Raw genomic sequence first — 142,969 nt, 5'->3', positions numbered from 1 at the left:
TCTTTCTTCATGCTCAAATCTGTATTTAATTCCCCTAGTCAAGCCCCACATTGGGCTCCCTGCCCAGCAGGGAGTCTGCTTCTCCCTCTGTATCTCTCCCCAGTTTATGCTCTCTCTCTTTCAAATAAATAAATAAAATCTTAAAAAAAAGAAAAAGAAAAAGAAAGAAAGAAAAAGGAAGGCGGGAGCATAGACATAGAAGTGAATGTGTAAGGTGATTGCTGGCGATAGCAAAGTGGCCAGACTGACAGATAGGACAGATTTATTTAGACATCTTTGCTCCAGACCAATGTATATTTAAATGCAGAAACTCTTTATTTGGTTTGATTACAGATGTGGTTACCATTCTCATTATATGTCACTTAAAGAACTTCCTCATACTACAGTAGCATAGAGAAACAACCATGTAAAAATTTTTTTCATTGTTATATACATCTTGTTAATTGCTGAAGAGTTCAGTAACTTTTTCTTTTCTCATTTAGTTTTCGATTAATTGGAAAAAGAATTCTATATTGTGAACTTTCTAGTATTGATGGAAAAAGTATGGTCTGGAGTGATGATCCCCCACTATGTATAAGTAAGTATATTCTTCCGTTAGAATCTAGAGCACTAGATCTTAAAATTTTGTTGCTGGGATCCCTTCATGCTTTAAAATTAGAAACCACAAAGCGCTTTTCTTGCTGTGGGTTATGTCTATTGTAGTCATTATATTGGAATTAAAACAGAGAAGTTTTTAAAATAAATATTTATTAATTCACTTTTAAGAACTGTAAGCTCAATGCATGTTAATATATGCCACATATTTTTTTAATAAAAAAGCAGAATTTTCCAAAGGAAGGAGAATAGTGGCACTGTTTCACAATTCGGCAGATCTCTTCAAAATCTTGCCTAAAGGAAGATGTCTGGATTCAGTTTGTTGTGTTATCACACAATTTGTAGTATCTGGATAATTTCACCATAGACTCATAAGGATGAAAGTGAAAACAGACAATAATATCTTGATGCTATGAACTACCGATTTAGTGAATGGATATACAGTTGACCCTTCAGCAACACAAATTTTTAACTGTGCAGGTCCACTTATTTGTGGTTTTTTAACTGTACAGTACTGTAAATGTATTTTCTCTTTATGATTTTCTTAATAAAACTGTCTTTTCTCTAGCTTATTTTATTGTAAGAATATAGTATATAATACATATAACATACAGAATTTGTGTTAATCATTTTTTTATGTTCTTGGTAAGGCTTCTAGTCAATAGTAGGCTATTAGTAGTTAAGTTCTGGGGGAGTCGAAAGATAAATGGGGAGTTTCAACTGTGCAGAGGATCAGTTTTAACCCCTTCATTGTTCAAGTGTCAAGTGTATTTATAAATTATAAAGCATTTCTCAGCTAGCACTGAGTTTTATTTTTAATCACAAGCATATTTTTTCCTTAAGTTGTCAGCATCTCTCCCTCTTTTTTTAAAGATTTTATTTGTAAATTGTCAGCATCTCTTATAATTAGAACTTAAAATGGCTTTCCAGATAAGCATAGGTATTTCATATAGGTATCTTATATAGGTATTTAAGAAAATAAATTGTATTAAAGTTCACAGTTAAAGTACATTACTGGTTTAAATTTGGGATAATACATTTTCTCACAGAATCTTTTTTTCTAAATGGATATTGGAGTTACAGCTAGCTTGTAGAAATCATGTGTTAATGAATTTATTTAAGGCATCTCATAGGACTTCACTAATGCTCTCATAATCTTTTCTTTCCGTGTCCTTTTTTTTCTTTTTTTCACTTTTTAAGAGATACTGTGTAAACCACCTGAAAAAATACCAAATGGAAGATATACCAGTAGCGAGAAGGAGGAATTTGAATATAATGAAGTGGTAACTTACAGTTGTAATCCTTCGAGTGGGTCAGATGAATATTCACTTATTGGAGAGAGCAGGCTTATTTGTTCTGGTGATGGTGTATGGAGTAGTAACCCTCCTCAGTGTAAAGGTAATATTTCCATTTCTTTCCTTCCTCGTTTGTAAATATTTTGGAAACACTTGGTAAATACTTACCTATAAGTAAACAAAACAGCCACAGGTACTTGCTCTTCCCATTAAATTGGTTTCTAATTTATTTTTTTTAAAGATTTATTTATTTATTTGGGGGGGAGAGAGAGAGAATCTCTAGCAGACTCCCCACTGAGCGGGGGAACCCGTCGCAGGGTTCGATCTCACCACCCATGAGATCACAACCTGAGCCGAAATCAAGAGTCAGACACTTAACCAACTGAGCCACCCAGGTGCCCCTAATTTAGTTGAATGTAGGTCCCAGTGATTCAAAAGTAGTTCTAGTTATAGAACTCCCCCAGCCCTTACCCTACATGTTCTTGGCATTCTAATTAACACATTGTGAACTCCTCCTGTGTGCATGCATGAGTTAGGAATTTTTTCTTTGGAAACATCAAAGGACTCAGCATACACTGGCTTAAAAATAAGGTTTATTTTGTTTTACAAGAAGTCTGAGAGTTCTAGCTACAGGAACTGGTAGAGCAAATTGTAAAAGACTAACCCTCTCACAAATAAGAATGGTAAACTCTGGACAAAACATATTTTAAAAATAATGTGTAAGGCTCTAGAGAGTGGCCAAAAACAGGGAGACTCTGAAGGGGATTTGACCTTGGAAGAAGGACCACTGAATGACAGCAGTATATTTACTCTATTCAGGTGCATGAGGAACAAATTCTACACAATACGATAGTTTAAAAGTTTTTTCAAAATCGGAATTTAGAGTATAATATCAGATCACAATGGAATGAATGTAGAAGGCAAAGATATCTATAGAAGCCCCAAATATTTGAAAATTATGCAAGACACTTGTGATTAATCGATGAGTCAAGGGAGAAGTCACAAGGAAAATGAGAAAGTGTTTTGAATTGAATAAAAATGAAAAACACAACATATCAAAATGTCACCATTTGTGGGATACAGCCAAAGCATTGCTCAGAAAGATATTACCAGCCTGAAATACTTTCTATTAGAAAAAGAGAAAAGTCTCAAACCCATGATCCAAGCTTCCACCTTAAGAAACTAAAAGAGGAGAAGTTAAGCTCAATACCTGGAAACAGGAGGAAACAATAAAGGTGGAAATGAATGAAATTCAAAAGAGAAAAAAATGGAGAGAACCAGTGAAACCAACCTGTGGCTCGTGGAGAAGATTGATAAAATGAATAAACCTCCTTAGCCAGACTGACAAAAAAAGAAGATACAAATGGCCAATATCAAGAATGAAAAAGAGAACATCACTAAATATCTTGCAGGCATTTAAAAGATAATAAGGGAACAACTCTATGCCTATAAATTTGACAACTTAAACCTTCTCACAAAGAGAACTGTTTAGGTCCTATGTCCTCACTGGGGAATTCTACCAAGTATGAAGGAATGAATAATAACAGCTCTGCACAGACTTTTCAAGAAAATACAAGAGAAGGAATATTTCTCAGCTCATTTTATGAGGACAGCATTATCCTGATATTAAAACCAAGCAAAAACCTCGCAAGAAAATTACAAACAATATCCATAATGAACATGGAATCAAAACTTCTTAAAATGTTAACAAATCAAATTCTCTCATATACAAAAATAAGAATACACCATAATCAGGTAAGATTTATTCTATGAATACAAGGTTGATTCAAATTCAAAAATTTACCAGTATAATTTATCATATCAAGACCCTATATAGAAGGGGAAAAAAAAACCCACATGATATCTTAATAGATGTTAAAAAAAAAAAAAAAGCAATTGACAAGTCATCGTCTTTTCATGATAACATTTCTCAGCAAACTAGGAATCAAACAACACTATCTGAACCTGATAAAAATGCCACAGCTAGCATTATATTTAATGATGAAAGACTAATTTATTCCCCCTAAGGTAAGAACAAGACAAGCATGTCTACTGTCACCACTGTATTCAGCATTGTATTGTATTCAACATTCAGCAAGTGATAGAAACAGGAACACACTGGAAAGGAAGAAATAAAATATACCATATTCACTCATGAGATGATTAGGTAGAAGATTTGAAAGACTGAAGTTTTAGCAAGGTTGCAAGACACAAGATCGATGTACAGAAATCAACTGTAGGTCTACATACTGGCAATAAACCATAAGAAACAAAATTTCGAAGTACCATTTACAACTTCAAACTTGTATAAATATTTGTGTATAAATCTAACAAACGTGTAGGATTTGAATGGCTAAAAACAGCTAAATACTTAAAGAAGATCTTAATAAATAGAAATTCATAACATGAATTAGAACACTCAGTATAACAAAGATGTCAGTTCTCCATAACTGATCTATAAATTCACAATCCCAACAAAAATCCCAGCAGAATTTTCTATATAAATTGACAAGCTGAATCTAAAATTAATATGAAAAGACAAATGAAGCAAAACATTCAAAGCATTTTTGAAAAAAATTAGAAGTCTCATTCTTCCTGGTCTCAGGACTTAATTATAAAACATAGTATAAAGCATATAATCGAAACAGTGTGATATTGTTGAAAGGGTAGCCATATAGAGCAATGGAACAGAATAGAGAGTCCAGAAATAAACCCTTCCAGGTGTGTCTAGGTGATCTTATTACAGTTGTACAAACAGTTCAGTGGAAAAAATGATAAAAGGACAGGCATAATTGGACATGCGTTTTCAAAAATACCAAAAAGAACCCTCAACTCATGTTAGTACAATACAAAAATGTTTACTGAAAATGGATAATAGCCTTAAATGTAAAACCTAAAACTATTATTAAAGTTTTACTAGAAAACATAGAAAATGTTCATGACTTAGCCAAAGATTTAAATACAACCGTAAAAGCATGATCCTTTAAAGAAGAAAAAAATTAACGAAATAGACTTTTTAAAAGTTCAGTATGTCTGCTCTCACAAGACACTGTTAAAATAATTTTTTAAAATGAGCCATGGACTGGAGAAAAAATACTTGGAAAGCACATACCTGATATCTACAACATGTAAAGAACTCTTAAAACACAATAACAAGGGACACTTGGGTGGCTTTGTTAGATAAGCCTCTGCCTTCAGCTCAGGTCATGATCCAAGGGTCCTGGGATTGAGTCCCACATTGGGTTCCTTGCTCAGTGGGGAGCCTGCTCCTCCCTCTGCCTGCAGGTACCCCTGCTTGTGCTCTATTTCTCTATCTCTCTGGCAAATCAATAAGTAAAATCTTTAAAAACACCCGAAAAACCCACAATAATAATAAAACAGCTCAGTTTTTTTTTTAATGGGCAAAATATTGAATACAACTATTTCATCAAAGAAGCTATACGGATGGCAAAAAGTACATGAGAAGTTGTTCAATGTCATTAGCAATTACAGAAATGTAATTTAAACCACAATGAGATACCACTAGATATCTACTAGAGTGGCTGAAATTAAAACTAAGACCAAAAGCTAAAAACACCATATACTACTAAAGATCTGGAACAGTTGTAACTTTCATACACTTTCTGTAAGAATCTAAAGTATATGACCTCTTGGCAACATAGTTTGGTGATTTCTTATAAAGTTAAGCATACTCTTCACATACAGCTCATCAATCCAAGTAAAATGAAAAATGCTCACATAGAAACCTGGGTGAGAATATCCAGCTGCCTTACTTTAAATCACCACAGATTGGGAACAACCCACTTGTCCTTCTACTGGTGAATGGATAAACAACTGTGGTATATCCACTTGGTGGAATACAACTCAGCAATGAAAAGGAGTGAGCTCTAATCCATGCAGCAACAGGACTGAATCTCAGATGCATTATGCTAAGTGAAAGAAGCCATACTCGGAGGCTGTGATCCCATTATGACATTCTGGAAAAGCAACTGTAGAGAGAGAGAAAACAGATCAGTGTTTGGCTGGTTGGTGAAGGTGGTTGCAGGGGTGGGGAGGGTTGATTACAGAGTGGCATGAGGACATGTTGGGGGGTAATGGAACTTTTCTGTGTCTTTACTGTGGTGATTACATGATTATTTGCATTTGTCAGACCTAATACAGGTGTGTACCTAAAAGGGTGAGTTTTACTGTATGTGAATTGGGTCTAGCAAACATAAAGCCATTAGTGCAGTTAACAGCAGTTTAGCACAAGAGCGAAAAATATCGGTGAACCTGAAGTCAGGAGACTATGATTTGAAAGGAAATATTAGAAAGAGAGAGACTCACAGACCTGTGGAAGAGTAGCAAGAAGCCGAACATACATGCTGTTGGAGCTTCAGAAAGAGAGGAGAAGGAACAGGATAGACAATGGTTTGAATCAATATTGGCCACAAATTATCCACATTTGTCCCAAAACAATAACCTCACAGAACCAAGGAAGCCAGTGACCCCAGCAGGATAAATACGTTGTTTTCATTTACCAAGAAACCCCCACTGAGCTAAAGGCATCAGGGTGAAACTACTGAAAACAAGAGGTGTGCAAGGAAAAGCAGTCGGAGAGGGAAGCATAAACACAGGTGGTACTGTCCTGTCCCCCCCCCCCCCCCCGAGTAAGAGTGACAGCCGACTTGTCCTGAGGAACAGTGGAGACTGGAAGACAGTGTCTGCTAGTGTGCTGGAAAAACGCCAAAACCCTTCATCTAGAATTCTCTGTCAAGGAGAAATCTTTCAAAACTGAAGGTGAGGAAATGAAGCGTTTGGAGATAAACCCAAGCCAGGAGAACTTGTCGCCAGCTGACCTGCACTATAGGAATTGCTACCGGAAGTTCCTCAGGCTGAAGGGAAATGACAGCTGATGGAAAGTCAGAATCCCTGGGAACAGAGGAAGAGCAGTCCTCTGGTTGAAAAGGGTATCCACTCCCTGGCCCTTATCTCTTGCTCAGATTTCATGTCCAGAGATGTTCTGTTGTACTCACTGCCCAGCCCTGTGGTTTTGGTTTTTGTTTCCAAATTCTCCCCAGCCCGTTCATCGATCCTGAAATCACTCTCTCAGGTCCTGACCAGTAGTTCACTTGTTAAGAGGTAGAGTAGAATGGGAAATAGCAGAGTCTGCTGGTATGAGGCTAACTTGTATTTCAGGCCTGTGTGCTCATATAGTGGTTTACAGCATAAAATGTGTTGTTTGATCCCTGGGTTGCAGGCCAAGATGTTTGGAAAACGCCGCCCTAACTCCATTGGCCTTTCCATTAACCGAACATCCCCGTTTGTGTATGTTGTTGCTGAGAACTTCCTTTTTGCCTGTCTTTGCATGGCTACGTGCTTTTGAACTTCTAAGTTTGAGCTCAAGTATTACCTTCTCAGAAGGGTGTTTCCCACCTTTCTAGAAAAGCAGAGTACTGCAATCAGTGTCAGCATGACCTTTACAAAAATCCCTAGAGCAAAGGAGGATCAAAAGTTGCTCTTGAACTTACCCCAAATTTGTATGTGGTGGTCAGGCCTTTCTCAAACCTCGTCAGTAATGGGAAAAAATGTAGGAAAGCCAATAGACCGTAATGCTAGTCTTTTCTAGGTGGATAAACATTATTAGATTTCTCTAAATCTGTTTTCCCGGAGTTAAAATGTTCATATGTATACAGGTTTCTTGGGTGTTTTTTTGTTTTAACACCTTGCCTTTCATTCCTTGTATATTTCTTCCTTCTGGAACTTATTACCTTGTACTATTTTTTCTGCTCCTATGTTAAAGCAGCTTTCCATTAATTCTGGACTTTCTTTACATTTCAGTTGTCAGATGTCCATTTCCAGACCCTGAAAATGGACAACTGGTGTCAGGGTTTAGAAGAAAATATTACTACCGAGCAACAGTCGAATTTGAATGCTCACCGGGTTTTTACCACGAGGGCACGAACGTAGCCGTCTGTGGCAGTAACAGTACTTGGGAGCCTGCCAAGCCAAAGTGTCTTAAAGGTACAATGGGTATCATTTTCCTTCTTGTCTTTTTTTTTTTTTTTAATTTTGTTTCTTCGGTATTAAATATCAGTGATGCCAAATAGTTAAATAGAAGCAATTATAGTATTAACTCTGTGTTGTATTCATTTCCCTGACAGATGTATGACAAAATTCACAAAAGAATTCTGCTGTTTTAATTTTATATGTTTTCATAGGGTCTTTGCATGTTAGGTATGTCACAGAGGTATATAAATTTCTCTTGTTTGGCTTTTTTTATGTGCAAAAATGAACAGTAGCCATTTTTCAGAAAATTGAAGCGTGGGAATTTTTACCTAAATAAGTCAAGAATGGAAAGCATACTTCATATAAATGAAAAGAAAGCAATAATTCCCAGGTGGCTGATCGAGTCTACGTTATTTTTTTTTCCAGTGCTGATTCCTGTCAGTACCAGTCCTCCGATTTTGAATCATACAGGTTTAGTAACTTTCTGCTTGTATTTTCCAAAAATCTTTTAAATTCCTGGTGCACATGCCAGCAGTAACTCCCAGTCATCTGATACATCTACATTATTTTGTTTTCCAGTGACGACTCTTCCCAGTACAAAACCTCCAATTCCGAGTGTCCCAGGTTTAGTACCTTCCTGCTTATATTTTTCAAAATCATCTCCATCTCTAATGATTTACACGCATTCATCATGTTCAGTAATGAAAGGAGGAAGAGCAGACTGATAGTCATTTTTAGGTTGTTCACGCTTCTAGAACTATTTGCCGTAGCATACAGATAGAAACAAGTATGTAAACGTGGGCAAGTCATGGGCACTTTAACTGTGTATGTATTTGTAAGATGATTTTAATGCCTCCCCTGTGAGCGATGGTAAACTTTTCACGGGCTTCATTCACAACAGCACTGTGCTTCGCATATGGGGAGCTCCTAAGGGTAGCTCATGTGACATCACTCAAATGAATACTAGTGAAGAGGAAGGTCTTTGTCTTCTGTTTTTAATGAATATATTTTCTGGGTCTTTTACTTTGCTGTTTTATTCCTTGTAAAAGTGGTCTTTTGGGTCCTTCAGGATGTCTTCCTGGTCCAGGCCTGTGTTTCAGTTGTTGGTCTGCTACCAGTTTAGTTTGGGTATTGGTGTTGGTGTTGGTGTTGGTGTTGGTGTTGGTGTTGGTGTTGGTTTTGTTTTGTTTTGTTTTTGTAGCACAGTTTAAGCTGGACATTTCTGCTATCTCCAGAATAAGACCTGTATTTCCATTCCCCACCCCCACCAAACTCTTTGCCTCATACAATTATTGTTTTCTTTTTACTGGGCATTTTTCTTCAGCAATAGAAAGTAAATTTCATAGGCACTGAAAGGCAGGAATAGTTCTTATTCATTGAAATGAAGTGGGGGATTTCTTGCGGGTTCTGCTGATAAGCTACTGTGCTTAAGAACTGAAGGGTTATTTTACTGTGGTTGGAAGGAAATATCTTCCAGATTTCAGAGTTGCTATGTCTGAACTCCATTACTTATATGATTTATTGTCAGTTAACTTCTGGGATTTCCGTTTTAAAATACAAAGCTGTAGCGAACATTGGTATGCATACGTTCTGATGTACTTGTGCAAATAGACATTGAGGTTAAATTCCCAGAAATAGAATTACAAAGTTTAAAAGGTAAGTATTTTTCACCTTGAGAAGTAATCTTTTTAAAATCAAAATTAAATCCATAATTTTGTATTGATAAAGTTGGTGAATTGAAACAAACTAATTTTTTCAGAATCCGAGCCTCCTCACACGACTACGCCTCCGAGTTCAAGTCCTCCAGGTTCAGCAACTCTTTATCCTTTTTTTAACACTGGGGTGCCCGGTGGCTTAGTTGGTTGGACGTCTGCCTTCCGTGCAGGTCGTGATCTCAGGGTCCTGAGACTGAGCCGTGTCCAGCTTCCTGCTCAGGGGGAATCTGCCACTCCGCCTGCTTGTGCGCCTGCTCGCGCTCTCTCTCTCTCTCTCTGTGTCAAATGAATAAATAAAATCTTTGAAAAAAAAAAAGCTTTAAAAGGCGATGGATTCAAAATGATGTCATACATTAATTTGCGTTTCCTTAATTATCAGTGAAGATGAACTTTCTTGGGTCTACTTGATCTATTCGTGTCCTTTGCTCATTTTTCTATTAGGGTTCTACGGTATTTTTCTTATTGATTTGTCAGAACTCATAAATGAAAGCCCTGTTAACGTGAAGGGAACAGTTTTTTCTAAGTATTTTTCCTTTGCCTTAATTTTACTAGTCATATTTCTTTTAAGATTTTTATACTATTGGATATAGACTGCTTTTTATAGTTTTAATGTGTAAGTATATGAATATAAGTTTATAAAATTTCACACGTTACCAAAGTATACGGAATAGAAGATGGGTTCTTACTGTCTTTCTCTAGTCCATTCCCTGAGTTAATCACATAATAGTTTAGGGTGTCTTTTTATCTATTTCTGTACATAAGCATCCTTTTCTGTGTAGTTAGACATTTTTTGGTGTTTTTTTTCTTCATTCTTGAATAAAAATGGCATTATGCTGTTCATATTTTTCTGAAACTTGCACTTTTTCCACTTCCTGGATTAGGGTTGTATTCAGATTTATTATATCCCATGTTTTTTAATGGTGACTTTAAGATATGCCACAGTTTAGGGGCGCCTGGGTGGCTCAGTCAGTTAAGTGTCTACCTTCAGCTCAGGTCATGATCCTGGAGTCCCGGGATCAAGTCCCGCATTGGGCTCCCTGCTCAGCGGGGAGTCTGCTTCTCTCTCGGCTTCTCGCCCTGCTTGTGCTCTCTCACTCTCTCTCAAATAATAAGTAAAATAAAATCTTAAAAAAAAAAAAGATATGCCGCAGTTTATATAAACTATTCTCCTGTCAGGGGCCTTTTATATGTGTAGAGCTTTTATATTAACAGGTAGTTGGGTGTATTGACCTTTTCCCTACTGGCTGTGTGTGTTTTGTCTTTTTTATAAAGACTTTTGATCTTCCCCATGCTGAAATATATCATCATTTCAACCATGTGTTCTGATTGCATCCTTTGCATTTAAGTTGTTGGTGCATCTGAAATTCCTTGTGGTATATGGAGTGAGATAGGGTTCCTCTACCCCCACCCCCCCTCCCAGTGGTGAAGTAGGGACAGCTGTTGATTAGGTTGTCCTCTCGCCAACTATTTCAGGTACCAATTTTTATTATATATTAAATTCATGGGTGTTCTAGTTATTCTTCTGTTCCCTTGAACTCTGCATTCCTGTGCCAGCACCAAATCATTTTTTTTTTTGCTTTAGTACTTTTTTTTTTTTTTTTTTTTTACTATAGTATAGTATAGTATAGTTTGATAGCTGGCAGAACACTCCCTTTTCAGAAATGTTTAGACTGTTTTGTATGTTAATTTTTTTCAAGATTTTATTTATTTATTTGAGAGAGCGAGCGGGTAGGGGGACTCGCAGAGGGAGAGGGACAAGCAGACTCCCCACTGAGCGCAGAGCCCAGCGTGGGGCTTGATCTCACCATCCTGAGATCATGACCTGAGCCGAAATCAAGAGTCAGATGCTTAACTGACTGAGCCACCCAGGTACCCTTGTGTGTTAATTTCTCTAAATAAACTTCTATTACCATTTTAACCATTTTAAATGTACATTTCGGTGGCATTAAATACATTCACATTATTTGCAAGCATCACTAGTATCTGTATCTCCAAAATGTTTTCATCATCTCACATTGAATCTTTACACCTATTAAACTACTCTCCATCTCTCCGTCCTTCCCCGGCTCTCCCCACCCCCAGCGGTGGCAACCACTATTCTACTTTCTGTCTCTATGAATTGGACTATTCCAAGTACCTCATAGAAGTGGAATCATTTCTGGCTTATTTCAGTTAGCATAATGTTTTCCAGTTTCATCCATCTTGTAGCACATATGAGAACTTACTCTTTTTCTGGCTGAATAATATTCTGTTGTATTACGTACCACATTTTGTTTATTCATTCATCTGTTGATAGACACTTGGGTCATTTCTACCTTTTGGCTATTCTGAATATTACTCTGAATATTAGCATTGGAATAACTGAGGCTCTGTTTTCAGTTTTGGCGGTACATATGCCTAGGGATAGAATTGCTGGGTTATATGGTAATTCTTTGTTTACTTTTCTGAGGGACAGCCATACTGGCTTCCACAGTGGCTGCCTATGTTATAGTCTCACCAGTGATACACAAAGATTCCAATTTCCCCACCTCTTTGTCAACGCTTGCTGTTTTCCATTTTTTGATAATAGCCATCCTAATACACATGAAATAGTATCTCATTGTGGGGGAGGGGTTGTTTTGTTTTGTTTTGCTTTTTTTTTTTTCTTTTTGGAGCCCAATGTGGGGCTTGAACTCAAGACCCTGAGACCAAGACCTGAGCTGAGATCAAGAGTCAGAAGCTTAACCTACTGAGCCAGCCAGGCACCCCCTCATTGTGGTTTTTATTTGCATTTCCCTAATGATTAGTGGATTAGTCATCTTTTCATGTGCTTATTGGTCTTTTGCAGATCTTTGGAGAAATGTCTATTCAAGTCCTTTGCCCATTTTTTAATTGGCTTGTTTTTTGCTATTGACTCTTAGGAGTTCATTATGTATTTTGTATATTAGTGCCTTATTAGATAAGGTGTTTGGTTTGCAGATGTTTTCTCTCACTCTATACAGTGTCCATTGATGAAGCCCAATTTATCTAGTTTTTCTTTTGTTTCCTGTGCTTTTTGTATCACAATCAGGCAGTAGTAGCCAGACCCAACATCACAAACCTCGTTCTGTGTTTTCTTCTAGGAGTTTTATACTCGTAGTTCTACGTTTAGTTTTGTATCCATTTGAATTAATTTTTGTGTATGTGTAAAAGTAGGTAGGGGTCCAACTTCATCCTTTCACATTTGGATATCCAGTTTTCTAAGAACCATTTGTCAAAAAATTTGCCCTTTCTCGTTCAATGTTCTTAGCACCCTTGTGGAGTCATTTGACCACAGTCACAAGGGTTTATTTTTGAGTTCTCTATTTTGTTCCATTGATCTGTGTGTCTCTGTTTATGCCAGTACCTTTCTATTTTGATTATTGTAGCTTTGTGGTAGTAAGTTTTAAAATCAGGAAGCGTGAGTCCTCCCAAAAATTATCTTGGCTATTTTTAGTCCCTTGAGATACCATATGAATTGTAGGGTTTTTTTTCTGTTTCTGCAGCATGCATATTCAAGATGGTAATGGGGTTGCATTCAGTCTGTAGCTTGCTTTGTGCAGTATTAACATTTTAATAATACTCTGTCTTCTAATTCAGGAACGCGGATGTCTTTCCACTTGTTTATATCTTCAGTTTGTTTCAGCTGCATTTTGTAGTTTTCAGTGTATGAGTTTTCACCTTGCTTGTTTTACTCCTGAGTATTTTGTTTGTTTTTGTTGCTATTGTAAATGGGATAGTTTTCTTACTTTCCTTTTTTGGATTATTCATTGTTAGTGTAGAGAAATACAACCGATTTTTGCATGTTGATTTTGTGCCCTGCAGCTTTGCCGAATTCTGATTTATTCTAATAGGGGTGTGTGTGGTCCGTAGAGTTTCCTATGTAAAGGTCGTGCGTGTCATCTGGAACAGGGATCATTTTATTTCTTCCTGCCGAATGTGGATGCTTTTTTCTCTTTTTCTTGACTGATTGTTCTGACTAGAACTTCCAGTATTACATTGAATAGAAGTGGAAAACACAGGCGTCGTGTCTTGTTCCTGATCTTAAGGGGAAAACTTTCAGTCTTTGACCGTTGAGTATGATGCAAGTGATGGTTTTTCATAAATGGCCTTCATCGTGTTGAAGTTTCCTTCTATTGCAGATCAGTATCTGAATAGTTTATTAAGCGCCCCCAAATTTTTACTTTTAAGTAGAATCACATTGAATCCATAATTTAAACAATTAAATCCATAATTTGAACAATACACTTATGATACAGTTGCTTACTGTACCACAGAATATTGTAGCACCGGAAATATTACTGGACAAGAAGAATGCTGATCACATACAAGTTTATAATATATTATGATGCTGCCTTTAACAGGAAACCTTCATTTATACAAGGAAAAGGAAATTACAAGGGTTTTTATACAAAGGTGAAAAATCAAAACCTATGAATTTTTTTTTTTTTTAAGATTTTATTTCTTTATTTGACAGAGAGAGACAGCCAGCGAGAGAGGGAACACAAGCAGGGGGAGTGGGAGAGGAAGAAGCAGGCTCATAGCAGAGGAGCCTGATGTGGGGCTCGATCCCAGAACGCCGGGATCACGCCCCGAGCCGAAGGCAGACGCTTAACGACTGCGCCACCCAGGCACCCCAAAAACCTATGAATTGAGAGATCTTTAAGCTTTATTTTTTTCTCTCTTTAAACATATTTCCTTTTTTTTTTTTCTTTCTAGGACCTCGCCCTCATCCTGGTGATGAATCAACGCCTGAAGACACTAAGACTTTAGGTACTATTTTGGTTATTAATAACCTCGCATTATGAGACCCTAGAGTTCTACATGTAAATATCACATTTCAATTACCTGTAGTTAGAGAGGAAACAGCATGTGTGTCATAAATTGGTAAAAATTGACATTTAGAGTTATTTTAATAGTGTAGATACTGCGGCAGACGTAAGCAGCAGTACGTGTGAACACATGTAGACAGTATAGTTTTTAAGAGGCCCCCCCCGCCAAATAGGATTCCTAGCAGGGTGTGGTACCCTTCTTAAATTCTATGATTATATATATAGGTGAAAATACATAAAACATAACTTGCCGTCCATGTGGTAGTGTTCTTTTTTGATGGCAATTTGTAGATCACTTTTCTTTCTACTTGGACCTTGTATACATGAGCCTTAAAGTACTACAGGTTAGATCAGTTTTTTCTATAACACGTTGGTGTGGCAGACTTCATGTAGGCTCACATAGTTCACGCAACGCATATTAAAGAAAATGGAAAAAAAAAGTATAGTTGTGACAGTTAAAGATTTCTTGATAAGTAAGTGAAGAGAACTATCTAATACCTTTATTTATATTAGACTAGTGTAGTAAGGTTAACCTACTTATAACTCTTGAGGCTTGTTATATTTTCCCTCTGAACACTGTAGTCAGACTGTCATTGTATCAGTAAAAACAGTGCCATCTTAAGGTCAGTAAGCACTTGATAATTTTTTATGAAATGAAAAGATCAGACTCAACCATGACATTTTATGCTTTGGTTTCCGGAAATTGAAAATAAATAATGGCAGTTTAGAAGCAGAGGTACTCCTGACATCATTGCTAAGAGTTAAGATTAGTAGTGTGATGTATTTCTGTGTGGGTGGTCAGAAGTGCATGTTTAAGTATCTAGGCGTTATTTTCATCCATGTGCCCTGGTGTTTCATTTACATATTTAGAATCTCCTTGGTAATTAGGATTATGTCTTGGTTTTAGGGGGTGGAAAATCAGAAGGGGCTGATGATAAGATAAAGTATTATTTTGAAGATTCTGCACCTAACACCTGTGTGACGGATGGAAATTTATTTATGACTTAGTCCACAGACCCCACTTTTGTGGAAAAAATAAGAATTTCTACCAAAATCACAAATGATAGAATGAATACTGAGCAACAACAATAATGGAGTAATACATTTTGAGACAGTTTTCTTCTGATCTACTGAACTCTAATTGTGCTAGTAAGCTGTACTAACCTGATACGGTAACTACAGCACAGAACAGTCGAAAGGGACGTTCCTGTGAAGGGTCTTACAAGGTGGAGCCTGGACGGGGGGTCTGATCCCAAGGGTTCTGTGAAAAATGAGCTGGCCACACTAGCGCTCATGCTAAAACCAGGCTGAGGAAGAACTTCTTTGCCGTAGCATACAGGTGATCTGGTCAGAATGAAATGCAGCCACCCTTGCCGACCTTGGGTGCTCAGTCTTCAAACTGTTCTCATTGTTTTCCCAGGCAATGGAGCCATCGCTGCGATTGTTATTTCTGTTTGTAAGTAGCCCAAACTTTGATGCCACTTAAAAAGTATTACTCTGAAAAAGTGCATTATTTTTATTTAATTAAATGATTTTTAATTTAACTTTTCAGCTTCTATAGTTTATATAACTTGACATGCAGTCCACCAGTCCAGAACAGCCAGACCTTGTATGTGATACACTGCGTTTTGCTGGCAAATGTGTATTCTTTTATGTATGTGTCCCCTTAGTAACAAACCCTAACTACTACATGTGTTTTTAGGATGATTGGCCCTGAGTTTGCATCCCGAACATGCTTTGGGTAATTTTCTAAAGTAAGCAAGGGTTCTCTGGCTTCCTGTGGACTGTTCGAGTGACTCCAGGGAATGGGCTTTAGGTAGTGATGAGTGCAGACGGAGTATAAATAGATATGTGCTTAAATAAAATAACATGTTCTGACCACTGGAATGCAACCAACACTTGTTTCTGCTGCTAAATTTTCAGTCTTGACTCTCTGTTATGTATCATTTGTTCCCTGGTCTCTTGCAGTTGTTGGCCTTGCGGTACTCGGAGGCATCCTGTTCATGTTTTGTCGACACAAGAAGAAAGGGTAAATAAAAGCATCATGTTCCTTCTAACTCATGCTCTTGCTCACTCTTGGCATCGTTTTGTGCAGCTTTCTGTTTGTCCTGCATGCCGTCTTCTTCAGAACTGTGCCTGCATGAACGCGCCATCCCCGTTGCCCGTGTTTACTGAAACGACCTCGGGCTGCTCTTACTGTCCCTGTCGCCAGAGGACTCTGTGCAGAGTGGCTCTAGCTATTAGGACTGCAAGAAGCATTTCTGTGGGATTTGAGATTTAGGTTCTGTAGCAAATCACGGACCACGGGGGGGCCTTCCCCACCCAGCGTTACCCTGTGTCCTAGATTAGCCGAGTGGCCAAGATTAAATTTAGAACTGCTCACTGTGGAGACTCGGACAGTTGTATTCCTTGGAATTTTAATGATGAAAGTTTCCATTTCTGTAACTTAGGTAACTGTAAGAAGGTACATAGGTTCTCATTCAAATACCCAATTTGATTTGTTTTTATGTAGAATTGTTACTTGTTGAACTGGGGAAGGAAAAGCAGCACTGTTTGACTTCCCTCTTATGTTCTCTTAATTTACTAGGTTGCAGTAAAACTGTTGGGGTTTGCTGACAGGGGTAAGATTTACAAAGCACCTCATTATTAACTTTATCTGTGTTTTAATCTATAAAAATGAAAAGTGGGGAATCTTAAGATAGAAAAAAATGTACAAGTGTATGTCTTCGGAGCAGAATAGGGTTTTTAAGCATCAAACTTAAATTTTAAATAATTTGCCATTTATGAAAGACTTGGAATAAATCCTGGAACATAGACCAAATTAGGTGCTTTGAAATTTCTGATCATTAGTGATTTATTTTTTCCCTATTGCTTTGAAAATATCTTTGAAATCAAACTAATAATTTTAAGACTTTTGGTATTCATGGTTTTATGGGGATATATTTTCCCATATATTAATCATCGGGCTTAGGCTATGTAATAAAAATACATTATTTACTCAGAAAGAGCTCAGACTTTTAAAATATTACTTATTTTTTTAAGACTTATTTATTTGAGAGAGAGAGCACACGAGCATGAGGGGCAGAGGGAGAGGGAGAGAGAATCTCAAGCAGACTCCATGCTGAGCCTGACGTGGGGCTCACCCTCACCACCGCTGAGGTCAGGACCCGAGCTGAAACCAAAAAGTCAGAAGCTTAACCGACTGAAGCACCCAGGTGCCCCTACTTAGTTAGTTTTTTAAAATACCTATCATGCCTTAATTTGAGTCTTCAATCTTACATTTATAGAACACTTGATATGCATAGTTGATTGCCAAATTGGCAGTGTATTTATAATTACATATACACAGCACTCTGAGTAGGAAATACTATCAGAGAAATATTTTTACAAGTCCACAAGCTTTGTGCAGAAGTAGGTTCTCAAAAAATAAATAAATAAATAAATAAATAAATAAATAAATAAAACAAAATAGCTCTCTGCTCCTTACTTTTACTTTGTTTAAAACAACATGGTATCGAAATACATACAGGTTCCTTAACAGGTGTTAATGACACTCTCTCTAGCTACGAGTTTATGGGTCTTTTAAAGCTGAACAGTGCTCTGAGCAGTGTACCCCAGGTGCAGGATTTCAGTAGCATTCGTGATCTGAGATCCCGTGTCTCCTGAGCTCCCCGTGATGTTGCTGCTGGCCTGGGCGACACTCTGAGTTACCAGGCTGGAGACTATTACCGATGCACCCATATTCTTGAAATTTGAAGAAACACCGTCAAACTTAATAGTACAAATTTCTCCTGTTTAAGATAATTGGATTTTCTAAAGATGCCACATCTGTGTATATGTTTTTAAAAAGTGTGTGTGGACTCATATTTAGCTTTACATTGCTTTAAAAAAAAAAGAAGTACAGATTTCTGTTAGATTCTTTGTAGGGCCTAATGTCCATCACATTCTCCCTGAAACAGAGTGTTTGGAAGCTTCTCTCGAGACTAGGAAGGGTGTGCAGTTCCTGCTCTGTTTCTAGGGGTAACTCTGGAAGCAGGGCGCTAGGCACAGAACGTCCCAAGTTGCTGCTAAAACTTGGTACAAATGGATTTGATGGAAACTTGTATTTGTGATGACCTGGGAACACGGTTACCCTTCTGCAGCCTCCGTCCCCAAGTACAAACTTCGTGGATAGTTGACGATCGTGGCCCCGCGCTGAAGGGTTCTGCCAGGGTCGTCTGTTCCCTAGTCTCAGCGAGGAAGAGAATGGCATCCCGGGGCGTGTGAAATGGGCCCCCCTGCACACCCCTTCCTTTTCCTTCCGGGTTCCTTTCTTCGCTCATTGCTGCCCTCCTTTCTCGTCTGGAACCCACAGCCCCTGCCCGGTGCTTTGCTGCGGCCTGAGTCCTGTCTGGCTTGTCGTGACTGTGCGGCTGCAGAAAACACGCATCTGCTTGACATTAGTGCGTTCACATACGGGTGGTGATTTTGTTTCATAAATGCATGATTTTCTCCACTCTGGTGACATCGTCCCCGGAGAAGCGAGAGTTTGCTCAAGCCCATTAGAATTATTTACATACTTTATGTATTTTATTCCCGGTGACGAAACGGTTTTCCCGTTTTTTTCTATTGAGGATATTTATTATTTGGTCTAACTTAAACCTACGTTTATAATAATGACTGAGCCAGTAACTCTGTAATTTTTAAGCCGTCGGTGCTTGAATGAAGCTTGTTAAGAGGTTTGGGATTTACTCCATCGAGTGGCCAGATCAGGCGGGGAGTATAGTGACCTGGGGCAAAAGCCGAAGGATCAAATCAACTGGAACGTTCCTCCACTTGAGTCTCAGATTCCTGAGCTTCCAACAAACTCTTCACGATACTTTAAACAACTAATAAATGAGAAAGGATTTTGTAGTTAGCTGAAAGAGCGAACTTGAGATCCATCCCAGAAAATGGGATGTCAGGTAGTCAGTTTTACAGAGGTCTTCCCTCGGGGGCAAGCAGATGGGCCTCAGGAAGAAACTGCACTCGATGCGAGAACCAAGTCGCATCTGAAAATGTCTACAAAATCGACTTGTCAGACGGCATTGCATGAACTGGACACATGCTCTGCGAATTCCCTCTAAATCTAAGGTGTGAGAGACAGGCCCCTTTGTCCTCACACAGTCTTGCTCTGTGAGAGAGAGTTGACGTTATTCTCGTCAGGCTAAATGGTTTCAGGGCTAAACAGATTGCACAGAAATTTAGAATCTGTTCGACTGGGTGAGCTGTAAGACGTCAATGTGAAAGTGGCTTCTTGCACAAAATTCCTGTTTCACGTTCCTAAATGAGAATCAGAAAAGTTGTCATTTACTAATTGTCAGCTGTGCTTCCATTTTCCTGTCATCGATCTTATCCCACTTATTATGCTGCGCTGCTGCCTTTTGGTTTGATGTGACTGTTTTATTTAGCCCTTTTCCCCTCCTCTGTTCAGCACATACCAAACTGGTGAGAGCCACAGAGAAGTAAAATTTAATTCTCTCTGAGAAGAAGAGATGAGAGAAAGGTTTGCTTGTATCGTTAAAAGGTATCGGCTTTGTGTGTTTCTTTTCAGAGATGTCCTTTCTAGAACAGAAAATAGTCAATGAATATTTAGATATCAGTACTCTGAACTAAGATATGTTGGCTGTAAACATCAAGGAGGACACTTAGATTCGTGTGCCCTTTGCTAAATTATTGATCTTTTTGTACCATTCCTGTTTTAAATAACATGTCCTGGCAGGCGTTTACTTTGACGTAGGCTCCAGCTGAGTAATGTCCGCATTGTCCTTTTATCAGACTGTCAAGCTTCCTTGGCCTCTTGTAGCTGTGAATCCAAAAGTGCAGGAATTTTTTAGCCCAGTGGGAAATAATCATAGAATCTGTTCATTTTAAGTGCAGGGAGGAAAAATACCCTTTTTCAGAAACCAAAATATATTTTACTTAATTTTGTAAAAAAAAAAACAAACAAAAAACATTCAATTTTAGCTTGTAAATATTCACTTTAAAGGCATTTATCTGTTTTCCATGAACAGAGTATCTTTAGTGTATGAAAGAGAAACCAACAAAAAAAAAAAATCCTTAGATTTTGAAAAACTATGAGTTGCCTTGCTTTACACCCTTCGACTCCATCTACCTTGTGTTGTTGAATGAAGTGAATTGGAAGTGTTCCTCTCTTTGTGCCAGAATGTGTGTCTACACAGCCGGGAAGAGAGGAGATACGTATCCCACCACTTAGAATGTGAGGCGACACCCCACATTACACTCAGGAGTTTGGGAGGAGACTCGACAGACGCCAATAGGAAGGGCGACTTCTTGGTGAAAGCAGAGTGGTGTCCTGGGTCACAGGAGCAAAGGGAAGACAGAACATACTGACCGGAAGTGGCAGTAGGGGCCTCCCCAGTCCGTGAATCTTCTTGGTCCCTTAGTATTCCTTTGAGGCTAAAGCCAACCAGGAAGGTAGATGTCAGTGTGTCGTGAGCTTCAAGGTGTCTGTAAACATTTGAAGGTCATGTAATGGGTGCCGAAGGTCATGTAAAACATCTGTAATTAGTAATCCAGGGTGAGATTTTCACCATCTTTAAATTGCTTCGTGGTTCTATCAAATACAAGTTTCTTAACATTTAGGTGAATCCTTTTTCTCTTTCTCCTCCCTTGGAGTCTGTTTAAAATTCTATTTGAAGAAAAGGATTCCACCACTACACAAACAAAAGAAGTATTGACTCCAAAAAGGAGAAGATGGCAGTCTCGGAGAATTCACTGACAGTCCTAACTCCCGGTATAAAGCGGCTCACAGTTGTCCTCAGGAAATTGCTCGATCCCAAGTGAATTTTTGTGACAGTGGCGGCTCACGTGATGGCGTCCCCCAGAAAGAGAAGTACTAGGGTATCCAGAACTGACATGGTTAGCTGTTAGCTGGGTATGCATCCCTGAGGGTTGGCTGTGGCACGCAGACTGGTGAACCCCTGACCTGTTCACGGTTAGCTTTCCTCTGTCCGGTCTAGTCATTGTACTAAGGCAGGGCCCAGACCTGCGTTTTCCAGTTCAATAGTCGCTAGTCCCGTGGGGCTACTGAGGACTTCCAAGTGGCTAGTCCTATGTAAGTTGTCCTGTAAGATACACACCAGACTTTAAGACTTAGTACAAAAAATGTAAAATAACATGTATATTGGGTTAAGGAAAATACATTAAAATTAACTTCGCTAGCTTCCTTTACCTTTTTAAAATATGGCTTCTAGAAAATGTAAAGTTACCCATGTGGCTCATAGTGTATTTCTTTGGACAGCACAGGGCTGGAATAACAGATTTTAGGAAGATATCTATTGTTACCATAAAATTGTGATGTTACTCTTATTTAGGAGAATTTCTTAGTGATTTCCTTGACAGTGAGGGCTCAGTGGGGCATTGCTGAACTGGAAGGCTGGTAGAATTGTTACCTTTTCAAAAGTTTCATCTCAGAGCTAGATTTACAATTTCAGTGTTAGGAAAATAAGTGTTTCTCTCCAGTCTTTCCCAGTAGCCCTCGTTTTAGCGGAAACGATAAAATACTAAGTACTCTGTATCATACTGCTGTATTGTTCTGGAATCAAAAATATAATACAGGGATAGAAGGGTTTTTAGAGTGAAACTAGTTGTACATTCGATATTTTTTAAAAATCATTTATTTCCTAGTTCATGCACTCTTACAGTTTTGGGGTTTTTTCAGTTGTCAATTTCCTACATAGACTTTGGACTTGAATTTATGTACTTCTTCATGTTTATCTTTGGTACTTTTCACCTCGCCTTATAGGAAAGGAGACATTCGGGCCGAATACAGTGCTTGCCAGGATAAACCAGGGGCCCCGACGGAGCAGACGCACTAACTGGTTTCTGCTCACCGGTTTTTCCTTTGAGATCTACAGTAAATTCACACAGCTTCTATGGAAACTGTATAAATGGTCCTCAAAAAATTAAGAACAGAGACACCACCAGATGATCCAGCAATTCCACTCATGGGTATGTATCCAGAGGAAACAAGACACCCGCGTAGCACTCTGTTCACTGCAGCATTAAGTACAAGCGCCAAGACAGAAACAACCGTCGTGTCCACGGAAGGCTGAATTCTGAAAGAACACGGTCTACAGATACAGCGGCATACTCTTCAGCCATAAAAAAAGAAGGCCATCTTGCCACTGAGGACAAAATATATGGAGCCTCCGGGCATTTTGCTAAGTGACGTGAAAGTCCAACAGAGAGATGAATATTGTAGGATCTTTCTTATTTGTAGAATCCAGACAACAACAACAACGACTGACTCCTGGAAACAGAAACCAGACTGCTGGTTCTTGGGGGGGGGGGGGGGGCGGGTGCGAATTGGGTGAAGCAGGTTCAAGGGGACAGACTTCCAGTTTTAAGATTCGCAGATACTGGGACAGAATCCACGTGCGGCTCGGTGCCTGTCAGTAATGCTGCTGTGTTGTGTATTGGCAAGTGGGCAAGAGTGAATCCTAAAAATCCTGATCAGGAAGACAAAAATGTTTGTAACCGAGGTGCTGGCAACTAAATTCACTGTGCTGATCCTTCTGCAATATCCGCGTGATCGATTCCTGCTGTACACCTTAAATACATACAATGTTATATGTCAGTTACATCAGTAAAACCAGAAGGGGAAGAAAAGGATCTATAAAAAATATCCTCTCTGTTTTTCTCACTCTCATGAACTTAACCGTTAAGCATAATGCTAGCATTTTAATGTGGTTTTGAATGTACTCACCACCCTTTGATGCTGCTTTGAACGATGTATGAATTTGGGTATGAACCTCTGGCCTGTTTTCCCGTAAATAACACTTGCATTTATAGGACAACTCAACACAGTATCCTATGTAGTATTTAGGTGGGGAGATAATTTTTTTAATGAAATACCCAAATTTAGAGAACTGTTGTGCAAGATAAATTACATTTCATTTATAAAGAGATTTTGAGATCCTATTTATTCAAAGATTGAGAAGTCTTGAATCATTCGTTCAACGACTTTAAAATGTGTTTTATGTATTGTTTCGTGTAATAAGCCTTGCACATACGTGTATGCTACTTCTGCCCTTAACATTATACCGAAAATTGGGATTTTGAACAAGTTTGACTCCCTTAACTAAGAATATTATTGGAAAATACTCGAAATGGGGTAAAATTCTATTTTTTTTTTTTTAACATTTGTAATTTCCCGGTGATTTAAGGAAGCTATAAGCAGTCTGAGACCTGCATGAGGGACTGAGAATCAGTTGCAAACTTCTGTACATCAGGGAGCCATCGCTCTCGAAGCAAGAATGCCGGCTGGTGCTGCAGTGAACATTGTGGCCTTGCAGTTTTCTCTAAGAAGATTCTGCTCTTTAGGAAAATTAGAGTCCACTCTAACTTCTGGCAATGGGTCCTCTCCTCCCGGTACTTGAATAAAGAGAGGTCTTCCTTCAGACAACGTCCTGTGAAAGGGGTGAGGTTTGCAGGAACGTATCCATCACATAACCTCAGGTTGGAACAGAATCTGAGCGTGTAGGGACAGCTCACCTTACGTGCTAAAAGCAGAGTAAAAATTAAGCCACATGTTTCAGAGAAGGAAACTGTGCCTGTCGTCGGTCGTGCAAAGGGGCAGGAAAAGGCAACAGCTGGGGTAGCCCCGATGCTCAGGTGGGACAGACTGTGGCCTCTGTGGCCTCAGCCCAGGCAGGGTCTCTTCCAGGGAAGCCCAGGGGGCAGAGGAGGGATAGCCACTCAAACACACGTGACACTTGTACAAGTTTCGTTTTGCACTTTCACATTTAGTGGCGCAAGTTAGGCCAAAGAAACGTTGCCTGGAGAAGGATGTGGTTGGGAAACCAGCGTGGGTCAGAGTAAGTACTGTTAGACAGATAAAGGCATGCCTGTGATGCACTGTACGTGTTGCTTCCCTCTGGGATCCGGGAGGGACTTCGGGAAGATCAGCTTGAGCAGAAAGAAACAGGAATCCGGAATGAAGTACAGAGGGGAAGCTGGACCATCCCCGTTGTCACACACTTTTCAGGGACCTCACACTTGCTTCGAAGGGGCACTGTTGATTTGTAACAAGCTGAAAGGAAGACTTTTCAACCAAAGATTGTAATGCTTTTGAAAATAGATGGACTTGTATCATAGTTTGTGCTTCAAATTTAGTTTTTTTCATTTTACTAGATTTATATGGGAAATTGACATAGATGCGTGAATATAAATTATGCTCTTTGTCAAACAACTTGTCAATTTGCTAACCTAAGAGGAAAACAGTTTTCCCTAGGAAAGTTTCTGTAATGACATAAAAAAGCATATGTAAATTTGAAAGTGTTTGTGTCGGGGCCTTTATTGTTCATTTTTTGAAAACTGGATCTTCAAATGTTGTAAAAAATAAAATGTAGATTGGAGAATTTTCACTTGCGATGATGCGTTCTTTCCAGCGTGCTTTATCTCAGAGGACATGTGCTTGTCCCCGGGGCCCAGCTTCTCTAAGCATTCCACTCCTGCCCCTCGCAGCCCAGAGCGCTCCATGTGTCAGGACTCCTCTCCCAGCCCAGCGCAGCCCCTGCCTGTCCTGCCCAGGGGCGTTGGGTCACAGCACATGACCTACGGCATCATGTCCAAGTTGCTTAGCATGCTCCTTGAAGGAGAAATAGGGTTTGCTTTTGTTTACGCAAAAAATTTCCTGGTCGTTTTGCAGATTTGAATTAAATCAGTTAAGTGTCTGAGATCAGGCCTCAGTGTTCTGAACCATGTTCCACAGGGAATCACTTGGGGAGCTTTACTGATGCCTGGGTCCCACCCCTCTGGGTTTTCTTCTGTAATTGAGCTGGGCTGTGGCCTGGGAGTGGGGATTTTTTTTAAGCCTCCCAAGTGACTCTAATGTGTAGTTAAGGTTTAGAACCTCTGCCTTAGCGATTCTCAAGCTCCGCTGACCATTTCTACATATAAACTCATAAAGACAGAGGTAAAGCCTTCTATTTACAAAATGCTGTTTTTTATTTTTTAAAAGGTTTTATCCCATGACCCTGAGATCATGACCTGAGCTGAGATCAAGAGTCAGAGGCCTAACTAGCCACCCAGGTGCCCCCAAGATGCTGTTCTTCAAATTGAGCCTATTACATCAGAATGCAGTCTGAGACAGAAGATATTGTGGCCTAACGAAACAAGGCTATTTGTGGTTTGAAAAAACAGGGCAATCTTTCTGATAACACTGGATGAAAATTAGGTTGTCCATAAATAAAACAATTTATGAAATTGTATTTGGCTTTCGCTTGAGATTATAGAATATTTTTTAAATCGGCATAAAATGTACAGGGGAGCTTTTAAGGTAGCTACCAAAGAGTCTGTAAGAAAGCTGAAGAGAGATAGAGACATACGATGGGCAGGAATATGAATTTCCATTGTTTCCGAATATTTTAGCTTTAAAGAAAATAGCTTTGGTATTTGAAAACAGTAATGCCTGACCACTAAGGTTTTCACCAAGAATGAACTTTCTTATGTATTTTAAGTATTTGCATATTTCTACTCAAAAGCAGGATTTAACATCGTCTACTGACTCCCAGAAACAAAAGTCCACTACCTGTGCAGGTCATTTTAATTCTGCTTAATTTTGCTTTCATCATTTCCAGTCTCATCCAGAAAAGGGTGCGCTAAACTGGTCAGTCTTTCTACGGTGTAGCACTGCTGCCCTCCTGTGGACTCTCCGGGGATAGGCCATTCCCGAAGTCCTTCCCACTGGGTCATTATGATTCAGAGGTTCCCATCATTGCTGTGATTCCCAGAAGACATTTTTAATTTCATTTTGGGTCTAGTATTAACTAGGTCTTTTCTGCTTGCCTTCTGTGAAATCAACATCTTAAAGGGGCTGACCTCTGTCCCTTATTGCTTAAATGTGGGGGAAGCAGAATACCGGGGGCTGTGGTCAGTACACTTTTTCCTTCCCTCTCACTTATGTACATGAAGATAAATGACTCGCCACAATGAGAAAGTTACCCACCCGATTGCACTCGCTACCACAAGAAAACATGTATAGGGAGAGTAGCAGGGGGAGCTGCTTATGTTTACAACATAAACATCTATCTCCCTTACACAGCCTTTAAAAAGTGGCAGTGGCAAGCCTTGTGCCGAGCTCTGGAAACCAAGCAAAAGCTCAGGCATCCTGGTGCTTAGGGCTGGGGGCTTCAGGGAGAAGCCAGAGACCACTGTCGTTTAGATGAGCACTTCCTTGGGTAGGACCCCGAGGGACCACACTTCTCCAATGGTAGTGTGCTGGTAAGTCTTGCTAAAATGCAGATTCTGATCCAGCAGATCCCAGGTGGGCCTGAGAGTCCGCATTTCCCTTCGTTCTACCTACTGCTGCTTGTGGTAGGCTCATGGCCTCCAGAGATTTCGGATCTCTGTCACCTGTGGCTGTCACCTGTGGCTGTCACCTAATACCTGTCACCTGTGGCTGTCACCTCTGTGGCGAACGGTCTCTGCACATGGGATCTTGGGTGGGGCCCTGAATGTAATCACGCGGTGCCCTGGAAGGCAGGACAGTGGGGAAGCTGACTGCAGCAGGAGGCTGCATGACCCCCTCGGCGGATGCTCGGAGGCCGGCCCTGAGGATGAAGGCAGGGACCGCAAGCCTAAGAACACAGCTCTAGAACCTGGAAAAGGCAAGTGCATGGATTCTCCTAGGACGTCTGGCGGGAGCCTGGTCTTGCCAATGCCTTGGGTTCAGCCTAGTGAAATGTCACACTTGGGACTTCCAGGACTGGAAGAAATGAGGTGTTTTGTTTCGGGACAGTTACTGCGTGAATGTTCGTGTGCCACCAAAATCCCCATGTGAAAATCCTAACCCCCAAGGGCATAGTATCGGGAGGTGGGGCCTTTGGGAAGGAATTAGGTCATGAGGACAGAGCCTTCATGAATGGGATTAGTGCCCTTGTCAAGAGGCCCAAGAACGTTCCCTCGGCCCCTCTGCCCTGGGAAGGCGCAGTCTTTGAACCAGCAAGCTGGCTGCCACCCAGCACTGAATCTGTCAGCACCTCGATCTTGGACTTCCCAGCATCCCCAGCAGAAGCATCTGTGGTTGATAAGCTGCCCGGGCTGTCGTGGTTTCCTACAGCAGCCCAAGGAAATGAAGACCAGCAGCTCCTACACCCGTGGTAGGGGTCCTCCCATCACTGTTTGAGTAGGAAAGCCAGACCACAGAGGGGTGGCTCTCGACCGTGGCTGCACGTGAGTCACCTGGGGAAACTTTAGAACAAAACCGTGGGCCCCGATCCCTGGAACAGTATAACCAGAGCCCACATGGGTGGACACTAAGAATCACTAATTTAAAGGCTACTTGGGTGAATCTAATTATAAGGTATTGTGCGTGGAGCTCTACTGAATAAACCCAAATTATAACTTCTCTTGTGTTCAAGGAAAGCCCTTACCCTTGCCCCAAATATGGACACACTGCTAGGTAGTCCCTGAAACCATACACCAGCTCCTCCTCGCAGGCCAGGGCCAATATTACATGAATTACCAGGTTCAAGACTTCACACATTCTGTGTTGCCTGAATTGGTCAGATTGGACTTGTGTCCTATTAACTCACCGCACTCATTCCCACAGATGGGAAGTATTTGCCAGTTTACAAGGTGCACGAGGCTTCAGCCCAGTCCTCCCTCTCCACCTACAGACCTCCAGTTAAAGAGGTGGCAAAACCGAGGTAATGCGGACTCATGTCTGACCTGGCACTTTATAGCCAAGTGACTAGCATGACCCTAAACACTGGATTCAAGATGTTCCCAGAAGAAACATTCTGCTTACCAACTAGCTATGCAAAACCACCTTGGGATGGCAATTTTCGGTAAAGGGCTGTAGCATCTAGGTGAAAAAAGCTAATGAATCCTGTGTGAGAGGCACCTCGGTCACGTGGGCCCTGCAGGTTGCTTCTCACGACCTAGCCGTGCGGCACTGTTGAAGCCCTCAGCGGCAGCACGAGACCCCTTTATGGAAAAGAGGTCTCGAGTCCTTGTCCTTGTGCTTGGAGGCTCAACACAATCTTCTATGCATTTCTAGAAAGCATCTGGGGACCAGAATCAGCTCAACTGGAGGGCAGAATCCTTAGGTGGTCTACTTGTTTCATGTGAAATCCTGAGGCTGGAGGTTGGGACACGGGAGAGGAACCACAAGTTGGTTGAATTTGTTGCAACTCGGCCAAAGCTGTCAGACCCACAGGTCTTCCTGTATCTAGCTTAGCCGACAAGGGAGAAAAATGATCGTGGGTCCTAACGATCCCCACCATCCCCTCCTGGGGACGAGCACATGGATTCTGCACTCAACAGCCCGAATCAGCACCGCAGCTGCAGTGGGGGGGGGGGGGCACGTTCCCCGGGCAGGGCGCTGCCTCCCATCCCCACCCCAGCGGGCAGGGCGGCCATCTGGGGGGTGCGGACTTGGGAAGGCTTCCCGGGCGGGAGAGTCGCCACCACTTCTTGTGAACCGCTGGCGTGAAATGCAAGTACGGCCGGCAGCTCACAGGTGGCCCCACGTGTGGTGCGAAACGCTCACTCAGGGGGCCACAGCCCTCCGACCTGAAGATTCCCCAGATTTAATCCCCCACGAAGCCAAATCTGGCTCATCGCTGAATACCCTTCCAGAACTGGTTCGCCCTGTCCCTCCAGGGCTCCTCGAGACTCTGCACCACAAGAAGAGCTCCTGCATCTTTTATAAAGGAAGGGAAATCCTCAGGCTGCTCTCCTTCACCAGCCACGGGACAGTGTGTTCAGTTGGGCAAAATTTCTCAAAGGATCATGGACCACGGAGGTGCCGTTTGGAACCAGCCTCAGTTTCCCCTTCCCTAAGCAGCATCCCTCCACCCAGGCTTGAGCATTTTTCGGTGATCTTTTCTCTCGTTTTGTCCCTTGGCTCACGGAATTCCATTCTTGTCCTAACGGGCTGGCTTCTTTTTTAACGTGTGTCTTCTGCCGTCTCCTGCTGAAATGCTTAGCAAGTGGGTAATTCTACATCGCAAGTTACCTTTCCAGGACCCCACTTGTCATGGAATTATGAATAGGAAATGACGGATGAAAAACAAAGAGATGATTAGTTGACTAGAGTGAAATATTTATTCAGGTGGGGAGGCAGGAACGGACTCTTCACAGAAAGAGAACTCAACAGCGACCCCTGAGAGCATCCGCGGCACCTCCCGCATTTCGGCAACATGCGACCAGACCTCGGATACATTAAAGCCCTTTGCTTTTCAAAGTACAGTCAGGTCTCTCTTACCTCTGCAGTAAGGGATCATAAATGCAGTTAAAGAAGTTAGTGAAAAGCACGAGATCGTCCTTCCCCTCTCTCTGCCCATCCGTCCTCCAGGAAAGCACGGGCGGCTGCTCACCAGAGTCGGCGCGAGGCTTCGAGGCCGCTGCTTTTCCCCCTACATCATAACCGATTTCAAATGGTGCTAGACAAAAACAGACTCTGAACACCAGGAGAAATCGGTCAGCCTGTGTAAGAGATGGGTCCGGTGGTGCTCCTGGGGGTCCTGCCCTCGACCGTGCAGGTGGCGAGTCTCAGTCCAGCCGCACGGCCACAGCCGCTGAACGTCCCGGGGCGTCCAGAGCAGGTGCGGCGCTGACGCGAATGGGACCATCCTCCGGGGACACAGCCTCACCCCTCCCCTGGTACAGTCGAGCCCCGCATGGCCCCATCGCTGCACTCCAAGGCCCAATGGGCAGGTGAGCCCTGGGGGCTGCTGCAAGCTGGCGGCCCCTCTGCCCCTGCTCAGACGCAGAGGCTCTTTTAACCGCCACCCCCTCCCCAGCCCACATACGCTGGGGTGCACTCTCCTTTGCAAGGCCTTCCTTTCTTGAGCCGGCTCAGGCGGCGGGGAGGTGGCGGGTGCCCGGCCCCCCCACAGAAGCTCTTCAGCAGGTGGCCCTTTGCTGCGCTGCAATTCTTACTCCTAAAACACTGATTTCAAATGGTGCTAGATACAAAGATGGAAAAATCTAAGCCACCATGTGAAACCAGCTTCCAGAAGAAGAGGATCTCATTGAAGAAAGAAGGAAGACACCATCGGAAGACCCAGGCCCCGCCCCGAGGAGGAAGGGAGGCCTTCTTGCGGTTCCACTTGTGAGGTGACATCACCATCCGTGAGAAAGGCCCAGCGAAGAGCTCCCCGGTGGTGCTCGAGGACGCTGGTGTCGCAGCGGAGGCTTCGCACACCCGGTAGCGATACACAACTCAGGAAGTCTCCTTAGTGCTGTTTAATTCCACAACTGGTCCTACCAGAGTATTATCTATAGGATGAAATCAAGTCTCCCAGAGCTGTTATTAAAATGCATCGAGAGCTTCATTAGCACTGCCCTGCTTTATAAAATATTTCACAGTATGCAGTTTTCCGATCCTATCTCACGTCACCAGGAAACAAGCCCCCTATCTGCCCATGAGGTTCTAGCCACTACGCACAGGGGTGTTTCATGCGGACCTGGGCAACCCTTCCATGCGCCCTGCTCAGAAAGAGCTGCGGCTCCTCCTTCCCTGCCTTATGTAAGGCTCAGAACCTTGGCAATCTTATTTATCCTCGGCTGTGACACAAAAAAATGGGGTGTCCTAAAACAGTGTTAAGTAGATAATCCTCTAACATGAGAACGGAGTGGTGTGTTGTTTTCAGAATTTGTCTGAAAATAAGATTTGCATCCTGTGTTCACATTAGATTTCCCATCTCCTAAATGCATCGGTTTCGGTTGTCTGAACGCTGAGAAGACATGTCTGTATTTCCCCGGGATGCCCCAACCAGGGAAAGAGGAGACAGAGTGGAACGTGTACCTTGCGGGCTCCCCACCAGCTCGGTGGGCCTCCAGATTCAGGCCTGTCTCCACTGTGGCTCCTGGAAAGAGCAGCTACTCCAGGAAAGAGGAGGAAATGAAGTCTGAACACTGAGATGTGCTCTTTAACTGCGTCGGCCCCGGGAAGCACGTACTATTCCCTGCTTGCGGGAAAAGCTGCCCCTTAACGTGCACGGTGACTTGCCCACGGTCACGCGACTACTACATGGTGCCACCCCAGAGCTAGCTCCACGGTCTCTGTTTCTGCCCCTCGGCCCATGGGGCCTCTCCCCGGCTGGCCTATCTCATTCTGTTCTTGAACTCAACTGTGAGCAAGGCTGGGGGCCGGGGGTGGTCCTAGGCAATGCTTCTGCATGGATGTGACTGACAACACATTTCACTTGGGTTGAGACAGGAGCCCAGCTGGGTCTGCAGGGGGCCCAGTGCTCTGAGCTGGCTTGCTGTGTCCTTCTGCACCCAGAGCATGGCTGGGGGGGTTGGGGAGAGGCGCTGGAGATGAACCGCCCACAAGGCCTGTGATGGACTCCAGATTCTGACCCCAGCACTGGGCTCGGAGCCCAGGGCCTTTGCACGGCCTCAGCCACTGACAGGAGAACAGGGCAGTGGCTCTGATCAAGGACACCGGCCATCAACAGCTGGGTCCCAGGAAGCAGGTAACTTCCAGGGTGATAAGGTCAAGAAGTAGGTGGTAAATGAGTCATTTTCAGAGGGTCCTATAGAATGAGGGTGTCAGAGCTCTACATTTGGTCTTTCTCAGCTTTTCAAAAGCCTTTGACTCCAGCTGAACTCTTCCTTCTTAGGAACTTCCAACAGCCAGTATCCACAGAACCTTTCCTAATGTGTTGTCACACAGGTGTTTTTCAGTGATCCAGAGGGCCCCCTTCCTTCCCCAGCAGGCCTCTGCATACACTGCTCCCTTTTTCTGGAACATTCTCTGTCCACCTTCCCAGAGCTACCAACCATCAACCCTCCCCCAGGTAATGTAGGTCACCTGAGTCTTTCCCCAGGTGAGCCAGGCGTTGGGTTACACCCTCTCACAGCACCTAGTTCTTGTCCTTCGGGACGCACGTATGTCACGTGGTCATCAGGGTGCTTAATGACTGTCTCTCCTGCTACCCAGGGAGCATCAGCCCAGAGTTCGGGGGGGGGGGGGGCTGGCACATGACAGGGGAGCAACTGTTACTGAGGGAACTAAGGGCCATGACCCAGAGTTCGGGCTCGCAGCACCTGAGTTCTACGACACTCAGTTCTCGGAGGAAGAGAGACATCATTCCTAACACATCACCATAAACACTCAAACACAAGAAGAGGGGAAGAAAGTCATCTTAGTACCAAAACCTTTTGCCCCTCCAACCCCACTGGATACAAGAGTCCATGCAGGTCTCAGGACCCTCAAAAGAACCAGGCTTCTCTCACAAAGTCTGCCGAGCAATGACTCACTTACCTGAAGCCAGCTGGTATTTTTGTTCCTTAGCGGGGTGTAGCTGGAAGGGGCTCGCTCTCCCTGGCACCCAGCTCGATGGCCACCTGGATCTGTAAGAGGGCAGCCTGGGGAAGCCCCAATCGGCCAGGGCTCTGCTGTCAAAGGCGAATGGTGACCGACCCAGCCTGGCCTACTGGCCCCATGCAAACTGGCCAGTGGGAAGGGTTTGGTGGGCTGTCTGGGAAGGAAAACCGCCCAGCTGGAGGGGTGGCTATGTCAGCCCTGGGAGGTGCCACCACGCAGGAAGAGGGTTTGGGAAGCACACTGCGGCCCCCATCCATTCCTGTGCAGACATTCCATATGGAGGTTTTTCCACCCCCTCATGCCTAGGACACTCCTCTGCCCGGGCAGGGACCGAGGGTGGAGGAAAGGTCACCACACAGTGAATCAGAACACAGTGGCTGTAATTCCTGCTCGGCCAGACTCTGAGAGCAGGGGCCTGCACTTCCCTGGAACAGACCTCAGTTCTTCTAAAAAGAAGGACGGCTCACGAGGACCGGTCTCAGGGTATTCAAATGCTCCAGGGCTGGGACAGGAAACAGGACAGAAGCAGGGACAGCGTGAAGCAGGACCACAGTGACCTGGACAGGCTGCATTTTGTCTAAAGGCATGCAGATCAGAAACATTAAAAAAAAAAATCAACAAAACTCTGTGCGGGCCAAACAAAAACATCTGAGGGTTAAAGAGACAGAATTCGTGGGCCATGGGGTAAAGAACAGTCTGGAGATTGCAAAGAGAGCTTCTACTGCGTTCTAGAAATGATGCTGTCTGGGTCTTTTAAAGTCCTAAAAATCGCATGCCAGGCATGGTGCCCACAAATAACATGGGAGGCAAACGGGAAGGAGAGGAGGAATCCTGGTTTATCAGATCCATAAGCAAACCCACGAAGCCAAGAGACACGCACCCCAGGGAAGCTGATGCTGCCGGCTCGTTCTGTTACCACGACGTGTTCAAATCCAGAACGCTGGGAAGGTTCCCGAGGCAGCAGCTTCTCCCTCCGACCGGGCTGGGTGCTGAGTCACGGCTACTTACACGACTGACGCCAGCTCCAGCCAGCACGGGGGAGGGGCGCCGGAAGCGGAGCCCAGATCGCAGTCTTCCTGCCACCCGGAATGCTGGTTTCGAGGCTCCTGGCAGTGAGGAAGAGTCACCTTGGTGAGAGATGGGCCTGGGGAAGACCCTTTTGAAGATGGGGGCCATTCTGCCTCGCAGACGGTCCTAGCCCATTGTATGTGCGAAAGGAGCGGCCCGGCCCAGCTTCCTGTCACTCGGCCCCAGGCCAGAGTCAGTGTCCCGGACATTTTGTCTTGAGCTGTCAGGGTGGGGCCTGGTGCCAACTAGCTGTGGTTAATGAATCAGAGGAAAGGGTGATAAAATGAAGGGTATGTGTATGGGGGGCCGAGGAGGAGGAGAACGTGGAGCTGGCTATTTTCCTGGCCGCTCAGGCCGCACCCCAATCCCCCCCCCACCAGAGGAGGGCTCAGCACCCAGGCATCAGAGCACTTCTCAGACCCTGGATCCTGAAGTGAGACTAACATGCTCGAGACCCGCTGAGCCCCTCACATGCCTGTGGAGGTAACAGGGCAAGAGGTCACAGCCTTCTCCGCTCACGTGGGCCCAGCATCAGCAACTCTGGTTTTCCCTGGGGCAGGTGTACGGAGGCCTAAGTACTCAGGAAGCTGCTTTCCACAAAGTTTGGTTCTCTGTCCCTTCCTCAACACCACAGATGAAGACCTAAATCTGGAAATCTCCCAGATTCAGTGCAGGCCCAGGGTCAGAATGGCTGGCTGGCTGGGTGGATGGGATGCCCTGGGAAGCTGTGGGGTGTGGGGGGCAGCAGGAGACAGTGGGGAGCACAGAGAAGGACGAGCGATGGAGCAGCGATGGAAGCATGGGGGCCCCCACATCTCCCCAGAGAGTGGCTTAGCTCAGGCAGGGGAGGATGGGCCCAGCCCTGAACTGCTTCCCACGAGAGGAAAAGCCAGCACGCCTACAGCCCGTTACACAAACACAATGCCCACCACCTGGTTCACGGGTCCACACAACCTCCAACCAAAGGCTATTTTCCCCTCATCACTCCCAAACCATGTGCTCAAAGCAGCCAAGATGAATGTGGCAGTGAAGCTTCAGTCTCAGGTAAATCGAACCGGGCAGGCTGGAGGGAGATGCCCCGAGCCCAGCTTCCCCTCCCCCAGGCGGAGCTGGGTCACCCACTCCCTCAATGGCCAAGAGTAACCAGCAGACGCAGTATCCCACCAGGCCCCCCACTCACAGGACCCTGGGCCTGCCTGGAGCCTCCTGGGCTCTGTAGCTCAGCCCCCGCTCCTCCTGGACGGAAAGCAACCCCCACGCCCCCGCAGGCACCAGGACCCTCAGCCTCCCTGGAGCACGGCCCCCCATAGGCGCCAGGACGCTGGGGGCAGACCCATGACATGGTTCCACTTTCCTAGTTGGGGGCAGGAAGGCTGGGCACACAGAGGGTATGTCCAGAGTCCAAAGCCAACCCGGGGCACCTTTCCTGCCTGCCTCCCTTGCAGCTGGCCGGCCGGTGGCTGTGCCTACACGGCTGGGCCAGCCTTGTTCTGTTATCGGGGCCTGGCCTGCCAGTCTCAGGACCTGGAACAGAGAGTGGTGGGAGGAGGCAGGAGGAGGGAGGGTGAAGGGAAGGGAGGCGGTTGGGGGGGGGAGGAAGTTTCACAGTCTAGCACACTCCCATCAGATCAGAGAGAGGGGAACACGTACAACTTCCCCTTTTCGGGAGCTTCTCTACCCCTGCTTTTGTTTCGGTTCCTTCCCCTCTGAACTAAGGATGGCTCGGCTGGTGGGCTGGGCTGGGCAGGGGCAGGCGCCCAGGTACCCGGCCAACTGGGCCCTCGCCCGGCTCCATCCTGGGCCTGGCAGGCTCCCTCGGCTGTTACCCAGCATGCCCTTCTCCTTGTCAGGGAGGCCTCACCCTCTTGTTTTCGAAGTTTTATAACAGTATTGTTTGTTGTCCAGCAGATTAAATTCTTTTGGAGGCTGGAGGGTGGAGGCGGGGGCGTTGAGGGAGAGAGAGGAGAGAGAGGAGCGAGGGAGAGAAAATACAAACAACTTTCACTAGGGCCAAAGAGTTCCTCTCTGGACACAGAGTTCACCTGCCTTGGAGAGAGGCCAGTGTCCAGGAGCATGGGTTCCTTTCCCCTCTGTCCCTGTTTCTCTCTGTCATCCTCACCTAGCAGGATGACATGGGGTCTTCGACTTTCAAGGCCACTACTCAGGGTTCAAGCTGAAAAGAAGAGAGAGCTAATAGTGCTGGGGGTGGGGGATTCATGCCTGAGCCAACCCCACCCCAAACAGAAGGCATGACGTGGGGCTGAGCTGGGCCGAGCAAAGATGCCCTGGATCTCCTCTCCTCAGGGCTCCGGATGACCTGCTCCAGGACGAGGTGGAGAGGAGATTTCTCGGGGCTGCTGCCCCATCTCAGAGATGGCTCTCCTCTGCAGTGAGCCTGTGGTCTGTTCACATTTGAAATAAAAGTGGTACATTCGATAATGTCAGAGACCCTGGAAGAATGGTACCCCAAGGAGATAGGAACACAAGTGCACAAATAGTTACGTGTTCCTAAGGATTGTGTGACAGTGGGAAAGAAGAAAGAGAGGGGACAGAACAGCAATATAAAATAAGCATGATCTTACAGACGGGCGGGCCCAGGAAAGGTCCCTAACCTGTCAGGACTTCAGACGCTAAATCTGCAGACAGGAATTACACAAAAGGACATACGACTCTCCAGATGAAAGCAACCCTGATTCAGCCATTAACCGGTTTATTTCAGACTTTGGGGTTCCCAATAAACAGCATGCACATGTGAACCCACGTGTGCCTTCGGAACGGCAGGCAGTGCAGAGGTTCCCAGAGCTGCGGACCTGCCTCGAGACGGTCCTCTTCCATCTCCCCCCTCCGCCCCCCCAGCAAGCCCCATCTGTCCCTGCCTCCTGGCCCACCCGCCAACTCCTTCACAGCTCCCTCGGGCTGGGGGAATCAGCAAGGGTAGATGGTGGCGGTGGTTCACACACAGGGTTAGAGCAACTCAGGGCTCCTTCTGGACAGCGATGGGGGACAACGTGGCTTTCTCTTTTTCACTTACAAATAATATCAATCCTAGAGGGTCAGTTCCAGAAGTTCTCTCTGCACGACGAAACAAGGTTAGAGCTCCAGGCCCGATGCCCCCACCCAGGTCAGGCTTGCCTCTGAGGCGGAAAGAAAAGACGGAGCCTACTCTAGGTCCTGGCACCCAAAGCTCGTGCTGTTCCAGGGACGGTCTCAGAGTCCCACAGACTTGGGACGGGAGGGACCTTGTCAGGGACATCCAGTCCCTCTTCTCAGATAAAGAGGCTCTGTGTTTCTTTGGGAGCCCTCAGCAAACGGGCCCCCACAGTTCTCCCTGAGGTCCGGCCCAGATCACCTCCCTGCTACAGGTTCTGTCTCCTCCTTCCCACCCTCAGGGAGAGCAGAAAGATCTGGGTGCTGTATGACAAATCTTCACACAAAACTTATCAAAGGCTTTGTCCAGGAAAACAACGGCCCCGCGGATTCCCCACGACAGGGCTTCTCTGAGAGCCAAGCCTGCATCTACGGAATACAAGCGGACAGATATTCGCACGCTGCCACTCTGTCCGACCCCAGTGCTTCGAGATGCAGGCCCCAGGACAGCCTAAACCATCATGTGTTAATGTGCCCTAAATAAAAACAAACACTTCTCTGCCCCTTCGTACAGGCCCTGGGTCTCTCTGAATAAAGGCCACTCGGAGGGCCGCACGGCCGACGACGTGCAGTCTGAGCTGTGCCTCAACTGTCCTCATGAAGAGTGGGCTTCCACTCAGGATCCGGGAACACTGCCGCCTAGGCCTACTATTCCCACTCTATCAGGAAGCAATATCCAGAGCTGAAGCCGTGGGCCCCAATATCTCACACTGTCCGTTAGCCAGTTCTCCCAGGGGCTGTATGTACACAAGCCGGCAAATAGATAACACGCATGCCACGCCCCTGCTGGGCAAAGCTCTGGGCCTACCTTACCCGTCTGCTGGGAAAAATCTCACAGATCCCACAGGGAAGCCTCATTTCTAAGTGGCTACTTGGTCAAAACAGGACTATATGCCCATGCATGAAGTGCCCTACAAATGTGTCGGAATGGTTTGAGAAGCAGTGCGTAATTCCAGAAGCTTCCAAATGTAGGAAGTCTCACCAGAAACACATGGTGAATGGCTGGCTTCCTGGCCAAGGAGTGCAAGCCAGGTTTCACAAGAGCTCCAAGAAGCTGAAAGAATCCGAGAACAGGAGAACCTGGACATTCTGAGGCTCCCTTCCCTATTCATGTGTAAAAGAGAGATCTGCGACCTACAGAGATCAAGTCAGCTGCCCAAGACCCCTCCCCATCCCTGCCCCACTGGTCAGTTGAACAACAACTAAAACCCAAGGAAATGACATCTGGAGTCGAGGAACCTGGGTGGGTGATCCAAACTCGACAGGTACAAGCAAGTGGATCCTGGCAGGGCTGTCTGTGGCTCAGTTTCAATGACGGTGGGGATCCCACCACCTACCCTCACAGGCAGTGTGAGGACCAAATGAGCCAGCAAATCTGAAAAGAGCTGCAGAACATTGTGTGGCATGCAGCAAGACGTTGGTCAACAATCCCTTCGGCTCCTGCCTCAATCCTGGCCCCAAGCCCTGTTTGCCACACCAGTCTGGGGGACGGAGGTGTTGGCTCTCAGCTACGAGGCCCAGGTAAGAAGAGTTCAGCAAAACAGCACGCGGAGGGTATCTTGAAATGTTGCTAATTTTAAAACTCTGTGTTCTGTTTGGCGGACTGTGCAGTGGGTGCCTGCAGCCCCAGAGGCCCCCCACCCACGCAGCCTCGGAGCAGCGCTGGATGCTGGACGCTGGGGACAAAGGTCGCCATGGCCCCGGGCTGGCCTGCGAGGGTCTGGGACCCTGAGCTTGCCTGCATGTGCTTTAGTTTTGCTACCTTTTAAAGAGTGACTCAAGACTAAAAAGCCAAAATGGAACGGTAGCTTGGAGATATTTTTGTTTTTGTTTTTTTTCTTTTCACCCATCTTCCCCCCACCCCCGCTTTTTTTAAAAAAAAAAAAAGAAGGGCTTCAACAACCACATGAGAAAAGATGGTTAAATATAAAGGAAAACTTCCTGACAGCAAGGGGCACAGATCCTGAGCAGGGAAGGCCTGGGACACAGGACCCGCAGTCCCATGTTCTCTCCAGGATTTAGGGCCAGAAAGGACAGAACTTCTTGCCTAGAGCACGGGGGCATCTCAAGCCAGCCCCTGGGGCTCAGAGAGCCCCCAGCAGCTCCCACACAGCCCGTCTCCAGACAAGCCCCTGTGTGGGAGCCGGAGGCCACATCCTCTGTCACCTGGATAACCTTCACCAGCCACTTTCACGCATTCTCTGGCCGCTTCCCGCTCACTCCCGGGGGGGGGGGGGTGTCCCTGGAAAACTGTCTCCATCCGCCTCCCCTACTTGATGGTGACAGCATCTCTTCAGAAGACGAGACTGTAGCTGTTCTCAGGCTTCTAAGAAATACCTCCACAAACATCCAGGCAGCCCTCACGTCAGAGCTGGCAGCTACCTTCAGAAAGATTCTGGTTCAACTCCCTCATTTTATAAATAACGAAACTGAGTCCCAAAGAGGTAAAAGTGAGTAAGGTTTTACCAAGGGAGCCGGGGTCAGAACGTGGGCCTGCTGAGTCTTCTACCCACAACCACACCCCAAGACCCACACCTCATCCTTGTACGACATCAGCAACCCGCCCCGCCCCCCAGCAGCAGGTGGCAGTCTCTGAGGTCCAGGTGGGCCAGGCTTCGACCACGGGGCCCAAGAGGGAGGAATCACATGGCCAGACTCACCACGAGACCTGCTTCTACCTGATAAACAAGCCCTGAGCCCAGCAGCTGCACACACTGGAAACACCTCCAGCCACCAACCCGCCTCAACCTCTCAAGACCCAGCTCGTCCAAGCCTCCGGCACAAGGGGACTTCTCCTCCCTCTCCTGCCCCCGTCCCTTCGCTATTTGGAGGATGCTGGAACCACATGGCAGGAGACGCTGGGCTGACTTCCGCCTCCAGCAGGCACCTACTTTACCAGTGACCTGGTGAAGACTTAACCCGAGCGTTCCCGTCTGTGTGGACGAGAGCGGTGCACCGCGACGAGGCTGAGGCAGAGACGCCAGCTGGCACCTGGGGAGGGTGGCTGATGGAAAAACCTTCATCTGCTGATGACCAGAGGCCTGACGTCTACTGCCAGCTTGATCCCTGACTCACTGCAAGTCCCCGTGAGCTGTGGGGACCTAGGGTGAGTTTCTAGCTGTCAGGAGAAGAGAGGGGTCAGCAACTGTAGCAATATGAACTCTGGGCGCTCTACCAGTATGGCTTCCCCCGCCTCTTAAATTCCCTCCTTGAGCACCATCTGGATCCCTGGGTCCTTCTAATGTGTGTGGGTGTCCCCCTTTCCATCTATGTCTCCTTTACATATTTGCCAATTCCCTGTCTCACCATCATGAATGACCTCCCCCCACAGCCGGAAGTACACCTCGCAAGAGCAGAAACTTGGTTTTGTTGAGCCCTGCACCCGCGGCACCCCGGATGGGTGTTTGGAGAAGGGCTGTATTCGCCATGCTCAGCCCCGCCTCCCCAGAGAGGGATGTGGCGGCGGCGTCTCCACTGCCTGCCACGTTCCCCGTTTCCCGTTCCCCGAGATACCTGGCCTCTCACTCTGGTTACCATCCGTTCTGCTGGCTGCCTCATCTCAGACGGTCTTAGCTCCCCAAAATGCCTGACTTCGGCCCAAGAGGGTGAAGAAAAAGTACAGGCTTTGGAATCCAAAGTGCCCGGGTTTAAATCTCGGCAATCCCAGGGGCCAAGTGCGTGACGTTAGTGAAGTCACCTAGTACGGACAGCTTCTTTAACCGGAGAAGGGAAGGAATACCTACTTCACGTAGTTGCTTTAGGATGAAATCAGAAGCAAAGGGAGACCCTTAACAAAGGTCAGTTCCCTTCCCTGGAACTGTGCACTGGGACTGAGAACACTGATGCCCGTCTCACACCCTCACGCCTCATTCCGGACCCTGACCTGGGCTCCATGAACACACAGGCCCCTTCCAGGCCGCAGCGGCCACGCTGGCTGAACACGAGACACATACCCCCCTCCACCACCGCCCACCTCCTGGCCCTGATCCTGCGGCTGGATGTTGCACAACCGTTTCCCGAGTTCTTCTCTCCATCCCCAGGCCCCTGCTCTCTCCTGCCCAGGCTCCACACTCCTGCATCAGGCTCTGCTCAGACCCTGGGGCCTGGAGGTGTTCTGTGGCTTTATCAGCTCATGAGCAGCTCCTGCGGAAGGAGCCAGCAAGAAACCAAACCCAGCCTCTGCTTTCTTCACAGACACTCCAAGGCCCAGAAAAGCAAAGCAAAATGAGGGCCTCCCACGGACAGCCGGCTAGTGGAAAAGGCAGTATCTCTTACATATCTCACAGCGAGGCAACGTGCCCAAAACAGTGGCCAGCACGAGGTACACATCCTCTCTAGAGCTGGGGCGGCAGCCTCGGAGGCCGTCGTGCCAGGGGACAGAGCCAAGATATGCATTAAACAATTCACAGCCCTGACCAGACCAGGATTCAGTGGAACAGAGAAGGTGCTGACCAATCAGGTCCCCTGGTAGGGCCCCTCCCCAACACCTCCCGGCCAAGCCGCACCAGCACAGCTCCAGCGCCACCAGCTCGGTTAACCTCTGCTGGACCCCAGATGGAAAGGCCCCACACTGCCTCCTGGCTCCCAGATGCAGGGCTTCAAAGGTTGAGAACCAAGTGCCAGAGAGGCCTGGTCCCCCTCTCAGGGGACGCCAACTGTTCTACCGGCTTGGCTTGTGACACATAATGCCCGTGTCCTGTCAGTGGAAGCCAGGCTGGTAAGCAGGGAGGAAAGAACTAAATGAGGAACAAGAAAAGGAAAATCAACAGGGAACGGCCACCCCCAATTCTGGAAACACCAGAGGCCCCAGAGACAACCACGTCACAGGGAGCCAGACCAACCTTCCCTCTGCTTCCTGCTCTCGTTATCTCAATCCCGCCAAGGGCAGGGCAGGGCTGTGAATGGGAGCGGCGGTGACCCCGAGCAAGGCCCAGGGCTGCACGGCACAGACGGCACAGACGGGAGCAGAGGCTCCCGAGCACGGCCGGCAGCCCCATCTGGCCCCGGCCCTGCAGCCGCCACTGGCCAGATTCTAGCCGATACATCTTGAGGGACTTGGCCGACTCCTCCTCATCTCCCCAGCTGCACCAAAGCTGATCTCTCCTCTTTATTCATGTTCCAGGTCCAACACCCCCAGCCATCCCTCCCTACGTGACTGCTGGAGGGGCTGAGACTTGTCAAATTCCTTTAGGGAAGAGACACCGGACTCTTCCCAACAGCCCTGGATGCCTCACTCGGTGAGGACCTCAGGCTGCTCACAGCCAACTCAGAGACTCATCTCAGAGAAAGAGAAGAGAAGATGAAACACTGACAGGCAGAATTCACCAGTCCTTCCGGGACAATGGTGGGAGGGGGGTTGGGAGACATCCATGAGACAGGAGCAGAGGTGGGATTCCACGGGCGCCTCCGGAAATTAGCCAAGTGCATCATAAAACTGCCCAGCACCGTCCCTTTTATCCTGAGACCCCAGACAAATCTGCTGTCGGCTAATTCCAACGTGACCCTGCTCACCCAGAACGCTGCAGGAGTGCAGTCCATAGGGGATATTCGCTGGTAGGGAGCGTGGCGAGCGCCTACCGTCTGCTTGCTGAGCTGTCTCCAGAATGCCACAGACCTCCCCAGTGCTGCCGACCACCACCATTTTTAATCACCGTTGCTGTTACTGGGACCAGCATCAAGTGAGGCAAAAAGAAAGATTTCTACGGGAACTGCTTGGAGGCGCTTTGCAATGCTTACTAGGCCCTGAATTTTTTTTTTTTAAGGTGAAGGCAATACGGACCTAGAGGAAGAAAGTGATTCACTCAAACAAAACCCCCCAAAACAACGCTCCCCCCCAAGTAGAGCAAGAGCCCTGAAGTCCAGCGCCAAGTCCACAGTCTAAAGTCCAACGAGTCTAAAGGTGTCTCGAGTAAAATCGACCACCCACTGGGGTACACAAGGAAGGAAACACCCGCAGGCTCCCGGCACCTAAGGGGCTCTAACCCAGAACCTCATGCAGGAGGTTGGGGGCCAAGGACACTTCCGGGCCAGTCACCCTGGGAGGCCCAACTGCCCTGCCAACTGCCACACCCAGCAACGCTTCCCAGCCATCCCCCCACATGCCGCAGCTGGATCACTTGGACGGGCCCTTCCCCCAGGCCCTTGCTGGTTACTAACCCCATTCACAGAAGAGCCAGGAGTAGAATGGAAAGAAGAGGGCATTGTTTGGGAGATTCTGAATGGAGACGTTTGAGGATTCCCTACTGACTAAGGAAAATGGTCACCACGAGAAGGGAAGGGGGCTAGGGGAAGGCCAGAAGAGGCGGCCCGCACCTGACTTACCTGGGAGGCAGGAAGGGGTTAAATCCCATTTTCTCACAGCATCTGGTTTCCAATAAGCAGCCTGGAGATGGTTCACTGACAAGACCGGATCCTGTCCCCATCAGCAGGCACTTGGAGTCACAGAACCACAACCCTGGTGGCTCTGCAGTGCCTAGCGTGGAGGCCACTATCCATCCCGTCGTGCCCTCCACCACCCAGCACGACATGCGCAGTCACCCCCAATTCCTCCCGAGGACTGCTGACTAACGGTAGATTTCCCCGAAAGCCCCAACAGTGGGTGAGGGCGGAGAGCAGACACAGATCCCGGATGCCTTAGCCACGTCTGCTGTCACGGAGCCTAAAGAAAGTCAAAGGAAGGAGGAGGAAGGGGTAGAGGAGGGCAGGGAAGACAAGAGGTCCAAAAGAAGCATGAGAGGTCAAAAGACATCCTTGGGCGAAGCAAGGCAAACAGGAAACCAAGAAGACATGCAGAAGGCTGGTGGGTGACACAGGCCACCCCATGCCGTTGGCCACATTTTGAACGTCTAGCCTGTCCTACTCCAAGCCCCCAGATTCATCGAGAATCATCAGCCCGCCCTGGCCCTCATCCCACATCAGACCTTCTGATCTATCAGCGTCTGAAAGAAGGAAAAGGAAAGAAAGCTTGGCATTCCGGAACCAGACACAGACACACAGCCCTTCCTGGAACGAAAGGCCCCTTGGAGATGATGGCTCACACTCTCGAGGTTCCGGTTCCCTGGGAGAAGGGCTCCTCTCCCGCAGGGGAGGGCAGACATGTCTGATAAGAATTGCTTAGCACAATGCTATATATAGTCTAGGTTCCTAGCGGCCTAGAGATTTGGAGCTAGAACTTGGCAGAGAACCACGCGAGATGCTGGCAAGGACCGTCCTCCCCCAGCCAGCCAGCTGAGAGCCTCACCTCCCTGCTGGGGGCAGTGAGGGCAAGCAGGGCCCTTCCCGTCGGCCCATTAATAACACTGCACTGAGGGGCATGGGCTTCCGGCTCCGTTTGAGGGAAAATCGACTTCTCCTGAACGTGAGGGCGACACGCGGGGGCTAAACACTGAGATCTAGTCTCTCCGCAGCTCTCCAACAGACTAGAAAATCGATCTCGGACTCTGCTGGACGACCAGGGGCAGGGGTCTGCGGGGAAAGGAAGGAGAAGGCACAGCAGCTGGGTGGGTTCAATGAACATCTATCGCTTCCGATGTTTGCAGAAATGAGAGAATGCAGACGCATACTTACTGCAAAGAGCCACACGGACAGCCATCTCCTTTTTTTGTTGTTCCTAGTAAATGCAAACGGGTCCTTCTATTTGGCCGTATGATGGCTGTCTTCTGCACACCAGCTCCGTCCTCAGCTTAGCCTGAGTCTCCAAGAGGCTGTCACCTACTCATGGAGCTCAACTCCTCTGAGTTCTCTGTGGGGAAGAAGCGAAAAGACGACAGGTAGACTTGGCTCTTAGGGCCAACCAACCAAGCAATGAATTGCGCAGGCCCCGATCAGGGTCCCGTGTGGCGCTAATATGTGGCCCTTGGACCATGGCCCTCAGCTGCTGCTCACCAGCCAACGGCAGAAACAAGACAAGGCTGGGCCCTTCGTCCTGAAGAAAGGCCAGTCCCCGTGGGCACTGGGTCTCATCAAGGAGGGCCTACCACCTCTTTTGGAAAACAAATCTGAGAGACAACAGAACTCTCTGAAGTCCAGAATCTGGGCTTTCATCATATGCACAGCTTCTGGACAAAGACACAAAGGATCTAACATCCACATACATACAATTTTTTTTAGGTCAAGTTGCTGTCTATTCAGGCTCAAAAACACATGACACAAAGGAGCTGGGGCTGCCTCTGCACTCTGGGCAGGGACAGCTGCTCCTGTCCTTTGCCCTGCGTACCTCTCCACTGCGACCTCAGCCAGGTCTCCCTGTTCCCTCTGGCTCCCAAGGCCCCAAAGCCACTCCCTGAAAAGATCCCACATGAGTCATGCCGGGAGGTCCTTGGGGAGAGGAAGAGGTGCTCAGTGACAAACGTCAGTGCGAAGCATCATCTACAGGAAAGCGTGAGCCTAAAAAATGGCACAAGGGTGGTACACAGGCAGGGTGGTCCCAGGCCATGCCGTCCCTCAATCCCTACCTACAAGTTGTTTGCTTCTCTGTCTCCAGCCATGGCCGAGGGAGAGCGAGCAGGAGAGAAGGGAAGCCAGATGCGGAGGATAATGGTTTGCCTGTGATTCAGTGGCCACGGAGGTCCAGGTCTCTCTTGCTCCCGAGAAGGCATGGTTGGGCACGGTTGGGCACGGTTGGGCACGGTTGGGCGGGGCCGGGCGGGCGGGGCAAGGGGAGAATGTCACGCGCACTTGGCGCAATGCTGCAGATTCAAGAAAAGCCTAGAACCCTGAGCCGCCATGATGACGCACATATATACAGGGAGAAAGGTCAAGGACTCAAGGCCCATTATTTCTCCTAAGAAGGAACTGAGGAAGATGAAAGGGGAGAAGAGAAGTTTGATTTGGGACAATAAGGAAAGGGGAGGCTAAAGCAGGCTGCCCAAGAGCTGGCCTTCAGCTCGAGACTGGTGATGTGGACCCACCATCTCCATGTGACGCGAGCAGAGGACACTTAAGACGCCACATCCCCATGATGGGCACTTACTCCTGGGGCTGCGGAATGCCAGGGTTCACTAAAGACTGCCAGGCCCACCCGACCCGAGATGAGACTCACCCTCTATCCAAGGCAATAGGCCACGGTGAGAAATCCCAGAGGGTTTTCTGGCCCTGAGAAGATGCTTCTTGTTGGGGACGAGTGAGTGGAGCTTGAAAAGTGACTCCGCTTGCCAAGCGCATAATAATAATAACACAAGCAGTTGCATTTTCTGTTCGGTTTCTAAAATTCAAGAGTCCACAGAGCGCCATTGGGATACCTGGTGTCACCCCCACCCGATGCCCAGAAGTGGTCTTTTCTGCCAAGCCCTTTCCGAAAATGACCCCAGCCCCAGGGTCAGCTCCAAGCCCTGACAAGCTGTTTTTGCTGCTTTCATGTTGACAGAACGTCCTGGCCACTCGGCTGAGCGCTCCATCTCCCAGCTCCCGACACACTGAGTCATCATCCAAAGAGGAAAAAAACAACAAAGCAGTCGTCACCAGGGTCCCCACTGCCGTCGGCTGACGACTCATGGGCTGTCGTCACTCTCTGCTCTGCAGCCCCGGAATTGGTGACGAGGGGCTTCAGGGTGCCCAACTCCCCTACCACGGGATGCAACGGCGTCAGGAAGCCGGCAGCCACCGCTGCCATTCAGAAAGAAGGGAAACCAACCTGGCAGCACCAGTCTCCCAGGAAGGACCACTGGTTAACCCTCACTCTGCCACCACCTGCCCTGTCCTCATGGCTCTGCTCCCACGGCGCTGCCCTGACGCAGACGTTAGAGGGGTCTTTACTCCAGGTGGGGGAAAGGCACCACGTCGTCAGCTTCAGGTGCGTACTGCCTGCTTACCTCCTCCCTTGCCTCTGCTGCTGCTACCACGCAAGCTCCCTTCCCCCCATTCCTTCTCCAGCCACCTGCTATGTTCCCTTCCTAGGGCCCTGATAAGACAGCTGGGCCGGGGAAAGGGAGGTGCATCACTTTCTGCCGGGATCCTATCTGCTTGGCAATATTTTAGGCACTTCTGTGTAGTAGATTCTAGTGGCTCCCTGTCGCTGACTGAGGTCACAAAACCTTAGAGAAACCACCCAGCAAGACGAGGCGGGGTCAAGATGCAAACCGAGGGCCGTCCAACTGCAAGGGCTCGGCTCCCTGCCTTGTATGATACCCACCGATTCTGCGTTCTGGAGCTCACGCTGCTCTGAAGGTGCTACAACCATCCCACCTCCTCCTCCTCCCCTGGGAGGAAGGTGACCAGGGTAACTGAGGTTTGTTAATCCACCAACTGCAGCTACCAGAAAGAGAGAGAAAAAAAAAAAAAAAAAGCCATCATCTTGCGTGAACCTGACCGCAAAGGAAGAGGAGAAAGTTAACGAGGTAGCAGGAAGGGCAGCACAGAATGACTAAGAGACCCAGACCTCGGGTGCAGGAAGGTCGGCCACCCAAACCTCCATATGGCATTAGGGATGTACAAAATTCCTTAAATAGACACGTTTTGGGGATCTACGTCGTAAGAGGTATTTTGCAGACACTGAGAACTGACAGGTAAAAAAAAAAAAAAAAAAAAAGCAAAGGCTTTGGGAGAATAGGGGTTCTAATCATGAGCAGAACACTTACCAGCCATGGGACGCTCCTCGCAGCGTTGTCGTAAGCAATACAGGAAATAAACTCGGAGAAAGAGCCGGACCTGTACCTGCCAAAGAAAAGGCACCAGATAGGTAAGTGTTTTCCTTCTTTGTTCCCCGGCCTCTTGGAGCTCACCATCTAACAGGGGACGTAAGACTTAGACACAAAGAGCCAGAAAACAACCAAAGTAGCACCCGAGAAGGATGAAGTGTATGAGAGCTTGGCCGGAGGGAGCGAGGGGTGGTTACGAGGGCTGCTTCTCGCGAAGGGGATCTGCAAAGGTCCACGGAGGACGGCGGCGCTGCCGCAGGTGGGTGCGGAAGAGCCAAAGAGTCATGGAAAATACCAGTGGTGCAAACAGAGAGATCGGATAAGCAAGAAAAAGTAAGTTGCCTGGTTTTGCTGGAATACGTGGTCTACCTGGGAAAACGCAGAGAAGTCAGACTGAATAGGAGAGCTAAGGCTGGTTACAGACAGCCTTCGGCATTGTGCTAAAGGGAAGGAATTTTACTCTGGAAACGATGAGAAACCATTTTAAATTTCTAAGCAAGAAAAGACAAGATGGCCGCTGCACGCAGAAGGGCCTGGAAAGGAGAGGGACGGGCAGCAGGGAGCCTCACTGGAGGACTACAGCTGGAACCATGGCACTAGCAGGGGGCATGACGAGGAGCAGAGAAGAAAAACAATAAAAAGGGAGGGCCATCGAACAAATCTGCCTTGGACCACCCCCCTCCCGTCCCCATAGAGAGACTGCCGGAGACAGAGCCTATTTGGGGAACACAAACCACAGGTCCGACACATCTCAGATGAGCAGCCGTGTCTCTGCCTTCACTCTCCCCCCAAAAAACTCAGCTTTTCCTCTGGACTGCTTTAAGCCTCAAGCCGATGAGGCCATGGGAGACCCAGGCCTTCTGTGAGCAACGCCCACCCTCCGGCCAAGCCCAGAGCCTGGCTGGTAGAACCCCCACCCAAGGCTGAGTCCGAGGGTGGGACTGGGCGGTCCCGGCCCTGGGGCCACCTCCACTGCGGCAGCCACCACCGTGCCCGCCTCTGCTGCGTTTTGCCCCCCCTCCCCTCCTCCGTCATAGCCCCCGCCCCCCGCCCACTCTGCGGAACTGGCACAGCAGGACCAGAAAAACCAACGCCACCATGTCGGAGACCAGCAGAAATGCTTCCAAAATGGCAGCCTTAGGAGAAAAAGGACTCCAAAAATATTATCAACCCACCCAAGGAAAGGGAAGCCCGTGACAAGGGGAATGAACTGTCAACCACCTCCCAACTGGGCGCCCCCCCACCCTTCCTCACTCTTACAATTGTCACATCTTTCCCGTCAGAAACTTCCACTCAAAACCCAGAGAGCATAAGAGGGCAAGAAGGGTATCACCCCATGCCCCCGAGAGGTCCTGGGGGCGCTGGGTGACACAGGGCATCCAGAAGGACATTCTGCGTTCCATACCCCAAGAAGGGGGACAGCAGCCCATTTCCGTCTTCAAACCTAGCTCCTGTCACTGACTGGACAAGAACTGACCCTCCGAGGCAGCGAAGTCTTCCACTGCTCCCAACCAGACCCTCCCCAGCTCCGTGGGCCCTGGGGAACCAGGAGGCAGGGTTGCAAAGAAAGGCCGAGAAGGCACAGCCGTGCCTCCGTTATGTAATAAGAAGGGCGGTGCTGTCCTAGGCCGGCGACCCAGGGCGCACTGCGTTCCCGGATGCGCAGTCACTGGCGGGGGCCACTGCGCAAGGCGCAGAGCTCAGAAACCCCCTCCCCACAAACATGAGACCTGCCACAAGGACCCGATGGGGAGCCAGGACCCTGATTTTTCCAAGTCTCCCTCCCCCAGCCACAGGCGAACAGCCTGCTGCCCTAGTTTTGCTCTTACTCTCCTCACTCCCCAGAATGACAAACCCTTCTAACCTGGGACCTCCAAACCTCTCGTGGCCCAGTGGCTTTCCCGGAAATCCCACCAAATACGCAGTTTCCGAGCAACATCCTGGGGTCGGGTCCCGTCCTCACCTTTCCCAGCACCAGGGAGCAGCAGCTTCCAGAAGGCAGGTCCTTCCCACACTGGGCTCAGCTCTGGACAGCCCCGTCAATGCAAATCTCTGGTCCCCGGGGAGTAGCCCAGAGGCAGCAGGAAGCCCATGGTGGTGGCAGTGTCAGCAGCAGCAGCTCTGTCCTACCTTGCCCGTGCATTTCCAGGGGAGCCAAGAATTTATTTTGCCGCAACACTGAGGTGTGGCAGATTGAAAATTCCCTCTTCCGACACCAAACTAAAGGACAAATATTTCTTTCCAGTTTGGTCGACCCTCTGCGCACCCATCTCTCCAACCCTTCCTCCTTCAAAAAAAAGTTTGGGGAACCCTGAGCGCCTCTTCCTTAGAGTGCATGAAATAAAAAAGGCTTAAGAGGAGGCTTCAACTGGTCAGTCAAAAGCAGGCACAGACACAGGAGCATACGCACACCCCTAAACAGATTTTAGAAAGCTGCTGGGCTTCTCCCCCCTCCCCTTTAAGCAAGTGAAATGCAAATTCAGATTTGATACCCTGCCCTCAACCAATCAAAAAAAGGTTTTCACCTGCCATTGGCCCACCCACCAATCAGAAGAAATGTCTGGAGTGAGAGCCCTCCCCTGGCCAATGGAAGGCCAGCTCAGTCACTTAGTTAATGATGCAGCAGTACAAGGAAGGCCATCACATGTGAACTGGAAAGGTGCCAACATGGAGACACAGAGAGCGCAAGGTAAACAACTTTCCAACGCCAAAAGGATGACATTTAATCTCTAAATGCTAGCTTCCCTTCTCAGCTCATCCTTAACCCCTCTCAGCTGGCCCTACAGATGCCGAGAGCCTCACTACCTGTCCCCCTGGAGCTCCTAACAAGATGCAACAGTGACTGCGTCACCATTCCCCACTTTTCCCAACTACGCAGTGACAAACCTACCAGCTTTACCCCACTCTCCCAACCTACGCCCCATCCTGCCCACCTGCTCCCCACCAGCCCCAGGTGCCCAGGGCCGAACATTTCAAGAAGGCAACCCCTGGAAAACTGTGCCTTTCACCTTCTTCCCAGCACCTCTCTCTCCCCACTCCCTACCTTCACCTAAGAATCGCATGGACGGACAGACAGACGCTGACACCCAAACAACCTGGAAAACCAGTCTGTCTGTCTGTCTGTCCAACAGAAGGAAATGGGGGCAAAGGCTGGGAGGTCAGGTGGGACGCCAGGGACAGCTTGCTCCTCTCTCCTCTACCCCGGTCAGGCTTGAGCAGCTGACACTAAGAGAAAAGAAATTAAAGTGGAAAAAAAAAAAAAAACCCTCTCTCAGAGAAAAAATAGCAAAAAGCAAGAAAGAAGGTGAGAAAGACAGAGCACCCACATACGCAGAGACATCGCCCCCGATCCCAGCAAATACGTACGTGGGGAAAGAAGGGGGTTACGCCATCAAGTCCTGAAGCCCGTCGGACCACCCATCGTCGCCTGCGCAGACCCAAATCTCGGTCTGGCCGTAGGGTGCCGCAGTCCCGAATGTTCCAGAAATCGGTCCCGTTAAACCTTCCACCATCGCCCCGCAACCTCTTGCTACCACCCCTGCCCCCCACCACCACCCACCTCCCCCCCGCGGGAACCGCCCGTGCCACCTTGCGTGTCATCTCCTTAGCCCGGGCTACCCAGAGGCCTCCAGCCCCCGACAGATTTCTGAACGCTTGGCAAGTGAGCTGGCAGAACCTGGTGCCCGGTGTTGCTATGACTTGTTTCTTGATTTCTCTCTCTCTCTCTGCTGCAGCACGGCTGTTGCTAGCAGACCTATCGACGGAGCGCTCTCTCTCTCTCCTCTCTCTCTCTCAGCTCTGTGACGCAGATCTAAATTCTCCAGTCTGCTCCTTGTGTTGCAAGAGCAGAACTGCAGCTTTTCCCCTGGAGAGCCGGAGGGCAGTGCCAAGGCTGGTCAAACAAGGCAAAAAAAAAAAAAAAAAAAAAGTTGGGCCTACACTCCACTTCCCCGGCCACACTTTTCAGCCCAATTTTTTACCCCATACACCTCACTGCTCTGGGGCAGAGAGGGCCTGGTCCCTGCGGGCTCGCGCCTTCCCGGAGGACTTCCCAGCCACCAGACTAGCTTAACTCTTTGAGTGACAGCACCCAGAACCCAGACAGGGCTGTCCCACACTAAATGTTGCCTCATCTTTTCTTGAACCATTTGAGCTTCTCCCACACAGGAGAATACGATGGCCCGCACCCTGACACCACCGTCCTATTAACTCTTTCTGCCACAGATGCGTCCAGAACGACGACCATTGCTGACTTGCGTTGTTTTCTGCTTTTTTGGCCACGCACCAGGACCTTTTTCTCCCTGGCATTTCCTAAGGACCAAAAGTGTGATTCAAACGTTGCCTGCTTACCCCACGAACGCTATCCTTTTATCGGGGCAGGAGCTGGAGAAACCTCATTGAACGGCAGCCTGAAGAATCCAGAATAAAACCAGTCTGGATCCTGATACTTGCCGGGCTCAGGATTTTAGGGCCTCGCTGGAAATGTCCGATCACTTCTCGAAAGGCACTTAGGCCACTCAGTCCCAGAGATTCAGGTTGCTGAGTCATTTGTTCCCAAGAAGATCCTCTGACAACATGAAAAGCAGCAAAACAGAGCAGCGGCCAAGCCTGGACCTGGAGTGGCCAACGGCTGGGTTCTTCTCCCCGGGGTGGGCAGCCCGGCGAGACAAGCAATGGCCAGCTCCCCCCACGGCCCCTGTGACGGTGGCGTGAGGCCTGCCCACACCTGGAAACTCTCACGGGGACGGGGCTTTCCCACCAGCGCTCTGAAGGCCGGCTGGGGTTGTTTTTGGATACGGACAGGTCCCTGCTGCAGCTAAGCACATAGCTCCCAACATTTTCCTAACCCCAGACCCAGAAATGTTTCCAGAGCAGCTTGGAAGCCAACTCACCAGACCCTGCATACCCAGAAAGACCCAGGGAATCTCAGGTCCCCAACACCACTATGTCCACAGAATGCAGACCCGCAATGGTTTCTGACGACCAGTGGCGCCACGTGAGCCTAGACGTGACCAGAAGTGAGCGATACACACAGGTCCTGGGATAGCTGACTCATAAGGTATATCACATCAAGAACCTTGCGACTTTCGGGAAAGGGACTTGAGAACGAGACCAGGCAGCCACCTTGTCCTGCACCGCGCTTCCCAAGCAGCCTTCTTCGGGCAACTACTCAGGGCCAAGGTTTCACCCCGCAGAAAGAAGACCACTTGGAAGACGACCGTGGCACTCCACGGGTTTAAAAGAAGCCCAGAGCATCTGTGCCAGGCTCCCAGCAGGGGGGAAAGTGCTTCAAATTCACACCTTCTGGGCTCCGGGGTAGTGCATGCCAATAAAGAAGTCACCTACTGGTCTGATGACCAAAGGAATGTGGCCTTGATGGCACTAAAGCAAGTCCCTCGGAATGGTCCTCTGCCTACTTAAATACCGTTTGCCGTAGTTTCCTTTTCCATGGAAGAAAAACATGCCTAAGTTCATGTCAGGACATTCCTGATTTATCCAAGAGCCCAGGATCAAATAAACAAAGGGCTCTGAGCTCTGCCAGGGAGCCTCCTGCTTCAGGAGGGAGAACCAGAGGGAAGTAGGGCTCGGCAGAGTTGGCCCATCACCCCATGAACTTGGTGAATGACGTGGCTGCTCACTGCCATGGCGATGGAGATGTCATGGGTGGGTGGAAGTGAGAGAGAAGAGGCAAATAAGTTATGAGAGACAGAGCAAGGAGCAAGTGAGGGTCAGAGGAGGGCCATACGCAGCCACGGAATTTACCGCCAGAGGCTGACTGTGGCCTCCAACCATGGCACAACGGAGCTTGAGTCCGTGCAGAGAAAGGTCCCCATTTCAGGGACTCAGCTGGGCCCTAGTCTGACTTGCATAGCGTCAGGACGGCGCTCTGTTTGGGGAGGCTTTGTTTCGTTTCGCTTTTCTTCTAAGTCTTTGCGTTTTCTTCCCATGACCGTGTTACTCTTCTTACAATTTTCCTAGGATTGGAACAGTCATTTTCGGTGCCTCCGTCCCTGCTCTCGGTCTTTCCTCTATTAACCTGATTCTGCGCGATGCCCACCACAGAAAAGCCCGAATAGGATGACCAGGAAGCAGAAATGAATTCAGTTCTAAAAACACGGGAGGATGTTTACTTAGCAAGCACGCTCGCGTCTACAAGGAAGTTTTACAGGGCGCTGCATGCAGTGTTTGGTTTCAGGGGGTAAAGATAACTTCTGAGCGAGGAGAAGGTGCTGGCTCCTTCCGTCCACCCCGTGAGGCCCGGGGCGGCTGGGCCACGGCAAACTTGAAAAGGCAGGGCTTCACCTCGAGCCCAGCAGGTCCCCGGCTCCCTTTGGCTCCTCCACAGCGACAGGCCCAGGAAGCTACGCACACTCGACAGACCACGTGAGCTCTCTGTGGCCTCTGACTGATCTGGGTCAAAACTACGAAATGCCAAAAATGAAGAATTATTTTCTTTACAGGGAACGAGCTGAACTTTTACCCAGTCCTTGTCCAGGGTGTGGAATGCAATCACTCTGTTCACCGCCACAAACTCTGGTTCGGTGGGCATCCGCCAGGAAAGCAGGCTTAGTGCAGGCCTCTGTCCTCGCCTCTCCTCATTCGGGCCTACTTTACAGGGCCTGGAGCTTTCAGCAGAAAAGAAACTGTTTTTCTCAAGACAGGGTAGCTGTGTAGGGGGCGGACCTCAAACTCCATGCAAGTGTCTAGGGCCAGAGTAGGTGTTCTAGATAAACTGACAGGTGGGCCACAGTGAGACACTGTTTCGGTTTACCACCTGGGAGGGAGCAGACAACAGGCACCCAGTGGTCCCAGAGGTAAACCACTGATCAGGTACCTTCTAGGTGCTAAGCCAATACACAGCACAGGAGAAGACCCAGACCGTCACCCTAAGACCTAGCCATGCCAGTTGAGGACACTTATCAGCATTCCCAAACCAGTACTTTTGGTATTTTGAAAATCTGCTCTTTAAAAGCTGGAATTCATTTTCCCATTGAAATAACATTAAACATACCGGTTGGGTTCCCAGGCTAGCCCACTTGACCCACTTCAGGCAGTCACAAACCCCAGTGCCTTTGGGGTCTAGGCGGTTAATAAAGGCGTGAAGCAGGTTGAGGGGCCTGTGCCAAGCAGAAGGAGTGTACCATCCTCACCGGCAGCCCACCCCAGCCCTGCCTGCTTGAGGCCATCTGTGAATGGAGGCCACCAGGAGCCCACATCGTCCGGTTTTTCGGGCGAAGGCAGAATTCCAGACTTAACATTAAACTTTCAGTTTTTAAACACTGTCAAAAACTTTTAAAAGTCAAAACATACCTGCAGAGCTTCCAACTTGTTTTCTTTGTGATCATGTATCCAAAATACGATACGTTTGCCACGAAAAAGATGGGAGCAAGCACTGCCAGAGGGAGGGTTTAAATAAAATAAAGGAAGGAAGACTATAATCGCAGAGTGCTTTACCTCACAGATGCCGCTACTGGAGAGAGAAAAGTGGGAGAAATCTCAGCCTTCAGGTCAGTGGTCGTCAACCTGCCCTATGTGGAGGGCTATGAATGGAAGGGTGCTTTAGGATTATTTTTAAATATACATGATATCATGAAAGAGCTAGTATCTGGGGGCGGGGGGAAAGGGGCAGAGGGAGATGGAGAGATTCTTAAGCAGGCTCCACGCCCAGCGCGGAGTCTGACACGGGCTTGATCTCATAACCCTGAGATCATAAGCTGAGCCGAAAGCAAGAGTCGGACACTTAACCGAACGGGCCACCCAGGCATCCCTAAAGCTCTAGAATTGTACCTCATCCTGATTCCCCAGAAGGACAAGAGAGTCCTTCCAATACCCTGGCCCTCTCTCCCACTTACAAGTTGCTACTCTGCTCGTCATCAAAAGAGTCTGTCAGGGCTTTGTCAGTAAAATTGGAAGCGATCACCAAGGCACAGAACCCTCCAAGAACAACACGACGACCAAGGCATCGTCTAGCCTCACCCTGGTTCACTAACTCCCATCCCACCTTTGGAGGACTCAGCAGAATATAACGGAGATGAAATCTCCCTCGAGGTAACTCACGACTAGCCTCCAGTCTCTGCTTTGCCTCAGGACCCCACAGAACAGTCCCCCAAACACGTTCAGGTATTTCAGGATTACTTTTACCACCACAAGTTTTTAGGGCGAAACAAGGAGGTACAAAAAAGGGAAATGAAAAAAGAGGTTGGGGGGGGGGCGTGGGGAGGAAGAAGCCGGAGAGAAATATTCTTAAAATAGCTGATCAAAAGTTAACAACCCAAAGGAAAAGAGGAAGAGACTTATGTATTACGTCTTCATGAGAAAGGAGGCACTTGTGGCTGAATGAACAGCTGAGTGTGTCAGGACATGTAAAAGGAAGGGCCCACAGTCCACACACAAGGGAAATGTCAGAAAGAGCCACGGGATTAAAGAGTTCCCAAGGCCAGCCACCAGGTTGTGCCAATGATCTGGGACAAAAGGGTTGAAACCTGGAACCAGGAGAGGAAAACCACCCAGCTCATAGCCCTAGACGTATGGGACATTCTTTTGCCCATTTTGAGGGCAGGGGTTCTTTTTCTTGTGGATTTTTTGGAGTCTTTGCACATTCTGGGTACAAATCCACTTGCCAGTTATAGGTGTTACATGTGTCTTTTGATGATCCGAAGTTTCTCATGTTCATGTCATCCAACTTATCAATCTTTCCCTTTACAGCTTGTGCTTTTGGTGTCTTCCTAAGAAATGTATGGCTACCTCAAGGTTATGAAGATATTCTGCGTCGTCTCGTAGATGGAGTTTTACTTTGTCTTAACCCACACATGTAGAGGGATGATCTCTCTGGAATCTACTCTTGTGTATGAAGTGAGGTGGGGTCAAGATTCACTTCTTTCCTCATGGAAACCCAACGGTCCCAGCACTGGTTATTAAAATGACTGTCATTCTCTCCTGCGCAGCAGAGCCTCCTATGTCATCAGTCAGGTGTCCAGATACATACAGGTCTGTTTCTGGGCTCCCTGTCCCAACTCCTTTGGTCAGAAATAAGACAGACAAATAGGTCCATTATTGTATCACGGAGCACTAAACTTAAATCGGGCGATTTCAACCTGAGGATGTGCCAACAAGTAAAGTCGAAGAAAGTATAAACTGAGGAACCCGTCTTGCAAAGTGAGTTCAATGTGGACAGGCACAGTCTGAGAAGAGGGCCCCAGTCTGGACCTCTCAGAAGGAAAAGGAGGAGCAGGAGTGGACAAAGAAAGGAAGCAGCAAGGGACAGTGGTAAAAATGAGTGTTGGTTTTTTTTGTAGACAGTAATACAGTGATCAAGCAGACAGATTCATACTGTGTAAGAGAAAACCTGCAACCAAACCGTGCCTATCTACTACTTAGCTGTGTGACCTTGGGCAAGTCAACTCAGTCTTCTTGAGTCTCAGTTTCCTCTTCCCCATTGGACTGTGCAGATTAAATAGGTTAACTGATGTACGTCACTTAGTCCAGGGCCTACCACTGTAAATATTCAAAAAGAGTTTGGGTGCTGCCTTCATCATGGTTAGGGATACAACGGAGACGAGTCGAACTGTTGGAGCAACCGTGCTGTTCAACAAACCTTTAGTGAGTACATACTACTAAACAAAGATAGTACCTAGAGTGGTCAAAAACTCAGACGAAAAAATGAGACAGGTTTGAATCTAAATTCTAGTATAGCCTCTTTACTTGTTATGTAGACTTGAACAACTTATTTCTTCCGTCTAAGTTTCTAGTTTCAGCTTCATGCATACTTCCTAGGGGCTTTCTTGGTAAGGCTGGTAATGAGACACAGACGCATTCTGCGCAATGCCCAACAAGTAAACACCCATCTAGAAAACCCTGAAGACTCCACCAAAAAACTATCGGAACTGGTAAATGAATTCAGTAAGGTTACAGAAAACAAAATTAATGCACAGAAATCTGTTGCGTTTTTGTACACTACTAATGAAGTAGCAGAAAGAGAAATCAAGAAAACAATCAAATTTGCAATTGCACCAAACAGAGTAAAATACCTAGGAATAAATTTAACCAAGGAGGCTGAAGAAGACCTGTACTCTAAAAACTGTAAGACACTGATAAAGAAATTGAAGAACGGGGGCGCCTGGGTGGCACAGCGGTTAAGCGTCTGCCTTCGGCGTGATCCCGGCGTTATGGGATCGAGCCCCACATCAGGCTCTTCCGCTATGAGCCTGCTTCTTCCTCTCCCACTCCCCCTGCTTGTGTTCCCTCTCTTGCTGGCTGTCTCTATCTCTGTTGAACGAATAAATAAATAAAATCTTTGAAAAAAAAAAAGAAATTGAAGACGACACAAATAGAAAGATCTTCCATGTTTATGGACTGGAAGAACCAATATTGTTAAATGTCCATACTACCCAAAGCAATCTACAGATTCAATGCAATCCTTAGCAAAATACAAGTAAGATTTTTCACAGAACTAGAACAAATAATCCTGAAATTTCTGCGGAACCACAAAAGACCTAGAATAGCCAAAGCGATCTTGAGAAGAGCAAAGCTGGAGGTATCACAATCCCAGATTTCAAGTGAGTTCAATGTGGACAGGCACACTATGCTACCCAAAGCTATAGTGATCAAAACTATAGTATGGTATTGGCACAAAAACAGACACGTAGATCAACGCAACAGGACAGAGAGCCTAGCAACAAACCCATGCATATATGACCAATTCATCTATGACAAAGGAGGCAAAAAGATACAACTGGGAAAAGTCAATCTTTTCATCAATAAATGGTGCTTGGAAAACTGGACGGCTACATGCAAAAGAATGAAATTGGACTACTATTTTCTGTTCACTATTCAAACTCAAAATGGATTAAAGACCTAAACGTTAGACTTGAACTCATAAAATTCCTAAAAGAAAATATCATAGACAGTCATCTCTTAGCCTCAGCAATATATTCAGGGATATGTCTCCTCAAGCAAGGGAAATAAAAGCAAAAATAAACTACTGGGATTACACTAAAATGAAAAGCTTCTGGACAGCAAAGGAAACCATCAACAAAATAAAAAGGCAACCTATTGAGTGGGAGAAGATATTGATATGTCCAGTAAGGAGTTAATATATAAAATATATAAAGAACTTACACAACTCCACACCAAAAATCCCCCCAAACAATCCAGTTAAAAAATGGGAAGAGGACATGAATAGACATTTTCCCAAAGACATACAGATGGCCAACAGACACATGAAACGGTGCTCCATATTACTAACCGTCAGGGAAATGCAAATCAAAACCACAATGAGATATTATCTCACACATCAGAATGGCTCATGTCAAAAGGACAAGAATTAACAAGTGTTGGCAAGGAGATAGGAAAAAAGGGAACCCTATTCACTTCTGGTGGGAATGTAAACTGGTGCAACCACTGTGGAAAATAGTACAGAGGTTCCTCAAAAAATTAAAAATAGAAATACCACATGATCTAGTAACTCCACTGGGTATTTACCCAAAGAAAATGGAAACACTAATTCAAAAAGATACACGCACCCTTATGTTTACTAGAGCACTATTTACCATATTGCTGTTGTACTATTTACAATAGTCCAGATATGTCAAGTGTCATCCACAGATGAAAGGATAAAGGAGATACGGTATACATATACATACACATATACGGACCTGGACTATTACTCAGCCATAAAAAAGAGTGAGCTCTTGCCATCTGTGACAACACGGATGGACCTAGAGAGTAATAAGTGAAATAAGTCAGAGAAAGACAATACCATACAATTCCACTTACACATGGAATCTGAAAACAAAATAAATGAACAAACAAACAAAAAAAACAGACTCTTAAATATGGAGAAAAACCTGGTGGCTGCTACAGGGGAGGTGAGTGGGAGGATAAGCAAAATAGATAAAGGGGATTAAGAGGTACAAACTTCCAGGTGCAAAGTAAGTAAGTCATGGAGATAACAAGTACAGCATAGGAATATAGCCAATAATATTGTAATAACATGGAGACAGATGGTGACTGTACTTAAGGTGGTGAGCCCCGAGTGATGTAGACACTTGTCGGACCAATGTGCTGTGCACCTGAAACTAACGTAACACTGTATGTCAATTAGACTTCAATAATGATATTTAAAATTCAGGGAAAAAAACACCAAAATAAATGCTCAACTCGTTTCAGCTATCATGACGATGGAACAATGATGCCGACAATGATAATTTGGGGCATGGTACCATATTGGGCACTGGAAGAAAAGGCCTACTAACACCTTGAAAGACCTACAGTCCCTGGCATTCCTGGTCTTCCATCCACATACTAACAAAGCACGGCCAGCCTAGCTTCAGAGTGATAAGACCAAGTAGTTGATAAGATCAAGTGTGTTCAGGTGGTAGGTCCGAGGCAGAGGAAGCGCTCAAAGAAGAAAGGTTAGAGATGCCAAGTAAAAGCCAATTGCTATACCCGTTAAATACTTGGTAAGGTAATGTCTAATCTCCGGGTACTTTAAGAAGAAACAAAAACACAGGATCTGCAAATATTATATAATTAGACAAAGTCTGAATAGATGCTGGGCTGGGGGCGGGTGTCAGACATGGTGCTCATAGCTTAGAAGTCTGATGGGGAGAAGATTCCGGCAGGCACAGTGCTCAGTGCTGCCAATAGCTTCAATCAATAATGATGACCATGGTGCGGTCAGCCTGAAGACTGCATTTTGTTGGTCTCCTGGCACCACCCGCCCCCCAGAGCCACTGAGGAGTCGTTCCCCTCAAATGCCCAACCCGAGGGACCATGGCACTTCTACCCAGGTGGCTGCGCTAAAGTAAAACACGGCCCAGCAGTGACAACAAACACCCCAAGGACACAATGTGGTACCACGTGCCAAGTGCAAATCCGAGACAAGGGCTGGGGACAGCCTGTGCTGGAGGGTAGGTGCTGGCAGAGGTGAGATGCCGATGCAGACCCAGAATGTCACCACAGACGGGGAGCTGGAGCCAGGCAGCAGCAGACAGTAAGTGGCCTGGCAGACACTGGCCCTGAGAGCACGGGACTCCCACGGCTGTGGGGTGAGGGAAGAAGAGCGAAGGCCAAGTCAGGTCCTGAATTCACATCACAAATGGAAGTGAGCTCCAGCACCGAAAGAGACTCCCTCATGGAATATGCCCAAGGGAAACAGAGTGACGGGGCGTGTTTGTTTGCTGGGGGGGATGGTCAGGCCTGGGATGGCGGATACTGTGACCAGGGTGCCCTCTTTGTAAGTAGATGCTTTCTCCTGGGCAGACTGACTCAGTCTGCCTCTCGGGCCAAAAGTCCAGGCTCCAAAGTGTACTGCCCAAGCTGGCTCCCATCACCTTCTGGGATAGTGAAAGAGGTTAAAACGTCTATCTTGTCCTAGGCCACCAACCATGAAATCTTAAGCTCCAGCCACAGAGGGCTCACGGCTCAGCTTCACACAAAACCTAGGCTGACAACAGGACCGGCACCTGCTATTCTGACGACGCACCGAGGCTGAGTGAACCAGTCACTCCACCAGCCAAAGCCCCTAGAAACCCCTGGACCGGGGGCCTCCGGTGCTGCCTGAAACGCGAGGGGACAAAGTCTGCTTGGGACTCAGGGAGTAACCCAACACACCTCTTGGCCGGCTGCTCTTGAAATCCTGGCCCTGTCAACGGATGGAAATAATTTCCAGAGAAACGAAGTGTGGCTGGGCCACGTGAGCTGGGCTGAAGGGAGCCCTACCCCATCCCTGCACGGTGGAACGTGCGGTCTGTGCCACAGGCCAGGCGTGGCCGGGGTGGGGGTGGGGTAAGAGGTCTTGCCCAGGTGCCCTCTGGCCCAGGCTGGGACCCTCCGATGTTATTGCTGCTCTTGGGGTTCTTTGTCTTGATCCAGGAGGGAAGCTCCGGGCCGGAGCAGATGTCTCTAGGGTATGTAGATCCTGGACAGCTGATGATTCATGGAGCTGGACTGACCTTTGTGTGAACACACAAGCTCAGCGCCATGTCACTCAAGAAAGAAGTTTCTGTCCTGCTCCAGAACAAACTACTGCTTTGCTTAGCTGAGTCAGATCGAGACAGCAGGAGTCGCAGACACCAGTAGGACAGGGGCTTCCCCAAACAACTCTGACTTGAGCTTTAATTTCCATACCGCGTTCTCCCCCACACAGGGGCATGCCCGTGCCCATACGCGCAGCCTAAGAAGGAAGAGGAAAGACACCAGGGCCATCACGCAAGTCTTGCAAGCCAGCATGCAAGTCTGGGCTTTCCGCAAAGTGCCCACCTTGCCAGGAGCTGGAGCAGGGACAAGGCCTCCAGGGCTGAAGTGGGTGGGAGAGGGGCCAGGGGCAGTCTAAAATGTAATAGTTAATGTCATATTTGGGGCAATCTTTGGGATGCATTTTCATAACACTGCTTTCAATTTCAGCATATTGTTTTCACGGTATGAAACCTCACCAAAAGTAAGGTTCCAAAAATCTCTGATGGTGTGAATGAATACATCCTCTGCCTACAGAGAGCTCATGAGTGGGGAGGGCTTTGTTGACCAGAATCTTTGGGGCTGAGACACAGTCCTGCGGTTGTCTTATTGACGGAGGGAGAGTGCTGGTGCAAAGTTCTTCTAAGGTGTTCTGCTTTCTGAAGCCCACTGGGACAGGTGGGCAGTGGTTACGCTCAGGTTAGGATCTGGGGCCGGCCTCTAAGGTCAATGTTCTTCCCCCAAAGCAGAGCAGCGATAATAGCTCTGCCTTAAAAAACACAGGATCACATTAGGAGGTTTCCCCCAGTGCCATGTAATTTGGGGTGAGTGTCTCACCAACACTCTCCCTCTGAAAACTTTAAAACCTTCAGGCAGCTGGGTGAGTACTGAAAAAGCAGGCTTGTCCTACAATAAGAACAGACCATTTAGTTATCCCAGAAAGTATGCCTGGGGCCGTGTGTGTGTGTGTGTGTGTGGCAGAGTGCTAGGCACATTTTATGGAACTCTACCTCGGCCAACAGGGGATTTCCCAGATCACCAGAGGCCGGTAATCTGGAAAAGCAGGGCACCAGGAGGACAACTGGCTCCTCATTCCCACCCTGGCCCCCCCCTCCCCACAAATGAGGAGGCTCGAGTCTTGCCACCACCCAGGCCATAGCACGTTAAGCATCACTCCATGCCTTTCTGGAGAGGCGGAGCTGGGTGGTAGGGACGGACCAGCAGGCTAGGTGCGCTGACAGCATCGTCGAGAAGCTTCTGCGTCAGGTGACATGAGAAAACTCCGACTAGTGCTTCCGAGAACCTGGAGTCCCTAGAGGACTGTGGAGGACACGGGACCGGAGCCTAACAGCCAATGAACGCCCCTCAAGGAGCACCCCCCTCCACTGACCTCACAGTCAGGTAAAAGCACACCTCGTGAAGTCACCCCAAGAGCAGTAACCACCATTCCTGCCCCAGACCCAACAGCAGTCACCTAGCCCCACGCAAATGGCCTGGTCTGACCCTCCAGATAAAGCCTTTAGAGTTCTGGTGATACAAGTTACCCTCGAGGTCATCTGGCCTCACTTTTCACCAATAACAAGACTGGCCTTGGGTTCAAGGCCAAGGTGGGGGACCCTGGCTGGGTGACTGTCTCTCTGCCTAAACTTTCTCCCCTGTAAAGTGGGGCTAATGAGCTAGTCATACCCCTTCCCAGTGTTCCTGTGAGGAGCAAACGAGTCCCTCTTGGTAAAGCGCTCTGTAATACTGCCTGGGACGCAAGAGTTCAGAGTGGTAGCTGTCGTTTATATTACCAGCGTCCGTGCGTGGTGGCCCCTCGGCTCACCCGGAAACACTGTCGGCTCCACGGAAAGAGCTCCCTACCTCACAGGGTCCCTCATCTTCCCGCCTTCACATCCTTTACGGCTCAAACGCTGGGAAAGTATTTTAAGTTCCATGCGTCAACATCAGCCTCTCTGCCACTGTTACCCACTGGCCCCGGGGTTGCCCTCTGGAGTGCACACAGTAAGCCTGAAACCCACATCATGTGACAGGCCTTTAAATACACAAAGCCGTGCCCAGCAAACCCGCTCCACCAAAATCTTTCCCTGTCCGGGATCAATACGGCCAGGTTTCACAGGCCAGCAGCTCCTCCTCTCCGCTTACTCTAGTTTGACATTTTCCTTCCTAATTGGGATCAACAACTGGACAACGGTCCAGAAGCGGCCCTCGTGGCCAAGGGACAGCAGACTGATCCCCGGCAGAGACTGCTTCCCTCCCTAGGACTCCCCACTCCCTCTCTCTGGCTCAGTCCAGGGCGGCCACCCTGCTTGTCCATTCCTGCCCTAACTCCACACACCCCTTCGAAAACCTCGCTGGGCATCTTTCTTGGGACTCTCTTCCTTGCGATCTTAGGGATAGATGAGTAAACCTTTGCTGAATTATTTCTATATGAAAAACACTAAGCCAGATGCTTTCACACATATTATGTCTGCTCATCTGCTCCATTTCCCTTAGCTGGGAATCCAACCCTGTTCTCTGATCCTGAGCTTACCTGCCCCCCTTTCCTGAGTGCTCCCTGGATGGATGCTTTCTTCCTGGCCAAGCTCATCCAAGGAGAAGGCTCTCGGACACTGCTGATGCTGGCCTAGAAGCTGAGGCCTGTGGTCTCTGCGAGACAAGAAAATGCATCTACCTTCGTTCTCCATTCTTTGCCAGGCAGGCCACGCACCTGCCACCATGATGTTCTCCCTTGTCTAGCCATGTTAGAGTTGAGATCCTGGCAGTGTGCGGTCACGTGTCATCACATGTGCTCAGCTGGTGCCTCCACCGAGACAGAGCACGAACGTTTCAAAGACGGGGCCCAGGCGAGCTTTGGAATTCTTTCCTTCTTCCCAAAGCTCAACTCCCAGTGGCATTCAGTCAATGCTTGTCGACTGGCTGATGGGGCTACAGTAGGCCTCCCTGTCAACACGACCACCCCGAGTCCCTGACAAGCACACTGGAAACAGGCTCATTCGTCCAAGGCCCTTCCCTGCATGCCGTGGTCCTCTGAGATTTCTGCTGCTCGCTCCTTCCTTTGAACCACGCTTGTCAAACATGAGTTTACTCATCTTACTCCAGTTTCTAGAAAGGGTTCCCAAGCAAATACCAAAGGGACATCCAGCTTGTGCTTTCACAAACACAAGCGATCACCTTGCCCTCTGGCTGGATGGTACTAAGAATGTGCTAGGCTTTAAACAGTGAACCCCAACCCTGAACCCTGGCGTCCATTCCATGGTTCTCCCTGTGGCCCCGCAAAAGCCTGAGAATGCAGGAGACAGAAATCAGCTGTCCTGGGGCGCCTGGGTGGCACAGCAGTTAAGCGTCTGCCTTCGGCTCAGGGCGTGATCCCCGCGTTATGGGATCGAGCCCCACATCAGGCTCCTCCGCTATGAGCCTGCTTCTTCCTCTCCCACTCCCCCTGCTTGTGTTCCCTCTCTCGCTGGCTGTCTCTATCTCTGTCGAGTAAATAAATAAAATCTTAAAAAAAAAAAAAAAAAAGAAATCAGCTGTCCTCACCACACAGGTAGGAAGACCACGGTCAAACCTGTCCTCATCCAGGAAATGAAAAATCAGAGATGAACAGCTCCCCATGGCTATTAACTGGATCTTAGCTAAGGAAAGAGAAGAACACTATCCTCACCTGATCTGGTGGTCGATGAAGGGAACGAGCAAAGGGGTGACATCCACAGCCCCCGGGAGGCAGGTGGGAAGCTGGAGCCTTGCCACCCTCGGGCTCCTCCTGGGGTGGGCCGAAATTCTTGCTATTATTACAAATGTCACCAACCAAGGAGAAGAGGGGGCAAAGCCCTCCACCTTGTGGCCCAGCTCCAGGTATTTCACGGACACGAACATGCTCCAGACAGAAGCTCAGGGTCCTCTGAGACACAAAGATTGGTGACTTCATGGGGAAGGCCCAATGTCCTTGGAAGGCTGTGCCGGGTCTAGTTCATTAACGAGCTCTTACTAAGTTATCTCTGATTCCTCTAAATACTTGCAGCGCTTAAGACAACGCCAGGCACACGGTGTTTGTTGATGCTGTTACTGAATCCAGGACAGGAGGAGAAAGAGAATCAAAATTAAATATAAGATATGGTTCATAACCAAAGGAGTTCCTAAAATAGCCTCCAGAGCTAACATGATTTGGGAGCAGTTATAAAACAGTCTAAATGTAAGGAAGCTTCTGGTGGACCTGGACTGCGTCTTGTGGCCCCTTATGCCATCATGATGGCACAAGGCACATCCATTTCCAGAAATCGTCTGTTGGCTGAATGGACAAATGAACACAAGAATGGGAATACGGTACAACTTCTTTCGGGCCTACTTCTAAGTATCTGAAATACCAACGTGTACCTCTCATTTTCGGATCACAAAATAAGCAGATGCTACTGACTGACCACGTCTTACCATCAGGCTCTACTCAGAGTTATTACACACCACCTTGGGCAAGGAGTAGAAAAATGCGTCCCAGCAAGCCACTCCCAACCCTGACCTCCCTCCCCAACTTTTGGCTCCCCTGTCTCCTTTCTCTCACACATAGAACCAAGTAACAAGTTAAAAAAAAACTCTTTATGAGTAACCTTTGCTCCTTGCCAAGATGACGAAGCCAAAGTTACACCATGGAACGCATCCCCCCTCCTGCTGATTCGTAACCTGCTCAGACCTGAGCCGGCATCTATCCAGCTGACCTCTAAGACCCAGCCTTCTCCCCGGGGCCTACGGGACTGCAGGCAGAGGCTACCTCCCTCTCCCACAGACCTGACCCCTACTGACCACCAGATGAGGAATAGTAGCAGAGCCTCTATTCAGCTTAGAGCCCTCAACTGGAGTTTGGCTTCCTACCAAGGTTGCCTTGTGGCCTTGGCCCTCGGTGTCACAGATACGGATGTTCCCTTCATTCCCCTCCAGAGAGGGCCTTCGAATAAGGCCAAGTCCTCAAACTCGGATGCCTCTGGCCTTTGATGTACCCAAAGAACATCCTCCTCCTTATGACCGTGGACCTCAATATCCGTGAAGCACCTGTCAGATATCTGGCCCTGGGCAGGCCTCACAGCTCACTCAGTCTTCGCAATGGTACTACGAAGCCGAGACGCCTGTTGCCTGCACTTTACAAGTTAGGAACTAGGAAACATGTTCAAGGATGTCCAGCCAGTAAGCAGACCTACAAGCCCACCCTCTTAACCCCTGTGCTAGACATGCTAGTGAGAACCCCTTCCTCTTAGGAAACTTCCTCCAAACACCTGTCCTTTGTCAGTGAACGACTCCCTATTTTCACAACTGACAAGCCCTGGTCTAAAGGTGGGACTAACCACATTTCCTTAAGAAAAAAACAAAAACAGCCAAACATACGTGTGTGTTTTTTGTAAATAAGTATTTTTAAAGTAGGTTTTTACTACGAACTCATTTACATGGGGTGTAATGTATGTATAACTCCCTCCAGTTTACAAAGTAGTATGACCAATTATCCCATCACATCCCCCCTGGAAGCCTCGTGAAGCAGGCCACCATTTCTCTTTCACAGATGAGCAACTGAGAAAAGCAAGGGGAGTCAGCCAGGAGGGCCCAGCCGGCGAGCAGCAGAGTAATCGTAAGTGACCCAGGACTTGCAGACGCCCAGAAAACACATCTTAACGTTAGCATGAGCGTTGGCGGGGCCTCGGGGCAGACGGCAGGGCCTTGGGAGTCAGGACTCAGGCTCACTGGCTGTGTGACCCAGGACCAGTTAACTAACCCATTTCTTCATCCGTAAAAGAGTGCTAATAACGACTGTGACACACGACTACCATTAGGATTAAATGAGATAATATATATGAAGTACTCAGCACACGGATCAACACAGAGTAAACACTCATTCTTATTTTTATCACTACCCCCTGCCCAGGCCAGGCCTACAGTGTGTCTGTCCCCCACTCCCTGCCTGTCCAAACAGTGGATACCACATACAGAACTCTGTATGCAGCAGGTGCTTAACACAGCTGGCGAAGAGCAGTTTCCTTATTCGTATCCAGCCCCCGCACCACACAAACAGCCGTGGCCGAGACACACAGGACACAGCCCGAGTGGGCCCAGCGCCACGGCTACGCAGGTGCGCGGCGGCCAGGACCTGTGAGTAAACAGGGAAGCCGGGCCCAGGCTCCCCCCACCCGCGGGGAGCTGAAGTACAGCCCCCTGACCCCCGGAGGTGTGGGCCACAAGCAAGATGGCGCCTCCTTCTCCACATTCTGCCTCACACCTTCCTCCGCCGGGGCTCCAGGGCTCTGCTCCCCAGGCTTGGGAACATGCCTGTCCTTGGTGAGAAGAGCAAATAGAAGCTCGTGGCCTACTTCCAGCAACCTCGCTGTTTCTCACTTTAAGATTAAAATAATAAACACACAGACAGAGAGAGGCTGGAAAGTGCAGGGTGGGGGGGAGTGAAGTGGCGTCGGAGCTGCGGCACAAGGACTCACGCAGCACAGGGCTGCGGTAACCTGGCAACCTGCACAAGGTGTGTCGGAGTGAGTGGGACGCGCGCAGTCAAGTACCAGGGCTGGGAACAGTCAGGGCTGGACGGGGGAAGGTCACAACGCGCTGGCCTGATTCCTCGTGGTGCTGAGAAGGGGGGGGGAGCAGATAGCACGCTTCCTGCCCACACAGCTCCTGACTCCCAGCTGTGTCCCCAACGCCTCCTAGCTGGTGGCCCCGCTAGCACCAGGCTCCAGACTCTAGATTCCTCTCCCAGGATCTTCCCTGAAATCCTGCACCATCATGTCCTTCTCCCGCTCTGACGTCTTCCGCGGTTCCCCCACGCCTCACCTAGGCATTCTCCTACTGTTCAAAGCCCCCTAGTATCTGGTCTCAAGCCACCCCTCCGACATGAGTTCCCACGTTCCTCCCATAGTGTGCCCTGGGATCTGCCTACCCACCCCTCTGCCCAAATCCGAGGTCCCAGCTCTCTCAACACATGCCTGCCGGATGCCGATGACAACCAGGCCCGGGGCTAGGCACCGAGACTGCGGGAGTACCTAGGACATACTGCCCACTTGAGCTCGTGGTCCTAGGGCCAAACCAACCCACCAACACAACTGTGGTGAGTAATCCAGGATTACCAGACCCAGAGCGCTTACCATTAGCCAGGCACTATTTTAAGCACGTCATAGTCTCCTGTAATCCTTTCACTAACCCTATGAGGTAAATGCAATTATCACCAGTCCCATTTTATAGATGAGGGGACTGAAGCAGCCCAATAAAACTCACTCAAAATCACCCTAAGTGAGGGACAACCTGCCACAGACGTGGGGCATCCCTGGCAGAGAGGCTGGTGTCAGCTCTGAGGCCTGGCAGGGCAGTCAGTGGTGACCACAGTCATGGACAGAGCCAAACACCAGGATGGTCGCTGCCCAGCACCCCTCTACTTCCCGAAGAGACGGCCTGGAAGTGGGTGCTGCAAGGGGGGCAGGTAAAACATCACCCAAGGCTGCCCTCCCCCGCTGTAGGAAGAAGGCAGAAAGCAGGAAGGGGACGGGTATACTGGCAACAATCACTGTCACAGGGAGAGGTGATCAGAGACCCAATCCCATGGCAGTTCCTCTTAGCATCTGCACTCACCTCAGGCCGCTCCGCAGGCAAACTTAACTTAACCACATCTGTCGGGGGCTCCGCGGCTCCAGCACCTCTGGCACGAGCTGTGGGGAGGGACCTCTGGAGTGTGTGGAACGGCCTCTGATTCCTGTTCCTGCACGGCTGTGAGCTTCTACGTGGCCAGGGGACTTCAGTGGCCCGTCCAGCCCGGCGGCCCCCGCACCCGTGTCAGGTAAGCCTTCACCACCACACGGGAGGGCTGCAGCCGGGAAGCCGGCACGACACTGAGCCACAGACAGGGATGGCGCTGTGGAGCCAGGGTCCTCCAGCTGGGGCATGTCCACCTGGTGCGGGCCACTGGGGCTGTCTGCGCAGAAGGCGCGTGCAGCCTCAGGGTCAGGCGCAGCAATACGGCTGCGAGCGGGGAGACAGACTCACTGCCCTTTCAGGCCAATCCAGGCGGCCTTTTCTCATGCTCTTCTCCTCTCTCACAGTTGAAATCCCACCCAGGGAGTCCCTGTGCCTACTCTAGCCTGCGGCAGTCCCACCCACACAACGTGTCCACCTCTGACCGGCAGAAGGCACTCTTCCCTCCCCCTCTCCTCTGAGCAGCTCGGACGGTTCTTCCTGAGACTGGCTGTAATGGGAGGGCCATGCGGACAGGGACCCTCTGCTTCATCAACTGCTGAATCCCCAGGGCCTAGAACAGTGCCTGGAATACAGCAGGCACTCAATAAATACGTGCGGAAGACATGCATTATCCTTTCCACCTTACCGATAAGAAAAACTCAGTCTATTTCCCAAGGTTACAGCTAGTCTATGGCACAACCAAGATTCACGTCCAGGTCTTCCCAGGCACAACACACCACATCGTGCAATCATTTGACACTGGTATTTACTGCGTACTTGACGGGGCAAGATGCCTGGGAGGACACAGAAGATGATCCCCACAATTAAAATTTAACCCCCAGGGGCTGGGGGACAAAAAGACATGACCTTTCTTTAAAGAAATACACACACACATGCATATATATACGCACACGTGCATATACCTGCATATATGTAAACGTATATGTAAATGTCTTGTGTATTTACAAATACCTTCTACACGTAAATCCCTTAAAGTCACCCCTAAGGAATACAGGGGAGCCTACTAATTAAAATAGTTAATAAATGCACTAGGAATCCAGAGACAGCACCATTCAACAGAGGCAAAGAGGTTCCACAAGGGAGGTGGAAGCTGAGGGGAAATCTGAAAATTCCAAAACTTCCAGTAGAAATGGAAGGAACAAAGGCAACCCGAGGGGCAGAAATGACGTGTGCAAAAGCATGGAAGCAGGACTGTACAGGCTCGGGGAATAATAGATAGCGAAGTCTGACCGGCCTAAGGTTTTCTTCCCCTTTAATTTTTGAATATTTTTTGAAAATTTATACCTCTGCTTTTAACTGTTTCATATCCTGTCGCTATCAGTCACGTTTTATCTGAAGAAAACGTTCCACTGCAATAAAAAACATATTTTTTTGAAAAACCACTGCTCACGTTCAATCTCACCATCCCACAGACGGGAACCGCTGGAATGGCCACGGTCCCAGAGCTAGCTCGGGGCCGAGCCGGGGCTGGACCGCAGGCGTCTGGCCTGCCCACGAGGGGGCAGAAAAAGGCGGGCTGCTCCAGGGCCTGACCGCCAAGGGGCTCGGGCCTCAGGGCCCTGAGCGGTAAAACAAGGGGTCTCAGGGTCCCTCTTAGGAACACATGCCTATGACGAGGACATAACCGGACACATTCGGGGCCTCTGCACTGGGGTCTCCCCTCCTTCCGAGAGAAGCTGCAAAGCTCTTTCTGCTCAAAGTCATGAGTTGTTTGTTGGTTTTTTTCCTGCTTGGCTTGTTTTGACATGAGGAAGAGGCTAATCCCCCTGGCAAACTTGGGTAATACAAGGCAGCAGTCCCCTCCCTGGAGCAGCAGGGGCAGCCGGCTCCAACAGGGAGAAACCGGATCAAGGAGTCTGACTGGTCAACACTGACCTCCCTGTTCTGGCGGCCGGTGGCTCCTACGTATCCCACTGGGGCCGCATTCCCTGAAGAGAAACCAGCTCTGGAGGCAGATGGGTTCGATTTCGCCTCCACCTGGTATTTAGCTGGCTGATCTCAGGAAAAAATACTATATAATCTGTGACTCAGTTTCCTCTTCTGTCAAACAATAACGATCTCACAGAGTTGCTGTAAGGTTTCAACAAGTTAATAAGTAGAAAACACTTAGAATAGCACCTGGAACACAGTAAACACGTGATAAATACTGCTATTACTCTTTTTCGTTTATTTGTACGCAAGGCTCCCAGAAACCTGGTCTCTGAGGGGCTGGGCCAGACGAGGCTGGTGGCGAAGGGAACCTACTCTGGGCTGGGTAAACATCGGTGACAGGTCACACAGGCGTAAGCCTGCAGGGATCCAAAGCCTCCTTCGCGGTCTTGGGTCCCTTTCCAGCATCTCAGAGAGAGCTGGAGACAGGCAGGGTGACGCTGCGCGCTTCTCAGCTCTGCCAGGAAAACCGTGGGACTCAGAAGCAGGTAAAGACTCGGGTGTCTCCCGCCTCACCCTCTCTGCTGGGGTTCCTGCACTGGGGGGCAGCATCCGACTGGTTCCCTGTGCAGAAGATTCACGGTCCACATGCTTGGATCCTTCATTTACATCCTGTGGGAATGCTGCAGGCATTTCCTTGAGATAAATAGCTTCCAGGCAGCCAGATTTGGGGGGGGGGGTTATCTGGATATTATCTTTAAAAGCATTTCTGAATATTTCCTTAAGAACTGGGGCCAACCCTGTGGGTGTCCATAAGAATTTACCCAACTGCTTTTTCAGAAGGGGTATGTATGAGCCTAGAGACTTCTGCCGGGCCCCAGGGGAGCACGTGGGCAGCTTGGCATTTGCTTCCCGGAGTGAGATGGTGGCAGTTGTGCTATCCACTTTCTCGGTCTCCAGTCCAGCATCACCCCGGGCTCTGCGGGAAGGAAAGTCTTGAAGACTCAGGCGAAGTCTAGGAGTAGTCCAGGCTCACCTCCTCCTTTTTAGACCCCAGCCTTTTTGTCTTTATATCCCAGCATCTAGCAGCAGCCATGCCTCTCAGCCGGGGCTCAGCGAATACTGGTCACACGGAATGGAGGCTCTGATTCCCTACCACACAACTCAGAAAACAGCCACACTCCTATTTGGGCCAGTTGTGTCTGTCCCGTGCAACTGAATCTTTATAACCACTGGTGTCCATGATAGAATATTCTACTATACTTACAGGGCAATGGGGATTCTCTGGCGTCCGGTAACTACGACTGCTACATTACTTTAGACGTAGATAACTCAAGCCTCCCAACTACTGTCTCTTCATCTTCTTTAAAATGGAGGAGATACTAGAAGTGCCAACTGCGTGTCTCACGTTCCTGGGCAAATCCTCTGCCTCGCCTATCCGCTCTCCTTATCACCCCCTTGCACACCCCATTCTTTTCCCTGAGTTGTTTCCCGAGCTGTTTCCTCCACTTGGGGTGCCCTTCTCTCTCCTCTTTACAGCACAGAGCCCCAACCATACTCCAAGGCCACATGCAAGTTCGAGACTTCCGTGAGGCCTGAGGATGATCTGTGCTTCCTGAATCTTTCTCCGCTGCTTCACACCTGTTGCTAGCGCTGCTGCCTCAGCATTTAAGAGCCCGGGCTGTCTCAGGTGTGCTTCCCCTGGTGGCACATTCTGGCCTGTACCACCACCGCCCAATAGAGATTTCCTTCTGAAATGATGTCAGACAGAGCCGAGTCCAAGTGCTGGTTTCATCACTGCCAATTCCAGCATTCCCTCCTCGAGCTCACCCTCCTGACTTGGATGTTACTTCGCAGCACCCCCTTCTTAAAACCACCATCCTGTTTTTAAGTACATGACACGACCCTGAGACCATCTGTCCTGCATCTTTCTTCACTCAGCTCCTACCTGTCCCGAGCCCAGGCACCTGCTCCTGTGGCTCCGCCCTCATTCCCTTCACACCACGGGCTTCGACCCTCCCCTCCCTTTTAGACCTAAGTTATCCTAGAACGCCTGCCGGACAGTCCACTTGAGTATCCCACGGACACGTCATGTCCAACATAACTAAAATTCATTTAATGATTCCTTGTTGAGCACCTACAAAGCCAAGACCTGTTCTGGTCATTGATCAGAAAACCATATAAAAGTTCGTGCATTGATGAATGCATGGATACCTAAAACGGGTACATCCATGTAATGGAACATTATTCAGCTTCTACAAGGAAGGAAACTCTGATATGTGCTACAACATGGATAAACCTGAAAACATCATGTGAAGCGAAATAAGCCAGTCACGAAAAGAACAAGTGCGCGCAATTCCACTTCCACAAGTCCTTAGAGTTGTCAGATTCCCAGACCCAGAGAGAAGAACGGTGGCTGCCGGGGGCTGGGGAGGGCGTGGGTGGGGAGGTATTGTGAGTGGGTAGAGTTTCACCTTCGCAGGATGGAAACAGCTCTGCAGATGGACAGTGGCCGTGGCTGCCCAGCAGTGCGAATGCACTTAATGCCCTGGGGCTGGACACATAAATATGGTGAAGACAGTAAATCTAGGGGCACCTGGGAGGCTCAGGTGGTTAAGTGTCTGTCTTTGGGTCAGGTCATGCTATCTGGGTCCTGGGAAGGAGTCCCATATGGGCAGGAGTCCCTCTGTGCTCAGCAGGGAGTCTTCTCCCTCTGCCCCTCTCCCCACTCATGCGCACACGCGCTCACTCTCTCTCTCTCCCAAATAAATAAATAAAAAATCTTTAAAAATTAAAAAAGTAAAAAAATTTTTTAAAAAGATGGTAAATCTATGTTACGTGTATTTGTCACAACGAAAAAAGTCCTTGCCCTCTCGGCACCTCTCCGTATAGGACGCTTCAGTAAAAATGAGAAAAACTCAGTCCTCATGGAACTTACATTCTGGAGTCAAGATGGCGGTCGTCACGTAAGCAGCTCCTTCTCCAAATCCCACCGCCTGCACTGCCCCTTGTCTCTGTGCTGTCACTCGATTGATCCCCTTTCTCCTCCAGGGCCCATCATCCTCCCCATTGACCTTCTTCAAGGCTCTCACCTTTCCTTCCTCCTTCCCAGCATCACCACTTCCACCACCTCTTAATCTCTGAGGAAGAAGCGAGGCAGCAGAAACACCACAGTGCCTGGTTCCAGTACAGGCTCTACCTCGGGCTCCCAACAACCTCGCACTTTAGAGCTTCCATTTCCTCGCCTGTTTAAAATAAAGTGTTTGACAACGCCTTCAGGAAGGAGAGCCTCTGGATCACCCTGCCCTGAGGTCTGGTATATTCCTTGCAGGCCCTCTGCAGCCTGAGAAGAAAGGCCTCATTCAGGAGGGGAACCCAGCCTGGGAGATGACTCCCTCCAAGCGCTCCCAGGCTCTCTCTCCTGCCAGCCTGAACTTTTACTGCTTGCAACCTTGTGACTCTGGATTACCTGACCTTGCGCCCTGCCAGCCCTGCACCACTGCGGGGACCTCTTCTGACCTCTCGGCCTGCAACTGGGACAGCCTCGCCTGCTGACACTGGACCCTGCTTCTGCTTCCACACACTGGGCTGTCCTGTGGCTGTAACAACCAGGGCGCTGCTAGCCAGGCTCTGGACCGTCCCTGGGCCATCACCGCAGCCCCCATGATGGGCCTGCCTTGGCCCTGGGCCCTGCAGTGTCCTCTGAGTTCATCCGTTTTGCTAAGCAGAGTTTACAGTCTGTCTGTGATTGAGTCATTCGCTCCACAAATGCCCACTGTGATGTCTACACCACAACAGGCACTGCTCTAGGCAAGACATACAGCAGGATGGAACACTACTTCTCACACCAACATATCCACTGCCAGGACAAACTTCCCCACTCCACGAAGACTTCAGCTCACCACTGTCGAACTCTTGCACTCCACGAGTATTTACTGAGCACTTATTATGAGCCAGGCACGGATCCAGACACGCTAATAAAACATCGATTTTAGGAAGTGCAACTTTCTAGGTAGTACAATGGTTATGGAGTATAAGCCCTGCGGCCAGAGTCTTAGTTATGTGACCCTCAGTAATGACAAAACCTCTCTGAGCCTGTGCCCTCCCTTGATAACGGGGGTAGTAGTAGTAACTAATGGAGAAGCATGTCTGAGGAATAAATGAGACAGTCCACGCAAAATGCTTACAACACTGCTTGGCACTAAAAGGCATGTCACAATTTTTGTTTTTAGGGGACCCCAAAGGTGCCAGCACTGAAGTATGCCAAGAACTTCAAGAATCCCCGTCCCACCCTCACAACCAATATTCCAACAGCGCCTTTGTAGGTGAGTACTGACAGGATGAAGCTGCAAGCCCAGCCATCACTAACAAAGAATAAAAGATCCCTGTACAAAGTACTACACATAATCCCAATGCTTTCACATGGGCTAACCTAGGGGATATCACTAAAGATACGGACCCCAAAAGCTACTGAAGCGAGAAAATATTTACAATACAAATATCCAACAATATAAAGAGCTTCCTACAAACCAATGAGAAAAAGACAGGCAACCCAATAGAAAAAGGGCGAAAGACCTGAACAGTCCCTTTCCAAGAGGATGTCCAAAGGGCCAGTATCATGAAAATGCAAATGCAGAGCAGAGTACAACACTACTTCGTGCCCACCAGAGTATGATGGAAAAGGGAGATCGTACCAGATATTGAGAAAGACGTGGAGCAGCCAGAACTTTCCTATGCTGCTAGTGGGAATATAATTGGTACAAGCACTTTGGCACGATCTACTAAAACCATGATCCAGCAGTTCTTCTCCTAGGTGCATATCCACACAGTCCAAACATCATCAACCGCACAATGATAATAAATTGTGGTCTATTAATAACATGGAATACTACACAGCCAGCAGGATGGAAAGCAGCAAGAGCATACGATGTGGATGAATGTCACAAACAAAACGACAGGTGAAAGAAGCCAGACACAAAAGAGAATGTCCATTTACATAAAGCTGAAAAGCAGGCCAAACTAATCGGTAAATTTCAGTAGTCAAAATAGCGTTTACCCTGGGAAGGGAGGTTAGTAACTGGAAAGAAGCACAAGGCATTTTCGTTGGAGACTCTTATAATATTCTACCTCTTTGCTTGGCCTGGATGTTGTTTACAGGCTATAAGCACCTTATGCTAAAGTCTTAGGACTGTTTGCTTTTCTGTACGTATGTTATATATCAAGCAAAAATATACTAAAAAAAAATAGCTAATGAGAAAGATTTAAAAAAACAAAAACAAAAACCCTAGGAAAAATGAACTTTCATCCAAATAGGTTGTTGCTGTAGCACCAATAGATTTTTGTGTCTACTCTCTCAGCTCACGAAATATAAAAGACACGTAAACATTTCCGAACACTTTCCCACTGCCATTTAATAAATGGCAGAGAGGTTATTCTACCAAACTTTAAAAGCCTATAAAATTAATACGTTTTTAAAACTCTAAATTAATTCATCAAGCTTTATGTTCTGTGAGACAGAGTTTGAAAATGTATTTGGGTTTTATAGATCCATGTTGAAAGATGGAATAATTTTTATGAGAAATAAGATTTTTTTAATGTGATAGAAGTTAAAGCAGGGAGTGAGAACCAAGACTGAGGACACAACACAGCTGTAAATCAGCAACCCAGGGCTGAAATTTCCAGTGGCTGCTGGGCAACTGAAGTCACTCTGGGCTTAGAAGCCAGGGAGTCCAAGCAGAAGCCAAGGATCTCCAGACAAGTGCAGGATCGGAAGCAAGATGGTAGCTAAGCTGGAAGGAGGCTCGGCGTGCTGGTAGATGACTACACGCTACCAAGAAGTTATGAAAGGGGTGATGGGCCCTTCCTGACCTGGGGCAGGAAATAGTGGCTGGGTGTGGGCAGCCTTGGGTACATAAGGAAGTGACTTCAACTGATCATGGAGTAAGAGGATGTGACCCTGGGTGTGCTCAGACCTGTGGCTGGGATGAGCCAGCCGGGCTTACCCGGGGGTTCTTTCTCCATGGGGTATGACTTTCTAAATATACATCCACTCATTTGTTCATTGCATTCAGATGTCTGCCATCATGAACAGGACTTTGGAAGTTTTTGGTTTCGACTGCCCTAGTCTGCCCATTAAGCGAGCAGTAATCTAGAACCTGGGGTTCCTGAGCCCACAGTTATCACCTTGGTCCTGTACGTGAGAATAAGGGAAGCTGTGAACCTGAACTCCAGGACATTCAGGATCTGCCATATAATCCATCTCCCAGCGAATTCCACCAACCAAGGGAGACAGCAAACCCTCAGTGAAAACACAAAAGAGGTAACCCCAACGTCATTTGTATTTACTCCCCCAAGCAGAGTTACCTTCCTGTTTGGCTTGGGTTCATCCAAAAATATATTGGTTTCACTAGAGCACATGGAAATGGACTGTGTGTGTCAGTGGACAGAGAAACAACACAGAAATGACCTGGGAGCGAGGACGTCAAATGCACCCAGGGGAGTATCTGTCCATCTCCCATGCTGCCTGGCTTCCCTTGGCTTCTGCCCTGCCACCATTCTCACTGCCTCTTCTTCCCCCAAACCATAAAGCTCCACTCACACCCTCACTGACGAAGAGTCAGGTAGGGAAGTCACATGGGAAGAACCTTGAAGCTTGTCCTGAAATGTAAAAAGTCAGTGTATTCTAGAATCTGCATCTAGCCACCCCCATCCCCGTACCATGTAGAGTAAGCTGAGGTCCTCACTTTGGGAGACTTCTCATTTCCCTGTTCTGGCCTTAGAGCTGCCTTGCCGACTGCAGGAGAAGGGTGCTGGCAGATGAGAGATGTGCCCGGCTGCTGAAGTTATCTGGCAACAGGTTGGATGTTTTATCTGGTAAGCAACATCATGTTCTCCAAGGCAATAAATGTGTTTCCTACATTTAAGAGAACTTAGCAAGCACAACTCAGTTCTGCAGGGCAAGCGAGACCCCATCATTCCACGTGATGTTTACTTGGAAGGGAAACATTGCTGCTGCTGCTGCACTGAAAATTCACCTCAAAGGTATCAGCATCTAAATATGTCAACACCATCGCTGATTTAGGTACACCGGGGACATAGCGGCATCGAGCCACCAATATGACCGATGTAGGATACACACGTGCTTAAATGGCGGGCTCTATTAGAAGCTGTACTATAAAAGGTTTAAGCAACTCCCAGGAAACCTCCTCAACACAGTTCTTATAAGACTCTGTAAATGCTAAGGAACGGGGGAACCTGGAGGACAAAGGAAGAAGGCAATAGTCAGACAGCTCTTGGTCTCAAGTCATTTCTTTCTTTTCTTCCTTCCTTTTTTTTTTTTTTTTTTTTTTTTTAAGTAGGCTCCACACCCAGCATGGAACCCAACACAGGGCCCAAACCCATGACCCTGAGGATCAAGACCTGAGCTGAGATCAAGAGTCAGAGGCCCAACCAACTGAGCCACCCAGGTGCCTCTTAAGTCATTTCTAGTAGGAGCAGGGATCTAGAAGAAATGAGCTCTCAGGGCCATTTCTGTAAGACTGTCCCCCCCTCTACCAGGGTTTCTCAACCTCAGCACTATGGACGTTTTGGCCTGGATAATTCTTTGTGTGGGGAGGACTGCCCTGTGCATTAGCAATATCTCTGGTCTCCATCCACTAGACACCAATAACACCCCTCCTGCTCCTCCACTGTGATGACCAAAAACATCTCTAGACTTTTCCAAAAGTCCCCTGGGGAAATGCCTCTGGAGGAGAACCACTGCTTTAGACTAATAACAAATCGTGTCACATAGACAAGACCCCAGCCCTGGCCAAAGTGTAACCGTCCACTGTGGAAAGTGCTGAGAAAATGTAGCCTGGTCATTAATCTCCCAGGGCATTAAGGCAACCAAGGCTCCCCCAGGCAAGCCGCCACCATGAGATCTGAGAAGTGGGAGGAAGAGGTCCAGGAAGGGAAGATGACCTGTCACCAGCAGACCTCCACTCTCCAATTTCACAAAACCCACCTCCTTCCAGATATGGGCCCCATCAGAGCAGAGCATGAAGCAACCAAAGAAATCCTCAACGACTACGAGTCCACCCCCCAACCCCCCTCCGCTGTCACTCCACATCATAATTCACTTCAAGTGGAGGGAAGAGACCTCTCAGTCCCTTAAAACCCTGTTCAGCTGACCATCCCAGCTCCTCTCTTTGTTCCACTCAATGATCTTGACCAAAAGGTGTCCTAAGATGCCAGGCGCCCTAAGAGAAATCCACCAAAGCTCACGCCTGCTCTCCAGGGCCTTGAGAATCAAGGCTGGCCACACGGCCAAGAGGCATGGAAGAATGTGCAGGCCAAGGCTAACGTACTGAAGTGAGAATTCCAGACACGTGAGGGAGGGTGGGAGGAACCAAATCCCCAAGGGCAGTGGGGGTGGAGCCGAGCCTCCCAGGGGCAGAGCCAGGGAGATCTGCAGGACAGGCTGACAAGTTTCCAGGCTTTAGAAACGGAAAGATCCTGTGTAACCACAGACTTGCCCAAGCAGAGACGACGCTGGCCGCGTTGCTGACTATAAATCTAGTCCACTCGGGCCTGAGTTTGGCTCACTACAGGCCGGCCCCCCACCAGCTACAGTTTTGCTAAATTTAGTGCTGTTCCCAGCCACCCAAACGACTCTGCTCCTCGTGTCCATTTCAGGTTCACCCAGGGACAGGCGGAGAGGAGCGGGACTTGTCGAGAACAGATCTGCCCTCGAGTGACCCTCGCCCTTCCCCGCTGAAGTCAGGGGCCCAGGGGAGCAGAAGACGTGAGAAACCACACTTGGAGGTCTCCAGGGCTCTGAAAGCGTCTCTGCCCCAAGATGGCCCTCCGAGGCAAGAGGGGCAGCGACCCCAGGAGAATGCCCCGCCCTCTGCCCACTCCAGCGCACCCAGGTTTCACTCTTCGGGGTCCCAGACGCTGTGGGGTGCGTGGGGTCCTGCTCTCTCAGACACAAGGCTGGAGTCATGCTCTGTGTGATGGTGGGTGAGCTTCAGATGGGCCTGGGGAGAAGGCCCCGCTGCCCTGGAGATACAAATGGATTCCATCAAATATTCACAATCCCTAACTAAAACTCAGAGGTTAACCTCGTGGTTTCTGAACCTGGCGGCACACTGAAATCACCTGGGGAACTTCAAAGACTACTGATGCCTGAGTCCCAGCCCCAGAGACTGTGATGTAATTGGTCTAGGGTGTAATGTAATTGGCCTGGGCTTTGGAAATTTCAAAAGATCCCCCAGCGATTCCAATGCTCAGACAAGTTCAGGAACCAGCGGGTTAAGAGCATGGGCTTCTGCCCTTGGGTTGCCCCGGCTGGACCCCTGACCCAACCATTTCCTTGCTACACGACCGTGGCAAGGTATTCAACCTTTCTACGCCTCAGTGGCATCAACTGTAAAGCGCACATAATAATACGGAACATCTGTCTCCGTGGTGCTGTGCAGACTTCATGAGAAAATCCACAGAAAAACATCCAGAACGGTGGTATGCAGTAAGTGCTCAGTGAAAATCAGGAACCATTATTCTTGTCATTATAATGATAAAGAGGAGAAAAGACAGGGAACCCAAGAGCTGTCTCTAAGTTGTCCAAAGAGTAAGGCTCTCTAGGCCTGAAACTGGAACCATTTCCAGAAAGGGAGGGGGGCCCTCCACAGCCATTGCACGTAGGAGGACCACCCAGCTCCCTGCCTGTTCACGCCACTCCTCCTCCCCTCGATGTCCTCCCCTCTCCCATCCTTCTCAATCCCACCACTCAGGGCCCAGCTCTGACCACCCTCGGGCTCTCTCCCTTCTCACGTCTCCAGCCATACCTCCCCCACGCTTTGGAACTTGATTATGTGTTCCCCTGAACAGCTGCCAGGCAAACAGGTATCTGCCTGGGGGTTGAATGAACATTTGATATGTCCTAGTCTGGTCTCCTCAAAAAGACAATGAACAATTTGGGGGAGGCCCCAATTCTCATGCTTCTGTGTGTCCCCAACGGCTCCTAGCACTGCAATGGGCTCACAGCTCTTGATAAATAAATATTTGTGGAGTGAAAACAGATGTTGACCCAGCAGAACTAATCGCACATCGGCAAGGATCCAGGCTCAGTACCCAGAAGAAGAGAGGCCAGCACCCAAGACACACGGAATTCCAGGCTCTCCACACCATCATTAAAAAGACAACCTGTCACCCCACTCCATCCCCAGTGACCCTACCCATCCACTCCCAGGGCCTGTGTAAGTACCCAGAGCAAAAGGAATAAAAGGCAAGCAGCTCTGCTTCCCCAGGACCCTGCTTTCCCAGTCCTCAACACATCACAAGGGAGTCCACATGCCTGGTCGCTCCTGCCATGAAGCCACAGACCCCCGGGATTCCTTACACACAACAACAGCCAGGCAAAGCCCGGCTCTGCCCCATGGAAGTCAAGAGCAGCTGGCCACCCAACAGGCTGTAAGCCTCTTACAGATTAAAGGTCCTAATTTAAACCTCTATTTGAGGTACGACAAGTGGGTCAGCGCTCTGCAGGCCGGTTGGCGCAGCTGGTGGAAGGAGAGGCAGCTAGCATCCGGGAAAGACTCCGCCCCTTTGGGGAAAAGATGGAGGCAGAGAATCACAAATCTAAGGGGAATCATTGAGTGGGGCTGGCTCATTCCCATGTGCCAGACTCTCCCCCAGATCATGTGAACTCTGACATCCCTACTCAATGAGTCTGAGAAACAGAACGATAGGGCAAAATAATGAGTTGGGATGGCCTTCTCTCTGCCCTAACCTTGGTGTGGATACAGCTAATAAAGTCAAGAGACAGAGAGGAGACAGGGGGCACAACACGCTGCACTCCAGGGACTCATACCCGGTGAAACAGACGGGAAGGGGACCCCTGCTCCCATCCCCCAGCAAAGTTTCCCTGCCTTCCCCCCCCCCCCAACACCGCAGCAGGAAACACTGGGCACAGGGAAGCGGGGGCAGGACTGGGTAAGCAGCCACAGAGCCTGGATCACGCTGTGAGAGCCTGACTCTGCTGCTCTTTAAAAAAAAAAAAAAGCCCTCTCACCACATCTGTCTCCATAGAGATGGCCTCTGGGGAAGCAGCTGGAACCCACTGTCTACACCAAGAGCCAAGAAATCCTTTAGAGACAGTTTCTCGAACTTTTTGGACCCTGACTCACAGTAAGAAATGAAGTTGACAAGGTGACCCTGTACACACCCATACACCTATACTTTGTATATGAGGGATATGTATGTAAGCATATAAAACCATATAAATATACATAAATATAAAACACACAAAACCGAAACAAACGTTCACGAGATCATACTCTTCTTTACCACATACGATGCAGTCTAATACTTTCTGTTATGTTCTTTAAAAAAAATATATTGGTCTCAACCCACTAAATTGATTTCACCCCCCATTAAGGTGTCTGGACTTGCCGTCTGAACACAACTCTGGGGAAAACAAGAGGGGCTCTTCTCCTTGAAAAACCCTTTCAAGCTCACTCACAGACTAACCTCACAAAGCAAAATCCCACTGAGGAACCGAGTGAGCGGGAAGCCTCAGCAGAGGGAGAAGAGCCTGCATCAAACACTAGCTGCTCCCAAGGGTTCCCGAGCCTGCTCCCTCCTTTGCTCACGAGCTCAAGGGCTCCCCCCTTCCTCCTCCAATGGCGCCTTCCGGTGCTGGCCGGCCCGGCAGGGAGCATGGCCGCACACAGGGCTGATCTTCAGTGATCCTCGTTCACTGGGACGAAGCACTGCCTCACCACACCTCCACGGGCTGAACTCCGTAGGACACACACAGGCCGAAGGGTCAACACTGCGCTGCCCACATTGGGTTTTTCAAATCTCCAAATATCCTGTCTATGGGATACACTACAAACTCCTGGCAGACAGGAAGTCTGGTCAATTTATTTTTTAACTGAAGGTACACAGATACTTTCTTCATAGGAATTTTTTTTTTATGACAACGGAAACAGGACAAGCCAATTTTAAACTACCTTCAGCCCCAGCTTTCTGCTTTTTGAAGCAGCCCGAGAATCGCACCACCTCCTCCAGGCAGCTCCCTCTGATGGATCAGGACAGCTAAGGAGCTCCTTGAACCCTGTACCAAGGTAACATGAAACTCTAATGACTCCTTTCCACAATCACTGTTCCCAAAAAATGCAAATGCTGCCTCTCTGAATCTGTAATTACTGCTTGGCCGGGTGTCTGAGTTGGAGATCACGTCACAGAAAAAAGTTAGCATAAGCATCTCATATTCTGAATTAGTAAGTTTTAAAGGTTCATTTTTTTCCCCTACTTTCTTCCCAGGTAAACTTTTCTGTCCCGTGCTAAATGGAACAAACACTAGATCTCCCTGTTTCTGTCAGTACACAGAGACCCCTCCCCTCTTCTCCATGGCTTCCCCAAGCTCGTCAGGGTCACTACTGTACCTGCCACCTATCAGGGCCCTTAAAAGCTGGAGCACCTGCATACACACTCATCAGAGTCAATTCCCAAAGATTCCAAGGGAAAAGCAAGTGTCTTGTATCCATTACGAGATCTCGGTAAGCACAGACAGCTCCCCGGTTAACAGCATGGTCTTAGAACTGGGATCTGTGAGTACTCCGATGGGATAGGCCAAAGATGGGATAGGCCAAATCATATGCTGTTGTGATTTTTTTTTTCTTGGAGATAGAGACTATAGTTTCCATGCGATTCCTAATGAGTACTGGTGCAAAAGAGGTTATGAATCACCACAACCAAATTCTTAGAAAGCTGGTCAAGGCTCTCCCGAGACTCCCCTTAATTCTGCAATACATGGCTTCATCTCCTGCCACATACACCCCTCAGAGCACACCAACTACTTTCTCCCAAGAAGTCATTTCTTCCCTCACCCCTGGGCCTTTGCATTGCACCTTTGGGTGAAGGCCTATTCCTTCAACACCCAATCATTAACAAATACGTAATTACGGAGCACCTGATAGGGACCAAGCACCTCATAGAAACCTAGCCTCTGAGGATCTTCCTCATGTTCCAAGAGCCATCCTCCAATTCCCAACTGCCCCTCCGACTCATATAACCCCTTCTTCTACTCCATCCACATCCCTTCAGGCTTTGTCTTGTATTTTAGTGTGGGGGTCTGTCACCCTCACTAACCTCTAGCTCCCTGAGGACAGAGACCATGTCCCATTCATGCTGGCATATTCCTTCCTTTCCAATTCTCACCCCATTCCACCATTCACCCAGGAGGCCCTGTACAAATGTCTGTCAACGAACAGAAGCTGATGGCTCAGTTAGCTGTCTAAGTAGCAAAGACTGGCCCACTGGGGACAAGCCTTGCTTGTCGATGCAGGGTCCAGGGAACACGGCAGGTGGTCTCCATGGCAGAATGCACACCGGGGCCTCTGCTCTTGACACAGCCTGCAGCTCTCGTTCCAGCCACGCATCTTTTAAATGGTGCTTCCTGTCACAGCAGTGAGAAAATCAAGCCCCAGTGTCCACATCTGGCTGACAATACCTCCTAGACGGTTCACATGGATAAAAAGCCTACCTGCACAAGCATTTTCAGCATACAGGTGAGCGGACGGAGGACACAGCACACCACTTCAAAGATGGGTCACACCTCCTTGAGAGCGCTGGCTCATCAAGCTGTCTTGGCCATCTGTCCCAGCAACCTCTGCCAGCTCACCTCCAGAGACGCATCTGAGCACAAGCATCTACTCCACAGCATGGGGGGGGGGGAGCATCGAGACTCATCGAGCGTCAACACCCCATTGCCCTTTTCCCTGATGCCACCCATGCCTTCCATCCTGTCAAAGAAATGGCTCTAGCAGCTACCAAAGAAATCCGGCCACCAGACATCGTTGTCCAACAAAGGTCCTGAGGTCAGCGAACGGATCTATTCCTCAGCTCTGCTCAGCCCAGAAATATTGGTGCCACCCAGCCCTGTTAGGTACTAGGAGCAACAGAAAAGAGAAAACCCAACCCTCAACTGGATTAAAGGGAGAGAGACGAGGTTATTATAAAAGCACGAACCAGAGCCATACCCTCGGATGAGGCATGTGCAAGATCCATCAGGATGAAGAAGAAATGAGTAGGAGGTCTGTATTTATTTTTATTTGAAAACCAGGAATTAAAACTTATTATTATTTCACATGTGAATCGACACTGCTGCAACTCCTTCCATTTGTGCCCAGTGGTCCCTGTCACTTAGGGGCAGGAGGCATTCTGTGCCAGAGCGGGAGGTCCAACACACACATGAGAATGGACGGCGACCCCCCCGTTGTCCCTGCACTTTAGTGCAATTTACAAGTACCCAGTGCAGCAAATCTCAGGGTCCCGTCTTCCCCACAACAAATGACGTCCCTCTGTAATGAGAGGGTGAGACCTCCGAATCGTCTGACCGCACTGACACTGACTTTTCACGGCAGACTTTCTAAACGAGGTGCTGAACTTCAAGAGGAATTACACATTTTTTTTCCTAAAGCAGAAAACATCATCGTTCTAAAATCTGCTGACCTCTTCTGCAGTGAGTTGGCCTGGCGGTAGAAGGCTACTTGATGAATATTTTTAAACAGATGTTTAATGTGTCCCTTCAAGGTAATGGTGACATCGAAAAAATGGGCAAGAAAGCCTTTCCTTTTTTGAAAGAGACTTACGTCACAGCAAGAACATGTCAAAAAAACGGGCATTTGGAAATCATTTCCACCATCATGTGATGATGTTGCCACATTCAACGTGAGGACGTTTTCTCTAAAACGCAGTATCTGCGCACGCACTTCAAACGGCATGTTCAAACGCAGTTTAAAATCTCGCGAGGACATGAACGAAGCGCAGTGTGTCGGGGGTCTCGAATCCATTCATTGAACCCGCAATCCCCTCTTCAGAAAGAGATCTCTTTCAAAATACCCTGACTTGAACTAGACCTTCAAACGACTGCATGGCAGGAACATGACACCATACAACAAAGTGCATTCAACTGGACGGTTCTTAACTAAAAAACAATCATTCTTAATAATTCACCCCATTTAATTCTTCAACAACGTCGACGTACCTTGCAGGTGCCAGGCACTGTTCCGTGCTCTGGAAATACAGCACGGAACAAAAGTGACCAAAGTCCCTGCTCTTGAGCTCGCGTTCCAGCGGGGAAGTAAGAGAAACGCACGGTGTGTGCAGTGGGTGATGGCGCTGAGGAGGAGAAACGCCGCAGGGGAGGGATGGAGGCGGGAGATGCCAGCAAACGGCGGGGGCGGAGCGGGCCGCGGCAACGGTCCTATGCCGGCACAGACCCGAAGGAAGGAAGAATCCGCACAGGGCTATCTGCAAAAAGCGTTCCAAACACGGGGAACAGGACCTAAAAGAGCAAATCCCTAGTTTATTGGAAGAGCAGCAAAACGGCCAGTGTGGCTGGAATGAAGTGAAAGGAGGAAGAGTTGTAGGAGGGAAGAACACGGAAGTCAAGTGACCCAATCAGGAGGCTGGGGGGCACAAGATGTGTAACTAACCCAAACTGAGATGTGCTATGGGTGTGACTTAGTTCGAAAAACCCTGCAATATGCATCAGAAATCAGTGTTTTTGACATACGGGGTTAATTGTTAAGATTATTTTCACCTGATTTTTTTTTTCTTTTTTCCTTTCTCAGTTTAGCTAACAGAAAAATGTTAAACTACATAGGTGGCTTTCATGTGTAACTCATGTTCTATTTCCGGTGACAGCGTTTCGAAGCTACAGGGTCGGGGAGACCACACTGAAAGCTACGACTTTCAGTGAGTGAGAAAAGAAGCCACTGAAGGGTTTGGAGCCTGGTAATGCATGATGTGACCTCTGTAGTATGGGCTCCTTCTGCCTACCATGAGGGTTACACAGCCTGCAAGGGGTCAAGGTGAGAAATGATGGTGGCCTGGGCAAGGGTGATAGCAGTGGAAGCAGTTCTAATGAGCCATATTCTACATATATTTGCAGGTAGAGTCAACAAGATTTGCTGATGAACTGAATGAAAAATTAGAGAGCAAGAAGTCAAGTATGACCATAGCTATTTTGCATGAGCCACTGGAAGGATGGCATTCCCATAACCAAGATGGAAGACTGCAGAAGCATATATTTGCGTGGGAAAAACAGGAGTTCGGTTTTGGGCATGTGAGTGTGAAATACCTATTAATATCCAAGTTAAAATGTTAAGTAGGCAGATGGATACACAGGTCTGTATTTCAGGAGAGGGGCTGGGCTTCACACAAATAATTGGGGATTATCAGCCTATAGATCTTAAACTTTTCATTATGGAAAATTTCAAACATAAACTAGAGAGAACAGTATAATAAACCCCTAGGTACACAGCACCCAGCTCCAACTGTCATCCACTCACGGTCAATCTTGTTTCTCTCCCAGGACTACTTTGAAGCAAATTCTAGACATCATTCCTATAGATGCTACTGAAAGCCATAGACTGGGAGAGGGTCACAGAAAGAGAGAAGATGGAGAGGAGGTGGCCCATGTTTCAGATCAGGGAGAGGAGCTATGGCAAAGGAACAGCCAACGAGACAGGCGGGAAACCAGAAATACGTGTCCTGGAAGCCAAGTGAAGAAAGAGCTTCCAAGAAAAGGGTACAGCCAGCTGTGCCAGACTGCCGGAGCCACTGGAATGAAGACTCAGAAGTGATGGCTAGATTTAGAAACATGGTGGTCATGGCTGGCTTGGTGGAGAGACCTCTCCCCCTGGAGGGGTGGGAACAAGCCCGGCCAGAGGGACTCAAGAGAGGAAGTACAGGGTTGGGGCACTGAAGACCCTCTGGGGACAGAGAAAAGGGCAGGAGCTGGAAGACGTGGGATCAAAGAAGATCGTAAGCTGAGAGAAACCACGGCACATGGAAGCCATCCAGTAGAGAGGAGACAAAACTAGTGATGCCAGAAGGAGAGGGAATAATGGAGCGCGAATGTCCTGAGTGTGTGGGGGGTGGGAGTGGAGTGCCAGGAAGACGGGCTGCTCTCAGTCAGAACCATGAATGGTTCACACCGGAGGGAGACGGAGAATACGCTGTACCCAACTGCTTTCATTTCTTTTTATTTTGTAATTTATACTGTATGTGATGTATTAGTACAATATGCTGTATAGAAATTATACACACATACATACACACACACGGGGATCTGCGCAAAAATTTTAAGCAACACAGCTACCTGATCAAAATAGTCAAAAATCACTTATTTGGAAGAAAATGAAACATATCCTCAAACTCTAACCTATGAATCTTTCAATGATGGGCGATAAATATCGTGGTACATTGAACACATTCTACATTATTATCTTAAATACGTCACAGAATATCTAGGAAAGGTGCAAGAATACTAGTCTTTATATCTGGGAATACATTTATTAACGGAGATTTTTTTTTAAAGGCTCTGACACTAACCCACAAACTGCACTATATCTGCATCTGAACTGCAAATGGAAAAAAAAATACAAGAATCCTAGACTCTTCTCAGAGTGTCACAGGGTCCAAACGTAAGCGATGATTTATTTACACAGAGTAATGCAAATGAGTTCATAGCTTTATTAGCAAGCCAGACCTGAACTGTAGCATCAGATTCTGCTCCGGAGGCGGCCTGGCTAGCCCATCGCCTACTGCAGAGCAAAGAAGCACAAATGGAGAAAGTGGGCCTAACGAGGCTGGTAACCTAATCAGAACAGACAAAAGCCCCCAAGCAACCCGACATCCACATCACAGAAACAGCCAACCTGCCCAAAGAACATCTTAGCACCACTTGGTGTTTGCCGAGCCCTTCCACATTCCAGAGCACCTTCCAGATGTTTCATTCAGCCTCTCCACCACCTGCGGGAAGAAAGCTCTCCATTTCAGCTTGCTTAACTATAGAGACTCAAGGCCAAAAGCATTAAATGGATCCACGCCAAGTCAGTCGGGCACACTGCTAGCCTCCCAATCCCATGGCCTGGAAAGAGGCCTGCCGTAGAACCACACCCAGCCTCTTGGACAGTCCCGGAGGCAACTCTTGTCAACCACATAAATGACAGCTCAGCACGAGAACGTGAATGCCAAGCCTTAGAACACAGCAGAGCTGACGACCCAGAAGGGACTGTGATGGTCGCCCAGCTTGGCTGGGGTGAACACGTGGGGGAAAGAGACAACAGGCAGACCCAAGCCACTGTGACGTGGTTAGCCTGTGAGCTCCACAGGGAGCAGGGCACCTGCATGACCTTTCACAGAGCAGGCTCTCCAGAAATACTTACCGAAGGAAGGAATAAATGACCAGTTCCATTAAATCACAAAGACAAGAGCAATAACGAAGGACGCTCAGGAATCACAAAATGGTTCAACAGAACTCGGGAAAGCTGTGGATCGCAGCTGAAGGGAGACGGAGAAGGGCAGCTAAGTCAATCTAAAAGGCAGACCCGCAAAACATAAATTCTTTTAAGCATGTCCATAATCTTTATTCACAGGTGACGTGAGATTAATCATCAACTCAATGAGATGTGGGGATCTTGTTTGGAACCAGATTTCAAGCAAAACTGTTAAAAATGGAGACCCAGCAAGGAAACATGAACACTGGCCGGGTGGGTGACAGGGGAGATTTCGGGATGATACAACGACGGGGTTAGGCTTTAAGAGATCCATAGTGGAGAATTCACAGGTGAAATAGGATGTCTGGGATTCTCGGTAACAAAATACAAGAGAGGAGTAAGGAATAGGTGGGTGGGGTACAGATGAAATGAGAGGGGCCACATGTGGATTGAAAGTGTGATGAGAACATGGAACATTCCTCTACTAATTGACACACATGAACATTTCCGGAGTAGGAATGTTGAAGAGTGACCATGATCTCAAGCAGCCGCTCATTTCCTCCCATCTTCCCCACTGCAGGGAAATGATTATGGGGGCCGCGCTGGCACAGGGCCGGTCATTTCTGAGACCCGCGGAGCCGCACTGACACCTGCCTTCTGTCACTGTGATCGTCTTCCCCTGGGACTCACCTACTTCAGCTCTGCTTTCACCCCCGGGCATGGAGATTCCACTGTGCTTTCTCCCACTTTGGTTCCTACTCTCCCTCTCCCGTCTTAACCTTCCTGCCACCGGCTGCTTCTCCTCCCCACCCCCAGCCCTCGGTTTCCTCCAACGAGGTGGGCTGCTGCTGACCCGCCTCCTTGCGCCAGGTCATTCTCCTCCTATCTCATGGTCCCCTGAGGCCCAAGGATCCCCCTGCCCCCGGGGCATTACCTCTTCTGTTCCCTCTTTCCCTCACATCACCGGGATGCCCAGGGACATCCCATCTTCCCCCATATTGGCCACACTTGCTGCCATGAGTTCCCCTCTTCCTCCACTTGCCTAGTCAGATCCCTCCCGCTCGCTTCCAGGACGCGCCAGATCCGGACGGGTCAACCAACTACACATGGGCGCGCCTAGGACGTGCCCAGCACCACACCCCGCACAATACCCCACACCGAGCTGACAGCAAGGAACGGGACGGACGTGGATCTGCTCCCGGGAGGCTTGGGTTCTAGTGCAGACCACATGATAATGGGTTCAACTGTCCGTACGCCTTCCTGGCCAGACCGTGAATCCTGTGTTTTCCCCGGTGAAGTTTCTGAACTTCACCCGGAGCTCTACGCGTAACACACCCTTAATAAATATCCGGTAAACAAATATTTCCCCAAGTCAGTGCACTTGTGTCAACATCAGGTCAAGCCCAGGTGGCACAGGGTCACCCTACGTTCTACAAATGGAAGGTATTTAGAGGACTTTTGATGAGGACCCTTCTTTTTTTTTCTTTTTTGGGGATATGAGAACAGTCAGAGAGGCAGCCTCTGGGGCAAATGTGTGTAGGGAGGTGTGAAGTAAGACTCCTAGTGCCAGGCTCACCATCACCAGCTAAAAGCAGCTCTGAGTGTGCTTAGCTTCTGTCTCCTTTGCTATTCTGGGTTGTCTGCTCCCTCCTCCCACTGCCAGCCTCCTCCCTTCCAGCTGCAGTGGGAATAAACCTCAGTCACCCCCACCCCCCAACACGGTTCCCAGAACGTGGTCTCCTCTTGCCACCGAAGTGCCTCACTTCCTATCCAGCCCCGACCAGCCGTGACACAACTGCTCTCCTGTAGGAGGGAGGAGGTGGCTTCCCTGGTCCTAACCAAAAGTTTTCGTGGCAACTCTGGTTTGAGGACCAGGTCAAAAGGATGGAAGCCTGGACACAAGAGGAGACCATAAAGGTTGGCCGCGAGAATCCTGACTACTGACTCCGGGCCCAAGCCAACACAGATGCACACCCCCCAAGCTCCAGGCCAGAGAGCCTTGTTCTCACGGCGTGGATGAGTGCCAGATGCAGGCAGACAAACGAGGTTTGGTGGCAGGCTCTCTGCAAATGCATCTCCAGGGGCCCTGGAGCTAAAAGAGGGCAGTGAGGCTGGCAGTGACAAAGCAAAGATATCAAGGGAAATACGCTGCAGGACTTGGGAGAACCAACATGCCTCTCCTCCTTACGGCTTGTGAGTTGGTCCGTTCTGCTCTGCACCGCCTAGGAAATCAGAATGAGATGAGAGGGACCATCGGCTGTCACAGCGAGGCCACAACCCATCTCTGCGGAGGAATTCAGGTCACCAGGCTCAAAGACATAGGGTAGACAGGGGGCACCTCCAGGCTCCGGGGAAAGGACTGAAAATGAAAGGGATCTCCCAGACATAGGACGGCTATCTTTGGGCTGACTCCAGTACTCTCCTATCTCAACAGCCACATCATCCTCTCATGGGATAACAAAGGAGGGCCCAATGCAGAATCTTCAAGAACCTTAGGAATCTGAAATGGCTATAGTAAGCATCCCCAGTGGAGATCTAAGCACTTTGCTGGTCTATGGCACACTTTCTCTTAAAGGGCAGGATAGTAAGTACTCCAGGCTTACAGATGAGGGTCTTCGTTGCAATTACTCAGGAAAGCAGCCAGAGACTGTACAGAAACGATGAGCATGTCTGGGTTCCAATAAAACTTTATTTGTAATAGCAGGTGTCTGACCCATGGATTGTAGTTTGCCAATCCTTGGTCACCGGGAAAATCTACTCTTTGAGCATTTCCACACTCCCAAGAGGAATAGGAGCCACACCCCCTCCGAAGGGCTCCCACCCACTCTGGAGACAGGGGCCTACTCTGGAGACCAGGCCTCCACCCTGCTACTCGTTCCCACAAAGCATCGAAAATTCTGAGTGGCTCGTTCAAAAACCCTGGCCCATACCAGAAACCCTGACAAAGGTGGGAAAAGCTTTGGATGTCAAATCTGAAGGCTTTAGAAATGGAAGAAACCAGACCTCATAGACTAGACACGAAGGCCTCACCCAAGATCATACAGCTGGTAAAAGCCTCCTGACACTCCGTCCAGTACTCTTACTCCTCTAGAGTGCTGATTGGGAAGGAACCAGAACAAATAGCCTTCTTGGGGGGGGACTAAGGACCCATGGCTCACCTCTCCAGCAGGAACACCTTGGGGCCTCTCAGTAATCTCTAAGTGAACGGTACAGCAAAGGGCAAGGAGAAAGCTTGGAGAGTAAGTGTCTGTATCTATCTTTTCAGGACATGTCCTCCTGGACATAGTTACTAGGGAGAAGGAAACTTAAACAGAAACCTGAACTTCCAAAAGGGGTGTGGCTTGGTAGCAGAAGAGTGTGTCCATTAGCAGAAACGCGCCCAACAGTGTGGGCGGGCGCTGGGATCATAAGTCCAAGACACACGGCCTCGCCCCATCTACGCTGATACCCGGGGCCCCGGGGGTCTGGGTCTCAGTATACGCTCTTAGCAACCTAGCACCTTCCGGACTTGGTAATACAATTTCCTACAAGGCTCGTCCCAGAATTGACTTCCATTGGGAACTTTATTTGTCTGACCATAAGCATTTCTGTCTGGACACCCTGCCATGGTCCTGTAGGCAGTAGGTCTGAAATCAAATCAAACACGCTGCCTCTCAAGAAGTTTGAACCCTGATTTTTCTGTCAATCACTACAACCCAAATCTTAGTCTCTCCCCTTCCCGTGTCCTATCCATAAGCCAAATGGCTCTCTGAACTATTCTTCCTCTGCTTTCCTACAGGCTCCTCCCTAACCCATCACCTTCAGTCTGGAATACCGCCAGTCTCCGCCTGGGGCCCCAGATTCCAGGCTCGTGACAAAGCCAGGCTGATCTTCCCCTATATACCTACCTTCCTCCCATCCACTACAATCCCTTCAAGGTCAAGGCCCTGTCCTGTCTTCCCAGCTCCCAGAACCTTACTTAACATGGTAGGTACGCAGTATCTGCTGAATGAATGAAACCTAGCTTTCAGGGGAGCCGGGACCCCAAAAGAAACCTCGGGGCCTTCCTATTCGCTACTATGGGAAGCCTACACTGCCAGGCTCTGCGGGCCCTCACCCATCCTTTCCACCCACAGCTCCTACTACCCCAGAAACAAGCCCTGTCTAGCTGATCAATGCCTGACCCTCGTCGTGTGCCAGTCATTCCTGCATCCACATCTCTGCCCACGCTCTGCTTGCCCTGCCCTGCAATGACGTCCGTGCCCTTCCCCCTCCATCCACTCTAACTCCTGCGCAACTGCCAGGCTCTGGGGGAGATAAGGGATGCAGGAAGGGGCAAGATGATTAAAAAATTGGGGAACAGGGGGCCTGATGGGGATACACTGGGGTCTCTGATCCCTGGAGCCATCAACCTCCCAATGGGTCGCAGGCGATTAGAGAAGGAAGAGGCGGGAGGAGGAGCCAGATTTTTCCACTGAACGAAAGGCATGATTTTCATCACTGCTTCTGTTGCCCTGGTAACCAGGGACAGCCCAGTGGAGAGTACAGTAAAAGAACACCATGTTTATCTTTGCTGTCTGATCCACTTCCCCATACACCCTTCCCTGACCATCCCCAAGCTCCAAGGCCTGCTCCAAATTTCTCATAATGCCACTACCATCCTTCTAGTCACTTCTGATCAAAACCTTGAAGCAGGGTTCATTTCTGCCCCTCTCCCTCCAACCCTATGGACCATGTACTCTTCCCCTACGACATTCTAGGGGTCATCTCACCACACCCATCCGCCACACCAGGCAGCCCCAAGAACAAACACGGGCCTCAAAACACAAGGATGGCAACCACTCCACTAGACAGTTCACTGGGCAAGGGGGCCTCGAGAAGCAAGAAGGTGAGGAGGCCGCCCAGTCAACTCCTAATTCTTAGCCCTAGACAGCTGGTGTGGATGGGTCCCTGTTCTCCCATCCTCCCTCCTAGGCCCAGGATCAGGAGGAGGAGCCAGGTTGAGAACGGGGGAGAAGGTCCACCTGCAAGCTTCCACAGATCCTGCCTCCCACAGGGACACAGTGTCGGCATGACCTGAGAGCGGAGACACAGCGCTCGCCCTGGGAGATTATATAAGCGTTATATAACATGGTGGCACCAATAAGCACACAGACGCAGTTGTTGAGGGCCAGGGACAGGCCAGGGGTGGGAGCAAACCCAAGGGGCTGGAGGTAAAGGCCTCGCACCACCAATGCCAAAGCAACACCAGGCCCCGGCTGCCCCAGCCCTGTCTATACCTGCTCCTTCCACCCCAGAGGACACAGAGAGAGACTTGCCTGGCTCTGCATTCTTCTTCCCACGCTGGGCAGCAGGGAGGGGCTGCAGCACCATCACCAGCCTGGCCCATGGCAGCCTCGGTCCGTGCAGCCTAAGATGCCAGGCTGCCCTTCCCAGCGGGGAGCAGCCAGGGGGCCGGGGTCCCAGCAGCCCCCTCCTCTCTGTCCTTGCACCAAGAATGTGTTTGTTTGGGGGACAAGTGCTGCAGCAGCTCCAGGATTGGCTAGGCCAGCCATCCCTCTGCTCTGTCATTTGCAGTTCCTCTAAAAAAAAAAAAAAAAAAAAAAAAAAACAACAAAACAAACCGAAAGGGAAAGAGAAAAGAAATAAGCACATTTGGCAAATGCCAAATCCCGAATTTTGGTCCAGGGCTCTAAACAAAGCTGGAAGGAAGGGGTCCTATGGACAATATCCTATTTCCCTACAGATCCCACCTCCCACCACCTATGAACTTGGGCTGTAGGCCTGGAGACTCCCCCTCACCTCCAACCCCCCAACCCCACCTCTGGAGCTGACTCTGTTGCTGAAGCTTCTTCAACCTTGGGCTTTCTCACAGACACCCCCCTCCCCCGCCCCCCAGCCTCTGCGGAGTGCTCAGAGTATGCGGCTCCGGATATGCACGCGCGGGAGCCAGGCGGCCGGCTAGGGGCAGTTCGGGCCAGTTCTGGGCCAGGGCTTCATCAAACTCCTCCACCCTCATCACCCCAGCCACTTTATTAATTTCGGGGGTGGGGGTGGGGGGACTGATCAGAGAGAGAGAGCCCAGTGGCATCTCCGGCAGCCTGCCCTCTCCCGAGCCATGCCTCTGGCCTTCCCGCCGCCTCCTGCACACGCACCTCCGCGCCCCCTGAGGAAGGGGGGAGAAAGAAATACGCATTAATATCACGAGCCTCCGCGCACCAGCCCTCGCCCCCTCAACCACCTGTCTCTGCTCTCTCCCTCCCCCATTGCCTTCCTCAACTCCGGGCGCCCCCTCTGCAGCAAAGGGGCACCACGCCCACTGCGGAGCGGAGAAATGCAAGGTGGGAGTGGGCAGGGGCTGCGGCGCCAGGGCCAGGGGGCTGCTCCGCCACCTCCCCTGCCCGGCTAGCCCTGGCCCCGAAGCCCGGGGGCCGCCCGGAGCTGCTCCCGGCCACGATCTGCTCCCACTCACGCGGCCAGGGCAGCTGCACCCGGAGGCCTCACCGCAGCAGGGGTGGGGCGCGAGCGGAGCGCGGACGGGCCCCCGGCATCGCCCCCAGCTCGAGCCCCCCCTGCCCCGGGGCCCTCGGGGAGCGTCCGCAGGCCCGGCCCGCAGTGCCCACCCCTCCCCCTCACGCCCGACACCCAGCCAGGGCCCCGCTCTCACCTCCAGCGGCCTCCTCCCTCCCGGGGGACCGCGCAGCCCACCTCGCAGCCCCCGAGCGCCCGGCGAGAGGCGCGCGATGCGCAGCCACTGCGGACCCCGGCTCCGCCGCGGCCGCTTCCCGGGAGTATGAGCTCAGACCGCCCGCGCGCCCGCGCTTCCCACGCTCGGTGCCCCGCGCCGCGCCACCCAGCGGCCGCGGCGGGCACGGCACGCTCGCGTCCGGGAAAATCTGCCGCAGCCCAGCCGACGGAGTGGGAAATTCCCAGAATTTGACCGAAACCTTGCTGTGGGGCGGGGGACCTGACAGGCCGACTGATCGTCTCCAGATTTGGGGCAGAACGGCTCCTCTCCCACCCTATCTCCAAAGGCGCTTCAGAGTTTTTGCTTGATTCCCGGATTTTCTCCCCTGCTCCTCTGACCTTGCCTCCTTTATTTCTCCCAGGGCAGTGGGGAGTGACTACTCTTGTAGAGAGGGGGTGGGGGGTCAGGGGTGGGCAAAGGGCAGGTAGCTTATGAGGCTAGCCTTCCAAGGCCTCCTTGGGCCTATCGAGAAAGATCCCGGGTATGCACAGGTCAGTTCCCAACCGAGCTTGTTTAACACACACATACACACACACATACACACCACACACACACATACACACACTCACAACACACACACACATGTACACACACGTACACACACACGCACACACACCACACACACACACACACACCGCGCGGGCGCGCGCCTTCAGCCCACCTGTAAATTCTCATTCGGGAGAATTGGATTGCTGTTTGCTAACTCTTTTTCAGATCCAGACCCTTCTGAGAATTGAAGAAGAGCCGTGACCTTCTCTCCAGTAAAGTCCACGTGCATACATAAACACAATTTTGCATAGTCGGGTCATTCTCAGACTTCTCAAAGCGCCATGGACCCTAGTTTAAGAACTGTGTCTGCAGATACCCTAAGGCAGCAGGAGGCTGAGCTGGTGATTACCTGTACCCGCTGCCATCTTTGAACATGGTCCTCCCTCCTTCAGAATATCTCCTTGGTACCCCAAGCTCACATTTCTGCCTGTAGAAATTCTGTCTTTCCTGTGAGACCCACCAGGAGGCCTCTTCCTTCTGATTTTCCCGTGCAGAAGTGCCATCTGCGACCTCGGTTTTCGGGGACCATGTTCTTTATGCCATTTATGGCTATTAACACTATACACATGGAACTGTAATTATTTTGTGGTTGGTTGTCTTATTGGTCCTTCTAGATAATAAACTCTTTTAAGATCAGTTTCCCCCTCGACAACTACTAATGTGCCTTACATGGTATGCCCTTGACAAACAGCTCTTCAAAGCCAAAGAAAAGGAAGTTGCGTTGAGGGAACAGAAGGCTCATAGGAGCCAGGAGATGAATCCCTTTGCTCCAGAGAGCTCAACGCCTCTCCCCCTCTCTGATGTTGCGCCACCAGCATATAGCCACCACGTGCATGCCTCGGTGCCGGCAGACGGAATTCTCAAGGTGACAGGATCTTTTCAGCCATTCCTCCTCCTCTGGGCAAGACAGCCATGATTTAGAGGTCCCTGGTGAAGTTGGGATACAAGTTCGTGCAGAATACACCTGACAGAAAAGCAGATATTCTAACCCCAGAGTCCCCTTATCCAATAAGGGAAACCATCACCCAGCAGTTGCACAAGCTAGCGTCATCCTTGACTCTTCCCTCTCACTTCCCTCTCTCCGTGCACATTCCCCATCAATCACCACTTCTTGGTTTTACTTCCTAAATCTATTTCAAAGGTTGCCCTTGTCTCCATCCCCATGGCCTCATCTGGAGCTCAAATTACCATTATTTCTTGCCTGAATTTCTGCATTTTTCTCCACCTACCTACTCTGCCTGCCCCCAGTCTTGCCAGGCTCAGATCCAGTCTTCACATCCCGGCCAGAAAAATCTTCCGATCATCTCAACCATTTCCCTGCTTAAAACCTTAAGAAGAAAAAAAAAAAAAATACCAAAAACCAAAGCCAAACCAAAACAAAAAACCTTAGGTAGCTGCACATTGTACCAAGGATGAGGACTAAACTCCTTTACCCGCTTGCCAGATCTCTACAGTCCGAGCTTAGCTGACCCTCCAGCCTCCTCTCTTGTCACTTTCCTCTTACCCTTTACGCTTTAGTTGTCCTAAACACCGTGGCCTTTCCCACCTTGAGCTGAGAACGCTTTTCCCTGATTTTTTACGAGGCTATGCCCTACTCACTCTTCAAATTTCCTTATGGTCTCCTCCTGTGTCACCTGTTCTTCTACTGCTATGACATTCATCACACAGTATTGTCCCCACTTCTCTGATGTCTGCTTTCTCTGCCACACTGGGAGCTCTGAGAAGCATTCTTGATACCTGGTGCCAGGGAGAAACGCAACCAATATTTATTGAATGAATGAAAGCTTTGACTGTGACCCATGCCCCAGATGAGAGACTCTGGGGCAACTGCAGTGGTGCTGCACGATCTGGAAGTCAGGCATGTTGGGCCAGGCATCCTGCTTTTGAATACTAGCCCTGCTCACTGTTTTTAGTGAATTTCAATTTTTTTGAGTCTTTGAGTTCCTCAACTGAAAAATAGGGATAATACTACTCAGGATTGAGGATCTGAAGGTTGCCAGAGATATGCATGGAAGGACTTTGTAATTGTGAAGTTCTCTCTCTATATATAATAGTAAGGTTGTATTAGTTCATTTGATCCTCACAATAACATTTGGGGGTAGGCAGCTGACATTTCCCATTTTGCATATGAAGAAACTGAAGATACCAAATGCTAAGCAATTTGCCTGAGATCCCCTAGTTAGTTGTCAGGGAACAGAGACTGGTCACTGGCTCCCAAGCCCAGACTTTCCCCATGCATATATCACCACTCGCCCTCCCTCCCACTCCCAAAGCAGAAAGCAACGTTGGGACACATTCATATTGACATCCTGATGATCATGCAGCTGGAAAATGTCATCACTTACCATTTCTGAAGGGGTTTCATTGAGAGGGAGGGCTGATGCATTGTTGGTAGAAAGCGAACCATATAACAACAGGTACTAGGGCAGGAAGGAGTGGGGTAGGGAGCAAATGACCTTGAGGCTGACCTTAGACTCCCTATCTCATCTCTGGCTCTTCTGCCACTTTGGAGGGTTATCTCACTTGACAGCCCCCTTTTACCACATAGTTGGACCCCTGAGATCTCTGCGGTCCCCCCAAACTGGAGATCTTCTATTGCCTCCATGTTTCCAATTCTGTCTGTCAGCAAATATTTACTGAGCTCTTGCTAAGTGCTTTGTCACTGCCTGTGGAAGCCTGGCCAAATGATTTCACCCCTCTGAGCTACAGGTCCCCCATTCTGCAAAATGGGATTGATAATAGCCTGTCACACGGTTGTTCTAAGGATTAAACAACATAACCTAACAGCTGCTGGTGGGCTGTTGCTAGTGGAGACACCTGCCTCCGACACCCCACTCGGTGTCTGCTGGTTTTCAGTGGAGTGCACGGGCATGTCAGTTTGGTAACTAGGGGAGGGTGGAGGGGAGCAGAGGCGCTGGAAAAGAGAAGGAAGGAGTCTGAAGGCCACAGTCCTCCCTGCTGTGCCCCTCCTGGGGACATGGAGACAGCTGTGGAGCTCAGAAGCTGTTTGAACTATTCGAGAATGACTTGTGAGTTTCTGGGCCCTTTGAGTCATCCTCAGGGATGAGAGGTCAGCCTCAGGGATGAGAGGCTTTTTCAGTCTCTCGGTGGGCAGGAGGTATGGACCACTGAGAGTCGGAACAGAAGAGGAAGAGCCGAGCCACCATGTTTTGATGACCACAGCTGTGAGGGCTCCTATGGGGCTTCTTTTTGAGAACTCCCAGAAATAACTCTAGGGCACCCTAAGAATGTCGGTGAAATCATCCAACAAAGCTGCTGCCAACATACAGAGCAGGGGTGGTGCCTGGCACGTAGTAGGACCTCAGTATGCGTTCATTACCCCAAGATGAGTGTGCTTCAGCGTCGGCACGGAGAGGGCCGTGCTCCTGAGTCTTCTCACAGCGCTGCCTTTGCACTAAGCATGCATGCTTCTCACTGTGTCCAGTGCCCCAGGGGACACCCAGTGGAACTGCCCTTCACAGATCCCCTTGTGTGGTTACGGTGGTTTTTCTCTTTAAAGATTAAATCGTTTCTTCCTTTTCTGCTCAACAAAGACAACAGCCCTTTGGTTGTTGATAAACGTCCCTTTCCGACTAGCAGGTGGGTTTGCCCCGGGCACTGAGAGCTGTGCTTTTAAAGCACACACATGCCCAGCTGTTTGAATCTGCTACTTCCGTCTTCCTTACTTCTCTTATCTCCTGCCCCTGGGGCTGAGTTTTCTTTGCCTTGGCAGGCTGATAACATGTGGAAGGACGAGAACAGTTCTAATTAATAGACTAATTAGTGGTACAAGCTTTTAATAGCTGATTATAGGAAAGTCATTCCCCACCCCCCCCAAGGGATTGATTTATTTATTGCTGTTGTGCTGCATTATGGCAAAATAGTCAGTTTCTAATTGTCTGTTGGTTGCTTTAATGAGTCTTTTCCTTCTCTTTCTTTTCCTCCTTCCCCTTGCTCATGGTGCGCACAGGCAGAATGCGAGAACTCAAACCCGCTGATGAGCAGCTCTGAACACATGTAAATGTTGGGATCCCCATGTCACCCCCATCTTGAGAGCTCAGAGCTAGAAAGGGAATGGGAGGGATGAGGAGAAAGCATGCAAGATAATCTTGCCCATGCTTGTAGGTTTACCTCCCCAGGACTCTTCCTTGATGATCCCTCCCCTCCTGTAGGCTGCAACTCTCACACAAGTACTTGCATTCAAAAACAGCAAAGCACGGAGCTTAAAAGAGTCCACCGAGTGGGGTGCCTGGTGGCTCAGTCAGTTATAAGCATCTGCCTTCCGCTCAGGTCATGATCTTGGGGTCCTGGGTTCGAGGCCCGTGGCGGGCTCCCTGCTCAGCCGAAAGTCTGCTTCTCCCTCTCCCTCTGCCCCTTCCCTTCCGCTTGTGCTCTCTCTCAAATAAATAAATAAAATCTTTAAAAAAAATTAAAGAAGAGTCCACTGAAATCCGATTGCCAGGGTGCAAATGCTGGCTCCCCCACCGGCCAGCTGTGTGGTCTGAGCAAGTCATTTAACTCAACTGTGCCTGAGCCTGGTCATTTATAAAGTGGGAATGCACTCTCCCCAGGAGTGTTGTGAGGGTCTCATGAAACACACCAGGTGAGACAGGTAAGGCACGGAGCACAGTCCGTGGCCCATCCTGAGCCCTGAGTGACATTAGCTATGATGACCACCACTGCCTGAAATTATTTAACTTATCTCATACACAGAAGGAATTTGATAAATGTTTGTAGAATGAATGAATGACTACATAATCATTTGCAAGTAGATTGTGAGCCCTTGAAGTTCAAAAGGGTGAAGAAAAGAGGAAATTGCACACTAAATCATAGTACAAGCTACCTGTAATTCAGTGCTTATCACGGGCTGGGCTCTGAGCTAATTATGCTTTATGTACCTTCTCTCATTCAATCTTTGTGTAACCTGATTTTTACCAGCCTCCCCGGATCATGTGTTTTTGAAATAGGCCCAGTCCCCATATTAGATTTTGTGGGATGTCTGTGTTCTCCCCAAGATTCTCAAGGATTCTTGGGGGATGGGCTGACATTTTCTTTTTTAAGTAATTTTTTAAAAATATTTTATTTATTTATTTGAGAGGGAAAAAGAGCATGAGAGAGAGGGGCGGGGAGAGAGAGCACAAGCAGGGGGGAGCGGTAGAGGGAAAGGAAGAAGCAAACTCCCTGCTGAGCAGGGAGCCTGATGCAGAACTCAGTCCCAAGACTCTGGGATCATGACCTGAGTGGAAGGCAGTTGCCTAACCGACTGAGCCACCAAGGAGCCCAAGGCTGACATTTTCATGATCACTTTTCTTTACGAATTCCTGTTCTGGCTGAATTCAACCTCTTGTATCTGCTTCCTGACAATGTCATTCTCTTGACCCATCACTCTTACACATGGCAAGCTGAGCTCTTCCCTTCCTTCCTTCCTTCCTTCCTTCCTTCCTTCCTTCCTTCCCTCTTCCTTCTTCCTTCTTTCCTTCCTTCCTTCCCTAAAACCCTAAGAACATGGGGCCATTTTGTGTGGAAGACTTTTACTGGAGGTCATAGGCAAGACAGGGTAGCTGTAGCAGGACTTAGAGCAAGGAACAGCTGGAAGTCACCACACCTATGCTCCCCACCTCCCTCACCTCGTGCCCTCCCTCCAGGCTGTCCTGCTGTCCAGAGCCCTGCCTATGGCCATTTTTCCCCTCCCAGGATACCTTCTCTTCCATCTCTCTGCTCTTCCCCACCTCTCCCTGGAAACAAGAGTTTCCTATTACTTGGTTACACAAAGACTTTGAGCTCTCTTGAACAAATGTCTCCGTTCTGGGCTATTCTCAACCTGGGGTCAGAGAAGAAACTGAAATAGGTGAACATGAGGGGGCTCAGCTGCTTTTCTTAAGCCATGCAAGTTTACTGAAGCATTTTCCTCAACAAATGAGCCAAGCACCTCTGAGATGAATCCTGCCCCACCCTAGAATGAGGAAGTTTGGCCATCATATTTTTACATACAATTTTTTTCTCCCTGCTATACTTGTGGTGATGCTATGGTAAATATTATCCCCACTTTTTTTTCCAGGTGAGGAACCTGGAAATGATATAAAGGTTAAAAGGGTAACCCACTCAAGACCTCGTGGGTAACATCAGAACTGGACTCCCAGTGGAGACCTGTCTGAATCCCAAGCCAGGAGATCGACCACATACTCCCTTGATAAAGCTCAAGCAGGTCTGAGGTGGGTTCTTCTCACAGGGCAAGCTTTTCTCTGGAAACCTTTCAGTGGGGGAGGCGGTGTGGGTCATAGGAAAGCAAACTGATTGACTGAAGGTCAAAGACATTCGAACAGAGCGAGAGCTAGAAATAGCTACATATCTGTAGCCCCATGTATGAGACCCAGGAGTCATTGCTATTAATCACCACGGAGTGATTACTCTGATTGCTTCGTTTGTTGATGCCGTGCTTATTTCAACCTTGCGGAGGGGCCCCCACTTTAGGAAGATACAGCAGACTTTCTTTTGCTTGTGGAGTGCTGACTTCATATTATAAAAAATCTCATTGGAAGCCCATCCGTGTCTCAGAAGGCTGGTCCGGTAGCTGAGGCTCTGGCAAAGAGCTCAGAATGTAGCTACACAATGAATGGGAGAATGGCTTTTCGCTCACTTTAATTTGTGAGTTCTTTTCCCAAGGGCTTACCTAAGGCAGGGAGGCTGAGTTAGGCAGAACTAGACGAAGGGACATCTATCCCCGCCAGGCAGCCATCTGGGACACCGAAATTATAAAGGATGCAAGAACATCACTGCAAATGGGATGAGGTTACCAAAATGGAATTTATCAGAACTCTTCCCAGAAAGAGTAATGAATACAGTTAGACAGAATTCTTTAATAATCCACTTGGGGGGGGGCAGATTTTACCACATAGTAACAGTGTGACTTTGGCTTTCTCATCCCTGAGATGGGGATTATGATACTTATCACTAGGGCTTTTTTCCCCCCTAATTAAGTGTAACAATGGAAAAATTACAGCTTTTATTATGACTTACTCTGCAGTCTACTATCATCTAGTTTCTGCCCTCCTACACTCTACTGATTGCTTTCGCCAAGGTTGCCAGCCACCCCTTTGTTGAAAATCCCATTTCTCTTTCACTTGGTGGAGTTTTGACACTTATACCAGACCTTCCTCCGTGAAATATTCTCTTCCCTGGTTTCTTGTTACCCTAGTCTCAAAGTTCTCAGATCTCTGACCACCGTTGTAAGTTTCCACTGAGACATCAGTATTAGTTGATTGTCTGTTGTTTCATAACAAATTACCCCGAATTTAGCAGCTTAACACAGCATTGATTATCTCACACAGTTTTCTAAGGGTCAGGAGTTTAGAAGCCGTTCAGCCGGGTAGAACAGCTTAGCTGGGTTGTTCTAGCTCCGAATCTCTCATGAGATTGCAGTCTTCATTCATTCATTCATTCATTCATTCATTCGTTCATTCATTCATTTGTGACTCTTGTCTTCCAAGCTCTTCCAAGCTGCCTCCCACAGCTGTTGGCAGAAGCTTTCAGTTCTTTACCACGTGGACTTCTGCATAGTGCTGCTCATGACATGACAGATGGCTTCCCCCAGAGCAAGTGATCCAAGAAGAATGGGCATGTGTGGCCAAGATGAAAGCCATGGCGTCTTTTATAATCTGATATCAGCAGTGACGCACCATCACCTCTGCCCTTGTCGCACAGACTGGTACAAGGAGGAGAAGGCAGTCCTGGGGGGCGTCCCAGAGGCTGTGTACCACAGCTTTCTCCTTTGCTGACCCGTAAACGTCAGTGTTCCACGGGGTTCTGTCCTCACACCTCTTTCTCTTCTCATTGCCTCCACACACCCTTGATCCTAGAGTGCTGTCCAATACTTTCAAGTCTAGACTCTGAAACATGCGGGGCTCCATCGCTAGAACAGTCGCCTCTCAGAAACTTCAGCTTGGACACTGCCCATTGGGGTCCCCAAGGCGCCCACTTTCCACACTGGACTCATCCTCACCCCCAGTCCTGTTTCTCTTCCTGTGTTTCCATCTCAAGAATGATGACAGCCTCGTCCACTCTGTTGTCAAGCAAGACATGAGAAATTATTCCCGACTGCTCTTTCCCCTTTCTCTCACATCCAATCAACATGTTAAGGGTTTTCTCTTTTTCATGTTCCCCCATCTTTTTATTTTGAATAATTTCAAACACACAGAAAGGTGAAATGAAGAGTAAAATCATGCCCTATTTAATAGAACCCTTCTTTGAGATTCGCCATGACTCACCTTTTATATCACACTTGCTTTCTCTCCCCATCTCCTCGCGCCATATACACATATTTTTCATAATAATCCTAACATGCTACTCACCTTTCTACCCCCCCAGGCTCGCACAGATATGCAGTGTGTGTACGTGGGACTTAAAAGTAGATTGTGGATAATAGGACACTTCACCCTTAGACATTTCTGCAGGCGTTTCCTAAGAATAAGGACATTCTCTCATATGTCATCATTACGCCTAGGAACCAATGCCAGTTAATTCGAGCTCCCCAATATATCTCCAGTGAAGCCACTTTTTTCCAGGTCTCCATTTCCTTTATCCTCGGTAGTGTGATCACCTCCCAACTGCTTCCTCCTTCAATCCATGCTCCCCGCTGCTGCCAGAGCGAACTTTCTACAATGCAAATCTGATGATGTCGCAACCTTACTTGAGGTCATTCGATGGCTCCACCTTACCTTCAAAATGAATAAACTTCACGTGGCATACAAAGCCTTCACCGTCCAGGTTCAGCTAGACCAGCACTGCCAGAGAGAAACCTAATATGAGCCGTTCCTGTGGCTTTAAATTGATAGTAGCTACATATTAAAAAGTGAAACAAACAAACCAAACCTCCAAACAACGACAAAAAAACCCAAACACACAAATGAAATTAATCTTGAGAATACATTTTACTTAACCCAATATATTCAAAATATTACCGTAGCAACACAAGCCCAATATAAAAAATTATTAATGAGATGGCTCTTACATTCCTTTTTTTCCCTAAGTCTTCCAAATCTAGTGTGTATTTTAATACGTACAGCACATCTCAATGCCGATGCTAAGTCTTCAGGGTTAAAGCGAAATGTATTCCTACCCAAACAGGAAGATTATATTTAACAACAACAAAAAATTCATACTGCTTCGGTTTTAAAATCTGAATTGATTAAAATGAAATAAAATGGAAAGTTCTGTTCCTCACTCCGACTAGCCACGTCTCCTTGCTCGGCAGCCACGGCCACGGACAAAGGGCAATTCTAGAGCTGTGGTTCTCAAGGTATGATCCACGGTGGGGGCCCTTGGAACATCTCCAAGGGGTCTCAGGGGTCAAAACTATTTTTGAAATAATGCTAAAAGAATGTGACTTGCCATTTTCCACTTCTCTTCTCTCTGAAGTGTAGACACTGCGATGTTCCAGAGGCCACATGACATGTAATATGACAACAGATTGAACACAGACACATATGTGAAGCTGGGAGTCTTCTAAACCAGTTACTGAAGAGATGTGCCATTATGTAAAACAATGCCCCTCTTCTCCCGAAGTGTTTTTATTTTGAAATATTATTTTTCATGAAAGCATAGGTTACTTACATACTCACGTGAGGAGAACATGATCATTTTTAAATGAATTACTGAATAATTTAAAAATTCCCCCGTTTTAATTTCTGACATAGTGATTATTGATGGATGTAACTCTCAAAATCAAAAGCTCTTTGAAGTCCCCAATAGCTTTCCCGGTGTGAGAGCTTTGAGACCAGCTCCTCTAGAACTTACCTACCCCCCAGCCTCGTGACCTGTGAGTGGCCCCACCTCCTCCATGTTTGTTTGCACGAACTTCCAGTTCCACACAAGATGAAGTAGATGTCCTCTTCCTATTCCTCTGGCTAAGAACTTCTAAAAACTCTGGGTATTGTGTATAAAACAAACACAAGAAGACTCTGGAAGGTGAAGCGAAGAAGGGTAGGGACCTCAGGACTCAGAGAACACTGTCACCAGGGTGCTATCAACGGAGGGATAGTGGGGAGCCTGAACCCCCACTCTGGCCCAGCGATAATGGGGCACCCACCGCAACAGGTAAAACAGCTGAATGGGGGGCCTGGACTTCCGCCCCCATGCCCCCACCCCCCTCCCCCCAGTGATAACGAGGAAGCAGGGCAGTATCAAATGGGGACTGCTGAAACAGGGGATTGAAATGAGACCTAGAGTCTCATAACATGGGTACCTAAAATGTCCAGGGTACGATTTAAAATCACTCATAATACCAAGAACCAGAAAAATCTCAGCTTGAATGAGAAAAGATAATTAACAGACACCAACACTGAGAAGACAGAGATTTTGGAATTATCCGATGAGAATTTTAAAACAGCTATCATAGAAATGCTCCAATGAGCAATTGTAACATGCTTGAAATAAGAGAACAAATAGAAAGTCTCAGCACAGAACTAGAAGTTGCAAAGAAGAATCATATTCTTTGCTTGGGCTTTAAAAGAACTCCTCACATTTCTGGAGTGACCACCTCACTTTGCTCTTCCTGGAACACTGATCTCTAGTGCCTTCTTTTAAAACCCTGCTTGTCTCAGATGTCACCTCTTCTGGGAAGCCTTCCATGATATCCATGCCCTTCCACTCAAAGTATCCTTCACCAGATCACTTAGATTCAGTGCTAATTGTTCTGTCATTTGTCCCTCCCATGCTCTCCAATGTAAAAACTTGACAGAACGCACTGTGTCTTATCCCAGGTGCCTGGCATTGTACCTGGCTTATAATAAACATTCAAAAAAAAAAAAAAAGGTTTGTTGAATAATGAATAAATCAATGAATAAATGGGAACTTTTCAGTGCTACTCTCTTCCCTATTGAGTACCGTTAAGCTTTGTGGCCCGGCATTCAATGCCCTACATGGACTGCGACGTACACCCTTTTGGTAGCTGGCTTCCCTTAACACATCCTACTTCTCTGCTGTACTGGGAACCGTGGTGTTTTGAAAGGACCTTTTACCTCCCCGTCCTCCTACCTCTGCCTGCACGTAGGACACTCTTCTATCAGCCTCAACTGTCCTCACCCATTTCTGCCACCCAAATTGTATCCATGTTTACCACTCAGGACTCCCGCTCCCTGATCTCCCTGCTGGAAGGAGTCTGCGCACCTCCGGACACACACCACTTCCCTCAGTCTTTCCTTGTGTTATTGCTCACCTCCTGCCTTACATTTTGTTGTCGGGGCATTGTTTGTTTTAATGCGGTATTCGTTTCGGGATTTAAAACCCTGTGGGTTCAAATAAACTCGTGTCTTACTCATCTTTGCTTCTGCCCCCTGAGCCTCTAGCACAGCCCCTCCCCCCTTTACTCTGAAAACCCAGTTTTGTTTTCCGAGATAATAGTCCTTGCTTCATTGGGTTTCTGCTCATATTAAATAAAACACACCATTTAAATTTTGGTATTTGCAGGACTACACGGAGGGACGAAGCCCTGTTAGCTGGACCTTCGAGACCTCTTTGGAATTCTGCTCCATTTCCGCTCTCCTCACCCAGCTCCCAGCCATGACCCTTCCTCTCTCGGTCAGATTGTTACAGCCTACCTGCCCTCCTCCCTTCCGCTCTCTCGCCTTTCTACTCCCATTCTCTACTCAGCGGTCAGCTTGACCTTTTAAAAACATAAATCAGATCATATTACTTCTCTGCTCAAAACTTTCCAGTGGTTTCCCCATCTACAACTAAGAGCCAAAATCCTTACCGAGGCCTAAAAGGCCTACCGTGATCTGGCCCGCTGATCCCCCCTGCACTCACTCCGATGCCCCCCCCAGCGGCCTTCCTGTCCTCCTTCATCTGTGGCTTCTAGAACTTGCCAAGGTTTGCACCACAGAGCTTTGCATGTGCCATTTCCCCTGTGTGGCATGATCATTTCATTCAAGTGAGCTATGCTCTCAATTCTTACCTCCTTGGGAGTGACCACTGTATGCCAAGTACGGACCGTCACTCTCAATCGTTTTGTATTTTTCATAGTTTTTCATACAACCTGAAAATGTATGTCTTTATTTACTTAGAGAAATGTGTTTGTTTATTGTCTTTCGTCTCCACCAGAACGGTAAGCTCTGCATGGATTTGTGCCTGCTCTGTCCCCAGGCACGAGAACAATGCCAGCACCCAGCAAGATGTGTTCCATGAGACTTTCGGAATGACTCAAGGCTGGCCATGAACTCCTTGGGTGGGGGCTTTCGGAACAGAAGCAGCATCCCGTTGCACGAAATTGCTTACCTGCTCCCGGGTTTGCGTGAAGAGGATGTGTGGGGTGGGTCTACCTAGAGGGGATGGAACAGGGATGACCCACGTATCCAGAGTTAGAGGACAATTCTGTGTATTCATTTAGGTGCAACTCTGGCAGAAGACACTTCCAGACATGCTTTCCACAACGGACTATGTGACACTCCAGTTAATTCCCTGGGGCTGACTATGGCCACAGCAGCGGGAGCTGAGCCTCGCAGCTTCCCGGAGTCTTCAGTCTCTTCTTTGTCCTGAGACCCTGGGACCTGCTTGGCTGGCCCGACATGGGAGAGCCCATGTGGATGAAGGCTCTAGAGGTGAAGCCCGAAACCTATTCTGACCCTGCCCTCACCAGCCTCATGACATCCAACTAAAGGAACCCTGACCGCTGGTGGAAGAGTGGGACGGTAGGATGAAGGGAAGAGCTTTGGATGCAGAGCACCGGAGTTCCAGGGAATCTGGGCAAGCCACATCTCCTCTCTGGGCCTTAGTTTGTCTTTAACGTGACATGAGGGAGTTAAGTTGCATGTATCTCTAAAATGCTCTTCAGCGGTGACTTCTTATAGTTGTTTGAGTCTCTCTTTAGGAGATCTACAGGACTAGGCTGGGTAAGGGTGGGGCAGCCAGGAGAGAACCCCCGCAGGGAAACAAGTGAACTGAAGTTGAATGGTAGGAGCCTGTCATGGCCAGCAGGTGGAGCCATTGCTGCGCCAGGGTGCTCAGGCCAAAGGTGGGAAAGTTTGATTTTTAAGAACGCAAGGAGTCCTTCAGGGCAAGCTGTCTAGTCATCAGAGAGAACTAGCTGCCACACACCCTCTAAATACACACACACACACACACACACACACACACACACACACACACACACGTGTGCCTACTTCCCAAAGCCTTCATCTGCTGACAGGCTCAAGGTAAAATACGATAGCAGGTTGCAGGGCCTGAGGTTGGACAGGTTTCAAAGATGAAGGTGACTTTTCCCCTCCTCCCATGTTTCCCAGAAACCCGTACCCCATACCCCTCTTCTCCCTGCCAGACCTGGGTCACTCTCATGGCAGGATGTAACTAGATGGAGGCCAACCTGCCTTCTCTTTTCCCATGGCCATCTCCCCTTTCTGCCACCCCCCAGGGTCAGCCATCACCTTCTAGGGAAAGTTCTAGATCTCATTCCTTGCCCCCCCACCCCCACCCTGCCCCCTGAGTCCTGTGGAGGAACCTCTGGTGAGAGCAGTTGGAGAAAAGCAAGGGGGAAGTTGATGGGGGGGTGGGGGGAGTGCTAAAGGGAAAGGTCTGGCTTTGGCCAGATAAGAATGGAAGGATCCTTTGTTTGGCCCCAACTGCCTCTGCCACTGTTGACACACTTGGGAGTGTTTCCTGAAGCTACTGGGCAGTGTCTGGCAGGGCTCCCTCCCCCACTTCCTGTGGCGGGGTGGGGGGTCTGGGAGCTGGGGGCTGCACTTGCAGACCTGTAGATGTGTTCGTGGTTAGGCTGGTGTCGTAGTGCTGAAAGCAGTGCCTCCTGGAGGAGGCAGCCAGATCTCTAGAGCAGAAGCACCCGCCCCAGCCTCCACTGTGCTGCTCCCAGCTCCGGGTGGGAGAGGGCGGGATGATCCATGGGGCACAGGGCTCCTTCTCTTGCTCACGCGTATTTTCCGTACAGTGACCCAAGTGTGCCACTTCTCAGAGACGTGTTCACAGAGGCCCCAGCTCCTACATCCTCCACACACCACCCTCCATCCTGAAGGCCCCTGCTGCACTCTGGTCTGTCTTTCTTTCTAGGACTAGAAACATCCAGCCTTCCTGTGAGCCTCCTCCAACTCTCCCCACAGAGGGAGACTTAGCCAAAGAGCAGCACCCTGGCCTTTTCCTGTTATCCCCTGAGATGGTGCCCCTCTTTCCTGGCTCCCCCCCAGCCCCATATCATTGCGAAGTCCGGCCCGGTCTGACCAGGATGCCGCTGTGGCATTCAGACACACCTGGCTGGGACAGTGACGCAGAACAGATGTGTCTCAGTATCACTTTAATTACAGTATTTACACACACCATTTTGTATTCAGAAATAAAATCCACCCAAACTTCCTATCTCTGGAAAGTTCTATTTCCAAACGTCATTGAAATCAGGATCCCTGCTCACCCCTCTGGAAAAGAAAAAAAAACAAAAACAAAAATACAAACGAGAACCTGGGCTACCTACAAAGGAGGCAGGTGGCTTGTGGCGAAGGTCCTCTGGAGATGTGGAAGGGCTCTGACTATGCCGGGGTGTAGAGCAGTGAGGGGGTCGGGGTGGAGGAGGCAGAGACAGAAAGGAGTCTGCTGGGAGACTGAGTCCACAGCTCAACCCAGAAGTCAGGGGGAAGAAGGAGGAAGCCACTGAGATCAAAGGATAAGGTCAGGACCTAGCCTCCGAGCAAGGGGCTTCCTCGGAGGTGTGCAGGTCAAGAGGCTTGGCTCAAAGTTCTGGTCCCATGGTCCCATCCACTCAGACTCACAGGGAGAAACAGGGGCCCAAGATGGGACTCTGTGAGCCCCAGGGAGACAAGCCCTGGGCCACTCCCTCTCTCTCATTTGTCCCCAAAAGTAGCAAGGCATGTGCCATGCACCCCTACCCTGTCCCCCACACACAGACACAAGACGTTTTTCAAAACGTGGAGCCTCGTTCCAGGCTCAGCCAGAAAACAGTGCAGGCTTCTGTATGCAGATGTGGGAGGGAGAAGGTGTGGAGCTCAGGAGAACCTGAGAGCATGAGGGAAGCCAGTGCCTGAATCCACAGTGACTTGGCGTGGGCGTACGGGAGACGGTTTAAGACAACAAGTCTTGCTGGTTATATCATTACAAAGGAGTGGGTACATTGGGTTGCTTTGGTTTCCCTAAAGTAGAGAAGACAGACATGAGGAAGAAACAGGAAAAGGCAAAGCCTCCTGGGACAAAATTGTAGCCCAGAAAAAACCCATGCTTCCCCTGGGAGTTCTTTTAATAAGGCAGAGAGGAGGGAGAGGGAAGAAGCCCAAGTGTGAATGATGCAAGATCTTCACCACCCCCCCACCCCCACCGTAGCTTCTCTGCACTGTGGCATTGCCCCCTCACACTTTTACTCAAAGTAGACCGGATTCTAGGCTTAGCGAGCTGAACGTGGAAAGGGCAGGGGTTACCTCCCGGTCCCCAAGATGGAGAGAAGCCCTCGGCCTGGTGCAGTGCAGGGCTCCAGAAACGGCCTCCGAGGGTGTGTGCAGCAGGAAAGGGTAGAAGGTAAGGGACGGTAGCTCCAGCAGAGAGACAGCCTGTGATCAGACGCAGGGAGGGGCCCCTTCCCCAGATGTTGCCCAGCCTTGCCCCACCCAGCCGAGTCACAATTCCGTATCAGCCACCACGTGTTGTCTTGCTGAATGGCCGTTTCTGGATGTGGCCTGGCCGGTCCCGTTCTCCTGAGCCCCTCGGTTCACACTGGCCTTTCCCTGAGCCTCAGGGGAGGCCCCAGGGCCTGAGCTATAGCCCTGGCCTCCACCGTTCTCCGTGTAATAAGGGTCTTCGCCCTAGACAGTGTATAAATAAAGGAGCATTATCTGGTAAGCAGGGGAGTGAGGCGGTGATGGGGGGAGGGGGCAGGAGAGAGGGGGTGGCAGCTTCATGGGCAGACTCCTTTCTTCCTGAAGAGCGCTCAGGGTTCCAGCTCCTAGAGGAGAAAGGACAGAGGAGAGGCACCACACCGTGCCACCGCCATTCAGTAACCAGCTCCCGCCAGCAACCAGGCAGTCCCCAAGATGGAATAACCCTCCCCCGAGGAGGGAGCAGGCCAGAGGCCAAGAGTCAAACCCCAGCCTTGTCCTCCCTCATCCAGCACACTTCAAGAGTAGCTCTTCCTTCCACGGGTCCCCTTCCTGTGAGCTAGGTGGGACCCATGGGCACTTAATATGCATGCAGATAAGCGTGGCTGATTTAGCAGCCTGTTCTGGTCGTAACCAGCCGAACTATCCCAGGCAAAATCAGAATTAGATGACACGTGCCATCTGCGGCCACAGTCAGTGGGTGGGCTGAGCCCAGTCAGTGCCCCCTTCCTAATCTGCTCCATATTATTCAGCCTCGTCCACCCACATGGTAATGTGCGTGCATGCACGTCCATGCAGATGGGCACAGAAGTAACTTTCCTGGGATTTCTCCTCCCCCCTTCATGACATTTATGGACCTCCCCAGAAGACCACCATATTCCTCATTTTCTTTGCCCTGGACCTCCAGACTGACCAGCCTTTCTCCTGTGGGGCTCCAGCTACGGCGGTTCATCAGGAAATAGCCAGCGGTGCCCAACACAGCCAGCAGGATCCCTGAGGTGACCAGTGCGATCAGGGTCTTGCGGGAATAGCTCTGGTGGCTCCCAACCTCTTGTTCAGCGAAGGCTTGGATCCCCAGCTGGAAGGGAAGACACAGAAAAGACAGACTGTCACTTGTGGGATGTGAGTTCCGGAGCCCACGCTAGACCCAATAGTGGATGAACCCAAGAAGACTTACACCTCAGGAATTTTTCTAAACAGGATTTAAGACTGACATCTCTTAATCAAGCTGCACCATAAAATTTTGGTTCAAGCACAGAAAGGTTAAGACTGTCGGAGAAGGATGGAGAGATAGGAAGGACAAGTCTAGACAAGAGAATTACTTTCTCCCTTACTCGAGTAAATTCCCCTGACCCAGTGTTCCCTCTGAAAATTCCCATCATCTTAGAGGAACTTACCTTTTTCAGGTCAGACTGGTGCTTTTCCAGAAGTTGGAGCTTACTGGAAAGTTCTAGAATTAGAAACAGGGACTGCTGAATCTAGAAGCTGGAAGAGAACCTCCCGCTGTGCCCTTCTTTGATGTTCTAGCTGATGCTCTGATGGCCAGGATGGTCCATCTCAGGAGAGCCTCTCCCAAAGTTAGCTCGGCTCTTCTCTCTACCACCTATGCTCTTTCAGCTTAGATACTAGATTTCTACCCAGGATCCCCTCACTTCAGCCCCGCTCCCTCCCTAGACCCCAGGGCAGATGCACCCTTACCTGTTCTGTTGGCCAAGACCAGCAGCAGGCAGTGAGGCCTCACCTCAGACTGGGCCAGAAGCAAGGAGCACACCCCGGCCCCAGCCTCAGCCTGCTCCTTCTCACACAGGACTTGGGTCAGTTCCTCTTCATTATCCTTCTTAAAATCCTCCTGGGAAGACAGAAAAAAACGGTGAGCGGAAGATGAAATTACTAATGTACGCCGAACTGCGTCCAGAGTCTCAGGCAATAATCCTGATTAAAGTCACACTATTACTCTCCAAACAAGAAGGACCTTCCCCCCCCCTAAAATTTTAACTGGAAAAAAAAATCCTGTGAAATATATATGTGCAAAAATACAATAATAGGGGCGCCTGGGTGGCACAGCGGTTAAGCGTCTGCCTTCGGCTCAGGGCGTGATCCCGGCGTTCTGGGATCGAGCCCAACATCAGGCTCCTCTGCTATGAGCCTGCTTCTTCCTCTCCCACTCCCCCTGCTTGTGTTCCCTCTCTCGCTGGCTGTCTCTATCTCTGTCGAATAAATAAATAAAATCTTTAAAAAAAAAAAAATACAATAATAATAAAAAAAAAACTCCAAAATTTCCCAGTACCAAAACATACATGTATGGGTGTCACAGGTGGCACTGTAAGGGGTCGAGAACGAATTCGGGGAACATTACCTTATTTAAGGATTGCCCGTGCACCCGTATACTATTTCAAATTACATTCAAAAGAAATTGCCAATACCAGAAAATATGAACAGTGTGTTACTGACAAAGAGAAAATCCTTTGTTTCAAGGTTACAATAGCCCCAAATGTTGGAGGAAAAGCCAAGGGAAATGAGGAGTAGAACACAAATCTCTCAGTGACACCCTTGGGCCCTTCCCTCCTGCCCCCTAAGAGGGCCCACAAAGAGGCCGGCTCAAACTGAAATGGCGCTTTTTCTACCATCCCCTCTTTCTCGTTAGCGGCAGGGAGCCCTGTTTTCCATGAAGTTCACAGATCGCTCCAGATTGCTGGCTGGTCTCTAGGCCCCCTGAAGATACATTCTCATGATTCTTGGACAGTTGAGTCCAGGGACCCAGAATTGGAAACACTGGCTGTGCCCTTCCAACACCCTGTTCTCACACGTCCCAGGATGTGTTCCAGCAGTCTCCAATCAGAGCGCCCCCCCCACACCCCTGCACAGGAAAGGAACCGAAACCAAGACTCTCTCCTCTGTCCGGATGGCAGATGGTGAGGAGGAAATGCCTGAACAGCTCCGACAACTTTCCTGTTCGGGGAAAACTGCTGGGGCGTGTGAGGGGCATCCGAACTGAGCCTCTGTGGAGGAGAAGGCTTCCTGTTTGTGGGGCAGCACCGCTCCTTGGGGCCCTCCCAGCTTGGAAAGCAGCCTGGGTATTTTCCTACTGCTGTGGCCCGTGGCAGGAAAACCCAGGATCCTTTGCTCCTGCACAAGGCAAAGTCAGGACTGGCCTGAGGCCCCAGCTTTCTCCTCTCAGCTGGAATTTAAGGGAGCTGAATAGGAGCTCACTGGGCTCGGATGAGGCCAGAAGAGCAGGGCTAGCTAACCTCCAGGTCACAGAGAGAGGAGTCCAGAGGTAGGCTCAGAAGGCCCTCAAGAGCCCAGGTCACAGAAAAATGAATTCTCTGGTCACTGCTGTTTTTCCCCTGAGAGAAAGGTCTCTGAGGAAGTACTTGGATAGAGGCTCTGTTTCTGGAAAAATCGGGTTCTTGAAAACAGCGTTTGCTGTGGGCAGTCTGGACACCACTGGACATGATCAGCAGTCTCCTTCTCTCGGCCCCTTTCTCTTTGGGGAACCTTATGTTCCTTCCCTGTGAGCACCGCATCCTCCCAAACACCATGCCTTCTGCGTGAGGAGGAGGGAAGTCCCTCCTGGACGTTCCCATGCCTGGACGACTGCAGGCTTCTGGAGTGTCTCTGGTTGAGATCTGTCTCCTTCGTGAGAGAGGCAGAGGGTTAGGGCTCCTGCACAATTTAAACAGGCCACACAAAATGGCGCCTTCCTCAAACTACGGAATCTTAAGAAGCTGCACCTCAACCATAGTCACGTCTTCTGACATTGATGAAGCCCCGATTGTCAGACACTGTATCAAGTGTGGGGGGAGGTGGGAGGGGGGTGGGGGTACCTAAGAACTCCACACAGTCAGAGCTCTCAGTCTGCATGCATGGCAGTGAAAATACATGATGCTTATGTCTCCGACACTGTTCTGAGTGCTTTACACATGTTGATTCATTTAGGCTTTGCATAACCCTTTCAGATGGGTGTTATTATTCTCCCCATTTGACAGATGAAGAAACTGAGGCAAAAAGAGACAGGTGACAAGGTAGTTCCATGGTAGGTACTATGACAAAGTTACTGCTAAAGTGCTACGGACATTCAAAGGAGGGTGAGCACACATCAGGTATGGGGTTCACAGAAACGTGCAAAATAGGTCTTGAAGGATAGGGAGAATGGGTGCTGGAGAAGCCGGTAGGGAAAGGCCTTCAGATGGCGGAGTACCATGGGAAGCCCAAGTGTGTGAGAACTTGCGACCTTCACAACCCTGGCTATAAGAAGAAGGAAGAACACCGCCTTCTCCCTTGGACTCCCCATCCTTCAAGACTGCACTCAAATCCCACCTCCTCCATGAAGCTGGTCTTATCTTCCATAGACTAGACATCGACCGTGCCTCTGCTATTTACTGGATTCTTTGCAAGTCATGCGACTAGTCTGAGCGTGAGGTTCTTCAGCTGAACACTGAGTTGTGACTAAGGAGATGTCGTATGAAGAGCGCCCAGCAAGGTCTGCGGAACCTAACGGGCACTGGACAAATGGCAGCTAGTACTGTTACTGTTAACAGTAGCAACAATCTACACCATATCCCCCGGAGTCCACACTTGGAGGTATGATCGTATGCTGCCTGTTACAGTCATTTCACTCTGGCTAGACTGTAAGACTCCTTCGTTGGGGGAGTGGGTGTACGTTATATAATTTCATAATTTTGAACCCAGACGGCACTAAGCATAGCACCAAACAAACAAAAGAATTGTTGTTCAACTTAACGTCCCAACTGGTTTGGCCTCCACACAGGGTCCCTCCACCCTTCGCTTCGTTTCTTGGACTAAATTCAAGGGAATAACCGCGGCCAGCCTCCCACTTTGGAGTCCAGCGGCATCAGTGAATTGTGTTGGGGACCGGAGGCGAGCAGGTGGATCCTGAACAAAGCACAATGCTTCTCCGGCGGCTTGAAATAAACATCCTCCCCCGAGAGAGGCTGTGGGCAGATATCATGGGAGAGTGGGCAGGAGGAAGCCACAGCCTTTGCCATTTTGCTCGTGAGAATCAGATCTGTGAGCTCCTAGCCACATCTGCTCACACATGTTACTCTGCAAAAATGATACCTGCAATAATAAAACCATCTAACCTTTCTTGGGTAGCATCCTCAAACTTTGCAAAGATGCTTAACATGTTGAAGAAGCACGTTGGAACGGGGAAGAGAGGGACAGGTATTTTTCTAAATGAGCCTGAAGGTTTTTCCCAGCGCTGAGATTTTAGAATAACTTCTCATTCGCTCTCTCTCATTTATCTATCTTGGTGTGAGTTTGACTTTGGAGGTAAAACCTTGTTTTCATTTAGAGACTGGAGTGAAGGGCCTGCTACAGGCGCACAACAAGGGGGCAGCTGGCCAAGGCCAAGGAGTTAGGCTGTTTCCAGATCTCAGGCTTTCTCCAGGAGACACACCGTCTTCATCTGTCCTCCATCTGTAAGTTATTTTTTTCTGCATGGAAACTGACCTTTAGTGTTTGGGCAGAGGGCAAGGAAGGTGTGGGCTGGGGGATATGATCTGGGGGTTGGAAGCAGCCTGCCTTAGATGAAGTCAATGTGACAGAATAAGGGTGATGTGCTAGCTGAGTAAATACAACCTCTGCCTAGAAACACATGTGGTTCGAAAGAAAGGTAGTTCTCAAAAACAAATCAGTGGGCAAAGGGCTTGAATAGAGATTTCTCCAAAGAGGATATGCAAATAGCCAATAAGCACATGAAAAGATGTTCCGACATCACCAGTCATCAGGAAATGCCCACCAAAAGCACAATGAGATACCACCTCATGCCCATTGGGATGATTACTATACAAAAAAAAAAAAAAAAACAGCACATAACAAATGCAGGTGAGGATGTTGACATATCGGAACCCTCGTGCTCTTTTGGTGGGAATGCAAAACGGTGCAGCTGCTATGGAAAACAGTATGGCGAGTCTTCAAAACTTTAAAAATAGATTTACCATAAAATCCAGCACTGCTACTTCTGGGTATATACCCAAAAGAAATGAAATCAGAGTGTTAAAGAGATATTTGTACTCCCATGTGCATAACAGCATTATTCACCGCGGTAAAAGGCGGAAGCAATCCAAGTGTTGTTGGTGGATGAAGGGACACGCAAAATGTGGTCTATACACACAATGGAATATTATTCAGCCTTGAAAAGGAAGGAAATTCTGACACAGGCTACAAATGGATGAACCTTGAGGACGTTATGCTAAGTGATATAAACCGGTCACAAAAAGATAAAGGCTGTCTGATTTCACTTCTACGAGGTACCCGGAGTAGTCAAAGTCGTAGAGACAGAAAGTAGAAGGGTGGTGGCCAGGGGCTAGGAGGCAGGGGTAACGGGAAGTGGTTTAATGTGCATAGAGTTTCAGCTCTGGATGACGAAGAGTTCCGGAGACTGTACAACAATGTGAATGTCCTTAATACCACTGCACTGTATGTGGACTTCTGAATGGTTAAGAGGACACATTTTGTGTTATGTGTATTTTACCGCCATTAAAAAATTTCTTGGTGGATTCCCCTGGATAAACGGGTATAGCCTAAGAGAATAAAGTAATCTCATATTTTGGAAAGTATTTGGGGAACCATAACCACAAAAAATAAATTACCCTGACACCGCAGCACAGAGAATGAAAGTCTGACTCGGAGTGACAGGTCCTGCTAATGAGGACCTACAATGGGGTAGCAGGTGCTTGAGAAGATTGTGGGGTTGCCTTCCCTCCCCCGGGCTGATAGAGGTGATTTCTGTCTAAAGGGGAAGGAAGGGGAGCAAAAGGAGAGTAGTTGAGAAATAAACGTCTGCAGATACATGGACAGAAGAGAAGCCTGTATGATTCACCTAGTGAGAGCTATCAGGTCAGATACTCAGTAGGTCCCAGCGCACAGTGAGTATCTGAAGAGCTGAGAATAGGCACCCGTATTTCTGTTATGGGAATACACTAGATGCAGGGGCATGCCAACATGACACAAGTACTCAGGGACATGATGTTAGGGGAATTCAAATCCTTCATGCTTCTCAATAGGCTATGAGTAGGGCTTGAGTTTCCCATGGTTAGAACCAGTGCCTTAAGGCCCTCTGACACTAAGAGTGCAAATGCAACCTAAGGAAAATGAGCAGGCAACATGCCACTCACAGCCCTTGGAAGAGACTGATTATCACACGAGCATGCATTAGGACTCAAGGAAAAGGAATCTGAAACACAATACGGAGCTTTGGCTAAAGATTCTGAACAAGGATTGCTGACTGGGGAAAAATTACTTTGGGGAGCTTAGGGGGCACTGCTGCTTGGGGGCTGGGGCAAAGGAGGCCTCAGGAAGAAAGGGGAACCCACAGTGGCAGAGAGGCCAGGGAAACGGTAGCATATGCTACCATAGAGTTGGTTCACCGTGAGGAGTGCAGAAGCCTTCTTCAGGATACGGGAGGATTTGCTATCTTCCCACATCCCTACTCCCAGATCCTCCCCAGACCTCAGAAGGGAGTACAGACCTTCTCAGCTGTGGCACGAACAGATGAGACAGTAAAGACCACAGAGAGAAAGCAACCACAGCACAGTAGGAGGAGTTATTTCTGGAGTAGCAGTAAGTTTCCAGCGCTTGTCTTATACGATGACCCTAGTTAAACGTGAACCTCGAAGAGCAATGGACAGACACTTAGAATGCCATGCAATTAGTTCTAAATCCGTGGTACAAAGAAGCAGCATTTTGACACAGACTAGTGTGATACACAGGAAAATAAGTGCTTAACCAGGATATTACTTTAAAAAAAAAAGTCACTTTTTAAAAGCCATAATTAGCAAAGGGTTTGGCAATTAAAAAAAAAGTAAGTAGAGTTGAAAATCAGTATCAGAAACACAGAGAATTACCTGTACTTTGTATAATCATGTTTCAAGTTCATCATTTTGCAAATTGCACTTGTTATCTATTGTGTGAACTTAGGTCTTTGCCATTCCCATTGTTTTTAAAAGTCCTAGGCTAAATAAAGACCTTTTAGGTATAATTTTAAAAGATCTGTGAGTCAGAATGACCCAAATGAAAATCACAGGTAAAACAGGGGTAGTCAGAATGGACAATATAAATAACCGAATGTGTTCCACAGATAACAGTCTACCCAGGTCTTTTCCAATCCATGCAATCACAAACCACATATATGGCTCCCTTAAATGGATTCCCAACTTGTAAGGAAATGTTTTTTCCTACAAGTGAGTAGGAAGAGTCCTGCCATTCCATTCTTTGTTGAGGAAATTGTAACTGTCAGGGAAATTTACTGAAACAAAGCAAGGACGTCTGCTATCACCACGAAAAGTTAAGGCTGTACTGTAGAGTCTTACCAATGCAATTAGAACTGAAACAAGGTGTAACTATTAAAAAGGAGGAGAAAAACAATGTACTGTGGTGGGTAACAGGATAGCTTGCCTAAAAAACAAAAAAGAATCAACTAGAAAGCTCTTGGGAATTAACAAATTAAAGAAAATGGCTAAACCCAAGATAAATTTCAGAACTTAACTTTCTAATATACCAACAATGATCAATTAGAATATTTAATGGGGACCCTATATTACAAATAACTTTAAAAAGTTCATAAAGCCTACAGGAAAAACACCCCTAGCTTTTAGTTTTTAAAAACTAAAAAGACAATATGCCGAACAATACAAAAGAAAACCAGAAAAATACAGAGGGATTTATAGCAGTTCCAATGAAAAATTTACTTTTTTTTTTTTAATTTTGGCAAGATGTTTCTAAAGTTTTTCTAAAAGAATAGACAAAAAAAATACATTTTTTTTATAATGTAGTGAGCAAAGACCTGCCTGGCTGGATTTTTAAAGTGCTATAATGTAAAAGTATAAAAAATTTTTTAAAATTTAAAACAGGCAGAAAAAAAAAAAGACAAACTGAACAAATAAAGTATCTCTGAAGAATGTGCCCTGGGACATATAAAAACTTAATAGAAGCTAAAAAACAGCATTCCAACCAACAACAGAGGGGATCGTTCAATAAATAATGTTAGGAAAAACAGTTATATGGAAAATACAGCATTATAGAACAAAGACATTCTATATGGATTAAAGAGTTACATGTCAATAATAATAATAAACAAATTGGTATTTTAGATTACTAGTTTATATTTCACTAAGGATTTTCTTAACATAGGAGCAAACTTAAATCTGACAACGTACATATTAAATGTACTACAGAGGAGGGAAAAAGGAACATTTAAATAAATGTCTTTGCCTCATTTGCCCACCAGATGGGGCCTCTGACTCCCTAAAGGAAAAGCTCAGGGTTGGAAAGTGCCTGGCCAAGGAAGTTCTCCCCACCCCCACCAAAGTCTGGTCCAGTCCAAGATGGCTTAAGGAGGTTCAGAAAGGATTGTGGGAGAAGAGGGAGGAGGAAAGGATGGGGGGAGGTGGAGGGGAGTCTGACTTACACAGCTGGAGGTCTCATTTAGCTCTAGGCAGATACCTTGGGTCAATTTCACTTCTTTGACTTGGGAGCATTTGATTTCTCCCTGTATTAAAACAAAAACAAAGTAAATAAGCCAGTATCTTTGCCTCTCATTCCCCCCCTCCACCTCTTTTCCAGTTTGATTTCTGTGAGGTGCTCTTTTAAAAGTTTTTAGGAAAAAGAAAATTTAAAATGTTAGGGGACAAGGGCTATTCCGTGGTATTACTCCCTTCCTCCGTCTCACTCCCATCCCCATCAGATAATCAAAACTTGGGTTACTAGCCCAGGCTTGCCAGCAAGTAGCTGTTCGCAGTCTTGGTAAACATTAGCTTGGATGGTACAGAAATGGAGGAGGGGAGGAACTTTTCCCACTGGGGCTGTTTTCCCTGCAGTGGATTATACACTTGCAAATAAGGCCATATAAGCAAAGAGATAATGGGGTGGCCAGGCAGAACCTGGTGACACGCCTTTTCCCCCTGGCCTCTAGGACTCTCCAGATTCCTATTCTAGTTCCTTTAAAAACAGAAACCAGGCAGGTTCCTCATGCCTGCCTCCAGGCTCCACGCCCTCATATTTTCTACCCTTGCTGCTGAAAGCTGTTGACAGCCACAGACCCCAAGACTGAGCTCACCATCCCTGGTCTGCCCAGTTCTTCACGGCTTCTCTATGCCTGACATACCGTCAAACCCTCTCATATACAGGAAATAGTAGTTGTCCTAAACATTTTTGGAAAAGTCACCCCATTAAATGGAGGATGGTTTCCAAATATGCCCAGAGGGAGATGGTGCCCTGGTCAAAGCGCAGACCGGGAGATACTAGCAAGAACCACAGCGGACCTCCAAGAATCCCCCTTTACTTTCTACTCCCTTGAAATGCAATACCCACGGCATAGCTCAGCTACCTGTCTCCACTCCTCTCTGCCCCTGTCTATCCTTTCCAGCAATATTTCAGCTGCATATTTTCTTCTTAAAAAAATATTATTTATTTATTTATTTAGAGAGACAGAGAGAGAGAGAGCACATGAGAAGGGGGGGCAGAGGGAGAGGGAGAGAGAGAATCTCCTGCAGACTCCTCGCTGAGTGTGGAGCCTAACATGGGGCTCGATCCCACAACCCTAAGGTCATGACCTGAGCTGAAATCAAGAGTTGGACACTTAACTCATGAGCCACCCAGGCGCCCCTAAGCTGCCTATTTTCCTTGCTAATTCTTACGTGACCCAAACTCACTGGTCGGGATAAGGAGAGGTTGAGAGGAAGAGAGGGTTTGCACACCTATGGAGTGAGGGGGCAATCTGCCATTTTTGGTCCAATTCACCCACCTTGATGGTACTTGGGGTAAGAGAAAATGCTGTGGAGTGTTCAGTGGGGGATGTTGTCACAAGGCTGGTGCTGTTGTATGGGGGATCCGAAACATTTCCAGGTAGCAGGCTAGGCTTCAAGGTCATGTCTGAAGTTGCAAAGCTGGTTGGGCTAGAAGTTACTGTGCTAGCTAAAGAAGTCTGTGTCTGGACAGAAGAGTTCATGGTCCCAGGCACTGGGGTGATCTCGGAGGTAGATGTGATATTGACTGTAGTCTCTGAAATAGACCAAAACACGAGCGTGCATGTGCACATGTTTGCATACACACACGCACGCACACACACACACACACCCCTACACACATCTCAGTTCACCGTTTTGAATTAAAATTATAGAGAATGATATTGGCATGGACTTCAAACCAGAAATGGGAATTTGGGGAGTGAAGAGCTACCTCAGGTCCTAACCCTTACCAAACTCATTTCGACCCAGCTGTTGGAACTATAGCTATAATTGAGCATGTTATTAGGGGCGCCTTCAGGATTCTGACCCTGAACTGGACTCTGGTCTACCTTAAAGAAGTCGAAAAGCGGTTTGAACCCGAAGAGATCAGAGATTTCTAGGGAGTCCTCATCTGATCCTTATTTTATCACTAATCTGAACTCAGCATGAGAGCAGGGTACAAGGAGAACGAGTCGTCAGGCTCAGCTGCCAAAGCTACCTGAGAAAGCTGTCACTATACGAGAATCATCAGGAACTTACTTCAGGGTCCCCAAAGCATCTTGAACAGACCATATTTCGTGGGGCTTGTATGTTTCCATCTGTGGGGGAAAGCAGGCCTGGGGGGGGGGTCTGCAGATATCCTAATGCTTTACCCAACACCAGCAGCATCCCTCTGGGGCCTGAGACAAGCACTCTTTACCTGAGCTGGCTGCTGCGGTCCCATTGCTCTCCTGAGAGACAAGGTACGGGGTGGTACTTCCAAGAGGACTCAGCGTGATGGCTTCCTGGTTGGATGCATTTGCAGAAACAGCTGATGTCGTTGCTTGGGTGATGGGCTCTGTGGTAGCAACTGTCGTGACTTCCACATCTGTGAACCCAGAGGCTATAAAGAAACAAGGGGGACAAGTGAGAACCTAAATCATCCTGGAGTCTCATGACATCATGACATCAAGAATATCCTTCTGGACAGGTGACTAATTTCTCACTACTAGATTTTCCCTAAGAAAATAAGGAAGGAAAAGCTTGTATGCACCAAGTGTCTAATACAGTGCTATTTCTAGGAGGAAAAAGTTGCAAGCGACTAAATGAATCACAATAGGATAAATGCTATATGCACTTCACACACCATAATCATTACACATAAAAAATTGTAAAATAAAAAACTAACGCCACATGAAAATACAAGGCAATGTTCGTAACATGTGAAGTAAAATGTTAAAATATCAAATTATATCTGAATAAATATCACAAAGAACTAAAATATGGGGGAAGAAGTACCTTTATTTCCTTTGTAATGTGTCTTCCTCTCTTCTGTCACTCTCCATCCACTAAAATAATATACTCTTGGGATAATCACCTTTTCTCTGCAGCCCCTTTAAAAATCTTCTCTCTGTCCAAGGCTCCCTTCAAACCCCCTTCATTCTTTCCCTCATGCAAACCCATCCTCCTTGTCTTTTGTTGAGAAATTCAGTAAGCTCCCCCCCACCCCAAGATTTCTTTCAAAAAGCTCTGACCTAGGAATCCAGCGGATGGACTAGAGAACATAAGGCCTAGTTTCTCATCAAATGTAGTGGGAAGAAAGCTTAGTTCCGGCTCTGCCAATAACTGTATAGTTTAATGCGTGTACATACGTGTCTGTGTGTGTCTCAGTTTACCAGTCTCTAAAGTGAGGGCCTTTCCTTACATGGATTGTTGGGAAAATTAATGACAAATATTAAATTGGTATAGTATAATGTTCCTGGATTTAATTATTCTCTGAAGATCTTCATGAGGGTCCTTGCCCTTCCATGTTTCCTGGGGTACCCACCAGTGCCATCCTCATACCCAGGAAGGAGAAGCTTCCTGATTGCACCCTGAACGTTAGAGTCTATATTCTCTTCCTCCTCTTACTCTGCCCTGCCCCAAACTGTGAGGAGTTCATGGGGCCAACAGCGATGTACCCTCTCTTCTAGGTCATACAGTGGGGACCAGAACTCCTAGAACTTCTTGCTCAAATGGCTCTTTGCTCACTTGAGGATCTTTATGGGGCCCTTTGTCCCAGTCCATCCTTCTGAGGGTGAACTGCAGCCCCAGGGTGGGCACCCCCAAGGCGCAAGGATGGCCAAGAGGTGGCTGCTTCAGGGAGAAGGGTTACACTGAAGCACGTGAGTGGTGCGTGCCTTGCACGCATGCAAGATCCCCAACGATGTGTGCCAGAGTTGTGGGTAAGAAGGGAAGGGGGATGGGCTGGGGTCAAAGGCCATCTCTTCCTGCTCAGTCATACTGTGGCCCTGAGTCTAGAGACCCACAGGGTCCCAAATTCAAACTTGGTCTTCCGGATGGCCCTGAAGGTATGTTTTTCAAGGTAAGAGGATAGAGGACATTTCATTTATAAGTTAATAGGCCTGATTGATAACTTTGAAGTGCTTAGACATATGACTGAGGGCCTCTATTCTATTCTTGACTTGGTCTTAAACATTAGGATGGACTTGGTACCCAGAGGTCAGCACCCACCAGTACCACCCTTAAGGAAAGACCCCTGAGGATCCCAGGCCACCCTAAAGCTCCTCTCTAAATTTTCCTGATTGAGATATAAGTCTGTATCTTTTGGGTTTCCAGGTAAATAGCAATGTAGAATGACACCTCTTCTTTCCCTCGGCATCAAGAGGGAAGTTAGGCTTTTGTTTCATTGCAATTAACTTGGGACCAAGAATGCTGCCCTTAAAAGTTGTGACAAGTCTCACTCTCCCACATCTGCCCCCCCCCCACAGTTGCAAGTAGATTGGTATAAATGGTGAGGACAATAATCATATTTTAATATTCTGTGCAGGGGAGTAGGAGGAAGAAGTGATATTACTATCTCCGTTTTAGAGATAAGAAGCTGAATCACCAAGGTCTTGGCCAAGAGGGGAGGCCATAGTTTATGCGGGGCAGGGAGCAGTGGGGCCACTGAGATTTAGCGGACACTTGAGTGGAAGGAGCAAGAGGGTCAGGGAGTCTAAACTGCCACAGATCAGGATGCATCCTCCACCCTTCTGGAGAGAAAAGCCTGGGCTCCTATCTGGGTTAGGTAGAGGGGGGCTTCTCAAAACAAAATAGATGGGGAAGCAGATACAGTCTTCTTCTGCCCTCAGATAGGACCCGCTTAGCAATCTGCCCCTGAAGTATCAACCCACTGAAGGGGGCAGGTGGTGGGAACATATGGACACTGAACCGAAGAATCATCTTCCCCGGGTACCACTCCAAGGCACCATGGAACTCTCCCTTGACATCATCCTTCCTTTCCACCCTTTCCTCTTCTTCCTTCCAACACATCAATTCCTGGGAATCCTATCTGGCTCAGCCTGGCCCAGCCCTTTTCTCTTTCCAAAGAAAGCTGGGCCTGACTGAGGTGATGTCATGCTTTTGAACCCGCTCCCCCAGGGCCTCCTTCACCCAGACAAACAGTTTTGAACTTTTCCAGATGTGAGCAGAGACCTGCTGCGAGTTCTGAGGACAGAGGTGCCTGTGCCAGATGAGTGAAGCAACTCTGGACCTAGGCCAGCTACTGACCAGCTAGGGCCGGGCTCCCGGCGGCCACAGCCTCCTCTCGCCCACCACCTGGCCAAACACTGAGCAACAGGTAGCAGGATCCATCTGCAAAGAGAATGAAAGCCCCACCTCAGACTCACGTCCCTGAGCCTGAAGTGGGCAGGGATGCCCCCTGAGCGCTTGGAGAAACAGGTCAGAGAGGGAGGCCAGAGAGGCAAGGCTCAGTGACAGGAGACGTGTGAGTTGGTGTAGAGTGAGGGAACATGGCGGTAGGGCCCTGAAAGCCAATCCAACCAAGGGGCTGCAGCAGAGGGACGGGCAGGGAGCGAGTCCAGTGCTTTTCCAGCTTCTAGGGCTCCCTTTCTAGAGCCCCCATGAGGAGACTGCATCTTGCAGGAATAATATTTATATGAATTGAGACTGACCACAGGTCTCTGTTCATCCTATCTTCCCACACATGTCCATGGCATTAAACCATCAAATGCTAACCTTTCTTTATCTGAGCTTCTGTTCTCCCAACTCTGTCAAGGGAGTAATAGCAGCTTACCAGTTAGATTCTAGGAGACAGTCAGTGAAACCTGCATTCCATTCCATTCTAGACCAGAGCCTTCCAGACAAATAGCCTTTATCCCCAACCCGACAGAGCATTTTAAAATTTAAAATCAAACAAATTAAAATCAAACAAAAGTGCAATTTAAAATCAAACAAAAGGCTATCTTCTGCTATTTACTTCCCATTCTACCTTTATTTTTATTTTTTAAAGATTTTATTTATTTATTTGACAGACAGAGAGACAGCCAGCGAGAGAGGGAACACAAGCAGAGGGAGTGGGGGAGGAAGAAGCAGGCTCCCAGCGGAAGAGCCCAACGTGGGGCTCAATCCCAGAACTCCGGGATCACGCCCTGAGCCGAAGGCAGACACTTAACGACTGAGCCACCCAGGCGCCCCTTCCCATTCTACCTTTATTAACTGTGTCTCCCTAAGTACCTGATTTGACTCTAGATATCCTATTTGATCTCAACTCATGAACTTGGGGCAAAGGGAGGAGACAAGGTATCAGGAAGTTAACAAAATGAGGATACCCCCAAAATGGCCAAATAGAGGTCACAAAAGTCACGTAGTAAAAGTAATGCATTTAACTTACAAGTACTTATTCAGAGGCAATTATTCTTGTTGTCCACATAGTTCTAACAAGCTTGGTTATCTGATATCCTAGCTAAAGCTAGAAATTAGAGACTCTTAGAAGCGAACAATAAGGAGAAACAACCGCTTAAAAAAGAAGAAACAGAGATAAATGAAAAACAGACGTGAGTAGTAAAACCCACACCACTCTGGAACCATTTATGGTAGGAGTAAATACATACATACACCTTAATAAGCATTAACAAAGTCACTGAGTTGCACCATAACCAAATTATTTTCCTGATCCAACTGAGTCATGAAAGTTAAAGTCCTTATTTTGAGGAGAACACTAAGGAAGCAGGGGCATAAGGTAATGCATTATTTTTTTAAAGATTTTTATTTATTTATTCGACAGAGATAGAGACAGCCATCGAGAGAGGGAACACAAGCAGGGGGAGTGGGAGAGGAAGAAGCAGGCTCCTAGTGGAAGAGCCTGATGTGGGACTCAATCCCATAACGCCGGGATCACGCCCTGAGCCGAAGGCAGACGCTTAACCGCTGCGCCACCCAGGTGCCCCAAGGTAATGCATTTTTAAGAGGTTTCTACTCACAATTAGTAAAATGGAGAATCTTTGCATCTTGAAAGAAGGTGCCCAACTCCTCCGATCCAGAAAGCTCTGTTACCTAACTAGCTAAATTCCCATGCTTTAGGAGACTATACTGGGTCTTGTTTTTTTGTGTGTGTTTTTTTTTTAAGATTTTATTTATTTGTTTTAGAGAGAGAGCGCACGCACAGAAGAAGGAGAAGCAGACTCTCCACTGAGCAGGGAGCCCCATGACGTTGGGGTTCGATCCCAGGACCCCAAGATCACGACCTGAGCCGAAGGCAGATGCTTCATCGACTGAGCCATCCAGGTGCCCTTTGGTCTTGCTTTCCAAAGACCCTCTTAGGTTTAGTGGGGTTTTTGCTGGTGTTTCCTGATCTCCTGGCCAGCCAGCCCCATCCCACCCTTTTGTTCCAACCCTGGGGTTTGTGGGAGGAATTCTTGTGTGGCTCAGCCCACGGGGGGACAGTACTGGGAAGAAACAGCCTGCCGCCTCCGCTGGGAACCCCCAGCCTGTGTTTCTGAGAAGACAGTGAAGCCTCCGCACGAAGAGTGTGGGCTCTGCAGTCAGACCATGTCCAGAGGCTTCTCTACCCTGTTCTCGCTGTCAGGGCTGGGGCGGAGGCTTCCTCCACTCTCTAGACCTTACCTGGGAAATGGGAATAAACACTGCCCTACCTCCTAGTTGTTCTGAGTGGTGGAGGAGATAAGGGGCTCAAAGCAGTTAGCCCAGCTGGTAAACACTCAAGAAATAGCAGTTATCTTTAGTCCAGGGCCCCTTTCCTTCTGCTTCTGAGAGGCCTCCAGACACATCTCTCCGCCACTTATCTGGCACAAAATCATATATGCTGTTTCCTGAGTATAGGTCTTGTTGCCTCAGTTACATTATAAATTTCTTTAGCGTTGGAAGCGTCTCTTGGACACGTTCGTTTTGCTCAGGGCGAGAAGCAGGGCCGTGTGAGCTGGGAAGCAGCCCTCGGAGTGCGTGGCCCGTGGTAGGCCTATTATGCCCACCGCCTCTTCGGAGAGCCGCCCCATTCAGTCCTGTAGTTTAAGAGGGAATTTATCAAATGAGGGAGCGACCAGGGGAGGAGAACCAGAACTAGGAGAGTTCTAGAAACTGAGTCTCTTATGCTTGAGGGCCTGAAGCTATTTCATCTAGATCGGGGGTTGGGGAACAGCTGGTGGACCCAATCCGCCCACCAGCTGTTTGTTGTATGGCCAGTGAGCTAAGAAGGGCTTTTGCATGTTTCAAGTGTTGTAAAGTAAAACAGAGTAGAATTTGCATCAGAGACAACATATGGCCTCCAGAGTCTGCAATATTCACTATGTGGCTCTTGACAGAAAAAGTTTGCCAACCTCTGATCCAGAAAAAAAGAATTTGGGGAGGGAGAATAAATAACTTTATTCAAGACTTGTTTCGCTTACTTACTCACTCTTATTTTTTGTCATAAGCACCAGTGATGTGCAAAAGACCCTGCTCAGTGCTTTGGCGAGCCCAGAGTGAGAGAAGTCTCCTTCCTGTGGTGTGGTGTGGGTGTCATCCAATTTAAATAAATCCCTGTCCTCAAGGAGTTTATAATCTAGTGGGCCCAGACAGCTCGGTAAGGCTTGTCAGGAAGAAAGATCAGATTCATTCTGTGGTACATCCAAGAATAGAATTAGATTAGAAGTTACTGAAGATTGGGGCGCCTGGGGGCTCAGGCGGTTAAATGTCTGCCTTCAGCTCAGGTCATGATCCTGATCCCACATCGGGCTCCCTGTTCTGCAGGGAGTCTGCTTCTCCCTCTCCCTCTGCTCCTCCCCCTGTTTGTGCTCTCTCTCTGTCTCTCAAATAAATAAATAAAATCTTTAAAAAAAAAAGAATTTACTGAAGATTAACCGATTCTAATTAAGAACAGAATTTGAAGTTAATGACTAGAAGATACAAGAAAGCTAACTTCATTGTAATACAAAGAAAAGCTGAAAATAATGTGTTTTGGTTTTGTGTGTGTGTGTGTGTGTGTGTTTTTAATGGAATGAACTACCTGGGAAGTGGTAAGCCCCCGTCTTTCCCGGGAGCACTCAGGAAGCGTCCTCGTTACCGGGTCTCACTGAGACCAGGCATCTTGGACTAGCACGCAGGGCTGGCCTGTTGCCTTCCTAGGGTTCCTGTGAACCTAAGCTGTGACCTGAGCATAAACCCAGCATCTGTGGCTCCCCGTGAACTGGGACTCTCCTTTAATATGCAGATAGCTGGGCTTGGCCCCCATCCACTTACCCTGGAACCCCAGGCTCCTGAGCTTTCTCTGGGGGCCCAATATTTCTCCCAGTGCCCTCTCCTTCATTCTCCTCATTGCCACTGACTCCTTTTTTGCAGCTCTGCGCCTCCCTGTCCTCAGGTTACTGCCGTTCTCCTTCAGCTTCACCGGGGGCCAGCCAAGCACCCCGTGCTTTCTTCCAGAGAACACTAAGACCGGGTGAGTGTGTGTTTATCAAAGGTTTGAGAGCACGGCGCCAGATCACAGCCCAGGCCAGAAGAGACAATGGTGTAACTTAGACATCACTGTGCGAAGCATCCCTGCCACACCATAAGACGTTTCTCCTCCGGGGGTCTTTTCCACCCTCCAGGCACCTCCCCTCCTCTCTCTCTCCTCCTTCTGGCCTCTGGATTCCCACAGCCTGTGTCTCTTGGGCCCATCAAATACCAAGTTCCACTTTATTTTTATCATGCTCAGCAATTCAACCTCCTGTCGGCCCCTGCACATCCAAGGCCTGTTTTTTTTCACATACAGAGTGGTTAAGGCATTTTCTTTAACAATGGAACTGGCCATCTAGAGATGCCGCTCGGCTACAGGGTATCGGTTATGGGTTCTTGGAGTCTTTCCCCCCCAAATCAGGAAGAAGCCGACTTCCCAATTAAGCCAAAAGGCCTTTTCCTTTGCATCCAAAGAGAAGTGATTGGTGGGGGTGGGAGGGGCAGAGAACAGGTGCTATGAAGTACCCCTCGGTCCACCCTATTCGTGCGCACCTCTCTTCCCCAGGATGCATGCATCTTTCTCCTTAGGGAAGTCAGGAGCCGTGGGGACGAAAAATCATAATCTGTTTTTATTTTTCAGCTGAGAAGGGAAGAGAATGTTCTCATTTCAAAAGTCAAAATCCAGAAAAATAGGAAATTCTGCCCTGGCAACTCCAAGCATTTTCTTCTGGAGGGTGGTGTTTTTGTTCTTTTTCCATACCTTCACATTTTCAGTTCTCCACGCTCTGGGCCCTTTAGTGAGATCAGGCAAAGTCAAGGCGAGAGGGAGGCCAGGCACCCTCGGCAGGGCTGAGTAACCGGCCAACCCTGAAAGTGAGCCCAGGCCCTCCTGCCTGGGCTCTGAAGGAAATCAGGCAGTGCGGCCGCACGAAGTGGAATTTGTGCCTCTTTTTTAAATTTGTTTTTGTAAGACTCTGTGCCCAAGTTTATCTGCTGCAGTTTGGCACTCCTTGCCCTGAGCTTTTGGAGACAAAGACTCAGAGAAGGAAGGAGGTGAGGACAAGTGAGCAAGAAGGCCCAGGAGGTGGAGCCAAAGGGATAAGAACAAAGATGCCCAGGCGTGTTTTCTCAAACAGGAATGCCGCTGAAGACTCGCATTGCAAAGGTGTTGCCAGCTGGACGGGGACCCCTGGGGGCCACTGAATTAGTCAGAGGTCCCCAAGCCTGCTCCTCCTCGGCTGCCATGTGGCAGAGAGTCAAAGGGTGGAGTCCTCTCTCCTCTGGAAAATATCTGATAAAATTCTTTTCCCTTTTCTTTTTTCCCCTCTTACATGTAGCCCCAGACAGGATATGGGTGTGGGGTCAGCATGCACGAAGGACCCAAAGGAAGAAGAGGAATGTGAAGGGGCGGGACTGGGGGGGGCGTGTCCTTATGATGAGAGGGAAGATAGGCCACGGAGGTCTTGGAGGGAACAGATACCCTGAGCCTGACAAATGGGGTTTCCTAATAATCTGAAAGGCTTCTCTTCCCAGGTGGTGACATGGCAGTGCTCCCTGGTGGCCTCTCAGCTCCCGCTCTGACTCTGGTCACCACCCAGAGCAGTCCCATCTGCAGCGAGAAGAGTCTACTTTTGGTTGGCTGCTGTGCTCATCCTTATGCCAACTTCTCACGGGACAGAAAGACCTTCCCAGGACAAAGCTCTCTGTCAGGCTACATGACATGAAAACCACAGAACCTCCAGTGCCCTAAATTTTTCAGTAATGGCACGGAATTCCTGCAACGTTCATCTGTTAGCATTTCAAGATACAGTCACTCGCTTATTTATCCCACGATGTATACCAGGACAGAAAACGACTCCTAGCATTAAAACAATAAACAAACCCTAGAAAGTTCTCAGGGAAGACCTAAAGCTCCAAATTGGCCCAAGTCGTCCGGCAAGATGGAGAATAGGGATCCATGCCCCAGCTGTCACCCCCCAAAGCTGAGACAGTGGAATTCTCAGCATATCTGGCCCAGATTTTGCAGGAGTTCATTTGCTCCCCCAACCTCCTGCTGCAGTCCAAGGCGAGACTGAAACTGGCCAGCTGAGGAAATAAGAAAAGGGTGGGCCTCACTCGGCGCGGGACCAGGTCATCACAAGCTGTGTAGCCAAAGGAGAGTGGAACATCTGATCAGCTGTTCATCAACTCCCCCGTTAGGAGGATGCCGTCTAGCACCCAGGAGAGTTCCCTGGTCTAGGGCTTCAACAGCTCAGTGACCGCTTTTTCCCTGCCCCAGAGGGCAGGTCCACGGCTGCTGAACTGGTCAACCCAGAGCCTATCTTAGAGCTTTCTCAAGCTCAGAGTCTCTCTCCAGCTGGGTTGGTGCAAACGGAGGACAGCAGAGGACCATGAGAGCAAAGGGGCCTAGCTGGCAGGCCCAGATCTCTCTGTGGGGCCATGGTGGGTGGCCTTGAGTATGGAGTAAGAGTAGGGAGTTGGGAGCCCTAGAGAGGGCTGGAAGAGGAATCTTGAGCAAAAGGGAGAACAATGAACAATGTTTAAAACCTTCTAAACGCAGTGTGATGAGATGGAGAATGCTATCCCCAAATGAAAGCAATTAAGAATAAATATTTACGGAGCATCTATTATTTCTCCACCAAAGTGAGAGCAAGATCTTAAGGAGTAGGGACAGGTGTGGGTGAGTGGAGGGGCATCCACTAGCCCGCTAACCTATTCACTAGTTTTAGAACTTGGAGGAGGAAAGGGAGGAAAGCCCCCAAATGTAACAAGTCTCAGTTGGTGCCAGGGTGGGGGGTTGCGATGGGGAGAGGGCGGCAGGGCACAGAACAAACCGCATCTACTGCCACCTTCTCTCCAGCGGACTGGGTGTGGGCGTGGGACGCGGGAGCTGTAATTTAGCTTCCCAATCTTAAATGCAAGGAGTTTTTCACGGACTGTTCCTCATTCCACACTCCCCTGGTCACCTAACTCAGCTGACTCCTGGGCCTTCTGGGCGTCGGAGCTGGGGCCTCGTCCCAGGCTGGCCTCGCTCCCATTCCTTAAAGGTCCAATTCGAGCTTGCCCCGTCCCGGTGGTCGGCGGGCGCCTGCGCTGTGTCCCCAGCAGCCGCTCAGGCCTGGGCTTTCGGAATCAGCTCCCAGGGGCAAAACTTTCCTGCTTCTCTCCTCCCCTCTCCCAGTTCTGGCTCAGACTCCGCGCTCCGCACCTCTGGCCACGCGAACAGACTGGCCTCTTCGAAGTGCTTTACTTTAGGGACAACTCCAAGGAGGCGCACGCTCTGACTCCGGGACGACCGGGGCGCGCCGCCCGGTTGACACCTGGGCTGGCTGACCCTGGCGGCGGGGGTCGCCCGCGCTTCCCTTCCCGTCCACCCCGCCGCTTCCCAGGTGACGCGCCGGTCCCAGCGGGGAGCGGTTCCGAAGGCCCCCGTGCCACTGGAGCCCGCAGCCGCCGTGGGCGTGGGGCGTGGGTGGGGCCGGGGTCCCTTCCCTCGGAGCCCCCGGGGCTCTGCGCGCTCCGCCGCGGGAGAGCGCGGACCCTCCCCGCCCGCCCGGATGCGCGCGGCCGGTACTCACGCAGCAGACTGAGCAGGCAGAGCGCGGTCCAGCCCCGCGGCATCCCGCGCCCCGCGCGCGCGCCCCTGCCGACCAGCATCCTTCCCGCGCCGCTCCGGAGAGATGCGCTCAGCCCGAGACGCGCTCGGCCCGCGGGACGCGCTGCCCCCGCCCTCCGCCCGGGAGCGGGGTGGGCGAGCTGGCTTTTTCCCCTCCCCTCCCTCTTTATTCCTGGCAAGGCCGGCCCCTCTCCTTGGCCGCCACTACCGTGAGCTTCCCTGCTCAGTCCCACAGGCGGAGGACGTTAGCAGGGGCCGGGGTTGCCGCCGTGGAGGCCAAAAAAGGTGGAGGTTTGTGCGGGCCCCAGGCGACTTGTTCAACTTTATATAGAGGCCCCGTCTTACTCCTTCAAGCTCGACTTCCACTTAACTTTTAACCCCTTTGTGTCAGCCTGGCCGGTGGCCGGGGCAAGTTTCCTCGGAGTTCTCTGTGTGTGTGTTCTTTCCTTTTTGTTTTGCTTTATTTTTGACTTTAAGCCGAGGACAATCTTGCCGAAGGATTCCACTGTGAGGACCTGAGTTTACAAGTGTGGGCATTTTGCCAATCAGGTAAAACTCAGCACATGTCCAATCGGATGCGTTTCGTGACAGTCACACCAAAGACTGTGCTGCATGGTAATGAAGCATAGAGTGAGCAGGGCACATAAATGACTGTAATTATTCATTTTACCCGTCCAAACCATGCTTGTCGGTTTTCTTTTCACTTCTTCCCCCTGCAGGAGCTATTTGTGTTAATTTGGAGGGTTTTTCCTGTGACCGTCCCTAATTTGCCACATAGTTTGAGCCCGTCACCATCATCATAGAGACAAAGGACTCTCCGGGCACCTAGGCAGCTCTTTCTGCCCGCATCCCCTCTCCAGCTCTGGGTCTGTGACTCTACAGCTGTTATCTTGCTCTTTCATCAGGAAAAGGACTTCCTCAGGACCCCACCCTCTATTCCCTGACTGATCCTGGAGCTCCCTATTACTCACTAGTTGTTCTAGAGGTTGGGAAACTGAACCGCAGAATCTCTGAGCTGGGCTATCAGCCTAGTCACAGATTGGTTTGGATGGGGGAGGCAGAGGCTGGAGGAGAGAGGGGCCCGCAGACTCAGATGATGGCACCAGGGAGGGGATAAGTTGATAAGGCGCGGTCTGGGAACGTACTCTGAGGTCCTGAATGGAATCACAGGGTTACGAATACCCAGTCTGCTGTCTTCCATGATGTGGGCGCCACACAGCCAGAGTAGGGAGGAAGGAAGGTCAGACCAGCTCCCTCTGATCTTTCCTGATACACTTGTCAGCAGACTCCCTAGCATCATGAAAGTAGACTTATCTTTATGGTCCTTCTCTGTGATCTGCTATTGTTTGGTTTGTACAGAAGTCGGTCCAGGTCTAAAAACAAAATCCGAAGCTCTCTATTCTGATCTTGTTGGCTAACTTTCCTTTAAATAGGAAACAATGCCTTTCATCACACAGTAAAACCAAAGGCTTACGATGCAAATTTGATAAAACGCAATGATATGGAATGAATCTGTCTCAAAATGTAAATGGTGATTCAGATCTGACCACACTGTGATCTCAGACCTGCAGCTGGGGACAGAAAACGCTGAAAAATACATTTTTAAAATCAGGCATTTGGGGGTACCTGGGTGGCTCAGTCGTTAAGCCTCTGCCTTTGGCTCAGGGCGTGATCCCAGGGTCCTGGGATCGAGCCCCACATCAGGCTCCTCTGGATGGGAAGCTGGGACACCCCTGCTTCTTCCTCTCCCACTCCCCCTGCTTGTATTCCCTCTCTCGCTGGCTGTCTCTATCTCTGTCAAATAAATAAATAATATCTTAAAAAAAGAAAATCAGGCATTTGTCCCTGGGACTCCCAGTTAATAGAGAAAAGAGGAGAGCTCCTCTCCCACCCACTTTCTTAGCTCCCCCTCAACTTTTTCTACTCCAGGGGCTGGAGCTCCTTCACACCCAGTGAGAGCTTGTGAACAAAATGTGGGGTTCCCATCCTTGCTAGATAGGAGAACCAATTTGACTCACATGGCTCTTCCTTCATTCCTACTCTTTTCTCCTGGTTACTTCAAATGCCATTTGTCTGCCCTGCTGGACCACAGGAGACAGGAAAGAGCTTGTCTCTAGCACCTGAATGTCTTAACCTAGCTTTGGTGCAGACCTTCTCAAAGCGTCGTCTACAGAGAATCCAGGTTAGGGTCCAGGAATCTGCACTTTTCACAGGCAGCGTCTGTGATTCTTATGCACACTAAGTTCAAGAAGCCCTAGTGTAGAAAGAAGACACACTGGGTGCAGAGTGGACGGCAGACTTCAGAGAGGAAAAAATAGGAGAGGGATGGGAAGCCGGGACACCCCTGTCTCTGAGAAACCAGAGCTGTTCTTCTCCGGTCTGCACCACGCCTGTGCCACTAGGTGATGAATGGCTACCCTTCCTATCTTCCAGAGTCCCTGAGACTCACCACCTCAAGCACTCACAAGCTCACTGCTGCCGCCCACAAACTCTTGTTCAATCTGAGGCCCTCCTGGGGCCCCCGCCTGGTGTTTCCTCACAATCAGATTGAGGTGAGCTCACAAGGGTCTTCAAAGCTCTCGCCTTTCTTGGCTGCCCCTTGGTGTCTCTGCCCTGCGACTTCATCACATAAGGGGCGATAGAAGAGAATGGTAACTACACGGCACGTAGTGGAGGGTGCAACAGAAAGATCCAGAGTGAGAGGCTCCGTCAGGCCCTTTATAAACCTCTAGGTTACGAGCACCCTTACCGTGGAACATCGCCTCACCTCAGCCCCAACACACACACACACTCACACACACACATCGTTATCAATCAATTTAAACTAGACCCGCATCCCATGTTAAATATCAATTCTTTGATGTAAAAAAAAGAAAGAAAGGGAAAGGATTTTAAATTTTTTTTGAGTTTTAAAGTATATTCTTCATTTGGTTCTTGTAATTCAAACTTTATTACGTGCATGTAAACCTGTTAGAGTTGCCTTGTGGTTGACAAGTTGGCTAAGTTTACCTTTCATAGACAGTAAATACAACTTTTGTTCATTTTGATTTTCCAATTTCATATTTTAGAACCAACACTTTTTCCGCCTGTTGCAAACTTGTTTTGGCTCTTTGGAAACTCTCAGGGTTTAGATCCCAGGTGAGCAGGGAGGGAGCCTTGGTGGCAGACGTGTTTGGGTGCCATAGGGAGGCCACGAGGATTTGAAGTCAGACATGAGTCCCTTCTTTCCTCTTCCTGCCTCCAGTGTCTCTCCAGTGCCTCCTCTTGGCAGAACCTAACTGGAAACCCACTGAAAAGGGGGTCTGAGAAATATGGCATGTGGATTCCCGGCCCCAGTGGCCAGTGGGAAATTAGCTCCATGTAGTCGTAGCCTCCCAATATGCCATAGACAGGCCGTGGAGGCCACAGAGCAAGAAGGCTCAGGCCAAATGACAATGATCAGATCCCAAAGGTTATTGAATCTATTTCAAACATACAGCCAGAAAGGAGAAGAAAGAGTTGGGATAGGTTAGTCAGCATGGGGTAGGGAGCAGGCAAGGTGAAAGAGCCCCACTCTCCTGTGTTATGTTCCGATGGTATAGTTAGTTGTAAGGACCAGAGCTGAAGTTAGGTAAGGGATCAGTAGATGGAACACGGTTGGAACCAACATTGCTACCAATACTTGCTCTACTGGGCGGTGCAAGGCAGGTAGGCCCGGTCACAAGTCCACTCACACAGCTCGTCAGTGTTCTGTGCAGCCATCCCCTCTGTCAGCGTTTCTGGGGCAGAGCAAACAGGGACAAGAATGGTTTCACCAATTGGTAGACAATTTAGGTGGATAATGACCTGGCTGCCAGCCCTGTGGTGGCATGCTCTCTACCTTGTGATGACTTAATCGTTCTATCCTTTTCCACCTGCAAGTAATACTCTGGTTCATTCCATTGTTTTTACAACATATTCCATTTATTTCATTTTTACATGTCTTTGCAGCTTAAAAACTTGCTACCTATTTTTAGCATATCTGAATTCTGCCACTGTCTCAGCGGACGTGTTTACATATTATCTATAGTGAATACAGCTGATGAATTTTGCCCAGTTTGCTTTTCTTGGCCTCTGTAGAGGAATCGAATATTCTCACATAATGGAGCAAGCACACACTATCCCTGGCATTATAAAGAAGAGTCTAGAAATGTGAGGTTGGAACTAAGAGATTCAGGGTGAATAACTGGCACTAATCCAGTGTCATATATTTTTCATACAGATAACCACTTTCCCAGCTCTGTTTACTGAGTATCCTCTAATTTCCCTACTGATCTGAAACGCCATTCTGTTACATGCCAACATTTTGTATAAAGGTGGGCCTGTTCCTGGACTCTATCCTCTGGTCACCATGTGTACCCCAGTACCTTTACCACTGTCTAATCTGTGGCTTCAAGTAAGTCCTGATATGGGTAGGGAAGTGAAGACCCAGATTGTCTTCAGGAAAGTGGCCTGGCTCTTCTCTGCTCTTTACTCTTCCATATGTATTAGAATCCGCTTATCAGGTTCTTGCCCAAAAATAGCCTTTTGGATTTCGATCAGAACTTCTCTGTAGATTAATTTGGAGAGAACCAAATCTTTCCTTCGGTGAATTTGGCATAGCTCTCCATTGTTTGGGTCTTCCTTAAAGTTTCTGATTTTTCTTGCAGCGGTTGTAATTCACCTTTCATTAGATTTATTCCTAGATGATGGATGTCCTCTAATGCTATTATAAATCGTATATTCTTTTTAATTATTTTTGTTGCTGGTGTATGAAACAACAACTCATTGTTTTATATTAATCTTCTATTGAGCTCCCTTGTGAAATTCTCCTATTATTCCTACGTGTTTGTAGATTCCTTGGGTTTTCTATGTAAATAATCATATCAGCTGCATATAGGGATAATTTTATTTCTTCTTTCCAATTCTTCTCCCTTTGAATTATTATCATTTTTTTTTTTTAGGTAATGTCCTGACAAGAACACCTGCAGCGAGGATTAAAGATGTGGTGGTCCTAAACATCCTTGCCTCGTTCCAGATTTTAAAGGCGAATATTCTAATGTTTTCCCACTTAGGACCACGTTTACTTAATTTTTTATATGTGCTTTGTATCATGCTAAACACATTCCTTTCCATTCCTCATTTACTAAAAAATTTCTTTCTTTAATAACGAGCTATTATGATTTTTAAAAATGTCTTATCTAGATCTATGGAAATGATATATATTTTTTCCCTTTAATATGGTAGTACAGTGAATTACATTTACAGATTTTCTAGCATTAAACCAACTTTGCATTAAGCCCAACTTTGTCATGGTTTATTAGCATTTTTATACACTGTAGAATTTAATTTGTGAGTCCAATTTTCTATTTATGATTTTTGCTTCTGTATCCATAAATGAAATGAGCCTGTATTTTTTCCTTCATCACTATGTCATTGTTTGATTTTGGTATTGGGGTTATAAAGTTCTTATAAAGTGAGTTGAAGAGTATTTCTTTTCTTTTTCTTTCTTCTATTCTCAGGAAGAGTTTGTATAAGATTGGGATGATTACTTCCTTAAAGATTTGTTAGAACTTGCCTATGAAATCATTTGGGCCCGGTATTTAGTGTGAGACTATTTTAAAATACTGATTCCATTAGTTGTTATGAGTTCTCAGTTTAAAAAAATTTCTTCTTGAGCAAGTGTTATTATTTTCCTAGGCAATTACGTATTTATCCAAGTTTTCAAATTGTTATTGATAAAATTCCTTCTGTCTCATTAATCTGTTCTTTATCTGGAGTATGTCCCCTTTTTAATCCATATCACTACTTGTTCATGAATAATCTTTGTCTTAATTTGTTACAAATTTTTAAGTTATAGAAGTTTTCAAATTACATATGGCTGTCTACGTATGTATACATGAATTATATGTTGGGACGACATCCCTCGTTGCATCCGAGTGGGTGGGGCTGTTCCTTAGAAGGGAGTGAGCTTGGGCTGGCCACCTAGTGCCGGCGCCCGAGATAATCTGTTGGCATTTTTCACAGGCCCCTTGGGATATCATTAAAGGCAAAAATGTAATGATGATTAGAAAAGAGGCATAAAATGTAATGTCTCATTTTCCCCTCCCCTCCAAGCATTGGCCTAGGGCCACCATCTCAGTTTGGCTCCTAAGGGACAAGCTCTCGAGTCAGAGAGAGAGGTTGTGGCATTTCAGCTAGACTGGCTCCCAACCCACAGCTTTTCTGTGCATTGCTGCACCTAGTAAGAGCTGGCGGTGGGTGAGGGCCAAAAGCGTGTCACAGGGTGATGCTATTTTATGGCGTGAAGCGATAACTTGCCTCCCGCACATATACAAGGATTGTCGCTGGTGGTGAAGTTATGGCTACATTTCACTTTCTTCTCCACTTCTGTAGGCAGCCTGTGCATGCGGTATTTACAATAGCTGTGCATTACTTTTACAAACGAAAACAATAAGCAAAGCTATTTTCGTTTCGAGAAGGTGGAAGGTGGGGCAATTATTCATGATGGTAGTGTTTTCCTTTAGCTCTGTCCGAATCTGGGATATCCTCTGGGAGCGGCCTTGTGATCGCTGAGTGCAGCTTGGCTGAAGGGGAACATGTCTGTGATGAAGCCAACTTGGATAAGGAGCCTCTACGTCCGGGGAAGCAGCGCTCTGAGAATGGGTCCGACGTGCATTGTTTGTGACTGTGAGTGTGGCTGTCCTTCTGGTATTGTCTCTGCTCACTTCCCTTGTGTCTGTTCTAGGCCTTCAATAAATCTTCCTGACCGAGCCGGCCTATCTCAGCATCGCTCATGGATGCTAGTGGATAGAGTTTATGTTTCCATTAAAGCCCGAGTATCAAAGGGGGTCCAAGCTACCCTGGGGGTCAGCGTGTAATCGATGCAAGAAAATTCCAAGATGAAGGATTTGTGGAGAAACAAAAGAGGAGCCACTTGGCAAACTGCCTTCTTCACTTGGAAATCCTGCCTGGTGCTGCCTGAGGGCAGGTGTAAGGGAACCATTTCCCTCACGGGAGGGTCCCGGAAGCCCCCTCAGGGAGCTGGATTATCTTGCACCCGATATTGCATCTAGTTCATAGGCCAATAGGGTTTAAAATCCAGGGACCCATCCATCTTCGTCTCTGCAAACCCAAATGGAGAGCGGTAACAACATACATCTTATGGAAGCCAAAGCAAAGAGGCTGGCTATTTTTAACTCGGGGCAGGAAAACGTGGCTGGAAAGGAAACATCTGTCCCAAGCTATTGACTCTTATGCTTTGTGTGGAGGTCTTTTCTGTCTTGAAACCATCAAAAATAAAATAAGGTGGTTGATCTGGGCCTGGCTCTGAAAGAAAAAGGCAAAGCATTCCTCACTTCTCATTTCTCCTGCCTCTCATCATCTGCGTTGGTTCTGTGGGCCCGGAAGAGACCACCTTGGAGGCAGGGGCGGGGAATGGCTCGAGAATGGCCCGATTCTTGTGAATTTTTGGGACCCCTCCTAGTTTAGCATCTTCATCCAAGATGGCCTCACCCTTTAGGGTTCAAAATTTACAGACTCCCCAGTTGGGGGGTCACCAGAGGTCTCATGCTGGGAGAGGACCTCTGAGTGCCAGAATACTTTCCTTGGCTGTTCTTGTTGCTGCTTTCTGAGCAGAAAAGTCCTTCTTTCTTCCAGGGGCAGCAAGAAAGTTCCCTTTCCGCCAAGACAGTCCAGGCTCCTGTGTGACTGGCTGGGAAAAGGGGGCAAATGTGCATCTGCAAAGGTTCAGGGACCTCTTTTTGTCTCCACAGAAGCATTTTTCATCATTTTAGAACATATGGAGCAAGGCTGAATTTACTCACCAGAGGCTCAGGATGGATTACCCGATGGAGGAGGCAGGACTGAAGTAGATAGAGCTCAGGTTGTGCACTGCACAATCCAGCGTCCCCAATCACACACACTTGCGGAATGCAAATAGCTCTCCATGGAGTGACTAGAGATGGAGAAGAGGAGGAGGAGCAAGGCAGAGTATACAGCTGGTTGAGGAGCTCCCAGTCTTTGTCTTGGAAAACTGACCAGTATCGTTCTGTGTTCTTTCTTTCTCTCATCTCTCTCTCTCTCTCTCTGTCCCTCTCTCCTTCCCTCTCTCTCTCTCTCACTCTCACTCTCAACTCCTTTCTGTTTTCAGCCAAAGATTGAACCAGGAAAGAAACAATTTTTGTTTTCCAGATTGAGTAGAGAGCTGCCAGGAGAAATGACCAGGGAAGAACAAGAGTCGTAGAGCCTGCCCAGATCCGCTCCTTCCCTCTCCTGGTGCACTCCCAGCAGAGCAGCGTCAGAGCGGCAGGGCTCGGAGGGTGTGAAACAGGGTTGCCAAATTGCATGAGTCTCTAAAAAGATCCATATGTCTGGGCTGCACCAAACTTCTG

The 142,969-nt window shown here is 48.4% G+C and overlaps 2 protein-coding genes and 2 long non-coding RNA genes across 14 annotated transcripts in view; 1 reads left to right on the top strand and 3 right to left on the bottom strand.

Annotated features, from left to right (window-relative positions):
- Positions 1-24,830, top strand: part of LOC125283451 (membrane cofactor protein-like) — a 38,311-nt gene extending 13,481 nt beyond the window's left edge. Inside the window, exons 4-14 of one of the 7 annotated variants that reach the window (XM_048225037.2) lie at positions 483-577; positions 1,795-1,992; positions 7,710-7,892; positions 8,304-8,348; positions 8,457-8,501; positions 9,637-9,684; positions 14,309-14,362; positions 15,842-15,877; positions 16,390-16,450; positions 17,009-17,042; positions 22,208-22,270. In XM_048225037.2, coding sequence (XP_048080994.1) covers positions 483-577; positions 1,795-1,992; positions 7,710-7,892; positions 8,304-8,348; positions 8,457-8,501; positions 9,637-9,684; positions 14,309-14,362; positions 15,842-15,877; positions 16,390-16,450; positions 17,009-17,018 — 775 coding nt within the window. In that variant the 3' untranslated portion in view covers positions 17,019-17,042; positions 22,208-22,270. Of the gene's footprint in view, positions 1-482; positions 578-1,794; positions 1,993-7,709; positions 7,893-8,303; positions 8,349-8,456; positions 8,502-9,636; positions 9,685-14,308; positions 14,363-15,841; positions 15,878-16,389; positions 16,451-17,008; positions 17,043-19,873; positions 19,967-22,207 lie in introns of those variants that run through there. The other 6 variants (XM_048225034.2, XM_048225035.2, XM_048225036.2 and 3 more) reach the window with 6 other exon arrangements.
- A 4,664-nt stretch (positions 24,831-29,494) lies between these two features.
- LOC113262635 (uncharacterized) lies at positions 29,495-51,494 on the bottom strand. 4 transcript variants are annotated; one of them, XR_006410624.3, is made up of 4 exons: positions 49,562-51,131; positions 47,539-47,614; positions 47,094-47,212; positions 29,495-44,705 (listed from the first exon to the last, which is right to left on the bottom strand). It is a non-coding gene; the product is annotated as an uncharacterized LOC113262635 (long non-coding RNA). The 4 variants fall into 4 exon arrangements; XR_003318878.4 differs by having other exon boundaries at positions 29,495-47,212; positions 49,562-51,494; XR_006410626.3 differs by having other exon boundaries at positions 29,495-47,212; positions 50,965-51,494.
- A 15,938-nt stretch (positions 51,495-67,432) lies between these two features.
- Positions 67,433-96,195, bottom strand: LOC130544261 (uncharacterized). Its single transcript, XR_008960428.1, has 2 exons — positions 96,073-96,195; positions 67,433-94,987 (listed from the first exon to the last, which is right to left on the bottom strand). It is a non-coding gene; the product is annotated as an uncharacterized LOC130544261 (long non-coding RNA).
- Positions 96,196-110,978: 14,783 nt separating this feature from the next.
- On the bottom strand, positions 110,979-134,881 carry CD34 (CD34 molecule). Of its 2 annotated transcripts, none has more exons than XM_026509046.4 (8): positions 134,542-134,881; positions 123,969-124,151; positions 123,067-123,323; positions 121,732-121,812; positions 113,997-114,147; positions 113,696-113,748; positions 113,212-113,376; positions 110,979-112,505 (listed from the first exon to the last, which is right to left on the bottom strand). In XM_026509046.4, exons 1-8 carry the CDS (start codon positions 134,618-134,620, stop codon positions 112,320-112,322), a joined length of 1,155 nt encoding a protein of 384 aa, XP_026364831.1. In that variant the 5' UTR covers positions 134,621-134,881; the 3' UTR covers positions 110,979-112,319. The 2 variants fall into 2 exon arrangements, with proteins under 2 accessions (XP_026364831.1, XP_026364832.1); XM_026509047.4 differs by having other exon boundaries at positions 110,979-112,645; positions 134,542-134,723.
- Positions 134,882-142,969: the final 8,088 nt, after the last annotated feature.

Source organism: Ursus arctos, unplaced genomic scaffold (assembly GCF_023065955.2).
Source record: "Ursus arctos isolate Adak ecotype North America unplaced genomic scaffold, UrsArc2.0 scaffold_2, whole genome shotgun sequence".
NCBI lineage: Eukaryota > Metazoa > Chordata > Mammalia > Carnivora > Ursidae > Ursus > Ursus arctos.
The sequence above is the reverse complement of the archived record's forward strand: the minus strand, read 5'-3'. Positions and strand labels throughout refer to the sequence as shown.

Excerpts from the sequence above, each read along its gene's own strand:
- CD34 (XM_026509046.4), bottom strand. The coding sequence starts at position 134,620 with ATGCTGGTCGGCAGGGGCGCGCGCGCGGGGCGCGGGATGCCGCGGGGC. Across the intron at positions 124,152-134,541 it reads CTGCCTGCTCAGTCTGCTGC|CCTCTGGGTTCACAGATGTG; the intron begins GTGAGTACCGGC and ends GTTTCTTTATAG. Across the intron at positions 112,506-113,211 it reads GCCCCACAGGAGAAAGGCTG|GGCGAAGACCCTTATTACAC; the intron begins GTCAGTCTGGAG and ends TACACTGTCTAG.